The 144,179-nt window shown below is 39.1% G+C and overlaps 2 long non-coding RNA genes across 2 annotated transcripts; both read left to right on the forward strand.

Annotated features, from left to right (window-relative positions):
* Positions 1-28,333: 28,333 nt before the first annotated feature.
* Positions 28,334-46,642, forward strand: LOC128850357 (uncharacterized). Its single transcript, XR_008447701.1, has 3 exons — positions 28,334-28,441; positions 32,548-32,787; positions 43,478-46,642. It is a non-coding gene; the product is annotated as an uncharacterized LOC128850357 (long non-coding RNA).
* A 3,258-nt stretch (positions 46,643-49,900) lies between these two features.
* On the forward strand, positions 49,901-70,056 carry LOC128850358 (uncharacterized). Its single transcript, XR_008447702.1, has 2 exons — positions 49,901-50,123; positions 65,328-70,056. It is a non-coding gene; the product is annotated as an uncharacterized LOC128850358 (long non-coding RNA).
* Positions 70,057-144,179: the final 74,123 nt, after the last annotated feature.

Genomic DNA, 144,179 nt, shown 5'->3' on the forward strand with positions numbered 1-144,179 from the left:
GCCAACTTCCCAGACCCATGTGATTGTAGAAGCAGCATCCCATTAGACATAGTTCTGAGGAGCTGGGATACTGCAAGAGTGCAATGGCACCTTGTCATTGAGCACATCCTTGCTCATGATCTTCCCACATCAGAATCACCGCTGCAGTGTTCCCAAATTTCTCTGTTAATTCTTATTGTGAGATTCAGTTCAGTTCATCTGTGCCCCCTTTTCAAAGGTTCAAAGTGCAGCAGTTTTACATTGACAAGAAGCAACACCCAAGAGTGGTAGGGCTGAGCATTTTGACAGCTGCCTGAGGAACACTGGGGGCTTTTGCTCCAAGGAATGTATTAGATGGTTTGGAGAGGTTGCAACTCCTTTTTCTCCTCTCCCATTCTGATATCAGAGGAGATGCCTTTACCAGTGTGGATATATCTCATCACAAATAAAACCAAAATATGAAGTGCAGGGACTTCTTAATGTAAAGGAGCATTGGCTGTTTAATTTTACCAATAGTGAAAGATCATCAAAGTGTAAATGTGTTTTTTATCAAGACAATACTATTGAAGGCCTGGCAAAGTAATTACTCTTATGCAGAGAAAAATAAGATCTTTCTTTTAATCACTTCAGAGGAATTCACCAAACTCAGCTGTACTCCGAAAACGAGGTTGAAGGTGGGCAGGTTTTTAATCAGCACATAGGTGTTCTTGGGCACACTGCAGCTAAAAGAAAGAAGACTCCTAAAAACCAACAAAACCCCAATTCTTAGTCTCTTAATGTAAATAGCAGTGGGTCTTTTGCCCAATGAACTCCTGCAAAGACAGGCTTGTAGTTTAAAATCGTGAGTGGTAGATATTTTACAGACCACTGTAAACATGTAAAATGAGGTTAGATTAAGAACAGGTTGGCCATGAGTTTCGTCCAATGATGTAGTTTTTAATGGTTGGTGAGCCCTTGCAAAATTCTTGCTGTAACTAAGGACCTTACTAGAAATGCCACAGTTTAAAGTTGCTGAATGGTTAGTCACCTTGTTCAGACATCTTTCAAATAGGATAACCATATGACCATGGACTAACCTGGAGTGTGCTCCAACAGGGACACCCAAAATATTAAAATCTCAGGAAAGTGGTTCCAAATATTCACTGGAAATATCAAAGACTCCACTGTAAGATTTGCCTGTGCCTGGGAACCCAAAGGGAGTCTCTGTGCCATTTCTGTGCAGGTTGGTCTTTATGACTGTGGAGGGTTTTGGAAGGCAAACAAGGCTGCAGAGCAGATGTTTTGTGCAGGAGGCTGCCATGGTCAGCCCCTGCTGTACTGTGCCAGAAAAATCAGCAGAAATTCGTGTTGCGCTGTAAGCAACATTCACATGTCACTTTGTCATCTAGTTCCTAGGAGAGGAGAGTGTTACATGATGGTGAAATAAGCAGAGAGTACTGTGGATGGCGGCTCGACCATATGGTGAAGGGAGCGGTTTCCTGTTAAAAAAACAAAACAACAGAGCATGAAGGATCAATATATGAAAGTGGTGTAGGATCTAACAGTTGTTAAAATCAACAAAAATTTGCAGAGATTCATTATCAAATTACTCTAAACACACATCGGCCAGATCTTCCTCTGGTGCATGTTAACAATCTTATTAATGTTAATGCATCCATATCGATTTCAGCTGCTAATTACCTATTTTGTAAAATTTCAATGTGAGAGCAGTGTATGGTAATCTTTAATAGCCTGTGGAGCTCCACAACAAGAATATAACTGATTTGTGGTACTCCATGGGCGGTTGTTTAAGTCACTAGAAAAATTATTTGGTATAGAACTCTATTGGATTTTCCATAAAGGGAAGCTTACTTTCTTCACGCATTGGTGTTGATGATCTCACATTGGCCTCTTCTAGTTAGAGTCTCTGAGAGGAAAATTAATTAGAATCTGAAGAGAGTTTTCGGGGTTTCTTTCCTATCAGTTTTATTGTGGGGGAGGACAGTGTGCTTCTAAGTTACTTCATGATGGTTTAATTTCAAGTATTGTGCTCTGCATTTTTAGTTTACTGTTTCAGAAATTCTGCCTCCCCTCTATCCCAGCATTGTGCTTAGGTGTTGCATCCTTTCTGAGTACAGTAAGAAATGGAACAAAATAAAGTATGTCCCTCGGCTGCTGTTTCTCCGTATATGATTAAGGTTTGACACTAACTACTGAGTTGTTTGGACAGCAAACAAGGAGGTGTAGAGAAACTCTCTGAAAATATTCAAAATACATTTTGTATGTATTTGTATGTAAAATCAGGGGTTTCATCAAGCCCTTAACAAAAACAGTGAGAAAAGAGATTTATTTTGGCTTTGCCTGTGTTCTTGCAGTGGATAAATATGGTCCAAAGTGAGCCATTGCAGTGACTCTGAAAAAAGCAATGAATATTTCAGATGTAGATGGGGGAAATAAGTGTAAAATTATTATAATTGAAAAGACAGCACTTGAAAGAAGTCAATACTGTAATAAAAATGTTTTAAATACAATTACAGCATCAAACCAAGAGCAAATCCAATTTTAAATAATAAGAAGTGGTTAGTTTAATAAGTCAAAATCATTGCTTTCAGTGTCCCTTCAGCTGAACTGAGCCCTTAGGAACACTCAGTAAGTGGAATTGCCAGGCAATACAATATTACCAAAGAGAAACCTTTAATGGTTTCAGTATCTGAAATAAAGAGGCTTTATTCCATCCTCCTTCCCAACACACACACTTTAATTCATAACATTAAATCTCATCCAGCTGACTTCTTTTTTTTTTTAACCCTCAAATTGATGGCAGTGGGAAGAAAAAAAGGGTCTGCAACTGACAGACAGAAGAGGAAGGAGAAGAACGGAGGGGAAAGAACAGCCAGGACAAAATGGAAGTGACAAGGAGAAGGCTCCAGCTGAGAAAATTTATGAAGCAGAGTGTGCAGTGGGGGAGAGGAAGGAAATCCGGAGAGAAGTTATGGGGGGAAAGAGGCCCGAAGAGAGAGGAAAGCAAATAATCTCTATGTGAAGTAATAGATCAGTGATATACAGTAGAGCAATGTAGGAAGAATAGGATTGGTTAAATCCTGGCAAATGAGCAGCTGATGGAAAACAATCTTTCAGTCAGGTTTTGTCCTTTGATTCTGTGAGATTACTGAATTACAACAACAAGAAATGAGAGGCCGAGTTGCTATTGGTTTACATTTGCTTTTAAACAATACGAATATTTTTCCATGCTAAAGGAGAAATTAATGTCAAACACATTATGGCCTGCTAAAACACAGAAGAGAGACTGAAAACGTGTTGAAAGACTTGACAAAGTATTTTGGAAGAAAAGAGCGTGTCCTGCTGTTGGCAAAGCAGTTTTCATCAGTGTCAGGCACCTCCCTACACAGTCTGATGAGCTACTTGGACCTAATTCTGTGTGGAAAAAGTGACACAGGATAGCGAGGAAACAACAGTGTGCTGGGATACAGGTCAGATGCTGGATCGGTCTAGAAAGGCACTGGGGTGACCAGCAGCCGTCATCTCTAGGTAAGCTGGCTGGAGGTCTGCTCCTCTTGGCTACCGCCTATGAGCAAAGGGAAAATAGGAGGTAAGCAGAAACACATCTTTCTCACGCTCCCTGTGCACGTGCCCTCACCAAGGGTGAGTTGATATCCCTGGCGTGTCATGGGGAAGAGCAAAAAATTATTCCTCTCTTAGGAAGGATGTGGGATGATCCATCAGTTTCTAGCACAGTGTGGCTTTTATGAGGTATTGAGAGCAATTGGCAGTGGGGAGCTGATGGGGTCTTTTCTGAGTATGCTCTGTCTAGCAAAGATGTTATTCAAGAAGAAGAGCTGAAATGACTATTTGCCTTTGTATCTTTGTCTGTAATCTTTTTCCTAAGAGGGAAACTGACAGGATGGTGTTTCTAGCACTAGTTCAATTAACTGGCGTAGAAAGGGCTGTTTTTCATAGAATCACTAGGTTGGAAGGGACCCACTGGGTCATCGAGTCCAACCATTTCGTTTTCCCCTGTGTTGCATTAGGCCAGGAAAAGTAATAATAGAATGCTGGAGATGCAAATTCAGTAGTTGAGATTTTTCCAGATAACCTTCTGTACTCTGCTGACGGTACTTGTATTTAAAAGGGCTTTACTCCACCAGAAGTTGCACTGAAGCTAGTACAGGTAGCTATGGAGTTAGTAATTTCTTGCAGTGTGCAGAGATCGTAACTTCTGGCCCACCTTGGGATGATGGTGACAGTGGCATTACTGCCACATACAGCCCTTCCCTCCTGCCAGGCTGGTTGTAGCCTGGAGTTTCCAGGTGATTATTAGCACTGAAAAGCATTTGCTAATGAAGTCTGGACTATTAGCAGGGAATGAGGGATGGGGAGTGGAGAATTCCCATGTTTGCTCATTCCTGGCAATCATTAGCTAGCCCACACTCCGGGGTGTGACTGTCATAGGTAAATCACAGCCTAGACATTCCAACCTTGCCTAAGTGAGTTTCAGCCACTCCGCTGCACCCGATACTGGTGCAACAAAATTGAGAGGAAGTGAGTGAAAGGTGTTCCGAAGATTTATCACTGGTAAATGATTTATCACAGAAAGGGCAAGAGACCTTGCAGAAACTGCCTGCTAGAAAAAGCCTGTTTGACTCACTGTGAGAGTTTCCATTGCTTTGAAACACATATGAGCTTTGAGTCAAACCATTGTTCTTTCCTTAAACCATCATACCAAACATACTGTGTTAGCATGTACTTTTCATTGCATGTATGGAAGTTTTGTGGATAAAGAAGTCTTCCTCATGGGTGCAGAAGTGGCAAGACTATGTATAAAGAAGAAATATCAAGGAAAACATCAACTTGCATGAAATAAACCACAGGTGTCCTTATTTATGTGCCATCAGTGATGAAACTCCCACCTGCTGAAAAATAAATTCACATATTATTGCCAAGGGTATCGTTTATAGAAGTATTCCTGGTGACTAACTCTTTATTTGGGCTGTCCTGAAGACAATATTATTCCTCACTTTTGGCTTACAATTCCTGTGGATGTTGCTTGGATTGCACATTCAGCCCTGTGTGGAATATGCATTGATGTTCACAGAAAAGCATCAAAAAACATATGTGCATTTTAATATCTACTTCTATCCTATTTCAAGGACACATATTTAAGAGTATTAAGTGTTTGCTTGGGCCTATAGTCTACTGAAATCTTTAATTTGGGTAGTCAGTTGAATAAAAAACAAAGTAGATTTATAGATTAGCTGTGTTAGATGCAGGCTAAATTGTTCTGAGTAACGAAGTGGCCTTACAGAAGTTTTTGGTATTTTTATCACTGACTTTTCATGGGACCAAAGCATCATCCAAGATGCAAAATCTGTAACATCAACCAGTTTGTAACCATGCCTCCTAACTCTTTGGAAACAGAAAATTCAGAATACTATAACTATGAAATAAAACAAAATAGGCATTAAAATGAAAATTTTGGTTCAATTCTTGATCTCACTGGAGTCAATGGCAAAACTGTAGCTGACCTCAGCATGGTGAGACACTGATTTTCAAGTCTAAATCCAGATTTTGGCATGGTCTTTGTGAACGCTAGATAAGACATATGCAAGCCACCTTTTCCCCACACTCTACTTGATGCTAATGAAATTATTATTCCACTCCTGCCTCTTGGGAACTGGTTTCATAGTGACTTTACCTGTACTATTTTTCCTCAAAACATTGTCTGACACCAACAGATAGTTACTTTGTTTGGAATCATAGAATCGTTAAGGTTGGAAAACACTTCTAAGTGCACACAGTCAAACTGTGAGCCCAACTCCACTGTGCCTGCTGAACCGTGCCCCAAAGTGCCATGGCTATGTGGTTTTTGCACCCCTGCAGGGATGGTGACTCCACTGCTTCCTGGGGCAGCCTGTCCCAATGCTTCAGCACTCTTTCAGTAAAGAATTTATTTCTAATAGCCAATCTAAAACTTCCCTGACACAACTTGAGGCCATTTCCTCCTATTGCTTGTCACTTGGGAGAAGAGCCCAGCACTCACCTCGCTACAACCTCCGTTTAGGCAGTTCTAGAGGGTGATGAGGTCTCTCCTCTTCAAGCTAAACAATCACAGCTCCATCAGGAGCTCCTTGTAGGAGTTTGTTTGTTTGTTTTGTTTGTTTTGAGGGTGTTTATGTTGTTCTTTTTTGGTTTGTCCTCTTCAGAATTTAAAAATAGACAAGTCTACTGCAAAAGTTACTCCTTGGTTATCCTTAAATTTTCCAGCAGTGTTATAATACCTTGCAAGTGGGAGGCTTATAATGAAAACTCTACAATGACCTTAATGATAGTGGCAGATTATAATATGCAGGTTGCTAAAATGTCTAGTTAATGAATGTCAGTAGGATTAGAAAATGATGAGGGCACTTTTTAAGGTCTCCATGCTGTGACAGATTTATACACCTAATAACAATGAAAGGTGCACAGGAATCTGTGGACATTGCCTCTTTCCTCCAGAAATCAGCATCGTCTCTTATTAATTAAATTGAATACAGAACAATATAAATCTCCCAGTGCTTATTCCACTCATTTCATACATACTAATGAGGATGAGTTTCTGAAGCTGGTGGTTGAGATCATTTATTCAATGGTGGGAAAAATAACATCAGGATACAGACCCCCTGCTGACTTTGCACACTGTTGTGCTAGATTTATATTGGCCTACTAATAAGTAACTGAATACATTAAATGAGGCGCTTGTCACTGCAAGGGTTACAAGGGACTCCTTGTTTTTCTTCCTTGTGTATTCTTTGGTGAGGAGATTAGGGGAGATGGGCCTATTATGTAAGTCTCTCCTCTTCGGATTTCATCCACCGGTTCAAAGCCCTCTTTTCCAAACAGAAACTATGCCAAAGCTCTCATCAATCATTAAAAGTCCCAGCAGTTACAAACTCGCTGATTTTGATGTGGAGTGCAACACTCCTGCCTTTTTTTTTTTCCACATAGGAAAGTGAATCACACTATGCTTAGCAGTTCAAACTCTACATTGCACAGTATGCATGATTAGCAAAGAGAGAAAATACAGGGCATTCAGCAGCCAAAGAAATGTCCCTTTAGAGCTCCTCTTTGGGAGGAAATACAATGGAACAAGCAAGCTGAATATTCCAATGCGGCATATGTGGCTGAAAAAAAACTGGGGGAATCCTGTAGATCCACATTTAATTTTGAACTGATGGACTTAACTTCTCAGCCTTCTCGATTTAGGATGAGAAAACAGCATGCACTGTGCTGCCAGACAAACTACTTGTGTTACAAACCTAAAATACCACACGATTACTGCACTCTTTAGTGAATGCCCTCTGTCCGTGTGTGTAAGTTTGGTTGGGAAGCACTGAAAAGAGTACTATATGGCAAATGGGAGTAAATGAGAACTTCTAAAAATCAGACTGCCATATTTTCTCTGTCCACCAGTTGTTAGACAACAGGCAAAATGCACCAGCTAACTTACATCATCAGACAGATCTGTTCTACAGATGAGTTTACATTGTGACATGGGAAACTCAATTAGCCTTATTAGCTCAGCTTATATAACTGCATAGGTAGTTAAATAAGGGTGGCCACCTCTTTGAAAATCCCCAGCTACAGTATTTTGCTGTACACAAGAGATGGGAGGAACTTTTAATGTGTTTTGCAAGCAAACAAATGGAAAGAAAACAACAATTTCTGTCGAGCAGGTAACATATTGGATGCAGATTTGTGCAAGTGGGGCTTGTCTGTAACCATTGTCACCAAACTGGCTAAACAATTCACATTTTTTTTTGATGAGTTGAAGAGAGGGTTCCAGTACATGACTAATTACCCTGAAGTTATGTGACTGGAAGACCAGGACTTAAAGATTCAGTGGTGAATGAAGAAATGAGAAAAATAGTGCAGGTTAAGTAACATCTATTCTTTGTTTGTATTGTGTATGGCAATATATAGGTGAAGCTTTGTAAGAGATTTTATTATGTATTCCAGTTGGCTTTGCACTGTGCATAACACCCTCAGGGAAAAAAAAAAAAAAATCTGTGATCTTTGCATGGCTTCTTCCTTTTTTTGGGTTACTGAATTTTCCATATCCAGTGTTAGAAAAGCAAGGCTAAGATATTCTCCAGAGAAAACAGGTAGAGGTTTTCCTTTGTATATCATGAAGGAGTCTCAGTAAATTTACTTTTCATTTTTCCATGCTTCTTGCCTGCTATGTTTTCTTCCACCTGACAGGTCTTGTTGGTGACCTGTTTTGTGAATGGAGTTACTCTTTCCTCTGAAGTTGTAGTTTGTCTTGAAAGTGTTACCTAGGAAGCACTATTTTATGTTGGACCTTGAGGTGCAGTGAGGATTTTTAGTCACTCCAGAGAATGGGGGTAAATCACAAATAGTATCTTTTACCTTAGGAACTCAGTTTTACATTATAACTTTTTTCCTTGAGAGGCGATGCTCTTGCACACACTTTGTTGTTTATGGAACTTAACATTTGAACAACATTGCTAAATATGATTTATTTATTTATAATATATAGCACGTCAAATACCGGTGTTTGTAAACAGTAGCTGTGAAGTAAAATATCATTTGGAAGTATTAGCTAAAATATAGGCCACAGCCAAAATAGTTTTGTTATACCGATAGGAGAAAGATGTAGATTTTTTTATATAGAATAGATCTTATCTCACTGAATTTACCTCCCTTACTCCACCGCTGTGCTTTGTTTTGGGTTTTTTTTGATACCTATTAGAATCACAGGGTTTATATGAGTTTAACTATATAAAGAATGCATGTGATAATAAATGAGTCTTCAAAACCATTACCTCTTTGTTCTGGGTCGGGTAGCTGTAGGAAAAAATATTTTATAATGTATTAGTTAAGTGCCCATGAGAAAAGAAATAAAATAAACTCAAGAAACCTCTGTTTCTTAAAGAATGTATACTGAATATGGAAGTAGAGCCTTAACATCTTTTCATTCACCAATCTTCTTTGCAATAAGAGTCAGCTGCCCGATGTGTTTACTGGAAGTCTCCATGAGTGCATCCGCAAAGGATGGGGTGGAATTGTAAGGGAGTCAGCTCTGTGAAGGAGAAGGAGATAGAAGTTGCTATGGCAGGTCTGTAAGAAGTTGTAGGCGCCTGAAGATCTTCTCTGGTTGATATCCAACCCTGGGATGCAAATTTTCCTGTCTCTAGTTTACAGCAGGCTCTACAATTATGGCACTTAGTACTTGAAGCTATTTCCTACTCAAATGTCTGATTCATAGACTTTTAGACCACATCTAAAATTATACCATTGCATGCTGAAGATTATAATCCATTCTCCATTAAAAGAAGGTCCATTGAAACTACATATGTTATTATTAAGCATTTGTTCTTGCATGTCTTCTACGTCTGTGCACTATTTACCTTTTGCATTACAAATATAATGAGAAAAATTATGTGTATGGATTTGCTTGCAAAATATGCTATGTTAATGATACATAATATATACATAGGTGCAGTAAGACCCAGAAAACGTTGTAGGTATCTAGTGTGGAGTTAAGTTACCATATCCAAACTGTAACCTGTATTTGCCACTCTACTTCTAAAGCAAGAGACTTAACCACTTGCAATAATATGGGTTATTGCCACTCAAATCTACATTTTTGAAGCTGGGATTTAATTCACAGTTTTTGCCTGGATAAACAAATTACACAAGATAGGTGTTATACCTAAACATGTAAACTTAAAAATGATGTAATTCTGTATTTTAGATGAAGACCACTGCAAAAGAACTGAGCAGCAAAGCTGGAGCCAGGTCCAATGCAGATTTCCATAAAAGAACAAACCTGTTCAGATAAACAACTTACAACAATTTCTACAGCTCAGATATGTTGTAATCATTACCAAACTTGTTTTTATATGTATTAGAATCCATTAATTTCTTTGGCGTTATTCCTGTTTTCCACCTCTAGTAATATACATTGTGTTATTTGTGTCTTGTATTGGATAAATGCTCAGTTCTCAACGCCTCCTTCTTTTATGTAAATGCACATATTAAATGACATCCAGGGGATGTCTTCTTGTCTGTGGCTGTTAGAAATTCTTAATGCATTACAGTGTAGCTGAATTCTCCTGTTTATTCAAGCAGCACACAAATGTCACTTTACAGGTTTAGGTCTCCTCCCTTGGCTGCTGTTTTCTGCCCTTGCAACACTCATACACCTCCTGGAAGGATGAGATAGGCAGCTCCTCTTGTGGCCTTCCTCTTATTTCTCCTTTTATTAGGAAACAGTAAGGTAAGAACGCGCCTGTGTTCATGATGAATAGGCCTAGTGGGAGATGTGATGTTTAATCTCCATGACACGTGTCGTCTCAAGCTGCCCTAGGAGCTGGGATGCTGGGGCTCTTCCTAACATTGGTCATTTGGATATGACCACAAGTTAAGCAGACTGGACTGACGTCCAGAAAATAATTTTTAACTGCAGCCAGTAGCAAAACAGTGTCAGAGTTTTAAAGGTTTTAGCGGCATTTCTGTGGGAAATATTTAAAGTGACTTCTTGAATCAAATATTCCCATCTAGCTGCAGAGGTATTCATGTCCCAGGTCTGCAATGTTTGGTTACACTCCTATTGTTTGATGTAGAGCCTTAGATCTTCAATTAATATGCAATTCAGTGTTCACGGAGACAATGGCAGGATCTACTCAGCATTTTGGCAGCTTGTGAAACTCAGATAAACTCTAACCTTTGCCAAATACAAAGCATGATAAAAGCAGAAGTTGCTCTTTCCAGCTGAATTAAAATAAACTGCCAAAGACTTTGTAGTCCTCATCTTTTTTGCTGTTTTACTGTGGTAACCTTCAGCTGGCATTGCATGGTGCCTGTAAAATACCCACTGCAGAATTAACAAATAGAGCTGCAGCAGCAAGCATGAAGCCAGAAATGTGAGTCTGTCTTCAACCACTTTTTATCCGTTAGATTTAAAGCAAAACATATGTTGCTAGATATCTCTAGGCCATCACTGGAAATAGCTGGGAAGTCCAGTGCTATAACCATCTACCTTAAAATGCCTTAGAATTCACTAGGGTAGGATTTCACTGAGACTGTTAACTGGGAGCAGATTGAGATAGCATCATGAAGATCTTTCCGTGTGCATGTCCAAGGGCTGAGATATTGAAAAAGCCAAGTACAAAAATCTCTCTGAAAACCTGTTTCCTGCAAAATTATTTGAAAAATAGGAGATCCCTGCTTTCTGCAAAGAAGATAAAAAGTAAAGTTAATCTTTACGTGGGAGTCAGTAGACATTACAGAGGCAGAAAGAAACACGTGAAGCAAAGTCAACTACCAAAAAATACAGTTGATTGTTTTTATTTCTTTATCTTATGAAGACTTTTATGTGTGATCTGACAGTTCATGACTATATCTCAGGGCTGAGACCTAGTCCCGTGTAAAACAGGACAGCATATTTATGATTACTTTTCTCTTATCTTATCAGACACAGGGGAAAAAAAAGAAGTTCCCACAGCATTCTATTTTTAGTCACTCACAAAGTCACAACAGTTCTACATTTCTCCTGCTTAGCACAAAGTGTGTTTTGTCTCTGAAATATTTTCAGGGAGAATAGGTATGAAAGGTCCTCGTGTGTCTCTTTAAACAGTGTTTCATCTGACCTAAATGATTCAAGTGGTAGAGTTTTGCCAGCCTGACACATCCAGATTGAACTGTATTCAACAGAGACTCACAGAAACATCTCCCCTGGCAGATCGAAGAGGGTGATAATCCAGGCGAGCTGCAGAAAGTTGACTTTGGAAAGATGGGGCGGGCACTGGGTGAAGGAGTATTTAAAAGACCAAGTGATTAACCACTGTCATATGGGACTGTGCATCCAAAGGTTAACATAATATTTTTTATGGCCGGGGTAAGCAAACTAGGAGGCTGCAGGGTGAACAGAGGAAAACTACGTGATCTTGAATGCGAGTGGAATCTCCTCTTGTTGGGAGAGCTTTTACTAGTGAAATGTTCGCGTTGGTGTAGTTACAGCGGGATCTTCATCCATCCAGGAGTCTGGAGGCTGAACCGTTCAATGGCTTGAGCAAGCTTGAGTTCAATCCTCTCCTCTGTGTGAGAAGACTCAGAGCTTGGAGGTTGCTGCTGCAGCATTACTGGGCGTGCGAGGCTGATTTACTCCCAGGCTCGTTTATGACACTATTCCACTTCATGTGGCCAATCCACAGAACCATTGCACTGAGATAGCAGTGAGGCTGACAAAATATGAACAGGGAGATTGATCATTCTGCAATAAATGTTGGCATGTTGATAGAGGCAGTGTGCTGCAAGAGATGTCAGCTGAAATCCGCATCAGGGAGACAAGGGAGCTGATGTTGGGTGAGCACACATATCACTAGCCCATGAAATGAAAAGGGGCATAGATAGCATTGATATCTCTTTCTTGGTTTTCTGAAGCCTACTTTGAAGATTGCTTTATCTTTTCTTTCTTTTTTTTTTTTGTTTAAGTGAAAATAATTCAGTGAGTTTGTAACTAGTTTCAAGACCACTAAGTCAAGGTTATGGCTTAAATAAACGGGCTTGTAACTGGTTTCAAAAGAGAAATATATATGGACATAGCTCTATTATTGTCTAATTCTTGTTAAGTAATCTCATCAGAAATCATGCTGCATGGAAATCACTTTAGACCTATAGTTTATACTGAGCTATTTCACTACAGGAATAGTAAGTCAAATGCAGGCATTTATGGAAAAATGTTGTAAGATTATTTTTACTTAAAGTATGTGTATGGAGTGGCTATTGCACCCCTAGTGCTTGAGGAAATACTGGCAGGAAGAGGGGTGAAGTTCACCTAGTGTATCCATGATCAGAGGAGGTGATACCAGATAAATCACTTGCTATTTAATTCTGTTCGCATTTCCTCTGTTGATTTGCTGCTTTAATTTCCTATTATACATTTGATTTCTCTAGTGATTTTAAATCAGCTCTTCTTCAACTTAAAAAGAGAGGCTAGATGACCAAGCTTTCAAGTGAGTTTGCTGACCAGAAGAATCTCTTAAGAGGCTCACAGTAAATCCAGTGGAACAGTGCATTTTGTTTATGTGCCTGTTGTTAAAGGTTGGAGTGCACAGTAGACTTGAAAAGAGTTTGGAAGACTGATTCAAGTAGCAGTATTATTTTTCACATGAGTGCATCAAGAAAGAGCATAAAGGGTTGTAGGAAAAATAAGAAAAATATTGCAGCTATGGAAAACAATCGATTCATGTCCTCATCTCTTTTTAATAAACTTGACTTCTTTTTAGTCTTTGTCATTTAAACATAGCTAATACGGCACACCTTGGGTCGCACTGTTTTGACAAATAGAACAAGGAATTAATTTATGGCTGTGTTTCTGCCTGTATAATAATTATTGGAAATAATTAACAGGAAAAAAATCTGTGATGACTTGAACAAGGGAAATTATTGATCTAGAATAAAGAAGAACATATTGCAGGTTCACTAGCATTAATGTGTTTGACACCCATTGAATATCTTTTTCCTTTTTTTGGTTTACAGTATCTGAAATTAGTCACTGAGCACCCTGTTTTCAGCTTCTTCCTTAAGAAATCTTAATGATAGAGCTGCAAACTCTCTAGTATAAAGCTTTACGTACAAAACCAGCACAAATCCTCCCATCCAACATCACATACTCTCAGTGAGGCTGATAATTTCTGTCACAAACCTGCGTACCCAAGAAACTATAACTCCCTGCACAGCTCGGCACAGCACATTACTGCTGGGGTGATTGGAGGAGCTTAAGCTGTTGCTCTGGTGATTTAAATGATGTAGTTGCTAGTAGGACAGGCTCAACATGTCCGCAAAAGCAAAAATTTCCTTCCCCCCTCTCAGTCCACTGGCTCTTTGACTGCTTTTTTTACACCTACTCAATAGTACTGAAATGCCTGCCTCTCCTTCAGGCTTGTGGGAGTTATAGATGTGAGCAGTGCAAGCAACCACAGTAGCAGCTAGAGACAGAACCACATCAAAACTGACACCACAGCCAACGGTTTTCACACCAATGCCTTCAAGCTGTGCTTTCTATCTCCCCAGTGGAGCTCCTCATAGCTGACTGCTGCTAATAAGTTGCTTCCCCCTCTCACCACTACTCCTCCTGCACTTTGAACAACTGTCATCTCCTCCTTTTCTCCCACCTATCCCTCCTTTATTCTCATTCCTTTGCTCTCTCTTTCTCCTGCTCACCTTCTGTCTCTCTCTAGAGCTCTGTGGTGACTAAAGGGCATGTGTTGCATAGCCATACCAGCAGGTAGTGTGTGCTACATCTCTGGCTGCACAAATGCACAGCCTTCCATTGCAATGCCTGTTATCTGCCTTTCTCTGATAATGTGTTATTGCTGCTTCTAGCCTTAGCCTGGCAGCAGCCACAGAGATTAAGTGAAAGGCATTCTATTTAATATGAAAGGCATTAAATATTTCCTTATTAGGACAGCATCTAACTCAGCAGAGCCGCACAGTTGACAAGAAACGTCAAAGCAATTGGTGACTGAGGTGATATATTTGTGTATATATCTATATAGTGGCTATTATGGAAGTAAAAGATTGTTCCCTTGCATCTAGATACATACACTGATTGATGCTTCAGATTACAAACCTTTACTTCATGACAAAATGTACAGAGCTTAATGAGTGCAAAATGGGTAGATTTGTAAATCAAAAGAAATAAAAATAAATTTACCTCAACAGTTTCCCAGTTGTTTTGCTTTCTGAATAAATCAATATAGGATAATACGCCCATCTCTCTTTCAGGTTTTACTTGAATTATTGTTTGCATTTTTATCTGACATAATTCCCTGCTTTGCAGCATTTAATTCATCCACTGAGTCAGTCAGCAAAACACAGGTGATTCAGTGGGACAGACCGTCATTCAAAAATATGGGCTATTTTTTCCCATTGCTATCCAATGTAGATATATGGCACACTGTATGTGTCTGTCTAGTGAATAACCTGTGCAATCTAAAAAAATTTTCAAAAGCCATCTTGTTTCTGTATTGTAGAGTGGTACTGTTATAGCAGTGATGATAATGATAAAGCTTGATGTACTAGGAGCCCTTATCAGAGATTTTTGTCGTCGTAAAAGAGTCTTAAAAAGAGAGTTACACTGTTATGGGAGACTAATAGCGTCTAGGTGCTTGGGAAATGTTTATAGAGAGGAAGGTGCAGCTGAGAACTTACTGAATAGGTTCAGATTTTCAAAAGCCACATATCTGGAGCTGGTTTTATAGACAACGCCATACCTATTGTAATTCTTCGAAGCAGGAGCCTGTGTACAGCTAGAACAGATGTTGTTGAACAGATGTCAAGAATAAACCTTGTACAGGTACCTCCAATAGTGAAGAATAATATCTGCTGCAGAATAATCTTTGATTTATGGGTATTCTTTCTTGTATCTGAAAATTAATTACAGAATATCCCATTACTACCTTCAATTGTCAAAGCTAAAGTGCGGTTTTGCCATGATATACTTACCATCAGGGGCAATTGCCTAATAGAGAAAAACAGGTGGACATACATCCACAACAGAATGGATTGTGAAGAAAGAAACTATACTTGTATGTAGTGATTAAAAAAATCCCTCATAACAAGATAAGCTAATGATTCATGATCCAAAAATCAGTCATTTATATTCTCTCCTTCATGAATTAGCATTATTGAAAGAGTCTGTATATATGTTAAGAAAACCAGTTTTAGCTTTAGATATTATCTTTAAAAAGTAGAGGTACTTATATTAAAAAGTCACTGCTTTTTCATAGGTACAGATGTTTGGATATACTAAGGACTAGAAAAACATACCATGAAAGAACTCATAAAAGACTCTCTTGTATCTCTGAAGGGTCTTGGGAGCTTTGAATTTCAATAATTGCCATCCCAGCTCTAGTTTGCTGAATACCAATCATATGCATTTCCCATTCCAAGATCCTTATTCAGTTTTATTTACAACCTTGTAAATCAAAGAGTCCGAATGATTTTATTTGGCTCCTTGGGCTAAGATTGAAAAATGGTTTTCCTGTCAACTATGAAAGGAAAAAATGAGGGACAGGTGCTGCAGGGACAGGTGTAAACACAGGAGTGAGGTGAAACAGCTCACCCAGAACGAAGTGTCATGAAATGCTGTAAAATTGTGCTGTGGGTTTCATGAGATGAACACCTGCAATTAGCTAAGACAGTTGGTGGTTATTTCAATTCCCTCTGCGAAAAATGCAGGGTATTCATAACTGGTTGTGTAGAATTGAGGTACAACAATGCATTTGTGGTAGAAAACTCATCTTTCCCAGTTAAACCACAAAGAGGCTGCTGTTGCTGTGCCATTCATCCCAGTGTGAGCTGAGCTAACAGAGATATTAGGTTGCAAAGATGTGGCTGTGCCAGCATAACTCATGCAAGGCCATACCCTAGAGCTTGCCGAAGCTCCCGTACAGATGTTTGCTTTTCTGATAGCTACTGTCTTTGTGAGCCTGTGTGTGCTGAGGACCAAGGAAGACAACACAGATCAAGTCTTTGCAACAGAGACCTTCACAGAGCACAGGGATAGGCTTGCTCAAGCATCCGCCTTATTTCTAAGCATGGACCTATTAGCAAACCTTGACTGCATTCTTGAGCACATGCATGCATACACAATACAAAACCTCTGTTGCAGTTGTTGTTTTTAAAGATAATTACTGTGGAAACTGAGGAGGATGACAATTTATTGGATTATTTAGAACTAGAACGAATGTAGATCTTAAAAAACAGTAACATGAGGAGACTGTCTTGCATTCAGAGCTCTGCAGACTACAGACATTGTATCAGCAAATTAAATAAAGCAGGCGGTCCATAAGGCAGTTTTTACAGTCAGGCAAAACTCCTGACAAGAGATGCAACACTGAAATTACATAAATATGCATACGTCATGCCCCAAACTCTATGTGAATGTGTGACTTGCAATTACTGTTTGTAAAGATGTTGAGTGTAAGTTTAAATCCTGACATCTAGCGTTATTTTCAAAATTATCTATTTCTTTTGAAATCAGTTATTTCACAAGCAAGGTCAAAATTACTGGAGTCACAATCCTCAGGTTTAAAAAGATTGGAGATCTCCTCATTCCCCTGACAGTTCCAGAAAGCGTTCTCGCTCTCTGCCTCGCACTACAGATGGTCTTACCTCTTTATGAGCCTTCCACTGATTCAGCCAGAGAACTGAACAATGCCATGCAAGCAAGCAGATTGCTTCAACAGTGAACAAAAGGAAAGGTGTTCTCTCAACACTTTCAACAGCAGACAGTAGTAAAAGGTCCAGATAGCTTGCAAAAACCTTTGTTCTTGATGCAAGAATCTTCGTGCTTCATGCAAAATTTCTGAAAACATCAGTACTCCCAGTTGTGTAAGTCAGCTAGCCAGACGTTTTGAAGCTATCTACCCTGATCTGTGCATGTTTTTCTTTTTTTCTTTCTGGAGGGAGTTGGGTAGGGTAGTGGGAAGGAGGAGGGTAGAATATAGTATCTCCTTTTAAACTTGAAGAATGAGAGTTTGCATGATATACTGTGAAACATAAGGGTGAAGTGGTAGGTATTCCTTTAAGTAAATAAACAGATTAGATGCAACCATCCAACACAATATATATTACCAATTAACAGCAGGCTTATACTGTGCCAAAGAAAATCATTGATTTCTCTTTAATTTGCAGCATTACTCTGGTGTACTTATTGTTTAGGAGACGGTGAGGGCCATAAATTTCCTCACATATGGCATTATGCTATTCAATCCAATGCACATAAAGTAAAATATAACCCCAAACACTTAAATCAGTAGGCAAAGAGATTTCAATAACAGAAAGTGGAAGAGCAGCAATTTTTTTGGCAGAGGTTGTTCAAAGTTAGCAGACAAAGCCAGTGTGATTTGATATCTGCAGAACTAGTGAAGCTAGTGACAGGATATGACCAGGTGCTTGACAGTTTCTGCTGGCTGCATCAGGTTGTCTTCCTGTAGGATGCAGCTGTTCACCTATTCTTTAGTGAAAGCAGATGGAAAATACATGTAGCTAATTGGTACTACTGACACGGGAGTCAAAGAAATATTATTATTTATTTTTTTTTCCCTTTGACTTCCTTTTCTTCATGCCAAATATTAATATCCCAGATGGGGAACATTAAAATATGTAGAATTTCAAACAGAAAATGTCTGAAAGTTGATGAATAATGTCCATAAAATAAATAACGGCTGCTGAAGTGGAGACACGTGTTATCTATTTCTTCACTTAGCAATAAAATCCTTGTGGTATTCTTAAGAAGCTGTGGGAGTTCTGACTGAAACATTCATTATTTTTGACGATACCCCTGTTGGATAAAAGGAAAATAAAATCCTTAAACTGATCTGTGGAAAGACACTGCTTTGTAGATTCAGAGGTGCTGGTAGTGAAGCTTTGTGTAAATCTGCTTAATGAAGTATTTGTAAATTTTTTTCTGGATAGGATCCTAAGAAATTATTTTAGTCTGCTGAGTTAAAAGTAGAACAGATCACTTGATTTCACTTCAAGAGAAAATATGAATTTATAAACATATAAACTTTCTAAGTATACTGTGTCTAGGTCCTATAATGCCTTCCTCAGCTGAAGTATGTAGGATCATTAAGATCCTAGGATTGCAGGATGAGTTATAGAAATAAAATTATGTGACTTGCCTACCTTTCCACATGATTCAAATACTCAAAGATACTAATATATTTAGTTTCCTCACAATGCCTAAAGTTTTTATTTCCCATGTGTTCCTATAAACAGAAACAAATTTATGGAAAGCTTACGACCCAACAGTGGCTGCTTTCCAGCTGAACAATGAAGATCACAAATTTGTGTAAATACTGCCTTAGCTAAAAGTGCTGGAAATTGATAGACATTTGAGGTTTCCTTCCTTTAACAACCATTTTTAGCATCATCATTTTTCACTGAAAAGCAAAACATTTCAGTTTACTTGTTGAAATTATAAGACTGGGTTTTCTAGGGTCTCTGTGGCTCTCTTTCCTGTTCAGTCAAAATAAAGTTGAATGGGAATCAAGCAGAGGAAAAAAAAAAACTTATTTTTTCTTGTATTTTTCCATTTACTAAAGCCCAGAGAGAAAAATCACACAGCCTCATTTTTCAACAAAGTGCCTGATAAAATTGTTAGCTTTACTTACATGCTGTATATTTCTTCTGATTACTTGGAATTGCTATCCAAAACACCAAGGTATCTTAGAAACCATAATTCATTTACAATGAAGGTCTGGATTGTTCCCCTGAGAAATGTGTAGTGAAGTGACCTTTCATGTGCATGTGTTTTTTTGATGTTGTTTTTTTTAACCTCAGTAACGGTGGATCTTAACCACCTCCGTCTGCCTTCCCCCACCAAATCTGCTGGAGGTCTCTCTATAAGAGAGGAGTGGAATAACAAGACAGGAAAAGAAACACACAGGAATGGCAGAGTTTATTTCTAGAGCTTTCTTGAACTGTGACTACCTCTCAAAAAGTATTGTACAGTTGAGGCTTATATTACTCTGATATGCTCTGAGGAATAATGGAATAATTCCAGAGTTATGATTCTGAGGAACAAGGGAATGAGAGAAATAAATGTCTGAGAGACCACTAGGCAAATGTACATCCAGTTCTTGGAGAGGGGGGTTTAGTGACTGTTTTCTGCAGGTAGGGCAAGTTGTGTTGTGTGAAAGTCAGAGTGAGTGTCTCCATCGCGTTGGTGCAATCCTGACGATATTGAAAGCGTTAATGGCTTGGGACAGAGCTTTGGTGGAGCTTTATGTTGCATTTCAATGCTTAATCAAACTTGCTTAAACATCTTTGGGTGAGAAACAGGCTTGTAAATTTCTGGAGCTGTAACTGCACTAAAGATTTTTATCCTTTGCAATATTTTTCTGTATGCTTTGGCTGAAATTAGAATAAAACAGGAGACTTTAAGAAAGGAAAAGAAATAAGTAACTAAAGTAGGGAATCCTGCAACAAAATGACACATTTGTAGAAACAGAGTGAGTGAAATGAGTCCTACAAACCCAAGAACACTCCCACCCGCTTACAAACTCCTAACGAAAGATGAGAATTATCTGCCACCAAACTAGGACTGGTTTTCAATTAAACATACATTCAGCTCTAAGAAGTGGTGAAAGTTGTCAGAGAAAACAACCCTAGTATATGAAATAGCTGTGCTACAAGGACGGCAGCATGTCTGGTAGCTTGTCCCATGTCATGGAATTGCTATGAGTGTGTAGCATTACAAAATATAGAAAAAAGATACCTTCCTTCCTTCCTTCCTTCCTTCCTTCCTGCCTTCCTGCCTTCCTGCCTTCCTGCCTTCCTGCCTTCCATTAATTGGTGGCACCAACCAGACATCTCACAGTTGTGTGAGGTGTGTGTGCAGTTGTACACCAGTGTAACTGAATGAACACTGAATATAGGTCACAGTAATCAAATTCCTTTAAGTTATTCACACTTTGTAAATATACCAGGAGAAATTTAAAGCAGACAGTCTGCCTCACTCTTTCTTCTTAATTGTATTTTACATTAGATAGTCATTTGATAAAATATCTGATGCCAGTTAGGCACGGACTAGAGTCTTAGTATGATGGATGGACATGCTTGCACTCACTATCTGTCCCTGCTTTACTTTGACATATTTAATAACAAGTAGATTGACAACATGAAGAACTGAAAATAAGAATCTCTCTCTTACTGCGGCAGGTGACAAGGCAAGAGGGCAGAGGGATAGTTTAGAACCTTCTCAGGTGGGAAAGAAAACCCAAACAGATCTTCCCTAAGCATCAGGAGCAGTGGTGTACACCCTTATTATCTGACACCCTTGGGTGCGATGTAATGGTCATGTCTTCTGCAGGACCTGATCTGCAAGACGCCCTAGCACAGTGTGGATTGTACTGATCCATTCAGTGAACAGTAGGTCTGGGCTGTCGGGATTAGTGGGGATTGCACATGAGACAGAAAGTGCTGTCAGGGCTTCCCAGTCATTTTGAGAATGACCATAAGCTGAGGTTTAGTCAGTGTAATGCTGAAAACTTGAGTATTTTCCAGGTTTAGGCAACAGCTGAGTGATGTTTCTGAGGACTGCAGTTTGTATTTATGCAGCTAAAGCCTATCTCTGATCCCAAAAATCTTTTCTGGATCCTGGCTTATGGTCTGTGGGACAGGAAGCATTTCATGCCGTAGAGCTTTACACAACAGAACTCTAATCCAACCAGGATAGTAGGAGGGTCTTAGGCAAACATAGAGAGTTTCCTCAGACCCAGATGAACACTGCCAACATCACTTGCAGACGTTTTTTTATTTATTCTTTTCTTTCAAAGAGGAATAGATCATTTCATATCGTTATTATATCTGAAGGAGAGGGAAGACTATAGGGAACATCAAAAAGGTGACGCTTTGGATTATCACATCTGTTTTCAGGGCAGTAATGCCTTAATTGTTGGAGAGCTTCTATGGACTAGTTGTAAATGAAGCTCAGTCTGCCATAAAACTCTCATGCTCAAAGCAAGTTATGCTCAGACACACCTCTGAGATGATTTTCATCCAATTTGCTTTTAACGCTAGGGGAGGGTATTACAGAATGGATTACTGTTGTAATAAAGTTTTCTCATGGGGATTTAGGAATAAATGTGCATCATTAAAATATTTGTTAATGGTTTTCTCACACTAAATTCCATGTATCATGTTAGGAATATTATTGTTATGCTACATGCATATTTTGAAAACTTAAAGGGAGGATCTTAAACACTGAGGAACACTCAGCTTCAGAGGCCAGTTTAAACTGAGACTGTGCTTTCAGAACCAGCTCTCTATGCCACTCATTACTACTGAATAACATGAGATTAACTTCAAAACCACATATATCTCTTCACGTGCCTCAGTGATGTTTGGAGGACTCATTTCACAATGACCACGACTAACCATTTAGAAAGCATGTGAACACTGTGGCAAAAGGGATCTTTCAAATAGTTAAGGGGTGAATAATTTCACTCAATACCTTGCACTGCATTGGTACTTCCTGGAATGATTCAGAAGAAACTTCAGGCTTGTATAAAGAGAATTTTCCAAGGACATTAGTTTAAAGCAGGAGGTGAACATGAAGTAGTTTCTGTTTCATTGGTCTTCATGAGATGTAATGATTGTACGTGGTATTACAGGGAGAAAAATAACTTCATGATTTCTGGTAGTAACTTCAAGAGCTGTACAATTAATTGCCCTTTAGCTATGATATCTTTAGCACATTCCCTCTTACACTTATGGGCAGACAGACAGACGTCTCCATATCTGATGGACTACTTGGGGCTTTTCTTTGTAATACTTTATTAAACATTCCCTATCCTTAATTAAGGAGTTATCATCAAAGATGCTGAGGTTTCCTGCCTTGTAGTTTTTCATATTTAAGACTTCTTCAACATTTTTCTGGTGTTAGAGGCAGAAACTGTGTTTGCTATGGGTGACTGTTCTTGAACCTCTGTCCCTAGACACGTGCTATTCAGCAAGATGGATTTTATGGATTCTGAACCAGCCTATAGCAGCAACGTTATTGAGCTTGTATGCTCCCTTCCTGTATTTCAAACTCATTTTTTATTTGTTATACTGAAGGGCACACACTTATTTTAAGGTGATAGAAATTTTTCTTTGGCATGTGATATTCAAGGACAGGTGAAGTAGACATATTGTGGATCTATGTGATTTAAAAATCTCTTGCATACTTGTCTACACTTGATGAGCAAAATGGTCTTCTATGTTCTGTATTTCTATGCAAAACTCCTGTGGGAATCTTCTTTGATATGCTAAGATGGGAAATCGTAGTAAGTCCCATCATGCTCATGTAACAGAGTCTGTAGTCTTTATTTGAAATGCTTTTAATGCACCCGTCATTGTTCTGGGACAAGACAAAGCTACCTAAAAACTTAAATGAAACTATCACAGACTACATGCTTCTCTGTGTGTCCACTCTCACTTGCATCTCTTACCTTCAAACCTTCATCCAGCCACAGTCTGAACTCCTGAATAGGACAGTTCTTCTAAACTTCTAAAGATGGTCATGCTTCTCTTCCATCCTCGTCTTTGGTCTAAATCATGAGAATCTTAATTGTTTTTCTCATGTCAAAGAGGACCTAACCTATCTGGAAAGATGGAATACGCAGATTTCCCACAACATTGTCTGTTTTCTTATATTTTTTGTAAAGTTCGTGTTTTGTGTTTTTTTTTTTTTTAGGTGGTTTTTAATTTTTTCCATTTAGTATTTGGATTTTACAAAGAGTGTGATGGGAGAATATACCAAACAACATTATCTGATACTAAGGCCCATGACAACGCATTTCAGATATATTCAGCTGAACAACCAAACTTGCAAATGCTTGTCCTGATACAAATATTCAGTGAAAAGTTCTTGTGTCATATTTTACTCTGCTTTTGTAAGCTCATCGGCAAAGAGAGAGCCCAAAGCTCACTGGAGAGCTGTTGGTCTAAGAGACCCCTTGGACTTGCTTGCCAAGCCACAGCCCCACTTAGAAATTAAAATACTTCAGAGAGAAAACTATATTCCATGTCATCTTAAGTTACTAACACAAAACCTCCTCATCTGGCATTTATAAAAAAAATCCCAATTTACTGTTTCCACTTTTAGAATTGCACCCTATATTTAAAACTAGAAAATGATTTGTCATCACAAACAATACGTCAATACCTAGTCTGATTCGCTCTTTTAAAATGATTGACAGTCTTTCTTAAAAGCCTTTCAAATTGATCATCCTTTTCATTCTGGAAAAACACAGCTGCTTTCCCACCTTTGAACCTGTCACTATTTGACAGGCAGTGGGAATCCACATTTTTTAAGCGTCTTTCACAATCCGTGTCCAAGGCAAAGGTAAATGTTAATTCCTCTGCAGGATTGTTCCTTATCTTACCTTGTATTCCACTTTTTTCCAAAGGTGGCTTGCAGTTGCCAGCTGTATGTCCCTTTACTTCAAGACTATCGAGACCACCTAAGGAGAGGACATATACAGGCCTGCCCCTGAGAACTGTCAGTGTTACTGATGTATTAGCATATGTTGATGACCCAGCTGTCTTCGTACTCATCCATGGAAGGTTGTTGTTAGCCTGGGTAGAAACTGGCAACTTCCCTTCTAGCTGAGTCTTCACAAGAAATAACACTAAAAACCAACCCTGCTGTTTTAAAAGGCAGCCTCTCTTCAGAAGGCTATCATCATGTGCTGCTATTGATGCCAGCAAAGCAAAGCAAAGAATAAGACTCTAAAATAAGTTCAGCTGTTTGCAGAGTCCAGTTATATCTGTAGATCAAAAAATAGGCAGCTTTTTATACCTGAATGTCAGTCTTTCAAAGAGTTTAGTCCTGAGACAGACAGTTGCACCTGGGTGTGCAGCTCCTCTTGCGTCTCTGTTTTTCTTGGCTCAAATTAGGCAGATTTTACTTGACAATGAATCTGAACCATAAAAATGTTGTTTATTTGTTTTCAAGCAACAGAGAAGCCACCTTCATAGAACCGGCTTGCAGTACAGAGCTGCTGTTTCATTTTGGTGTAATGCGTTCCCTATTATACTTATTGTTCTGCATTTATTCTATTGCCTGGTACTGTAATACACTGCTCTCAGTATGCTAATGGGATTTCATGGGGCTGCCTTCACCAGCCTGATTTGTAACAGGAAGCCAGGACAATAAAGTCTTTGAGAAGATTAATGTGAGAAATGCATGCCTCTGTGGAGGGGCATCACTGCAAAATCAAAAACAACACTGTCTTCCATTGCTTGTTACTGCCATCTCATTTTCACCAGTAAATAACTAGTGCATTTCTTTCCACAATGAACACCAACAAAAGGAAGACAATCTTTATCAACAATAGGCTTACTATAGGATGGGACAGAGAGAGCAGCATTCCTTTCAGGCATTTCATAGAGTCACCTGTCATTCTAGACTGCAGCAAGACCACTGTGTTTAAAGAAGTTCCCTCAAATTTTACTTCACCGAGCATCTTCTGACAATTTGCAACTTTCTGTTAGAAAATTCACGATGGGTTAACAAAGACTTTGGCAGTTTAGGAACAGGTTTTGATGATGTGGTCTTGAACATACTCTAGTGAAGTTGTTTTGTCTACCACTATAGCTTAGATGATAAACTGTATTTAGTAGTACAGAGCACACAAACGTGCTATTTACTCAAAACCAGTCAGCCAACAGCAAGGTAAGGTGGCCTTAGGAAACAGCTTCTTAATTTCACTGGACATACATTATCATTACACACACTGATCAAAAGTCGCTGGCTGTCTTCGGAGCCACACAGTGTTCTTGCATTAATCTGGAAATTCAAAGAACTAAAAGAAAATAGATATTTTTATTAATTTTTGTTTTATCTATTTGCATTTCAATTATGTTGTTATTTCAGGGGAAAATAACTACAGCAGGGATGGGAAAAAAAAAGGTGAAGAATTATTTACATGAAGTATTTTCCCTTGCTGAAGGCCAGATGTATGTTTCAGGAGCCTTTGGCAGGCACACATCAGGTGTCATCTGAAAACATGAATACAGAATCAGCTGGTATGGCAGGCATGCAGGGGCAGTGCCAAATGTGCATGGCCCACAGGCTGCCAGGAAAAGGTTACATCAATGTGCAGAAACCAATGTTATCCCTGACCATTTACTCAACAGTTTAGGTAGCCCTGGAGTCTTTTAATCTACCACTCCCTTGGAGTCCCACAACTCTGAGGCGGTGCAACAAATGGCCATGATGCAAACCGATTGATCAGGACCACAACTGCTCCTGCTTACATCCCTCCACAGCTACCCTCATCTCTGTTATCTCCAGGTGTTGTGTTCTTCACTGCTTCCAAAGGCATTTTTGCAGCGCTATTTCTGTGTCAAGTCTACTTCTATTTAGCTTGGGAATTTCTTAGCTCATGTATCTTCTATGCCGTTTATCTAATTCTGTCTACATGCACTGACGTTGGGAAGTTCAAGGAGCCATGTGTTAGCAGGAGGCATCACTTGTATCTGGTACAGATCCTCCTGCTTTCCATATGTCCAGCAGTGTCAGAATTTATTGACACACAGCTCACAAGCTAGCTCAAGTTTGCTAGAAGGAGGTCTTGACTGTGATAAATACAACAGCAGTTTTGAGCAGTGCCTGTCTGTTAATAAATTAGCATGTAAATAAATAAAGAAGTAATGAAGAACTGAGAGAACGTTTCTGCCTCCTGTCACTATAAAGCATGCTAAAATACTGTTGTGGGTGCATTTGCTATTTCTGGTAATGCAATGTGTTGAAGTGTCACATTTCTCATGCACCCTGGGCAAGTACGCATGGTAGCAATACCTGTTATCTACTACAGTAGTTCTGCTATGAAACTATTAACAGGCTACTTTATGGTATATTTCTTTCCCTAATTCTGCTAGAGGGTTTTTAAATTGATTTAAGTGAGACTTAGTTAAACTGGATTAAAGACTATACCCCATTAAAACTTAGTCAACTGATGTACCCTGCAGGAATTTAACTTTATGAACAGAACTGTATTTTAGAGATGACTTTTTCCAAAAGATTGATTTTGTCTCATTTTTACCTTGGCAGCATCCTGCAATCTAGATTCAAATGAATGCATGACCAGTTAATTCAAACCTGTGGCTGCTTTGCAGTTCTTCTCCATAGCCCTGATATTTCTCTAGCACCTCTTACTTTATTGCGTGGGTGTGCAGATGTGCATCACAATTGATTGCCACAGATGTGGGAAACTTTTTTTGAGGGTGAATAGACAGGACAAACTTTACTGACAAAACCAAGTTGCTAAGGGTAGTAATGATGGAGCTACCTGTGCAGAACTGCAGAGAACTTTATAGGACTTTGTGCTTGAGGATTAAAATGGCAGATGAAATTTAACAAGATAAGTGCAGACTGATGCACACAGGACCTCACCTTGCTCTCCTTTTTCCCATGAGTTCACGGGGAAAATACAAAATATATGGTCTGTGAGCTGACTCTAATGAGTCAGGAATGAGACCTTGAGTTTATAGCGCATAGTTTCATTACAATGTCGTCTTAGTGGTCAAAAAAAGCACACTGACTGTTGGGGATTATTAGGAAAGAAGTAGGAAAGTGTGTCCTATAATTTTTTCTTTCAAAAGGATTGTCATAGATTTAGAAAATGTCTGGAGAATACAAGTCAGGACAATCAGAAAAGGTGAATTTTACATACACAATAGGTAATTAAAGGGTGGAAATGCTTCACCACAGGATGCTATAAAATCTAACATTTCACACAGGGACAAATGAAAATTGAACTAGCTACTGGAAGATGAATAGCTGAAGCCTTTTACAGATGTGAAAAATCACCTCTGATTCAGGAACCCTACAAACTAGAAATTCTGGGAAGCTGGAGAAAATTTACGAAAAGCTTGACTGTAACCTTGCTTTGCTCTGAAGGTACTCTCTGGGAAATCACTTTTGACCCTTCTTAGAACAAATGGATTAGGCTAGAAGTTCTGATCCACTCAGGCAATTCTTAAAATCATATTATGTAAAATGCCCTAATAATCCTCCTAAAGTCCTTCCAGAAAGGGGTGGCACAAAATTAGCAGGAAGGCTTAGGCTACTGTCACAAGTTTCTGAAAGTTTATAGGAAGGAAAACACAGAAAAAATCATGAAATTTGATCGGGATCCACTTAAAACATCTGAGGTTCTTTAGACAAGAATTTCTCTGACTGTCAAAAGTTGCTTGAATATTGTGGTTCTAGTTTCCACTTCTGTGGAATCTAAATATTTATCTTTGAAAATATTAAGTCATCCCAGAAGATCAAGCTGGCAAGTATTTGTCAAATGCTTATCTTTAAGTGAGGAAAAATGTACACGACGAAGAAAACGTAACAGTGTTGAAAGAAAGAGTTTTGGGTTTTTTTTTAAGCTTGCACATAAACCCAGGTTTCTGTTATTTCATTGTCTCTTACTGCACTTGCAAAGAGCTTTGGTTTTCTGCCAGTTGTTTTCCAAGTGTTGTTTAACATATGCCTGGCCAGGAAGCACTAACAAATAGAACTCCAGTGATGGCGTGTTCCTTTTTTTTAACCATGTATTCATGGGAAAGTTATTTTTAATCTAGTAATAATTGTTTCTGTAACTTCTGTTTTCCTCTATATGTAACATTTTGCTCCACAACTGCAAAATTTATAATGCAGAGATCCTGAAAATAATAAATAATTTGAATAAAACCATGCAGAAAATTTAAAGGATTCTGTTAGTGCAGAAAACTTTTCTCCTTCCGTCTCATTTTTTTAAAAGAAACAAACACTGTTTCCCTATGTGTTCCTGTTTTGATATAGATACTTTCTTCAGTGACTATCCATCCATGAACATCTCATTATTTTGGAAAGACAGTGGCCACAACATCACCAAGACATCAAAGGTCTTTTGTCCTTCAGTTCCTGGTAGGTTTGAGTTTGCATATAAAATGTAAATTTAACATAACCATGTCATATTCTCATCTTAGCTATTTTTTAGTATTATTTTAAAAAGATCAAACCTCTGGAAACACATCAAATATCTGTAAAAATCAGTGATTCAGACACAGTTCATGCTAGTTTAAAGATCCCCTTATTTGTGTCAAGATGAAAGCATGAACCATACCCAGTAAAGGGATTTGGTAGTTAAAGTAGAACTTGGGTGGAAGTGTGGCATGAAAATGTAAAACTGAGGTCAGTATATACGCTCGTTAAACTGCGGCTTAGCCCTGGGCACATCCTTCTTTGATTTCAGAGTCCCTAGCGTGCCTACAGGTCTGTTTCAGAGATCCTCCTGCAGCCCTCAATGCAGCTGAGCTCCTTGTTTCTGCCTAATAGGACACAAGACTTTGTTACCCTCGAAATATACGTGACTGCTTACTGGCAGGATCAGTTACTAATCCAAATGCTGATGTGATCAATTTGTTTGTCTCAGGAGAAAAACTAGCAGCTATTGCTCATTAGAAAACAAAAGCAGTCAGCCAACTTGTGGGAGTCGTCAGTTCGGTCCTTGTCATAGCCTGAGAAAGCTTGCATGTAATTTCCCACTCCTGTGTATTGAAAACAAGAAGGAAAAATGCTGATCATCCTCATTGTCCTCCAGTCTTTTAGTCATGAGGGAGGAGGTTGCAACAGCAGAGAGTTGTGCTTGGTGAAAGCACAGGGTCCCTGTTTCTCCACAGCATTATCTGTTTGATAGCTGAGGCACTCAGCGCTGGAGAAAAACTGTGGCACTGTGGTGAGAAAGTTTCCACTTCATAAGTTTCCACTCCTTCAATAAGGAGTCGGAACCAAGAAGTTACAGGGAGAAGCGGTTTGTTCATTCTTCTAGCTTTGCTTTGTCTCGCAGTAAAATGCTAATATGCCTTCATCCACTCACTCAACGCAGCCTGTGAGCTGGAGCGTGCCTGCAGCCCTGACCCTGGCATCTGCAGCTGTATCGAGTGAAGCTTCAGGCACACTGATTTCCTAATTGCTTGCTCAATTTACAAGATGCTCAGATTGTCCTCCCGAGAAGACTGGCTCTCTTAGTGGTACATACAGAGCAGAAAGCACCTAATTCAGAATTCTGGATCCCACTCCAGAGGCCTGCCTGTTTCACATAATCTATTACATCTAATTGTTCGTGGCCTTATTTGGTGATCCATCACTTTACATATTGCTTAAATTTGTGTTTTCTGGAAGCTTTCAACTGCAATTCAGTTGTACAGTGCATTTACCCCTCTCTTCCACGTAGACAGTGTTTTATCATTGTAGGACATGCATCACAAATGCACGTATTATCATTTTTCTTGTTCACTCTACATAACATAGCTGTTATAATGAAGATGAACTAAAACTAGAAAGAGACCACTGATAGCCAGCTGTCGTCTCCTGTGCTGTAATGCAGCAACAGTGTCTCTAATGTACCAAAGGGATTGTTCTATTTGGTTAAACTGCACTTGTAAAGTCTACAAGTTATTCATATCTATGGAGATGGCTCCTTTGCTTATGTTACCAAGAGTTGAACTCAATTGACATACGTAGATGTAAAACCAGTAAAAGAGGAGGTCCATACATATATTCACATACCAACACATATACTAGACCTAACACGTGGGTTAGATACAAGTCTGAGTTCCGCCTGAACATGAGCCAGCAGTGTGCCCAGGTGGCCAAGAAGGCCAATGGCATCTTGGCTTGTATCAGAAATGGCGTGACCAGCAGGTCCAGGGAGGTGATTCTCCCTCTGTACTCGGCACTGGTGAGACTGCACCTCAAATCCTGTGTTCAGTTCTGGACCCCTCACCACAAGAAGGATGTTGAGGCTCTGGAGTGTGTCCAGAGAAGAACAACGAAGCTGGTGAGGGGGCTGGAGAACAAGTCTTACGAGGAGCGGCTGAGAGAGCTGGGGTTGTTAGCCTGGAGAAGAGGAGGCTGAGGGGAGACCTTTTTACTCTCTACAACTACGTGGAAGGAGGTTGTGGAGAGGAAGGAGGTGGCCTCTTCTCCCAAGTGACAGAGGACAGGACAAGGGGGAATGGCTTGAGGCTCCACCAGGGGAGGTTCAGGCTAGATATCAGAAAAAAAATTCTTCATGGAAAGAGTCATTGGGCACTGGCAGAGGCTGCCCAGGGAGGTGGTTGAGTCGCCTTCCCTGGAGGTGTTTAAAGAATGAGTGGATGAAGTGCTTAGGGACATGATTTAAGGGAGTGTTAGGAATGGTTGGACTTGATGATCCAGTGGGTCCTTTCCAACCTGGTGATTCTATAATTCTATGATTCTATGATTCTATGCACCTCTGAGTTGTGGCAGGTGGTTATAAATATGGGATTTAAAAGGTGAGGTAAAAATGTGTTCTCCCTCATAAGAGGTGAAACTTATTATGCTAGTGCATTTTACAGCATGTTTGAGACAGGGTAAAAGTTTCTATGTGGTCAGTTTTCCTAATCCGAATTATATTTTTTTCAATATGTTAAGTGAGGTTAATACGAGCAGTCGGCCATCTAGGACCTCATTTCCACTGGATGTTGGGGTAGCTTGCATCAAAGCAGGGCTCATTTTGCAGGAACATCAGAATCCTTCTTTTCATTGCCACTTAGATGGTGCAAACATAATGTGCAGTACAGCCATCACCCTACCGCCTCTCTACAGCTCTTTCACAAATACTGACGGCATTAAGTCAGGGAGAGGTAACTAAAAGGCATGATTGGAAAGTCCTTCCCACTTGCTGAGGATAACTCCATGTCCTGAGTAGCTATGACTCTAGACAGTGACCCAAACTACAGGCAGAAGGAAATGCCAGACTACCTCTCTGGTGCTATGCAGGGGTTTAGAGTCTGCATCTAGTTAGTAAACAGTCTTTGATATACCTAATGTCAGCAATAATTGGGGAAGCCTCAAACTCTGAGGATATGTCATTGTAAATGTTAGCACCTTCTTAATTTTGGAGATATAAGGAGTACCACTTCAAGAGGTAAAGCACAATAATATAGCACTCTTCCCAATATTTCTTTCTTTAAATAATAAAAGGCCTGAAGTGGGACTGCCTGCTTCACAGTAGTGTTAACAATCAGATGCTATTTTCTGCTCTAGCTGCTTTCATCTTTGTGAAATGCCCAGCTAACAACTATTTCTGGATGTTATGCCTCTTTCTGGAAACCCTCCACTCCCTTCATTCCACCCATGTGTGCAGCTACACGATCAGCACAAAACACTCGTGCATCCATTGCTCCAGGAACTGCCTCTCACAGCATACCCTCACACTGCCGTGTTGTACGTTAACTGTTTTTTGGGGTGTAATCTTCATTCTTCTAGTAGTACTGGGTACATCAGTACAGAGGAATTAAAGGACATTTTATGATTACAAAACTGAATGACGAAATGAAATCAACACTTCAGTGCTTGCGCTTTGAAAAATATCAGTACTAAAAGGTCAACAAAGAAAGGTGTGGTGAAGGAAGATCCTTTGCAGGGCAAATTGTGTAGGGCCAGAGTATACTAATTATGTTATGCTGAATGTCATTTTATTGTTTGAGATGGTTTTTCAGTTGTTTCTACTTTTCCAATACAAGAGAAGATAAAGTCACATAAAAATTTGTCCTTTAACACTACTCTTTCTGGGTTGGGTTGACCTTGAGTGACTGCCAGGTGCCCACCAAACTGCCCACCAAAATGCTGTGTCAGTCTTCTTCCATTGACCACACAGGGGAAGAAAATATAATGAAATTCTCATGGGTTGAGATGAAGACAGGGACGTCACTTACCAGTTACTATCACGGACAAAACAGATTTGACTTGGGGAAATTCATGTAATTTATTGCCAGTTAATTGTAACAGAGTGGGATGGTGACCAATAAGAAAAAAAACTCAAAATCCTTTCCCCATCACACTCTTTTTCTCAGGATCAGCTTTACTCATGCTTTTTTCTAGCTCCCTCCCATCAAGCAGCATACAGGGACAAGGAAGGGGAGTCGTGATTATTTCATAGCACTGTCTCTGTTGTTCCTTCCTCCTCATGCTTTTCCTTATTTGGTCCCTGCCATGGAACACAGTCCTTCACAAACTGCTCCAGACTGATTCCTTCTCAAAGGCTGCACTTCTTCAAGAACTTTCCCAACGTAGGTCCTTTCCATGGGTACAGATCTTCAGGGATGGACTGCTCCAGTGTGGGTTCCCCATGGGGTCAAAGATCCTGCAAGAAAACCTGCTCCACTGTGGGCTCCTCTGCAAGGACTGCAGCTTCCTTCAGGACACATCCACCTCCTCCATGGGGTGCATCATGTTAGAATAAGGTATAAATGTACTTTATATTATTTTACCTTACTGCTATTCTCTTATAAGACTGAGTTCCATGGTTTTACTAACCTTTATATCAAGCTGACAGCATCTGCCCTTGAGGGAAATGATGCACTTCGGCGGTAGGGTTAAACATCACAACTTTAGTGTGTAGACAGATCCTCAGGGCTTAGACAGATGCTAAAGTTGCTGCAGCTCAACAAGTTATTGCACATCAGTCACTGACCAAATACACATGCTCAGTCTGTCCCAAATGTGAGGTAAAATATAAGTGCTTAAACCTATCTTGCTGAGTCTTTTTTTTTTTTTTGATTACTTAGCCAGTACTAAAAGGATGATTAACTTCTGTAGAAGCAAGAAACTGAACCTGTAAAATAAAGTAGATCACTTTTTTAGAAAGCTAATGGGGACGGAAGTTCCTTGGGACAAAGCTACTCCATTTAAAAAGAAATACTGGAGGAAAATATGAGAATGGAAGTTGCCTTTAAAATTAGTTTGTTCACCTTTCCCTGCTGACTGTAACTGACTCTAAACGCTGGCTCTGGGATGCATAGTGGTTACAGTATGACAAAGCTATGACTTCGGCTTCTACTTTTGGCTGAGGGTGTAGACCTTTCTTGTGGTGCCTAGTCTTAAGTAGAAAGTCAAATACTTTTTCTCACATTTGTTCCCCAACTATGTAAGTCATCAAAGCAATTTTAAAATCAATTGAAACTCTGAAAATGAGCCAATACCATTCCTTAAAGTTTAGTGCGATGTGCTGAGGCTGCTCTCTCTGAGCTAAGATTGAAAGCAGCGCTTTGCACACGTTAGAGTTTAGGCAGCTTTATGTAGAAGGGCAGGAAGTAAAGCAATATAATATTCCATTTTACAGATCATGACTATGTGTACACCATCCATCTGTGATGATAGATTTAGCTAAACTTCTGTGTGCTGGGAGTAACACATCAGACAGACAGGCTGAGTGCAACCTTGCTCACTCTGCAGATAGAAATGCTGCTCCACTCACACGCAACACATTGAAGAAGAGCCTCCATACAGTGATTTCAAGTGGGGAGGAGGAAAAATTAGCAGCACTTGGGGCACAAATTGTCTCTGAAACTTGGAATGATCCTAATGGGCTAGTGATTTGGCAAAATAAACCACTGTGCTGTAGCAAACTGCCCTTAGGCTGGTATCAGAACAATTCTGCTGCTGCAGAACCCAAATGTCCCTTTAGCTGGCCCAAGAACTACATTAAGTTTTCTTAAATTGAACCTGGATTGTCCTTAGAAAAAAAGACACTTCCACAAAATTATTGCTTTTACACTGTGTCCCTCTGCTTCACGTTTGGTTTTCTGCTTAAAGCCTTCTCAAGCCCTTACCGTCCTGACCTGCAATTGAGCTTAAAGGAAGTAGTGCAGATTATTACCACCACTTGCAGTGAAGCCAAAACTGTGGGCTGCAGGTTGGGCTGTTTTAGTGTGTCTACTCACCAAGCCTGTTCTACATATTCTCGGAGGATCCTTTAATAAGGTATATTAAGAGTTGCTGACAGTCTCAGACAGATATGGAGTAAAACGTAATGACACATCTTCAATATGCCAGGGTCATCGCTACTGCTCATTCCCAGTATACAGTGCAGAAATTTCTAGCCAGAGTTTTTGATCAGTAGAGCCTATTTTTAAAGTACTTCAATTTTTCTTTGGTGTTCTTTTTCATGTTTATACTTTCAGACATTCTTAGGTAATAAAGCTTTAAAATACATATTCATATGAGAACTCTAAACATTATGATGGCTTGTTTAGAAATTGAAATACGCAATTTTGAGATTGAATGATCAGTATTATTCAGAAAATTACTTGAAGATGTTATTTGAAGCTGGCACAGAACAGTTGTTATTCTTGCAGAGACATAAGTCTGTTTAATATCAACATTATGTGCTTCTAATTTTTCTTAAATATCAGGGAACAGTTTTTTGCAATGTCACCGAGCTGGAATACAGACATGGTAAATACTATAGGGTGAAAATGTGATAGAGATACTTATTTACCGTGTGTACAATTCTGCACAGTTGGAACCAACTTTCAAAATAATTTCAAGAATATCAGGCACATATTCTGCAACAGAGAACAAAGAAAGTATCATGTGAAGTTAGACCCTTCCACAGACCATGTGAAATATCTTGACAATTAATTTGTGTCAGCATCAGTGTGGAAGCTGAAATGAACTGATATCAAAAGAACAGAAGATTCACTTTGTGAAAGGATAAAATCTGATCATTCTCACATGAGCATAAACTAATTCAGGCAGGATTGCCATGGATATGGGAATAGGAATGAATCAATATTAAAAATTACACAGGGACATATGGGGATTATTTTACAATAAAAACAATTTTCATCTATTAAAAAATTATAGGCATGAGATACATGCCAGGCTAATGATGATCAAATGTAGCTATTAATTTGGGGTAAAATAATTTATGTGTAGTATATATTTACTCAGTCTTAATCATCATCACGGTAATCTAAATCGTGATTAAATATTAAGGCAATGGCTTGAGGTCATGAAGGGCTCTTACATTCTCCTTCAACAGCTCAAGGGACAAACAAGGCAAATTATGGCAAAGTCCTGTGCTGCTTCCTTTCTCCCCTACCCACCCCACATGTCAATATTCCCCCTGGGGACTTTTTGCAGAGAAAAACAGCGTGGCAGGTGCTCTCCACATTGCTCTTCCGATGCTGTGATCTCCAAGGCAGCAAACACCGGGGAGGCCAGGCGGCAGCGCTGGATCAGGCACCCCTTACCCCAGCTCAGGTGTCCCTTGCCTCTAGGGCTGCAAGAACAGAAGGAGCTCAAAAGGAGAAACCAGAAGGAATTTCCCTAATTTTAAAGGCAGACGAAGGCTTTCTTGCTAGTCGGGTCTTTTGGTGATAATAAAAAGCATAAGCCTGAGGGTGATAGGAGGAAGAAAACATCCCCCTATGGAATTACATAGGATAAAAATAAGGGCTTGAATCTGAAACCATGTCTCCTTTTGCCTCTTTTCCTACCTCCCACAGCGAAATGGGTTAAGTGCAGTAAGCAGAGTGAGTGTATCAGCTATTGCCACTAGAGAGCTACCAGATGTCTGCTTTGCAATTGGAAAACAAGGGAAAAAAATGCTAGCTCAGAGACACGGGGGTGGTGGAATTTGATAGTTAGTATCAGAACCCAAGGAAAATTAGCTAATGTGTGTGTCGGAACAAGAAATCCTCCATTCATTGCAATTACTCAAAATCTTGGCTTGCCATTGAGAATGCATTTTAGAGCCTGGCATAATTAAATGGGGAGCAGGAGCCAAAAGGGAAATTACAAACCCCTGAAAAGGAGAATTAAGAGACTAAAATCATACCTCATTTACATATTTTGCCATAATTTCAGCAAGTTTAGCCAAATTGCATTGGGCCAAATTGAAACTGATGTTAAACAGCAACAAATTTACTGGCTTAAAAAGTTACTCTGGACTTGTGCTGTAAAATTAAGATCAGAATTTGGCCCAGTGTTTGAAAAGTGCTTTGATCATGCATAGGTTTCCTGGTATTGCAGAACTGGAATTTGCTGAAAAGCTTGTGACTGAGCTGCCTTTCTGACTGCTGTCCCTGCAGCGAGAAGCTATTTGTTCAGCAAGCATAACTTGACTTCACCCCTTGTTTTCTCCTGCCTGGTAGCCATCAAACCTACCCCAGGAGTAAAGAGCGACCTTACTTCAGAGCTGAATTGCACTGACTTTTAGTTTTATCTTGCTGGCTCTTTAACTATTGCAGTCACTTGGAAGGTAGTCCAGTGTGTCTGCATCCTATCCTGACACTTTGGCTGAGACAGAGAAGGAGGAGGCTGGGCTTCCCTGTCTTCTGGCCAAGGGCTTCCCAAGGCTGCAAGGAGCCTTTGGTCTGCTTCGACTAATGCATTTAAAAAGAGGGCTTGATGGAGAGGAAACCCACTGAACTGCAGGTCCAGGGTGAATCTGACCACAGTTTTGTTTTAGCAATTTGATGCCAAAGCTGGCCAGAGAACAGTCACTTTACCAGTACTTAGCCACGAGATTTGGAGATTCCTCAGAAACTCCCACAAGCATAAAAGAAAAATGCCTTCTAGCTCCTGCAATCTAAAAGCTTAGCATTTCAGAAATCTGTATTCAAAAGCCACGCTGAAAGAACAAATTGCAAGAATGCTGCAAAACAACAGTATTCTTTATATTCTTAACCAGGTTCTTTTCAATACAGAAGATTGTCTTCACCCACTAGAGGTTATAGAGTTAAAATTGAAGTTTACTACTGGCATATTTTCATTGATGTTTTCAGTGGTAGGACTTGATTCCTTTCTGGCTTAGCAGCCTTTCATGTTTGTTTGTAGAACTAGGAAAAGAAGTAACTCTCTGAATATTATAAATGGTTAACTTATTGCATATGTATATTTTCCAGGCCCTCTGCTTGTTGTTGAGTGTTGAAGAGACACTACAACTGACAGAGCTGTCTTTTCTTCCAGGAACAAAATGAATTAGTAGAAGTGAGATAAAAATGGCCCATTTTGTAAAAATCTTAGAAGGAGAGGGAAAGGGACAGACAAGTGGTCTCACCAAGGACTGAGTGTAAGAAGAAATAATAAGATGCATTTTTATATCACAATGAAAGCTCTCCAGTCCACACAGTATTTATTGTTTGTGTTACTATAGTTAAATGGACTGCTAATTTTTCCTTCTTCTGGTCTGTATCCACTGGATTGTTATTTTTGCTCAGCTGCAGCTTCAGAGCATTTAGTGATTAAATCTCCCCCAAGGATTTGTTTTTGCAAAGCCTAGCAGTCTATGCACTCTTTCTTTATAGATTTGGTATACTTTGGCTGTGGCTGGGCTAGTGGGAAGGATGCTTGCATATTATTATTGTGCCTATTAAAGGAAGTGCATATGATCTCCAGTCTGGGCAATTAGTAGGTGAACACTTCTAGTCAAGGTACAACTATTGTGATGAAATCTTTTGAGTTCAGGACCTGTGTAGAATTTGGTCTTCAGTTAGGAAACAATTGTCTGTACCAAAAGGAATTACAAAGGGCTGAAAAAAGAGGTTGGAATGTAGTCCAGCATGCATCAGAGCCAACACTCGTGTGGAAAGCCTCCATCCCAGCACATGAAAAGCATCATCAGGCCTTCATCCTCAAAGGCAGAGGAGAAGAGGATCATGTCTGGTTTTTGAAGGCCTCAAAATTATCCCTTCATTGCAGGGCACTCCAGCTAATTACAGGCAGATCTGGGGAGTAGGTGGGCAAAGTGAAAAACCAGAAATATGGCAAAGCATCATCTGTACTGTCATTCATAAAAGCAATTTAGAAATATTCAGAGTATGCAACTGCCTCGTATTTGCTGGTATTACTCAGGGAACCCCAGAATCCCTCTGCCTTGAGTGATTGCCACACCTGGGCAGTCAGCCTCTTTCCTTAAAGTTTCCTCTTGAGCTGCGTCACAAATGTCATCCGGTGCTGGTTAAGATAAGAAGCTCTGGGCAGTATATCCCTGCACCTTCCTTTCCCATTAACCTGTGAGAAATGAAAAGGGCTCCAGCGTCATTCAGATAATTACAAAAAGCTTCTCTATAATTCATTTATAATACAATGTGCAAACATGTAAGTAAAATTATACTATTTCGTTTCAGTGTGTAAAATTTCTCAAGTAATGGCTGGGATGAAACAGAATCAACTGTAGGTTAATAACCTAAATCTGAATTAACTACAGCATTTTTCATGGTTCCTTTAACTGATGCTTGTAATATCCAGTGCTGTTCAGGGGACAGGATGCCCTAGTACATAGCAGAATCCCTGTATAGCTTTCTGTACCATCCTTCTTTCTCAGGGCACTTGTGCAGATCTGCTTCTCATCGTCAAATTTTCTACAGAAGTGGTAACTGCAGCATGTAACACCCTTTTAATTCAGATTACATGGAAACAAAAACATGAAAAAGATATGCCACACAGGACCAGACATTTATGGAAATAAGTAGTTGTAAATCTGTTGCAGGATCTGTCCTAAACTCTGTGGGATGCACACTAGTTTAGGCAACTCAAGGAAGATAATCTCCTTGGCCTGGCTTTAAACTGACTGTGTGGTACTTCCCATCTTTGACCTTATTGATTAGTTGAGTTTGCTGTGACTGCTGTCTAAGATTTAGGCCTGGGTTTCTTTTCTGTAGTAGCACAACCAGAGGTTTTGGGGACTGGGACTACACACACTTGGGATAAGCATTTGGATATTGTAGCTTTTAAATTCTGCAAGACCCAGCCTTTCCTTCTCTTAAGTGAGAGGCAGACCTTTCCAAGGAGTGATTTAATAGCTCTCGGAATTGCTTTCTGGAAGAGCTGTTTCTCTACAGAGAAACTGAAGGCTTCTTTGCTGTGTGTGCAAAATCAAGTGCTGCTTGGCCATTTCTACCTTCAGTGCTGGCAGACTTCAGCCCAGACGGAGTCAGCCAACAAGGACCTCTTGACCTGACACCTGATGAAGGAACATGACAAAAGCAGAAGTGCAAGAGGCAGAGCAGTTCAGATCCCCCGCCACGCTCAGCGGAAGCCCATCCATACCTGCCAAAGGCTTTTGTATGCTCCTGATAGGAATGTGGTTGAACGGGATGGTTAGGAACAGCACTGGGTCAGACTAGCTGTTGCGCTACCTCAGCAATTAGGGAAAGGCGTGCCTGCTTGAGCAGGAGACATCCTTCCATACTTTTCCATCTTTTAATTGCTGCCCCATCCCTGTGATCAAAGGCAACCGAATAGGCCTCCAGTAAAATGGGCTACTGCAAGACTGGTGCTGGCCACAGGCAGACTGTGCAGGTGGTGTGGACAGGACATGCCCTGCAAGACAGTTCTTGGGACAGAGACTGTCACATTGAGGAGTGGCAATTACTGCTCTCTGTCACTGAACTTGCTTCCTTCCCTGCCAGACAACCTCCTCCCCTCTCAGAGTGGCATTCAGCAATAGTAGAACTGAGCTGCTGCTGAGTGGAGCCAAGCAGCAGGCTGCCGAACCCTATCTTCAAAAACAAGTCCTGTGGAGGAGGCAAGAGGTGGTGATGACTTTGCCAGCTATCCCTCTGAAGTTCACAGCTTAGGAAAAGGTGAAGTCCATCCAGTCTGGTAAAAGGCTTGTCTCAGTTCCCTCAGAGGAATAAGAGCTCCATTAAATCTGGATGAACAGAGGATCTGTCCAGGGAAGTGATTTTTTTCCTGTCTTTGTGCCAGCAAAATTTGGTTAACCTATGCTGCTGAGGAGATCAGATAAATTAACCATTTCATGCCTCAGTGCATGGGCTGGGTGAAATGCAGAATGTGCACCAAGTCCCCAAACATTTCTGATGGGTTCTGCAGCCATCTGGAGGGGTGAAGCACCAAAGGTGATAGCTTGAATTTGTAGCTGGAATTGCTTCTGCTCTTTCCCCAACTATCTTCAGGCCAACAGACTCAAAGCTGGGAAGTCAGGTGGGGGTTGCTGGAAAGATGTAGTGACCCAATAGCACAACTTCCCTCTTAATTGTGCCTCAATGCCTCTTCTGTGCTAAGGCTTTGTGTTACTCCAGTTTAGTATTCGCTGCTTGGCTGTGGTGGCTGGCATTGTGACATTCCAGTGTCCATAGGTGTGGTGAAAAATGCTGGATTACCATTGGTGGATCAACAAGTCTGCATGGAACAATGTCTCCCCAGAGGTGGCACAAGATCGTTTTCAAGTGTGATGTGGAACAGTCATCAGAACCATTTGTGGAAATTAAAAACCTCTTGGTATGCGCTTGTGCCGTGCTTAGGGTATGCTGATGTAATCAGTGTGAGTTTTTACTGAATCAGAGTTGGTCTCACAAGCAGCACGCACTAGTCTGTGGAAGGTCTGGTCTAAACCCAGTTCACTCCAGTGGTTTTGGATAAGGCTAAAAGAAACTTCCAGCCTCTGTAGGGAAGAAGTGAAGAACACCATATTGCATTCATTTTCCACAAATTGCTCAATATGGAATTTGTCTACAGTAGGACAAAAGTCCTTCCTTTCATGGAAAAAAAAACCTACGAGACCACCAATGAACTGTTTTACCAGTCATGAAAAAAATGAGCACTGCTGTGCCAACCATAGTAGTACAGCTGCCCTAGGCAAACAGGCACATTTATGTTTACAACTGGCCAGCCTTCTCCCACAGGCTTTAACACTGCTCTGTAGATTCTGAGATCAGCATCTCACATCCACAGCTCCCATAAGAGGAGGAACAGTCATGGCTTAGTTTATGTCTGTATGCCACATCTCTATGGATACCTCCAGAAGCTCCCATGAAGAAGAAAATAAAGATCAAGTATTTCTAATAGAAGAAAGCAACAAAAATATTTACTTTGCTATCTAAGAAGAAAAACAAAAAAACCCCACGCATCCTTTGCAGTTGTAAGTACACCATAAATAAATAATACCAAAAGACTGAACAAACTGTGTAGTTATTGTTAATGAGTTAGACTTCCGGCAATTTGTGCAGTGTCTTGAAGAAGATGATGGAAGATTTCACTGCATGCAGTGTCTGATGTCTAAATTGTTAACATTGCTGAGGTGGATCACGCACTGTCACTGCCATGAAAAGCTGCTTATCCAAAGAGATTGAAAATGAAGCCTTCTATGGTCTACAGCCCATGGGTGAGGCCACATGCAGGGCATAACTAGGATACTGAATGGACACACTGGTTTTCTAATATGGATGAAGCTGTGGAACTGGGATCCAAGCAGACAGGAAAGGTCATGAGAAGAAAAATACAATGAACAGCTGCCTGCATGTTTTATTAGCCTGGCTTCCTAAGGAAATAAGACTTGCATAACAGTACTGCTTGCCCATTTGTTTTTCTGTGCTGCCCTCAAATAACTTCTGGTTCTTATTTCAACTAAATTTAACAGAGAGGTATCAGCTTTAGATATATTACATTTCTCCAGGTTTCATGAAAACTGGCAGCTAGACAGGGAAAAGAGCTAAATTAGTAGTGCCAGTGAGGGAAGGGTTTCAGTGTGAATTAAACAATTACCTGCTCTGTTTTGCCTGCCAGCTGGCCAACCAGCATGGCCAAACAACTTCAAGCCCATCAGGGAATAATGAATCAGGCTTCTTTTCACTTGATGTAGAAGAGAAATGGAAAAGATGCAAGAGGCAGGTGTATGGTGCCCAAGGGGTGATGTGGAAGAAGGAGAAAATATGAAGAAGGGAGCAGGGCAGGGAATACATGGAGGAAGAGGAGGGAGCATGGGCAGAAAAGGGTCCATGAACACAGTAGGGGGAACTGAGGTTACAGAGGTGAGAGAAGGCCATGGTGGGAGGACTGGGAGCTATTGCAGGGCAGGCAAATACAAACACAGTCTTCCTGAAATCAGGCCTAATTAGCACTGCTACTCCCAGAATGGCTTTTGTATACAAAGCCTGTTGTGAATACATTTCTATTCTTTCAGAAGTGATGAGCACCCTTAGCTTCTATGTATTTCAGTGGGAATTGTGGGTGCTCAGCATCAATAGCTCTCAGGTCCTGTCTATATAATTTTAGTTAAATAAATGTGCAGCAGCTATACCTGACTGCCCTGCAGCATGAGAATTATTAGATCATTACAGTTTCTTATATCCATCACAGTAAAAGCAGATCTGCAGAGGCTATTAATATACATACACTAGTTAAAAACAAAATATACCACATAAACTGTCATCCTGATTATCAGAGGTCTGCAGACTATGTTGTACTGCTATATACTAAATTCTTTTTTCCTTAATTGCTGTAATATATATATATAGTTCAAATCAATTAAAAAGAAATGTTTGGGCAAAATCAATAGTGAGTCAGCCACAGCAAGATTTAGCAGCCACAACTGAGTTGAAGGTATTACAGAATCGTAAGAGCTGATTCTCACCTAACTCAAGTTTATATTGGAGTAACTTCACTGACTGAAGCATAAATTAAAGAAACAGAGAGGTAAATAAGGCCAAAAGAATGAATGAGCCTGGCAAGAGACCTCCAGAAAGGACTTTATCCTCTGTGCTATTGCTAAAATCCATTGTCCCTTGAGGCAGCTGATAAGGCATGCATACCAAGGTTCCTATCCTTAATTATTTTACAACTTCTTTGGGAGGGATGCAATCCTGTAACTAAGTCCACAGTTTTAAAATGAAGATGTGCTGGAAAAAACAAATTCAGTCTTTGGAGACCATTGTTATAATTTTGCCATCAAATGAGTTTGGACTTTCCCCGAGCAATTTCTGTGCGTCTATGTCATAGAGTTCATCTCTGTCTAGTTACTGCCAAACGATTCTTGCCAGAGAACACTTTTCCTAGGGACTTGGATTCTTGCTGTTGCAAAGGACTAACTTTCACCAAATGTCACCTGCATTACCATCTATTTCACAAGAGCAGTATTTCTGACTTAGAAAATTGACACTGAAATCTACCTGTGTTTTATGGATTGAAAGCTAGATAGTATAGTTTGATATCTCTTAAGGAACAATACGTTGCCATTTTCAAAAAGTCCTGCTCGGACTACGTTTGTCAAAGAGCTTCGGGGGATGAAAAAATGGGTTATGAATAGCTCTCTGTACACCTCTTCCTCTAATTATTTTAATTGTCCCTGCAATTACACACAGAGAGGAGCAATTTTCCGGATTTACTTTTGTATTTAAATTGCAGGTGCGAATTTCTCCCATGGCTGGATTTTGAAAATATCTAGGACTGAAAGTAGATCTGCCCACGTTGCTTGATATCGCAAGAAAAAGCCTCCTCCTTAAGAACTTCTACTCATTTGACAAACTGTGGTTCCTGCTTTTTGGTTGGAAGAAGGTGGTATTGTTTCCACTGAGTAAGTTTCCCAGTGATACAGCTCAACATATAGGATATGTGGCCAGCTAAGCATGGAAAGGCATGGAATCTTTTGTCAAAATATTAGCGAACACGCATCACTGTTTCAAAGTTTCTCCTGCCAAGACATGTATGTTACCAGATACCGAATACAGAATTGTAATTTACAGTGAGGATTTTTTTGCAGGTAACGTAAGGATGCACTATTTTGTCAACATTTCAAGCAGCTTAATTGAAACACTTTCTGCCACATTTTTTTATTGGCATGCCAGTGTAATAACTTTTTTTATTATATGAACTCTGACATGCTGAAGCAACAGCATGGATACTAGATTCTTCTTTGCTTATTCTTATGGGTCTCAGAGAGTTTGAGAAGACGTCCTTTGATAGGACTTCTGAAGGGAGATAAAAATACATACATTTTACAGATGAGTAAGCTTTAAAAGGTGAAGTGGCATCCCCTGGATGGCAGAGAAGTTGATGTACGAATACGGTAAAAGAACCAGTGACTCAGTCTACGCTGTCTTGTGTGACCTGCAATAGCATGCTGCCTCCATTAAGGGAAAGAAAAACAGACTGAAGAAGTGCAGCTGACTAAAGCTGCATCATCATCATTTTGAAACTGACTAATGCCCTGGCAAAGCACAGATCATACTGCATCTCTATTAAGTTTTCAAAGCAAAGATTGCGATCTTTATTTACACCTAGCTTAAACTTCTGAAACTCTGATGTATTCTTAGCAGTTCCTGCTTGAGTGTAAGCAAAATCAAATCAAGTGTGGAGAGTGCAGCTGTGCTGATATCTTTTAGGTAATTAGGAACTCGATTAAGAAGCAGTAAGGTGTGTCATGGTGTGGGTACCCCACAGACTATCCTTAAAAAAAAAAGTTAAATCATGTCTGCTGCGAAGCAGTGGTCTTCTCAGGCCTAGAAGCTGGGCTAAGAGCTAGGACTAAGGTTTCTGAGAGTAATTGTAATTATTAGTCTATTACTTTACTACCACAGAAATACACATGGATCTACTTGCTGTGCTGTGCACCGCCCACCATCCATGAAAAACTGCAATACTGTCCTAGAGCACTTCAAGGAAGATGCAAATACAAGCTGACTTGATTTGCATAGCTCTGAAAAGTGGCTTTAAACATATGGGCCAGATTCTTAGCTCTCAACAGAGGTATTTGGACTTACGTCAGGCAAAGACCTGGTCCTGAAGGCATGTGCATGTGCATACATAGGCCAGTTACTAGAATATATGCATACATATAACTTGCAGCAAATTTCTAATTGCATCTGTAATTCCAAATGACTAATTTTACACTCAAATTGCAATCTGAGAATCTTCCTGTTTCCACTTAGCTATCCAAGTCACCCATGCAGGCAATAAGATACAGTATCATGTAATTTATCTAACTAAATGACACATCTTAATTTCTGAATATTTGCAGTGAACTATTGATGAATGGGCTCTAGAACAAAAAATTATTCATGGAACACATTGGCAAATACCTTTGCCTGCTTTTGAGAACATATCTCCTTGTAGACAACACTTAAATAGAAAAGAAGAAGTATTAGGGAATTAGTTAAAAGTTTTTGGTTATTCACCCTAGTCTACCTAATGCATGCTTGCAGAAGATTTTAAACATGCCTACTACAGGTCGAAAGTGCCTTAGAATCACGTTTTACGATAGCTTTAAACTTCTGAAGAGCATCCAGGTAAGGAGCCTATTTTCAAAAACACCTGCATTCCTACTTTCTATAAAAATTGGGTGCTTATGTGTGTTTGAAGAGGTCTTGTGATTGTTATATGCAGTTTTTATCAGTCAGTGAATGTATTATGAGGTGCTTTCACTATACTAACCACTCTCGCACTCAACATTGAATAATAGCACCTTGAGTTGGCTTAGGCTAGAGAGAGGTAGCAGTGCACATGCAGATTATTATGCTGGTAAATATTGATTTGTATATTTGCAACAACCTGATTATGTTTTTGAGATTGTGTTTACACTTCTGAAACAATGTCTTGGGCACTTCTGGAAACTTCACATCGTAGCTAGGATTTTCAAAATATCTCAATGTTCACAAATATTTTTCTCATCATGTTAAATACTGAACTCTTTTGAAAACATCACCACAGATACCACAGGGACAGTGTCAAGCACTGAATGCTTTCAGAAAATTCAACTTTCATTCTGATGTCTGACTTTTCTGGCAATGCTGTCCTTACTGGGGAAGCTGATACCCTGCAAATGTGATCAAGTTGAGATGTATATCTTAAAATCAATGGGAGACATTATGATAATTTTGCGTCTGGCTAACAAAAATGTAACGTCATGAGGTCGTACTCTTCATGATATTATTAACTGTGTGTATACGGTGATACTAGTCTAAAATTGATGCATATCAGTCTTACCATTTTCTTTTTCTTTAATTATTTGTGGAATTGAACCAAAGAGCATCTTCGGTTTAATCTAAGGGCCTATTGTTGTTGAGTTATTCATTAACAGTTTTTACAAGGATCTCAACAGGATAACTCATATAGTAAGTCACTCCCAGCTGTTGTAGCACAAGATGTTGGAAGAATCGTACCTAGGGGTATTATATGGTTAATTGTGGCCTGTATCTCATGTAATACCCACCTTCTGCAAACTACAGATTGCATGAAATTTACATAGATTTAAAATAATCCCAAGCAAATTGACAATTAATTTCATAGGACTTGAAGATATGACAGCTCCTGTCTAATTAAAGAGTACAGGCATCTGCGTGTGGCACTATACTGCCATATCACATTTTCATTGAAGTTCAACGATACGGTGTTGGACTTGTTTTCCACACCATCTTCTTTCTGTTTTTGAATCTTTTTGGACAGCTTTTCAGTAAATTTTTAGTGTCAGCAGATTTCCAGCACATGAGGGAGGGAAGAAGAAAGGCTTGGGCCTGATGAGGAAGGTTCCAATGCAGATATCTAAACACCAATCTGAATTTTCAGCCAGCTTAAAACCAAATAATATTTTTCTTATAAATTGATCTCCTAAATTCTATAGTTACAAAAGGAAAGGAGGCAGAAGGAAAGAACTGGTATCTAATCAGGACTAAAATAGCTAGTGGCTGCTGGGTGTTTTCTTGTGTTGTTCTTTTTTACCTCTGTGGACTCTTACTGATTGTTCAGTGTTTCAGACACCATAAATTGAATAATCTATAGACTTCTGTCTTGAAAAAGACTGGCAAAAAATACAGAAGTAAAGACTTTCTCCTTGAGCTATTTGCTTACATTGGATAGAGAGGCATTAATACTGTTAGTCACAACATACCCACTGTCATCCCCTGACATCCTGATATGAGAGAAATGGGTTTGTGCTGCCGGCAGAGAAAGCAATAGAAAATTAAATAATCCTCTTAATTTACTTTGTTGAAGTGGGCAAATGACTTTTAGAGAATTGCAGAGGAAATAAAAATCTTAATGATTTTCTTTAATTAGAAAATAGAAGGGTCAGTAAAATACTCCACAGCACTGATGCCCAACATACGGAACAGTGCGTTGCTCTCCTCATAGCCAGCACTTAACAGTAAGCACTGTTGCAAAGATGCAAAACCCGTTGTTTTTTTTTAATTAATGTCCCAATATACAGCCTGTTCACTGGAACTCAAACAATGGCTTTGACTCTCCACACAGCTGTATGGGTCTCCACAGCTTGTGCCATGTGCTCCGGCTGCAGTAGGGACTTCAGGCTGGACCACATGGGGTGTGCAGCAAGCAGAGCAGTTTACAATTCATGAGTGGTAGAATACATCTTGCTTGCCAAGAAGGCTGTCTTTGTCTGAGACTGCCAAAAGATACTACTGGCTGAAGAGTCACTCTCTGAGCCAGAGGGAAATATTCACTTGAACAATAAAATAAACAAATGATTATAAAATGCATTATCTGTTACCATGCAGTATGTTGTAACGTTTCACAGTCTGATTTGCTATTGCATGCCGGTGATTTATGGCGTATTACCTCATACTCATATAATTTCATGAGGTCAGTACTACAGTGTTATATGAGGGAAAGAGGAGGAAAAAAGGTATGCCCTAAGCTGATGAGATGCTGAAACATCTGTGTTGCTTATATTCCAAAGAACATGTCCTCTTTTCGGTGACACTATATAACTTGGCACATAATTAATCTGTCTTGAATACTTTGTTTAATAGGAATAAGTATAATTAATGTTAGTATTCCATAAAATGAAATACAGCCTAAATAGTACAAAATTATTGAAATCAAGAACAACTCACTGGCAATCAAACTAGCACCCAAATACACAACAAAATAGTTTAGTGTTTTCTGGGGAATGTCTAAAGAAAGGCCCTGAAGTCATTAGAAATTGTTCCAGCAAGTACTGTGGATTTTTATTCAAGGAAGAAGCTTACAGGAAAATATAGTTTTACATCGCCAAATACTTGTCATACTAACACCATCCCCTGAGTACTTTCAAAATCCGATACTACAGTTTTTCATGAAAAGTTAAAAGGAGAGATAAATGCAGACCCAGCAGGATGAAAATATATTGTTCTTTTAATGTCTAAACCTAGGCCTCTTTAAAATACAAGAATGTAAAGGGCATATTTTCATACCTGTGTGTGTCTACTGTTAGTTCCAGTGAGAAACAGGACTGACCTCAAGCTACGTTAAATTAAATTGGTCCTAAACTCAAGTAAAAGAGGCATTCCTGGTAAGCACTAGCTAAACTGTACAGTATAGTTTCTCCTGAGAAGAACTGTCTTTTTATTAAGCATTTGTGCAGAGGACAGCACATAATTTCTGAGTGGGCCCTGAGGCTGAATAATTTGCAGATCAACATCAGTACTAGTCAGAAATGCTTTCTAGGCTAAAGCAGGTGCAGAAGTGAAGACTTCTGTTGGAAACTGGTGGACGCATTATAGTTTTAAAAAAGAGGAAAGTAATAATAGGTATGTTATCAGAATTGAAAATTGGAAGATTTTGGGAAAGTTTCTGTGTGTTTTAGTTTGGTTTATTTTAGTTTGTTGGGTTTTTTTTTTCAAAATGATGAAGGCCTGTTTCATGGTGTCTGAAATCAGCCAAGGTGCAGCAATAACTTGGGTAGAATTTGGGAATACTGATTTGCTAGTTTGAAAACTCCACTAGCAGAGATTCTAGTGTTGGGTATGGATCAACGGAAACAATGGAGAAAAGCAAGAGAAAAAACTTTTCGTAACTAAAGTTTTATACTAGGAGTAAAATGCTAAAAACTTAATTTTTTGCCTCAAGCTAGTTTGTAAAATGAAGATAATAAGGCTTGTGTGCACCTCATACGCAGTGCTTGTAAGGTAACCTCTAGTTATTTCAGAGCTTGTAAGGTATGAAAAGTGGTAATGTTATATAAGTTCTGAGGATTATTATTATTAGTTTTAGTAGTTATTATTATCTAGTTTATAAAAAAAAATTATAGGGAGTCTTTCAATGAGCTGTGATTTTCATAAGCCTGAAATTTCTACATTACTAAAGCAAAGTAAATGGAATCAACATGAATGAATAGTAGTTATGTATGCAAAATTCTACCTACATTAAAATCCTTTGTTCCAAAATTAAAACTCTTATGCAAGAGTAAAGCTTCAAATACATGTATTAAGAGGGGGGATGGTTGCAAAGTCAAGAGCTCTTGGCTTCATACATTGAAGTCTCTTTCCCACCTGACCAGTACTGCGGTTAAACAGGACAAAATATATGTTGGCTTTTACTTGGGCACAGCTCATTAAAAAGCCTTATCCAGCTTTGCCTATTGTGCCCAGAAGCCTTCACAACTCTCATGAATGCAGAGAGGCTTTGTTTGCTGTGTACTGTCCCAGTGCGCTCAGTGACAGAAACCTCACCTTTGGCCCAAAAAATACCTGGTGCCTTTTTTAACACCTGAATGCTTTACAGCACTGAGACGGCTTTGATGCAAAATAACAGGACAAGAGTCACTGGAGCAAGTGGTTTCAACAGTTCAGGTGGGAATATGATTTTTCCCTCCCTCACCACTTCATTCCCTTAACTTTCACCCCTGGGTCTTTTATTATTCTATGACATCTCTCACAGAGATATGAAACTGCTGTAAAAGCTCCTATGTTTGTATATAAATACCTAACCAGAAGTAGTAACTAATTACATGAGAAAAAGCTGCAAATTTGTTTGCTTTTCTGAGGTCAAGGCTCATTGGTTTTGTTTTGTTTTCTGTTCTGTTCTTTTTTTTTTTTTCCACAGTGAAGGAAAGAAAACCGGGATTGCATTTAATTATCCCGTGACCCCAGGTGGCCTACACCTCTCCATGCCTGTTAGCCACTGAGTGCTAGCAGAACTGCTTAGCTGAAAGCTGCCTTTTGCATGTTGATGGGCATTGCAAATCCTCCTACAGAGTCGTCTTTCATGTCAAGACAATATCAAGCACAGCAAAACATCACCATATGTCCTTCCCTCCACTTCTCCCTGTGCTTTGCAGGTTGTATTCTCTTTCTCTGTCATGCAATCAGTCATCTTCTTTAGTGATGAGAGTGTGTATACGCACGCGCATGTGTGTATGTGTGTGTTCACAATGTCATGTTGTGATGAGAGGGGGGGAAGCACACTGCCTTAGCTCAAGATCCTCCTTTTTTTGCTAAAAAGAATAGCCACATCTGCTGCTTTGTCCACAGAGTGCCTACTCTCTCTGCGGATTCCAGTTCTGATTTACTAATATTTAGATCCTTACATACAGAAATATTTCTTTCAGAGCAGATGAGTGACTATTTCCCCCCTTTTTTCCCCTGCTGATTAGCAAGTGTCATAGCATTCTTGTTTCTTGACAGCAAGAATTAATCGTGCCACAGAGCCTGATTCCTTGGGGGGAGGAGGTTCCTTAAAGGACTAAGGAAAAGATGAAGGGAAACAACCTTGGATTGCTTTAGAATCCTGTTTTATTAACCTGATCTAATTTTGGACATGAACATTTCCTACAAATTCTAATTTAGTATTAGTACCGGAATTACAAAGATTAGAAGGAGGAGTAAAGAAATTTCATCTTGGAACCTTTAAATGCTTCTGTTGGAATTGTGCTGAATTTTTCATTTCTGTCCATTTGATTGATAATTTAAATAATTTTGCATTTCATTATACTGGTCGCCTCGTAATACATAGAATTCGACAGTTTATGGCCTCTATCCATGCTGTCTTTAAGGGAAAGGTAGTAAAAATGAAATTAAGAAAAACAGATTAATGCCAAAATCCTATGATGGTGCATCTTGTAATTATCACATCTGCTGCAAGGGATCTGAAAAATATCTTTGGATGCCTGCCATGCTGCGAGCAACTCACACAATTGGGGGGAAGCAGCATAGTAAGGGACAATTGATAATGAAATTTTTAAATGGACTTCTAACCTCGTAGCAGGAGCTCTTACCCATCTTGTATTTTGTTGTGTCTTTTGGATTTTTGTCTAAAACTATATTCCTCTTTCATGATGCCCTCTGAATTTACGTTGGAATGATGGCATGGTAACAAATTCATCAGTGACAAGAAGAATGGAGAAAGGGAGTGCAGACTGAAGAGGGAATTAATTCTTGAGGTCCCTGCCTTGGAAAAGCATTAGGTCCTACTGTGAGTGGCCTTTCTCTTTTCATTCATCTTTTTCTTAAGGGTCATAAACTCATCTGCAAGGTTTCTTAGCATAAGGCACTGTGGCTCTGGGAGCAACTTCATTTGTCTTTTGTTAGGTGTTGTTTAGATTCTGAGTTTTTGCTACCAGCACTGTTTTGTGACTTAGTAACCTGCAATACAGTTGTGTGCTGAAAAACATATCAGAATCACTAGTTGAAAAGAGTTGAATGCAAGCTTGAAGGAAATGTGTGATCTCAGCCCTTGATCCTCGGATTTATTATCTGTGGGGAAGCATGTATATTTGTACATAATTGCATGTTCAGAGCATCACTGTAAAGAATCTTTGTTCACAAATGACTCATCAGTGATTTGGCCTCAGGCTTATAAGCCTTTTCAAAAGGAAAAAAATTGACAAGATAGTAAACATAATAATTAACCCTCCAAAAATAGTGCATTGTTTTCAGTAATTTTTTCTACGCGGGACCTTTACATTGTCTTTCCTACTGCCACAATTTTGGCATTATTAATACATAAGGAAGTAAAGTGCCTTTTGAGTGAGACTGGAAATGTTAAGGCCCTGTGGGGGATTGAGAAGGAAAAAAGTTGTGGAAGGTATCAGCAGGGCTACCAAGGCTTATTAGCGATGTTCTCGCAGTCTCCCATGATGAAAATTTGTTTTCTGACCTCCTGTACTCAGATATCTAGAAGTCATTTCCCATGCGCTGGGAAGAGATTGTCCCTCTGCCAGCCTGGATAAAACTTGGAAGCCTTTTGGGATAGTAAGAGACTATGCATGTCCCCTTCTACTCCTAATACTCCCAGCACAAGTCTAGGAGCAACTTCTCCTTTGCTTCATATTGGCCATACTCTGAAAGAAAGGAGCGAACCTTGCCCCTTTCTCCAAATTGAGAGGAAAGTATCACAAGTCGTGGACAGTGTGGAGCCTGAGTGTAGGAAGGCACAGTCTGCTCATATTGACTGGGGCATTAGGAGTCTCACAGAGAAGAATGACTTCTTTTTCTCCCTGTTGGTTAAACCTAGGTACTTTCTTGTTCATGGGACAGATGCCACGTTTCTCCCCATTTGTCCTTGTAGATTGCCTCTTGCAATGCCTACTTCACACCACATATTATTTAGGTGACCCAGCCAACCAGCTCAGCAGTTGGCAGGGCAAGCACAAAATCATTTGAGGTCAAAACACAAAAGCTGTTTCTCTTCGGTTCTGGCACCAAATGCAGAGGAGCACCTCAGAAAAGTCCGTGAAGAAGTAAACAACCCTAAGAACAGAGCAAAGATTTTGCACTCCAAGCACCCAAGAGGGCCAGCCGTGGAGTAAAGAGATGAGAATAAGGAAAAGCTGTCCATCAGCTGAGTACTAAACTATTCACAAACAAACCAGGAACCAAAGTAAAAAGTGTTGTAAGATTATGCAATTAATTACTTTATCACAGTGACCTTACAGATGAGAGACTGACACTTGGTATCTCTGAACTCTGGATCTCTCTGATTCCCCAGCATTGATTTCTCCCTCAATGTAATCTTGATGAGTTTTTGTGTACACAGCAGTTTACCCTGCCTTTGGAAATGGAATGGGGAAAAGTAGTGTTTAGTGAAAACAGAGAAACCCAAATCCCAGTGTATTATATGGGTTTGAGTTCTGCATGTGCTTCTGTCATGCATCCAAGGGCATCATTCACTGCAAGAACGGCTCCTGTGATTCTCTATCTGGGATAAATGGAAAAGTAACAGGTTCACACAGATTCCTGCAGGCACTAGCATTTTTCTTCAGAAGCCTCTATAGGGACCTGTTATATTTCTGACCCAAATCTTTTAATATACATTTATACTGTAGACTTCATCTAAGGCTTCTGAAGCTATTACTGCTTCATATGTTACTTCAATAATCTGCAGTCAGTCTGTAGCAGATTTCTGGGAAGGAGATTTGGAAAACAACCTACTTCTCTGTTGCATTGGTCTTTTTCTATTAATATCTTGGCCCATTTTGGCAGTATTTCTAAATATGAATAAAATATTAATCTGCAGATTAAGTACTAAGACCTACTTTGAACTCAGTTGTTCTACAATAAATCAGGTAGGCTAAAGAGCTACCCTGTATCTATACCATGTAATTTAGATCAGAATCTGTCCGGCTCTGATACTCTGCTGCTGGAACTACAGTTACTGTATTTTCTCTGACGGGATAACAATAATGTTCATGGTAAGCTCTCATACACAATTTAAAAGACTTCTTTTTAAAGCCTTTGCTCTTCTCACAAATGAAATAAGTAAGTATAAAAAACAGACTTTACTGCTCTTACAAAGTAAATATCCGAGCAGTGCATGCGCTTCAGCACACCCAGCAGGATCAAAAGTAAACCCAGAAACAAAACAATATAACAGAACCCAGACACTATGGGATGCAAAGTTCTCATTTTTTTTCTTGCGCACCATATGAAGGTGCTAGGAAGTGCATGAGCTGGCTCACTTCTTGCAGGTTCATATATAAGTTCATGACAGGGTACTATGGCTGCAATGTTGTGAGTGCAGAAAAGCCATAACTATGAATCAACTGGTTTTGTGCAGAGTTAAAGCAGACACAACAGACCCTCATCAGCTGCCACTTATTTAATTACTAATTATTCTTTAGTTATGAGATAGAATATAGATGTGGCAATGTAAGGAGTAGCCTCAATATAAGTGGAAAAAAGGGGTATACCATCAAACTGTACATCTATTAAGTTCTTGAGATAAGAGTTTGTCTTTATACTTCACATGCATGCGATGTTTAGTAGAAAAGAGCTTCAAGTCACTGGCTGATGCCTTCTGAACAACTTGAATAATAAGTGGTGAATTGCAGCAGTCAAGCAGTGTAAGTGTTAATTCCTAGCTCCAACTAGTAGGGCCAGGGTTGTAAAGTAAAATCAGAAAGCTCAATAGCTGTTGGTGCAGGAGGATTATTTTCTGCTGTAATTGTTGTGGTAATCTTTATTTTTCCTGCTCCTTCGGTGTTTTTTATGGGAAATCCTAAAAGCTAATTCTTTGAAGCTGGAGACTTGGCAGAAAGACAGCAGAAAATGTTGCCCCATTCCATCCAAGCTGTTTCTCAGGAAACAGCCATAGGAGCCCTTTGTGCTCAAGAAATGACCGAACTTAGTAAGTTAAATCAGAAAGTAAAAATCCTGGAACGAAATAAAGATAACTCCCTTGTTGCTTGACTGCTGGGGACCCTGAGCACCTGTGTGCTAATGATCAAGAATTTATACTGCTGAAGAGGACAGGTGAAGGCATGGTCAGTTTATCGATGTGATATGAGAGCCATCCTTCTGCTTGTCAGGCAGACATCTTTTCTTAATTCTGAGGGTGAAACTGTAGGAGGTTTTCAGAAACTGCTCTCTCGTCTTCTTTTTCACTAGAGAGGCTTGCTATAATGACAGAGTGACATATAACTGCTCTGAGGGAAACTGGCAATGGCACAGCATTGAAAAAGTGCTTGAAGTTATTTGCTGATAGGAGTACTCAGGTTTCCAAATCGCAGCTCCTGCTCTAGCTTTAATTGCTGCAATTTTCTCTTTAATGGGCTCAACAAATAATAAGAAATAGATAGGAAGTAGAACAGATTCTGCATTTGATTTTAGAAAACAATCATCGTCATCAGGATAAACAGCTGAAAAAAAATTGAATAAGATAAAAAGTCTTCCTAAAATGAAGATGTATGGATGAAGCTCACAAGTTTTGTAGAATTAATGTTTTACGCTACAGTTATCTGTTCCTTCTAGTTTGTCCCTTTTACTCACCTAAGATGCAAATCACAGATGTGGGCACCTAAGTATTTTTGAGAATGGAATAGTCTGCCAGAGGCATGCCAGTAAAAAATGGCACATAGGATGGCATCTGTGACCTATCTGGGTACTTCGTAATCCCTTCCAGTTGCCCCTGGGTCAATTCAGTTCTGCTGGTCATTGTCTTGTCTCTACCTTTCCCTTCATCTCAAGGAGCAGAAAGCAGCACCAGTTCTTCCAACCAAAGCACACCTCCTGCTGACTAAGCACATGCCCACCTTCATTAGTATTTTCGTATCTACTCTTTCCATTTCTTAAGTAGTCCTGAAGACCTAGAGGCATACGGAGGGTGAATTAAGACAAATTACTCCGGACTTAGGTCTCTGAACGTGCACTGGCCTGCCATTCTTGCCATCCTGTGCAAGAAGGAATCACCAGAGGTAACACTCTTTCTCTTTCCACGTTGAGCATGCAGAGCAGCATCAACACAGATCAACAAACAGCAATCAAGTACTGCCATTTCCTAACATTTATGAAAATGAGATTGGTGGGCTATGTGCAGTATCCTAAGGACTAATGATGGTCTCACTGTACCTAAGGGAAGTTCACGGGCACTTCAGGCCCTGATAAGCCTAAGCAAATCCGTGTTGTGTTCCTTAGAATGATGGTCTAAACTTTAACAGCAGGATAAAGATCTGATAAGCTCATCAGATGTATGAGGGGGTAGGATGTCTTCAGCAGTCCGAAGAACAGGTTAAACACTGGAGACTTAAGGGAAACTTAGAGCCATTATTTTCCACCATAAAGCCCTTAGATTTTAATTAAACGGAAGTTTTACAATAGTTGCATTACTTCCTTATCTAGGGGAAAGAAAGGAATCTAAACTTTACTGTCCAGCTGGCACACAGAGTTTTTGTGCACATTCTTTCATGAAGACCAGTAAATGTGTTTCTATCTGTATTTTCTGTGCACCCAGACACAATTTCACAATCCTACTTTAAAGGTGTTATAGATCACCGTGCAAGATGAAATACTGCCCCAGTGTCTGAACTTGTGGCCTCTTCCTAGGAGGCTAAGCTGGTGATAAATATCTTCTCTCTGCCCTAAACCAAGGCATTAGTTTTGCCAAGTGAAGAAACTGGATGACTAATCTCCAGTTCCTGTGACCTACCATCACATCACATCAATCATATGTATCACAACTGCATGTATGTTATTGTGAAATTGTGAAATCATTTGGTCTCTGTTTCAGGAGATTTTACATGAGGCCAGGATAATGAAGAGGTTTCATTTGAAGTATTATTTTTTTTATAATTACTGAAACATATGCCTGATTTTATCAAAAGATTTAATAAGCTTCAAGAAAATAAAGCTGACAGTTATTTACTTGTAAAAAATTTTCCAATTATGCCACAGTATGTTGTCCTCACATAAGATTATCAAACCATCTTACCTATTAGCATGTTATAGAGACTTATCAACATGGATGTTTAAGTGCCATCAACTATTGAAATATGGTTGGAGATATAAGCTCAAGTTTATTTTCTTTGCACCTATAAAAAGTAAATTTCTTCCAGTCTCATGTAATTGCTTGAATAGTTGTTATGAGTCTCTAAAATTTCCTTCTTAAGCTTTTTCTATAGCCTTTTGGATAGGTGATGGCAGAGCAGAGGAACCACTAACCTACTATGCAAAAATCTGAATTTTTAGTGCCCAACAGTCTCAACACAGAAGCTAAAATCCAAAGCTGTTTTCTCATTCACAGAGGGTCCTCTCTCAGCACAGACGTGAGTCATGCTGGCAGGAGATCATGCAAAGGCTCCCTGAGTGGCTCCTAACTTGATTTGTGTAAATTACTTTCACAGCCTTACACCACAATTGAAATTACACCACTGGGAGGGATCACACAACCTGGGAAGCACTGAATATGGTACCATGACCAAATACTCTCGTTGGAGAACAGTCAGACTCCAAAATCTTGGCTGGTCTAAGACATATTCTTCCTGTGGAAATGAGACTTATTTGCAGTAGGAGTCTGAAGTTATGCAGCTAGGAGAGACAGAGAGAGGCACTAAAATCTCTGCTCCTCTTGGACAGCTTAGTCTTTTTCATCCATTTGCATCCCTCTGAACTTCTTCAGCTGCCTTGGTAGCCAAGTCACGTCATCAAAGTCTCCTCACAAAGAGGCTGACTTTGAGACCATAAGCAGCCAGAGTGCTGCACTCCATGCTACCTCTTCTGCACTTGCATCAAAAGCCTGATGAGCTGGGTGGCTGGAGGGGACACCCTCACAGCCACCTGTGCGACTCCACAAAGATTAATAGACTCTGCCAAGGCAGAAAAATGTCACAACTAAACCTTATGCTTTCACTACTCAGAACTGTGTAGTTTAGTCCCGGAAAATGTAAATAAAGGAGAGAGACAGAGAGGAAGGAAATAAATCAGCCAGTGGATAATCCCTTCTATTTTGAGGACAGTAAGGTCTTTCCTCTTCACCTCACTTAATAGGGTCAGTTTGGTCCAAATCTTTTTTAAGAATCAAAATAAATTTTTCATGATAATTTTATTTCATGCTAGCAGAGCAGAGATATTTCCTTGTTCATTTTTATTTATATACTGTCTTCTCCAAATTTATTTATATTGAGAAATGCACTTTACATGTATGCCAGGCACCCAGACATGCATCATGTTCTCATGTCTTTCAAAGTACATATTTTGAAAGAAAAATTGATTATATAGCAGGTTAAGCCTGTGATGCGAAATCACTTGAGCCTACAGATTGAATGTTGAGATTCATTCATTAAAAAGACTACCCTACTTCACACAATATCCTTTCTCCTGTAAATGCTCTCTCAGCATTGTCCCTTAGTATTGAGTTGCTTAACTTGTCTTATTTTTAGACATTGAGTAGCTGTTCATTAAAGTAGATTATTCACTAATATAAGGCAGCAAACAACAGATTAAATGGAAGTATGAATAATCTAAAGTGGATGTGGGGAAAGGCTTGAAAAAATGACCCTATTCCTTAGACTGGCTTGATCTGTGTGTGGTCTCTCTGCTCTATTTCTTTCCTCCTGTTGGTGAGAGGCTCTGACAACCCTTTTAGTGATAAACATCCACATAAACCAGTGTGTCATCATTATGCATAGGCTCCAATTCCTTTCCCACATTGCTGTACTGTGCATCCTGTACAGCAATTTCATTCTGTCATTCTGTGCTGTATCTGATACATAATCCCTTTCTATAGAAGTTTATCAGCTTTTGCAGGCTGATTTCAGGAGTCTTTTGGCAAGTTTTGGTCCTATGCTAGCTCTGACAATACAGCAACATGGCACAAAACATTTTTCTGGTATCTTCTGACCAACCATGGCTAATTAGCTACAAGCTGTTAGCGTGTTACAATAATGAAATGACTAATCAAGAAATAAAATGAAGTCCAACCAATCCTCTTCGTCATAACTCCCATCACTGCCACATTTTTTCCAATAACTTGTTCAATGATCCGTACACATGTATTATTTCTGGTTTTATTATCCTAAACATAGAAACCTTTTTCTTGGATTTTTTCACTTGCCGTGTTCATTCCCAAGTATATTTCTATTTATACACAGAAAGCAATCAGTAGATGTTTCACTGGCTATACCGTCGTTTTCATGAAATGTAGTTTCCAACTGCTTAAATACATTAATTAAGTGGAAAGTAACTCAGAAGTCAAAAGCTAGTTAATGAATGTTGTCTTCATTCAATACATAAGAATATTGGAAAAGCACTGACAGACATCATAGACTGTCCAAACAATGACAAAATAAACCTTAGAACCCAGATACATAATCTTTTTTGTTAGCAAGAGACCTATTGTTAATGGATACTGTCCCCTCAATTTACAGTTAGGAAAATGCTCTTTTCAAAGCATTTCCCAGTGTCAAATGAATATCTTCTTCTTCTCACACTTCACGTAATTGTCTCAGACAGTGTCTTCTTCAAGGTTTCATCTTGCCTCCTCTAGCAATGCTGGAAGTTAGGAAGTCTTAACTTTTATTACTTTGCTTCCATGCTTCACTCTTCAAACCTTTGAATAAAAGAAAACCTGAAAGGTGTCCTTACACAGAATTGATCGATCACAGCTTTACCAAATGGCAACATGTGGATGGTTCTGGGGAGGATGGCGGTGACGGGCCAGCACAATGAAACAGTTACAATAAAAGTCGAGTAATGAGGAAACCCTTCTGAGATTCATAGTTCCTATAACAAACAAAGGCAAGCAAAAAGCAGACCTCAGTGTACCTGAAGAAAGAATAATCCCGTTAGGGTAATCCCCTGTGATCATTCAGTCTGTCTCCCCAGCAAAAAATTTTGCTTATTGTAGGAAAGTATTAAAAAAGAAGTTACATTCCCTTGAAGGTTTACACAGTGGTAGGTGTTTTGTAACTGTCCTCATTAATAGTTCTCTTTTTCTCACCTTTGTTTAGCACTGACATACAAAGAAAGCTTCCCGCAAATTAGCAAATGGTGTGTTTTGCTAGAATGTCTCAGGAGTGAAAAATTATATCTTTAAAACTTTACAGGAGTCATGTAGCAGGGAACCAGTCTGTAAGACTGATTTTGGATTTGTAAATTCTATAAAAACTATGAAAACAGTACAATAAAAAGGGTTTTGTCCTTGAGCTAAGTGGACATTTACCTTGTGCTCTAACAAACTAATGAATTCCTGTTAATACAAGATGGAATTTCAATGAAAGAATTACCTGTGTATTCATAATTGTCTATAGCAGCGAATAGATAAGCCATAGACCTGGAAGCTCGGAATTCCTCTGTTTTAAGCTTGCCAATGATTTCACAAACAAGCCACAAAAGATCATTGTTTTGAAAACAGAGGCTCGCTGGTCTGCATACTTTCAAAACTAGCCTGTGCAGCTCTTGATTTGTAGAAACTAGATATATACTGAAGTTGATGATAATTATGGGTACTCAACAACTTTGATGATTGAACTATTTATTTATGTACCATAATCTGATTACAGAAGTCTAAATATAGGCCTTCAGGCCCAGAAACAGTGGACTTAGTTTTCCTCTAAAGAATAGTTTTGAAAAAGAAAAAAAAAAGATATTACAAAATGCAAACACAGAGAATTTAGCTGAAATAAAGAAATAAACATGTTGACCTGGAAATAAACATGTTACTAATGCTGTGAAGCACAATGACTTTCCAACAGGAAGTGGAATAGGAGCCAGAGAACACAGGTAAACAAACCTTGTACATGAGTTTCACCAACTAATGACAATACACATAATTGGAAGAATAATAACAACAGCCCAATTCAAAATTCTCTGACCAAGCAGTTTAGTGTCAGACACATTCCAGACATCTCTCAGTGCTGATCATGGCTCTGTATGTTTGCATATGTTACTACTGAATTTGCATTTACGTATTATTAAGTACATATGTAATTACATGCAAAACTAAGTTTTTTAACTTGCACGTACATTTTAAATGGGATCTTGATCGTGTGGTTCTTAGTCTGAAAATGTAATGGTGGAAACTAGATTTCAAATATTCAGGGAGTTTTGGCTTTTAGAGTTTCTAAGTAAGATAAGGACAAATGAAAGATAATGGCATTGTTGCACATGAGCTGAAGGAGACTGTGAATCCCTGACCAAAGTCCCCGCCAAAACAAAGGGTTCATTTTAGGAACTGCATTTTCCTGGCAAGACTAATTGGTACATGCTCTGCTCTAGAGTGTAAATTAATTACATACAAGACGTTGCAAAGACATACTGTTCCCATAAGTACTTCCTCACTGCTGATGATGTACCTTCCCATCTCAACGGATCAGCTAAATAGTAAATTGGGTGCATACACTATGATCCTGTCTGCTTAGCTCTTATAGCTACTCATGTACTAAAGGACAAGCCTATGTCTCTTTCTGAATGAACTGGTGAGAGAACCCCAGCCTTGGCCAATGTCCTTTTTCTCATTAAAGGTAATCCCTACTGCCTACTCATTGTGGAGATGTAATTATAATATACATAGCAAGCACTCAATTTGTCTCCTTGGTTGCACAACATGTACTTACACACCTAGATCAGAGAATCTTACAATGGTTTGGGTTGGAAGAGACCTTAAATATCATCCAGTTCCAACCCCTCTGGGGGGGGGGACACCTCCCACTAGACCAGGCTGCTCATGGCCCCATCAAACCTGGCCTTCAACACCCCTAGGGATGGAGCATCCACCAATTTCCTGGGCAACGTCGGCCAGTGCCTCACCACCCTCACAGCAAAATATTTCATCCTAATATCTAATGTAAATCTCCCCCTTTTCAGCTTAAAAGCATTACCCCTGTCCTTGCACTCCTTGATAAAAAGCCTCTCCCTGGCTTTCTTTACTCACCCTTCAGGTACTGGAAGTCTGCTCTCAGGTATCCCTGAAGCCTTCTCTTCTCTGAGTTGAACGAACACAACTTTCGCAGCCTGTCTTCATATGAGGTGTGCCCCAGCCCTATGATCATTTTCATGGTCCTGCTCTGGACTTGCCTTAACAGATCTGTGTCCTTCCTGTGCTGAGGACTCCAGAACCAAACATGGGACTCCAGGTGTGGTTTCATGTGGGCAAAGCAGAGGGGCAGAATCACCTCCCCTGCTGTTCACACTTCTTTTGATTCATCCCAGGATATGATTGGCTTTCTGGGCTACAAGTGCACATTGCCAGCTTATGGTAAGCTTCTCATCCACTGGCACCCCCCAAGTCCTTATCTCAATCCATTCTCTCCTCATTTGTGCTCGGAGTTGTCCTGACCCAGGTGCAAGACCTTGCACTTGACCTTGTTGAACTTCATGCAGTTCCCAGAGACCCATCTCTGAAGTCTGTCAAGATTCCTCTGGATGGCCTTCTGACCTCCTGTCCTATGCTGTGCAGCGACACAATGCTATGTGTGTTGGCGGTATGTCTGCTCTCTTATGCCGAGCAAAACAAGATTCAGGTCTTAATGCAACAGTATGGAAAGCACATCAGTATAAAGTATCAATTCTGTTAGCTCTTGTACCATATGAGCTTATTAGATTAAATAAGAGCAAACTTTTGGTGGTTAGAGGAGTGCAGATGGGGCTACCTGTGTTGTTACTGGTGGATTAATGGTTTTACATCTGAGTATAATAGCCTGACTAGACAATTAAATGGGAACCCATACAATTTCGCCAGGGAGTTTTTAAAGTTGACTTGTGGAGATTTGCTTAAGTCCATAATCAACTCCAATAGATTATGTCTTTTACGAGAATATGAACATTTTGATAAGGTTGAAACTTGTCCATCTCCCAGTTTTCTCAAGGAACCAGCTCTTTTTTGGGGAGTGGCAGAAGACAATTAAACCAGTCTCTGAGCAAACTCTATGTCACTGACTTCACCTGATGTCTGTGGAAGGTCAGGATAGTAGTCCTTAGCTAACACACTTCCCATGACAAACTCGTTCCTCAAGCCAGTCAGGTAGAGGGGAATTTTAAAACACGTCATAAAATAATTAACAGTGGTCATTAGGTAACTGTATTACAAAAGTGGTGATAGATTAAGAGCTCAAATTTTTGCAACTCTCATGGGAGCTGGTACATGCAATGCATAGTCTCCTTTCTGCTTCCTGAATTGAGGTCAGTACTCTTGCAACCAGACATGACTGCGAGTGGTTTGGGCTGAATTCACAGAAAAAAAATGACAGGGATAAATAACAGTAAAACAGCGTTGTCAGTTATTAGAACCATTTGCCTAGAGGTGTAATGGTGTCAAGAGTGGATGCCTTGCCTCAAGAAGGAGCCACAAACTTGGTGAAAAATGACTCGATGCTATGAAACAGTTTATGTCATAGAGGCACGGTGGTGTCAGGAGAAGCCTGATTAGATAATCACTTACCTTGAATTTGATCAATCTCTTGCTTTCAGTTTAAGGTAGGTAAATTAGAAAGGAACTGGAGCCTCTTTAAATATCAGAGAAGTGAAGCTAATTCCCTTTCTGTGGCTCTAAATTGCAATTTTTAAGGCTTGCTTGCAATTTGCTTAGAACTGTACACATGTATCTCATGAGAAAATCAGTCGTAAGATCTATAGTCCCCGAAATGAATCCAGGATTCACTTCTGTTATGCACAGAATCTTGCCAAACTTGCCTCTTCTCTTTGCTCCTAAATATAACTCAAAAAAGGGTAGAAAGAGCTGTACTAGACAGTCCCCTGAGCTAAAAGATGCTGGTAAATACCCACCCTGTCCTTTTCTTCTGCTAAATTTTGCTCTCTGGGTTCTGTGGATTAGTGCCAGAGTATACATTAGCAGTACACTTGTCCTTCTATCTTCTTCTCAGATTTATAAGCTGAAGCGACCTCAGAGAAAATGCTTGGATGTTGGCATTTTTGGACTAACCCTAGCACATATCCTTCTTAAAAGGTGATTTGTATTTTACTAATTAACTTCATCAGCAGTAAATGTGCTTTAATGACAATTTTTTGGATGAAGTTCAGAGGATCATTAGCCTTAATCATATTAACCTAATACAGTTATTTATATCAGACAGAACAAAGTGCGACACTTTGCCACAGGATGTTCTTCTTTAAAGATGATACCAGCGTGGGAATTAAAAGAACCTCTAATACTTCTTGCTAGTTGAGCTGTATGGAATGATAACACCAGATTAAGATGGCTTCGTCTTCTCTGTTCCTTAAAGGTTTCCATGAAAACAAAAACCCAGCATGCTGCTTAAGCAGTTTGTGCTTACGATTTCTTAAAGTCAGAGAACATAAGTATTACATACTTACATAGAAATTTGTACGAGTCCTTACACATGGTTGAAGATACCAAGTAGTGTATTTCATAATGTTTAGTTTGTATGAGTTCGGATCAGATGATCTCCAGATGCCTAAGTGATATTGTGATTTTGGTTTCCCAGATACTGAAAGCAGTCTAGGGTGGGGATAAAAGGAATAAGGGGAAGCTCATTTTAAACAAAAAAGAAGCAGAGCTGGGAGGAAACGCCCAAGAGCAAACTAAACTAAGGATTAAGTTTTGCAAAAGACTGTCTCTCATTAGTAATGGATTCATTGCAATATGCTCACCCAAACATATAACTGGCATAAACATATAATTTGTTCTTCATCTGCAATTTGTTCAGAAGCTGTTTCTCAGTTAAACAAGATTTACTTAATTGTTAACCCTTAAATGTCAAAGCTAAGGTACAATTAAGCACTCCAATCAGGTCTAGGAAGTAATGGCAGTTTCAGGTAACCAGGTTCACAGCAGCGCACTACTGATACGCTGTGCAGTGCTGTTTGCCATCAAGCCTCATTTTCAAGCCATTAAATCCATGAAGATCTGCAATACAAGCACCTTTTAATTGTCCATCATAGTGGTCTCATTTTGTAGGGTGCTGCCAGTAAGCCAGTAAGCTTCAAGTGATTGCTTCACTCCCTGTGATAGTTGCAGCTCCTAGTTTTGGCAAGCTCAAAGAGTGAAAGCTGTCTTCGTGGCCTCCCTTTTACTTAGCAGCTGCTCATGTGTGTGTGTATGATTTGCTGGTAATATGCAGAAAACATTCATATTGGGAACTTCAGTTACAGATTCAGATCCATCTTTAGCTTTCTAAATTAACACATTAAGGATGAAAAGAAAAATAGAAATCAATAAGCTTAGCACTGCAGTCACCATTATAATGGAATTTAACAGAAGATGGGTGTCCATCTTTAAACACTTAGGACAGGTCTTTTAATACCAGCAGGGCTTGAAGTAACCAAAATAAGTGTTAGGCATTCACATTCTTCCTGCAGTTTTGAAAAATCTCATCACTAAGTTTGTAAGCCTGAGTCTAATACTTGTGAGACATCCAGGTACCCAGAGGGCAAACACCATTTCAAAGTTCTGAGGTTCTAAAAATTAACTAATCAATTAGGAACAACACAAAGATGAAATGAAAATAACCTTCATATGGTGTAGCAGTCCTTGTTACTTTGCCCTTGTTATGCAAGGATAATTTTTTTTTCATTTTTCCACTTGGGAAAAAAACAAGCTTCTAAGGCAATCCACTTTCTCAACCAAAATCTATATTATTCTAACCATTTCTGGAAGAAGGAAGAGACTTATTTTTTATAAGCAATACTGAGGTTTTTAGTTTGACTCCGGAGTACAGAAAGTGTTTCATATAAGTTTTGAATATGTTGAATGATATTTTATGAAAGTTTTCCCCTTTAAATCTTGAGCAATGTCTAATAGTTTGCCATTTCATTTCTTTAATATGTTACTAGTGTTCTGTGTTTCATTTTAGCAGGTCAAGAGACAGAGGGATAACTGACAAGGTAGAACTGGCACAAACCTCCAGGCAAGATGATTAAAAGCAGAGCAAAAGAATAGGCCAGTAAAACTGCATTCAAGACTAACAGAACAGGTCTGTTCTTCAACCCACCACAATTTGATGTCAGAGTTCTGATTATCATCAGCCTCTTCATTCTTTAGCTAAATTCTAAAACAGATTTGCAGGGAGAATGTTTTTGAGACTTGAACAAGAGAAGATTTTGAATAAGTTAGTTCAGCACGGATTCCTAAAGTGATTTTCCACTCATCTTATCCAAGGCTTCACTCATTCATATGATGAAATATCATGGGAAGAAAGTCACAGTGCTTACTGTGCCAGGTGCTAAACTAAAATGATGAAAATGAATTAACAAGGTGACCCGAAGACTGCAGTCTCCTGCTGCTTTTGTCTTGACCTCTAGAGTTCCCCAGCACCCTGGTCAGACTTCCCATTTTCTCTAGTGTTTTTCATGTTTGGAAGTCAGTGACCTATGCGAAACAGCAGCAAATCTAATCGCCGTGTGTCAGAACGGAGGAGAAGGAGAAGAGAGAGCTTCCCACCCCAAGGACACTGTTTATGCCCTAGAGTGTCAGGCCAGTGCGCTCATTAACAGACGATCAAAAGCTTAGTTCAGTGGCAAGCTTTCAGGAGACCAAGAAGAAGCCATACATGGAGTCACACATTGCTCTCCTTTCCCAGTTCCCACTGGGATCCTTCACGTATTTAGGTGTGTGCAGGGAGCTGCAGCTTACAGTACATTGCTGGAGACAGTATTGCAGTTAGCCATCATTCTTAGCTGGAGATGTTGTGTCCCAGCAAGGTCTGTGGGAGAGGAACTGGTACCCTAAATGTGTGAAGGATTCCAGTGGGACTTGGGGAGCAGCCCTTTACTTTGAAAAGGCAGCTATTCCCTGGTTCAGGCAGTGAGCTTCAAAACCGAGCAGTCTGTTTCTGTAGAAATGACAATGCACAGGCAAAGTGAACCTCAACATTAATCTACAGAGTAGCAGCCTTCAGGCAGTGACCTTTCATACCCAGCCCTTCATTCCCTTGAGTGCAAGAACTGGGCTCCTTTTTCGTGTTTGTTGTGCAAAAATTTGAAGTGAAACAAATGTACTATTGGCCTGTACTGAGGCTTAGAAAAACAGCAGGAGGTTTTGAAACAATGGCAAGCAGCAGCTACAGCAAGCTGCCTCAAGAGACAAGCTCTTCTGCAACATTCAGAGCAATAGCTGTCCAAGTGCTCAAAAAGGATAGTTATTTAGGAGAAGATAAAGGTATTCCACAGAAATTTCTATTCACAGTGCTAATGCTCTCTCTGACAAGCTTTTCCTCTCCTTCTATTGTTATTCATTTTGACCACAAAGCAAAGGGAATGAAGTTGCTACATTTTATGTAACAGTTTCTTGAAATTCTGGCTTGCAAGAGAGCACAGCAAGGAAGATAGAAGACAGCTCAGACACACTCATTCAAGCATGATTTACTTTCTTTGTGTATGAAGCTTTCTGTGACTTGCCATGCCATGCTACGAATGTGTTTTTAATCATCAGGACTGCTGATAGAGAGAAATGTAACAAGAATTGGCCCTAGGAGGGCAGCTGAATTCCTTCTTGCTTGGTGAGCTCCTACCCACCTGGTGAATATCGGCATCTCAAAACTAAAAGACAGACCACTGTAACAAGCTCCAGCCCCAGAAGACATGAATCTGTTTCATGATATCCACTTCTTATTCCAAGCTTTGGTGGATAGTCATCAACTGTATGATGAAAGTATTTCTAAAGCACATCTACTTTTTTTCTCCTCTCCTGCTGGGCTGAGTGGGTTGGTGAAAGGGATAGCAGTTGTAACAATCTTCTGTGCATTGCTCTATTGGATCCAATTGCACAAAACACTGATTCAGACCTGCACTGACTGCTTCATGCAAACCTGGACCAGCTTGAATGGGTCAGGCAACAGAGACTTCCTAGGAGCATCAATGTGGGTTTTGATCAGTGTGGGGGTTCTTCAGTGCTGCCCCTGCAGAACTTGTGTTGGCCTTGGGTGTAGCTTCTATGTTGCTTTGGTAGTGATAACCGTGCAATGTGATATTAGTCCAGCAAATATTGTAGCTATCCTTTGTGCTTTAGATCAAGTTCCTTTTTAATTTTGCAGACATCTGACTCATCAGTGCTTCACATCTGGGTATCATCACTTCTCCCAACGGGATGTGCCTGAGGTAGCTCTGACTAAGGAATTGAAGGACATTTTTGCCCTTTCATGCTAATCCTTTAGAAGGGAAAGCCAAACCCATGCCCTTTCTCACCTAATAAACTCTAACAATGGAAAATCCTTAAAAAAAGAGAAACTTGACAGTGCCCACTATATATAGAAATTGTGGTAGATAAAGCTCTGTGGTTGAAACATAGGGAAGGAGTAGGAAGTGCGATCTTTATCATCTTTGGTAGTCAAAAGCCTAAGTTCCCTGCTGCGTTACTAACAGAGGTACCTGGTGCTGTGTGGCACTCTTGTTCAGAATGTGCCCTACTGCTCTCTGATTGCAACTTAAAACCTTTATGAATCATTGCCACCAGTCTCACTGAGGCCAGCCACTTAGTAGGATTCAAAACATAATTAAACATTCATGTAGATAATCAAACCATCCACAGCTACATTAGATGTGTTCAAATTGTAATTAGGGATAACTCTTCATGCTTTTAAGGCATGTTAAAGCTGGCTTCTAGTCTTAATACATCTGATGGTGTGTGTTTATGTAGGTAAACAGGTGGGATGGTTGAGGCCCTAGTTTGAAAACCAATCCTTAATGACTGTGCTGCTGTGTTTCACCCAGCCACTCTCAGCTCGCTTTTCACAACGCTTTTTTTTTCACAGCTTCTGGCTCCAAGATTGTTATCAATAGTCCAGATGCTGCCTCAAAGCTGAGAGGGAAAAGTAATGAGTCTTTCAGACAAACCATCCACAACAGTCCAGATTCTGATCTCAGGCTCACTGACAGAAATTGGAACAACTCAACAGGCTTTAAAATTCACAGTTATTTGGCTTCAGAGCCAGGTAGCTGAGAGCTGACTCTGACTAAAAGGATACTCCTTGGGAGCATTGCGGATCCAGAGCTCAAAGCTGAGAGGACCCTGTTCTGCCATGGGACTGCAGAATCTCTCTCCTGCAGCTGCCAGCAAAAAGTTTTGTCTATAGACCCACACTCCTTTACCATCCTAATGGGCACATTCAGGCTGCATGATAAAGAGTTTTTCTTCATGGGAAAACAGCATTCAGTTTGTGAACTTAGAGGGGATTGTTTGCTACATTTACTGTGGAGGTGAACAGTTCACTGGAGCTTTCATGCTCACCCAAATTCACCCACATGGTATTACACGCATTGCTAACAGCAATTCTTATTTTTTTAATTGCGTATGCACAACCCAGTCATTAGAGGTTCTGCTATAAATCCAAGACTGAGCAGAGAGGCGACATTTTTTAAATTCATGGTGGGAAAGGTCAGAAAAAGTGGAGCATTTTTCACAGAGAGGATTCAGTCTGACTGTAAAACAGAAAAGAAATAAAACAGTTTCCTTTTTGCCTCCCTCATCTGAGTATGCTATAAACCTAAGGAAATGCTGAGTCTTATTCATTTTTTTATGGCTTTACAGTTCAAGAAGTAGAAACCCATTTGACTCTCAAATGTTGGGGAAAAAATAATTCCTGAACTTGTCACCATTCTTTCCTGTCTTTTGTGTCTGTACCTAAGGCATGCTGCCAGCTTTGTGCCCATGGTTTTCAGCACTATATCAAGAAAGATAAATATGCAGTTTTCTATAGAAAGCAAACATGGCTTTTGGTCACACCTGTGTAAATCCAGTTATAATTCCAGAGAGGTAAATAGCAGAACTCCAGGTTTTCAGCATTGTAAATGACGCCAGAAATGGAGTTGTTCAAACCTACTTGAGAGAGAAATGATTTATATAGAAGATTATTTGATGCCACCTTTCTTTTCCTTCCCACAATTTGCATGTGTGCCTGTGACTTTATAAGGCCCTGACAGAAGGAGCAGAGGCTGTGTGACAGCTTGCAAGGAGACCTTCTGCAGAGACACATCCAGCTTGGCCAGTGAAATCTATCTGTGTGGCACCTGTTAGTTACGCACAGCAGGACTGTCCATCATCTCTTGTAGTAGCTCTGCATTTCCATAGCACACTGTGGTGCAGGCAGAGGAGAAATTACTCTCTAACTATGAAACAGTGAATGAGAAATTTCTGCTCCTGTTTATGCTGTCAGACCACCATCCGGGATGCTGTACATCAGCTGGAGAGGGGGAAGGGAATGTAGTTGATTCCACAGGCAGCTGCCAAATCTCGATCCTCAAAACAAGCTCTCAAGCATTTATCTTTGCTTTCTACCTCATAAGATCCTGTAAAAATATTGTTACCAAGTAGATAAATGTTTAAAGAGGAATGTGGAGCACCTCATGCCATTCAAAAGGGAAAATAGTCCCATAGTGTAAAAAGATGTAGTAAAACAAAGAGCATACACTGTCTATGCATTTTGTGATCTAATGCCCAAATCACAAATGGATAGACAGCAATTTCCACTGCTGAACTGCAGCAAGATGTCCTTGGGGATACTTGGACTGGACTGCTCTAGTATGAGGAACAGAAGGAAAAAAAGAATATCATATGGAAGTATAAAAAAAATATAATATGGAAATATAACAGAAGAAAACACACTCAAGTCCCTAGGGCTTGGAGAATTTTAATTTAGTATCACAATAGTCATGAGGAAATTTGGAAATGAGACTGCATACGGCTTTCTCAGGTTTTTCAGATTGGTGAGGGAGGGCAGAGTTCCTCTTAAATAACTCCACCATGCCTCACGTACACGACCATCCAAAACACCCCAAAATTTTCCCCATCCCAAAGATCCGTTCTCTCTTTTATCTTCCACTGATCTTCACCAGCCTCTGTATCATCTCACACTTCTCCCTAATCATAAACAGACTGTGTCTGCAGCTTCTGGGATGAGCAGGCTCATAGTGTTGCTGTGTCATGTCCACAAGAGGACACCTGCTACTTTTTCTCTGTGACCTAACCAAAGAAGCATGAAGAATTGATGACTTCTTGCTCTATTTTCTGTGGTGAGTCACGGTTTCAATATCACTTAGATACTTTACTGTAACTGAGTGATTACTCCCCTCAAAAATTAAACCTTTAAGCCAGCACTTGTTACTGCTGAATCCCAAGATTCAGGTGAGCATTGCATTATAAGGCTAGACCTCTATTTAAGGCCTGAGCATGGTTGCATATCTTGAAGGAAGAAACAGATAAGATGGGGAGTAATGGCACTATTTAGGGAGGAAGAGTAGTCTGTCCTGAATTCAAGACAAATTGCCTGTGTTTGAGGACCTGTCTTGTTATCTGTCTTCCATTCACTATGATGACATCTCTGTTAGGTAGTGGTTCATTAGTAATAGGGGAACTAAAAATAGACTTATCAAGGAAGTACAATATTCCCATTTACCACTGGGAATTGAATCTCAGAACAATTTATGAAGCTAAGTAATATATATGCCCTTTTGTAATCTTTTCTTTCGACCTGAAATGGTGGTCAGAAGGTGGTCTAGAATACAAATCCTAAAAGCTGTGGAGGACATTACTGAGAAGGAAAACCTAACTTCAAAGCAGTCTTTCTACTTTTAGCTCTTAGCTAACCCATGCCTCATAAGCCAATGCAAACCCAGTTTGTTTGGTTACTTGAAGGAGACTGCATCTGTGTCATGGGGAAAGATAACTGCAGTGAAATATCTGATTTTCTAACAGATAATCAAATAAATAAATAAAATGACTAAAAAGAAATGGATTACTGAAGTGATCTTTCTGTTGCTAACTGATAATTTTTAATTGAAGTGTAGCAATGTTATTAATAGCACAGAATAAAGATAGTAAAAAGTAATGAAATGCAAAAAAATTAAATGTTGTGATCTTCTAAGCTATTTATCCTGTGACTGCTAAACAAGATGATGTGAAGATTTCAAGTATGAAAGGATGTGTGCAGCTGGAGCTAAAATGCTATAAATATCCACTCTGTGTGATTCTGATATGAACCGTCAAGTTTTAACCAAAATCTTGTAAATAGATACTCAGTTCTGTAATAGTCCCTACATGTTACTAGCATTGCTAGGGGGATCAGCGACATGATGTCACAAAGCAAGATGTGACGTAACTTGCACAGCGTTTTCTGAGTGTGATTGTTCATATCTGCCGATTTTATTTCATATCTCCTCTGAGCCATATAAACGCACGATACGTAGAGTGCATCATTAGATTGTCCATGTGTCTTTTTTATTTATCTGTGGATTTTAGATGACACTATACCAGCTTTATTCTTGTGTCTCATATTGTCACTAAAATCTCTTGATCAAAATCCAAACTCATGTTATGCTGTTGGACATAGTATGTTTGAGGAAGTAAAGAGCTAAATGAGTGACACCCTCATGAAACCGCTTGAACACTGTGGATTAAAAAGCATGATTTATGCATTAAGGAGGGATGGCTGTTCTCATAGACCATGTCCAAAGCTCTTACTTTTATACTATGTACAGTCTGGGAGAATAGGTTAGAAATCAAGACAATAAGCTTGCTTAAATTATGGGATAAAGCATTTGCAAAATCAAAGTGAATAAATACTTTGAGAAGTTCTAAAGCTTTTAGGTCTGCAAATACTTCTCAGTAGAGTTTCATTATTATGATAGTGACTCTTTTCATACATATACTAGGCACTTTGGAATACAACAAAGACATGATCTTTCTCTCAAGGGACTGAAATATAAAATCCACTAAGTATCAGTTAATATGGTCACTGAGGGCAGTGGGGCGGGTGTTAAGCATCTGGGCTGAAATTGCAGAATTGAGATCAATTTGAACCATGCCAGATGCAACAGAGAGTAAAATAAAAGAAACAAATTTCCTTCTTCCTTCCCTGTCTTCTCTGTACTTACATAGCAGGAAGAAGCAAAGAGCAGTAGAGCATGGATGAAAATAAAAACAAGATTACATAGTCATTAAGGAGAGGGTAGTGTCATGGAACAGAAAACAGTGTTGGTAAAATGGCATTTTGTAAGTGTTACAAAAAACAAGCAGCAATTTAGAAGATGTGTTTGAACAAGAATAAACAACAGTGGGAGAATATTTAGTCAAATGCATACGTAACATTTATTGGCTTGCACCGGGCCATTGTTAGGATATATGAATGAAGAATTAAAATCTACTTAAAAGGGACTTTTTTAAAAGCAATTACCATTTAAAAAATTCTTAAGATATTTAATAGGATTTTCATACCAGGAAAACTAGTGAAAATGATGAGCCACATTTGTGCTTATGATGTATGTTCATGTTAACTAGGAGCACAAGGGACGTAATTTGTTTTACAGTAACTTTCCAATAATGAAATTAATGCCTAATTGCATATAATTGATTTTATTGTCCCGTGTTACACAGGGCGCTAAGGACAGGCACGACAGGCTGATCTCTATCAGTCTCTTCTGTGACTCTGGGCACTCCCATAATGATGCACGGATAGCCAGCTGTAGCTCAGTTACAGCTCAATTAGATGTCACCATTAACCTAAACTTGAAAACAAGTTATTAGCTGTAGCAATTTTTAATGGTGAGATTTAATATAAAATACTTTAATTATATTTTGTTCTGTCATATGTATTAATTAGTGACCACACAGAGATACAAACACACATGCAGACAGCATAGAAAACACAAGAACATTCACAGAATGTAATTCATGTATTTGAAAATGCCAGATTTCTGTCCTTCAGGTTGAATGGTTCTATACCCCTTTTGCCTTGGCTATAGTTTTTGCCTCAGATTTTGTTTCTGAGGACTGAGAGAAGCGACACATCAGATGTATGCCTGCATGCACACTCTTTGCAGCCATGGTTCTAATCCAATGGAGACCAAACATCTGACATCTGAGCAGCATTTTAGTATCATCTATGCTTTTCGTGACATGCTGTCTTGAGGATGTGGAGCCTCCTTTCTTCTGCATTGCCCTGTGGTATGCTGCCAGATTCTCCTGTTGTACTCACAGAAGCATAGCTGAATTTTTAAACCCCCATTCACAGAAGACACTGTGTGTCCCTGGTGCTGCCCAGGACTATAGACTGGAGAAAACTCGGTACACCACTGGGTTTTGAGAGAATTTAGCCAGAGACGCTCAGAAACATTAGGGTTCTGTTACAGAAAAGTGTGGGAGATATGAATGTCTCTCAGCTGTATTGGTATGCCTCAGCTGAAAAGAATTTGAAAAGTCCCTCTTCCATGAGCTTAATTAAATAAGCATAACATTAAAGAACTCATGCCTACAGTGAATGTATGAACATAAAAGTACATGTAGTTGTATGTAAGAATATAGATTTGCTCCATGGTGACTGTGTTACAAAATATTTTTGAAACAGTGAAAAAAAATATCAAGGCCAACACCCAAATAATGTCATCTCTGACAAATATATACTATTAAATTCAATAAAGAGATAGATGAGTGAGATTCCCAATTTTATGTCTTGGTAGAGGTCAAATTACATGATATTTTAAGTCCCATTTGGTCTTAAAATCTGTGACTTGACCCCAATAGAATTAGAGTGACTTGCACCACCTGAGGATCTGGCCCTCTGCCTTTGTTAGAATTAAGTAAATTATTTGTCATAAGGTAATTTTTTAATTTCAGCTCCTCCTCATGCTTGCGACAAGGCGGAAGACAGCTTGCTACTCGCTGTGATTTATTCTGTACTTAGAGATATTCATCCTGTGAGTAACTCCTGGGCTGGCCCTGGCTTGCTGCATGGTAAGCATTTGCTATTCAGAAGGAGACTAGAGTAGTTGGTCATTTAAATCACATGGTAAATGTAAGTTATAAATCCCCAGGAGATGACAGCTCACGCATGCTCCGCAGAGACTTGTTAGGGCAGGACAGCCGTTTCTCGGAAAAGCTCCTTTGTGCTGTACATGCCACAGCTACAGCCTGGAGGAGTTGAATTTTCTACACCTTTCCTCGGTCTGTCCAGGATGGTAGCAGGGGCTATGTTTTGGAGGTGGAGGAATGTGCCTCCCATGCTCTCCTTGCAGATGCCCAGGCACACAATGCTTACATCAAGGAGAAAAAAATGCTGCACCGGCTAGCAGGGTGCTGGAGCAGCCTGGATCAGGAGCTTTCTTGGTACAGAGACTGGAATCAGCTGGAGAGGGGATGGGGAGCCAGAACTTATGAGGCTGGAACCTAGCAGAACACTGAAATCAGAAAGTGGCTGATGGTGGACAAGGGACACAAGGATCTGGTAGCAAAGAGGGACTGGCAGGAGTCGAAAAGGGCAGCAATGAGTTGACTGAAGTTGGGGAGGGACTGACTGGTTGGGGGCCAAAAGTCTGTGAGGATGACAGGCAGTGGCCAAGGGTGACAGATATTCTTAAACTAATCTCTTAAAGCAACTGTCATGACATTAATGCAAATTTATTATACTATATCAAAGTGAGAACAAAGAGTGTGATACTGAAGAAACCTGGTACCCACCTCTGGGAAGGCTGATTCTCTGTGGTTGCTGCTGCAGAATGAGCAGAAACTAAAGTGAAAGCATTAAAACTGGAACAAAAGGAAGACACTAGTTTGCTAGATTTGTTCTCTGCACAGGTGTGAATGACCATGTAACAGCACAGAACTGTGAGGATCTTACTCAGAAAGGTCATTGATAGATTAGAAGAACACACGATTTTGCACTCAAGTGAATTGTATTAATGTGTTTTTCTTGCTAGCGTCAGTAAAAAAAGTAGTTTTTCTTAATCTATATCCCTCCCAAACACTTTGTTTTCTGCTTTCTTGCCTTGACTTTAGTCCAATGTTTGTGTTCTGCGTGCTGTTTCTGTGGGAACTCAGTAGAAACCTTGATGAAAGAGATTTGCTCTCTCTCTATGCAACCTTATACGCACACATAGAGACTGCCATGCACACACGCCCTGAGACACAATAGTTTTACGCACAGGATGCTCTGCCTGAGGAGGGCAGGTCACACAGCGCTGGGCTTGGCAGCATCAGCTTCAAGGGACATTTTAAGGAATAGGTTAGCTGCTATCAGTCTAAGTCAAGTATCCTGGAAAAGGAAATCGTAGTCCCTAGTTTTGCATCAGGAAGGAATCTCTCATCCTGAGGAAGAAAGATTAGCTTAACTGTGTGTGCAATTGCTCAGGAACAACTTCCCAAATTACAATGCATGAAAAGATCTGTATTTAGTACATAAGGGGAGTAAGAGGACAGGGCTGCATGCAGATTAAAGCTCACATTCATTATTGTTATTAAGAAGTCTAATTTTAGAAGAAAACTATTTTACATGAATCAAAAGCACAGTGATGTTAAAGTACATTAAGCAGAAATTTGAATAATAAAGGTCATATCTGCGTATGTCTCAGAAATAATAATATGGTGTAATGACAATACATGATTAAATATGAAAGCGTTCTGTGTTGACAGAGCTCACAAATTAGTATATTTTCTTAATATCTTCTTTGGATAAATACACATACATAATGACAAACTATATCACCTGACCACCTTTTACAAGAAACTTTGATGACACGTTCATATTTGCAGTAATAGATGATCCTGGTAGATAAGAATTGGATGCTCAACTTCTGTGAATATGAAAAATCTTGGGAAGATCTTCATAAAACTGACCTGGAAAAAATTCAAGAAGAAGAAAACAAAGCAGTAGATGTAGGTAGTAGTGCGGAAGCCAGTTTGATGCATCAGTAAAGTTCTGCTCAACAAAAATAGGAACACTGCACGATGAAAGAGGACACAATACTTCTTTATATTTTAGTCCAGGAGTACATGGAGTCTTATCTTTCTAAGAATGAGGGTTAAGTTCTACTTCCCCACTGCCAAATCTCTCTGCATTCAAAGATGATAATTTATTTAGATTAAGCAGAAATGAACTGACTTGAGAAAAGCTAAAGGCATAAACTATGCCCCTAATTCAATCTGCACAGCAGGAATTCCACCTAGTCGTGCTCTCTTCCTGTAAGGTGCAGCTTTTTAGAGAAGAGCTGGAAGTGGTCACGCTAATGTGATTGGGCACACACCAGCAGTCGAAGGGTGAGGACACTTCCTCACTAAACCTGCTTTTCTTTTCGCAAGGTCTGGCATAAGCATGTATCACCACGCACACAATTCACATATAGAACAATAACATCGAAAGTACATATGGCCAGGCCTTGGAGCAGACAACGTCTTTAGTGAAATCCTTTGCGAAAGAGCTCACTAGCTTGTATTCAAATATTTTACAATGCCATTAGCTCCCAGAAAAGCAAGAAGTAGCACAAACGATGGATTTAAAGCCCTGTCTACAGTGTGCATTTTATGAAGCGTCAGCATCCTTCTTCCACCAGTGAATTTGCAGGTTCCTGGCATCATCCTTCAGGAGTATGGGCACTTGTCACAAAACTATGGAACCAGATCACATGCCTGACAGCTTATTATCTTTCTGGTGTGATTATTACACTGCAAAGGGTCAGTATAGCCTTCCTTGGTTTCAGTCCCTTGCCTGTAAAACATAAGCAATAATCACAACATGTCCTTCTTCCCACACTTTCACTGCACTGCCAATTCAGGTAGTAATCTCTGCCAAGTGTCTCTTGCACATAGTTTTACAGAAACCGGTACAAAGGGTGCCTGATCATGGCCACAGCTTAACATAAATAAAAATACCAGATTTGTAAAGATGCTCCCTGAGGTCTATTCAGATAAACTGTATGAAAGCACCTTATAAAGGTATTCAAGGTCAGGAATATTCTCTCCTCCTGCTGGATAAATTACTTTTTTTCAGTGTGAGTTCAAAATCTCTCATATAGTCTCCCTTGCATTACAGAAATTGTCCTTTCTGCCTAATTAGAGAAGTTAAGACAAGCACTTTAAGATGGAATGTATATACCTAATGCTTGTAACAGAGCCAGTGGCTATTAGGGTTGGCTGATTAAAGAAGCTATAGTCCTCAATGATAAATGGCTTCGGGTCTGAGATAAGGCAAAGACACTTCCAAAGAAATCTTTCAAGTCATGGAAGAGGAAGCAAATTTGTGAGGGGATATTAAGGACTGTTATTGGATTCTCTTTATAACCAACAGTACAGGAAATTCATTAGTTGTTTTTTGTCTATACTCAGTAAGTTAAATCAGCTGGATCTGATACGAAATAGATGCATGGCTGTTTGGCTCCAAATACTGGGAAATAACACACAAAAAAAAAGGAAGTATTGTTGCTAGAGGCAATGATGTCACAATATGCTACCTGCAATGACCATGTGAAAGCAAAACAAGAAAAACGAATGCAGTGGTGAAGCACTGCGCTTGTATTTTATGTAAAGTCATTGAAAATGTACTTTCTGTTACATAAGCTTAGGAAGAAACTCATATCTTACGTAAAAAAAAAAAAATAAATCAGAAAGTGGATTTAACCTAGCTTGTAAAAACCTAGCTTGGAAAGAGGGAACAGTCTAATGGTGATCATGACACTGCAAGCTGTAAGAGATTAAAAAAATTGTCCCCATCATATAAAGTAAAAATTATGAATCTGTGCTGGACTGGATCAGAATTCCTCCAGAGAGGAATGAAGAGGGGTAGAAAAGGGGTTAGCTCAAAGGCTATTTTTTGTGATTTCATGCATCATTCATTTTCTCAAGAGAAATGTGTAGGAAATACAGTCTCTTCTCTGAATAACTTTTTGGGGAGTTAACTTCTGCTCTGCCTTGCATTGTCATTTATATCTTGATAAAGTGTGTCCAGGTCTGCACACAAGACAAAATAAATGCCAGCTTTCTGCTTACGCTAATGGAAACATTTTACACCTCCTTTAGAATGGCCTAGACAAAGTAAGACAAAAGATAGCCAAGTTCTTGTAATGAAAAAACTTCTCTTCAGGTGGTGCAAAGTCATGTAAACATACTTGATTTTGACTGTGCAAAATAAAATTTATAGAAATATTATTTATCCTGCTCATCCTGCTGGTGTGCCTTCTGCCAACTGTTTTTGGTGTTTTGGAGTGAGAAGCTTTGTTTCTTACTGTTGCTCCTTTCATAAGAGAAAAAATACTCTATTTGCCCAAATTTGTCAGCAACCATAAGCACATCAGGGTAACAACTTTCCTTCAAACACTGTCTGAAAGAACAAATTTGAGGTATATCTACTATTTGGAAGAGCTTCTCAGATGACGGAAGTGCATTTTATTTGAGACATTTAGAGTGGGGCACCCTCCTTGTGCTGCTGGATGGATGGCCTTTGTGGGACCTGAGCACAGCCAGGTGTCATATTTTTGGGGTGTTGCCCCCTTCCCTGTCAGTTGAGCTGTTCCTGCCCTGGAACAGAGCAGAAGGATCTTCTGCCTCCTCCAGCTCTTTGTTAGGATCTGGGGCAGGGGTGACAGGAGAAGCCAGAAGTCCCATGACTGGCTGAGGTGCCTCCATGAGCAGGCCAGCAGGGCTGTTGTAGGGAGCATGGTCCAGGAGTTTACTCACCAGTATATCCCGGGGAGCATCCTTGGTGGCACAGCAGAAGATGGAGATCAAAAGGCCTTCCGTGGCCAGCACCTTCCACCACTTGGCCCTAGAGCACAACCACAGCTTTGATTGCTGCTGGGACAGCAAAGTCTCTGGGGTCTCTGGGTACTCTGAGGAAAGGGCCACCCAGACTCCATCTCAGGTCATTCTGGCAGAGCCTTCTAAGAGAAACGTTTAACTTTGAAAGCTCTTACTGACAAGAACTATTTCCAGCCCCACAATAACTCTTTCCAAAAAGTGACATATGCCTCAGTATATAAAAGATCCCTTGTTTTTCATTCCTCCCTCCCCCCCAAAAAATCCCACCACATGTCAGCTGTCATGAAAATAGAAGAACTTTAAATTTTGTTTCTGATTGAAGCTTTCTCTTCACACTTGGTGAGTTAAATGGAGACTCACTAGAAGGAAGACTTTGGTATGACCAGTGAAAAGGTGCTGTTATCAACACACATCCCATTGCTCGGTAGAGTGTCAGTAGAAGCATTATCTCTTAGCGCAAAAAAAAGCATCTGCAAAAGCATTAGTTCTTGGCAGTGCGTTTTGCACCTCACTCTCTCTCCAGAACCTGTACCTGCCAAGATGTGCCTGCCCTAAAGTCAGCCTGTCATGCTTTAGGAGCATGTACGTCATGCTGTCATCCATCATTAGCCCTGTAATGGGACAGAGAAGTTATTTCTAATCCTTTTCGGTTCCTAAATATGCACCTGGTTGGCAGGAGGACTGAAAATAAAGAATTGTATGATAAAACAGATCAGAAGGGACTTGTGGAAGTCCAGCTGTCCACTGAAATCACAGTTAACATAGATAAGGTTGCTCAGAGCCTTTTCCAGGTGAGTTGTGAATGTCTTCATATAGTTCATTGGGTGAAACAAAGAAACAAGTAGTATTTGCAAGTGAAAAAGCAAGGCAGCAGTAGAAAATAAGTATTTTACTTGGTTCATAGTCAGATAGTGCATTTATGTTACTATACACTTTGACCAGATCCGTAGATAACTTTTTTGCGGTGTAACTGAAGACATGTAAGTATACAATCAGCTATTGATATGAACTAGTATTCTAAATCAGCACGTTATGTAACTCAGTATGTCCACATCCTCTACATCCAACTCTCATTTATTATCTTTGCCAAGTTTGAGGCTGATGCTTAGCTGGCATTTTCATGAGGGGATAAAAAAAGCAGTGTCCATCTGTATTATCTCCTGCACGTAGCTCAGCGTTATAGGAGACAGCAGGTCACAAGCTCTGGGCAAGACTTCCACTGGTGAAAAGGGGATGCACTTTGAAGAATTCCAGTCTTATTTCCCTGGAAAGCTGCTACAGAAATGCAGCCACAATGTGTCCTGAACAAATTAAAGCCAAGCATTTTCTGCAAATTTCAACTGATTTATGAATACATCAGTGAATTTTTAATGTTGTTAAAGATTCCAGATAAGAGAAGTCCTTCCATAAATCAGAATAATGAAATGTTTTAAATGGGAACATTTTGGCTCAGAAATGACTTTGCTTTTGATGAGATTAAGAAGCTTAAATTTTGGGCTTTCACTTCAGCTGATGCTACAATTTATTCATCAAAACCAAAACACATCCCATTTGGACAATGTCTAAGCAGTAATAATTTAAAACAGTACAATACTTCTTTATCACTTTATCAGAACTCCTATAATAAAACACACTATTGATATCTTCCAGCACTACATATCTGCCAACATAAAATAGCTGCAAGAATTAATTTTCTAGATTGTCATTTTTTTAACTGATTCTGTCTTTGAGCAAAGCAACTCCTCCTCTAGGTAATCATCTAATAATGATTGCTAGGTGGATTTAGCACCCCGTGGTAAGACACATTGCTTGAACAACCCCATCCTTTTTGTGACTACTAGAAATAGACCAAAGCAGCAGACGGCATCCCAACACCATCAAGCTCTATGAAAACTGATTTCTGTATCTGCAACTTGTGCTTACTTCTAGTGACAAGCAAGGGGTGCTCTGTGTGTTCAACAAGTTATCAATTGTTTCTCAACTTGAATGAAATGTTCACTCGAACAGAGAGCACTAGCTATGAAGACCCATCCCTCTTAAGTTGTACATAATCCTAAAAAAAAAAAAAAAAGTGGGATATACGTGGCACATGGGCCATGTATTGCTAAAGTAGCTGAAAAGGGACAGAGTTTTCTGAGGAAAAATGTCCATGATGACTTTTTTTCCCTTAGTTTTTATTTTTTATGCTGCTTTGTTCCCCATTGCTTTCACCAAGGAAACAAGACCTATACAGCCACACTGCCTTTTTGCTTGCCTGGCATCTTCTTACTCCCCACTGACAGCTCTGAACCCATTAGCCAATTTCAATCAGTCAGTCATTTCAGTGTCACGAAGTAAATTACAACAAGTTTCTGGAAAGGCAGTGACTGGATTTTCTCACTTTGTGCTTGTTTGCTTGCTCCCTTTACTGCCTCTTTCTCATTTTCTTGCACTCTCAATTAGTAAAACAGCCAGTCAACATGCTTAATAGGACAAGTCAGCAAACAAAGATACCTGTAAATTAAGTGTGAACCTTCCTGTTGATTTGGCAAGCAAACAAGCAGGAGAGTCCTAGCTTGGTGTAGTGTGATTTGCATCAGGAAAGGGCACAGTAGGACCACTCTGCAGTGAAGAGCAGCTCCAGTGGTTCAGAAAGAACAAGAAAGATTGAATGAGGAGATTTTCACATTAAACTGCTGCATCTCCTACAGGAATTGACTGCAGTGTAATATATATTCAAAAAAACAGGTTCTTGTTATTGTGTGGGGATTTGAGGCACTCCTATAAGATCTGCTGTAATAACAGTGGTGATCTGTGACAGCAGAGTTACGGTATTGACCTCAGGATGGATCCTACTTCCTGTTCCTCCCTGAATATGCTGCTCCCAAATTGCAGCTGGGACAAAGTTTACCAGTGCTGGGTTACTGCCAGCCACTGTCCCTGTATGTTTAATAACCATGAGACAAAGAGAAGCTGAGAATGAGTCACAGCAGCAGCACTGAGGCATCAATAAGGAGTTGAAGGGCATTCTGGCGATGATGTGCTTTTTGCTCTGCATTCTCGACTGTAAAGAGTAGGTAATGAATCCACCATAATGTTTGTTTGTGTGTTTTTACTACTCATAGTCCTTCATCAGAAGATCCTTCCCCTTTTCCACCACTTTTTCTATCCTCAATGGAGGGTTTGTTCTGATTTTTAGGAAAGAAGCCATGTAGACTCCAAACAGTCTCCTGTTCTTTCTCGAGAGTTGACCATAAAGTCCTGCCTGTGAATTCAACACTACTGCCTTAATGTTTCAAAGCAGAATTAGAGTGAAATAAGCTGAGCTAAACTCTGATTTCTTCATGAGTCTGGTGACCCAGCATATGACTTTGCATAAAGAATAGTACATATGGAATCAGCCTGTATTTTTGTGATAAAGGTAACCAGCCTTCTTCATATCAGCTGTATTAAAAAAGGCACTGGATTTCACTGTTTCCCATGAATGTTCCATTGTGAATCAACAAACTCATACTGATGATGAATACTGACTGTATATATCCCACAATAATAAATACACTGCATAATTTTCCTATAATAATTTTAGCTTCATTAAAACTGCTAAAAATATTTCTATACCTCACCTAAAGTCCTTTACTTCCTTTTTTTAGCTTTTAGTTTATATACTTTTGCTGTGTTTTGCACCTTTGACAGCTCACTTCCCCATAAATCCAAATTGTAATGTTATATTGATCATTTTCAGCAGGTGATGGTTTCGTTATTTCATTTCACTCATAACTGCACTAAAGGCACAATCATATAGGTCCTTAGAGACCTCCATATATCCAGCTGAAGGAACTGAAGGTTGGTGGGCCAGCTACCTAAACAAAGAACTGGGCATTGTTTGTGCCCAGTGTACAAGTATGCTGCCATGTATTTATTTTATTGCATGAGAACTGTAAAAAGAGTAGGATAGACAGGCTGTAATGAGACAAAGAAATCTAGTCCACAAGAAAAGGAAAGCTCCAACATGTTTCAAAGACAGATGGAAATTCTGATCCTACAGTATTCAGTAACTTTAAATATATCCTCCACTCAGTAAGACAGCAGAGCTTCCTTTCTCTCAGATTAAAGAAAAGGTTTTAGGTTGCTCAGGTAAAAAGAACTATAGTGATGCTTTCCTAATCAGAGATAAATATCAGCTACTTCTGATCTGCTACATTGTCAGCTAAGTAATGACTCATTTTCTGCATTGTTCTCAGTAGGTGAAGGACAACAGGAGAGAAAACCTTATCCACAGGCTCCTGTTACACTCAGGCATTTCCTTCAATCAGAGGCAGGCATTATGAAACACAGTTAGTGCATTCACAAATTAAAAGAAGAAACACAGTCAGCAATTACAAAGGCTGTTGATACTCCGAACTGATTGTCCGGTAGCATTTCAAGGCTGTATGGTCTTGATTGGCTAAGACAGGAGAGAGAGAGATAATAAGTAAGTCTGCAGGTCAGTTTAGTGCCTGAAAACTAGTTCTTTTAAGGTGGTTTCTTTTCCCTTTATTTATACAGCTCACACACATTCAACACAGAAAAACTCAGGATGTCTTCTTTGTCTAGAAACAGGAACAACTTGAGGGCCTGCCACTACCCTTCACTTTAATGCTTGGAAAAGCCACGGAAAAGATTTGTTGGGCAGCTGCTATGACACAAGTTACTTATGGAGCTATGCAGCACCTAAAATGTCTTTACGCAGCATTTCTGGCACCTGAATAGGAGATTAGATTTAGGGCTGAAATCCAAGGCAAATCTCTCCATTGTATAAAATGAAGCAGTTGATGTTCCTTGTGGAAATTCTTGAAAAGCTGTTCTTATTAGGTTCCAGCTTATCCTATGAGTACTTCTACTAAACAGCATGAGCTAAATCAATGAGGATGATCTGCTATTTTCTTTCTAGTAAATGCCCAAAGTTTAAACAATATTTTGGCATGTGCTAGACAGTCTAGTCACACTCTGTCTTACCTAACTCACTGTCTGGCAAACTGTGCCCTCAATTGACACTCTTCCTACCTGGGAAGAGAACAGCCTTCATAGGCCTACCTGAAAGCCGTTCACCTTTGCTTTTGAATTCTGGATGAATGTCATGATTCTCCTGAATTACAGTATTTGATTTCAGGTTTCCCACTATTTTGCTTCATTTAAACTCTCTGCAGTGAGAGCTACATATTACATAGATTTTAGTAATCTGGTATGTGGCTGTCATTCTGCTGTCATATTGCATTTTACCCCCTGGTTGTAATGCATACCCTGTATAATATGAATTGCTACTGTTTTGCGGTCTATTTCAGAGATTCGCAAGCAAACGAAGCATACTGCTGAATCCTGTCCTGCAAAAGTGTGCATGGTTTAAAAATGTGACTGTGAGTTCTTGCCTATGCTGCTAGAAAACATTTCATTCTGCAAAGCAGACCATTTTAAAAAGGCGCAATATTTTTTTTTGCCACTAAATAACCCATGGTTTATATAGCGCCAATTAGAATCATAGAATGGTTTGGGTTGGAAGGGACCTTAAAGCTCATCTAGTTCCAACCCCCCTGCCATGAGCAAGGACACCTCCCATCAGATCAGGCTGCTCCAAACTCATCCAACCTGGCCTTGAACACCTCCAGGGATGCAGCAGCCACAATGTTTCTGGTCAACCTGTCTCAGTGCCTTGCCACCCTCATCATGAAGAATTTCTTCCTAATGTCTAATCTAAATCTTCCCCCTCCAATTTAAAGCCATTCACCCTTGTCCTGTCACCCTTGTAAAAACTCCCTCTCAGCTTTCTTATAGGCCCCCTTCAGGAACTGGAAGGCTGCTATAAGGTCTCCTTGGTGCTGGCAAGAAAATTATTATTTAGATGCAACCATTCATTTGTTTTCTTGTAGAACAGCAAACAATTATTCAGATAACTAGGAGTGAGAGCAAGTAAATTTCCATCCCAATATCTTTTATTTTCACCTAGGAAAAAATACAAAGCAATTTTGATAATTCTTGATGTGTCTACTGAAGTAATGCTGCCGTTCCTGCTTATCAACAATTATCTGCAATTAAATAATTTTAGAGAAAAGTATTAGAAGGAAAAGGTAGCCAACATAGTTGTACATTTATTTACTTTGGGAATGCCCAGAATTGTCACGTAGGAAATAATAGTTTTATCCTGAAAGGCTGTGAGTGCTTTTCCTAGTATCTTTGCTACCTCAGGGCTGAGCACAGACAAAATACCTGAAGATATACCTTCCAAAGAGAAATAACAGTCCTGAATAGGTCTAGATAATCTGTTATTCTCTCTTCCTCCTGAAGGGCTAGGTTGGTCTACTTATTGTCTTGGAAGTTGTGCATGCAGTTTTGTAGAATCACCTTGTCAGACTGCAAGTCAGGGCTGCTGGATGTTAATTATAAAGGCAAAAGTCTGTTTTACTTATTTATGCAGTTTTAACATTTGTTTTTCCATGAGGACAACTCACTTTGTGTAGGACTAGTACAGGCCTTATGTAATACTGAAGGACACCATTTAAGTTTATCCTGTGTTGGGAGATGAAGTTTCATTCAATACTGCTATTTTCCTGTGCAAGGTTGCAATGTCGATCTCTGCCAGCCTTGTAATATACTGACTTATATCCAAGAAAAGCTATGAAAGGTGGTATTTAAAAGAAGAAAAATAAAATTTCACTTGGTTTTTAAATTTGGTATTTTCTTGATATTAAATTTAAAAAACTCTATCAATTCAGTCTCATATCATATTGAATTAAATATTGTATCATAGCATACCAATGAACGAACCGGTTAGTGAAATACTCTTTGGAAATATATATTTTTGCAGTATTTTTCCAATTGAGGTAAGAGTTTCCTTGGGAAAATGCAAATAGTAACAAAAAGGTGTTCATTAAACATCTGAAAAATACGCATCTAAACCTGCCTTCCTTCTAACCTTGTTTGCAGATGTCATTAAGAACAGCAAAGACTAGGTATGGACAGGAGACTCATTAGCAATGAAGTATGATCAAACTCAAGATTTATTGCAAATGATGCAAAACTTCAGGAAGCCATCTTTATTGTGTGCAAATTAAGGTCTGCTGTTCTGATGAACTGACAGGACTGTACTATGCAGTGGAAAGGCAGAGGTGGTACTCCAAATAGTACCTATCACTGCTCATTCTTACACTCATTATAACATGGCCTGAGGCCTGAAGCACAACTTTTTTATTTATTTTTTTTTCCCTTTCCAGACTGTAACGAGCTTTGTAGATTTGTACTGTAATGAAACTGTTTAAAATTGATTTGACTGCTACTGTTATAAAAGTTCCAGATCAAAGAATTCAACATCAACCCAAAATGGGGTTAAAATGTCCTTTCAAAATGGCTTTGAGTAAGAAATATAACCCCCATCAGGCCCACTGATCCCATCATGTTTATTGTGGCTAACTGTAAATCATTCACAAACTACCAGATGGTGCTGGATGAGCTTGAGAATCATTATTTTGAGTAATATTCTGTGTTCTGATTTAATTTCAACCTCATTCCACAGTGTTTTTACATCCCTCCTATCATAGTCATGAACACCCTCCCATGCTAATTTGTAAAACGAATTTTACTGAACACCATCTACTCTTATTGCCATAGTTACAACCGAGAAATCGAAGATTGTTACACTGAGCTGAAAATAGTTGTCTTAATACAAGGAAGGGGACTAATTCTTATGCAAATCTCAGTGCTCAAATACAATTTCTTACTGAAAGAACAATGCAAAGTTTGATCTCTGGTAACACAGCCCTCTACTGTCTTTTCATTCTAGCAATGACCTACAAAAAAGGCTGAATGAAATGCATAAAAATGATGGGAAAAACACAATGCTGGGACGAAATATTTGCCATATATGTTATTTGCTGAGAGGAAAAAAAAAATGAGTTAAATGTAGTCAAAGAACTTATTTTGTTAAAGCTCACAGTTGTTAAAAACTGAGATGCTGCTGACTGGAACAGGAGTCATACAGCCTTTCCCTCCAACTCTCCTCTGCAAGATACTTTAAACAAGTACCAGGAAGGGTCTGTTTGGAGCCAGGACTTTCAGCATTTGAGCTATTGCTGATTTTATGCCATCTTTTTATGCTTATAGATTGCAGAGTTTTTAATATTATGAAGAGAGGATGCAAAAGTTATGTCACATATTCCAAGCAGCCTTGAATCAAGTAGGGAAGGTCCAACAGATATATGGTCCAAATGCTGTATATCGGTGATGTCCTCTGTGCAAGGGCTTCCTTTTTGGGGGTCATTGTCTGTGGTGACCCCAGAATATGGAGAAAAGATCCTGTATCTAGGCTACTTGCAGGGAGAAGCTGGGGTGGCAGCTTGTATGACAGTAATAACTCGTGAATCCACCACAGATCCTCTCACAACAGCTCTGGAAGACATGGCAACCACAAATGGTCCTCATTACTTTCCTCTGTGCTGGTAAAGCAAATATGTGATGGAGGGAGAATATGTATTGAAAGGAAACAAAACAGAAAAGAGACAAGAGCTTAAGAGAAAGAAAATGCAGAGGGGAAAATCAAATCTATCTCAGAGAGAAAAGAGAGAGGAAGGGGGAAGAGTCCTAAAGGGGTACTTAAGTGATACAGAAAACAAAATAATAACAAACAGCTGAAGGGAAATAGTGTTTTCAGAAGAAGAGGGGGAGGGTGTGAATGTGCGAGACAGAATAATAATGAAAAGAGACTCTTAATTCAACATCTGGAAGGAGGAAAGTAGACTTTACATTGTCCCTGCAGAGTTATAATTTAAAATCTATTAGCATTTTCCTATACAGGACACTATACACTCTTACTCTGGATGAAAGAAATCTCATTCTATTGACTAGAATAATCTGACACATTAATAGAACACTACAAATCCTAATATGCCCCTTCACTGGTAAAGAGCCAGGATAGGACATTTTGCATTTAGTCTTCCAAATGGAGAACTGGAGGAATACAAGCCTTCCAAGAGGACAAGGCCTTACAAGATCACGCCACATCTGTTACAATTACTTTGGTCTCCCACAGTATTCTCTGTCCTCTCCACCACTTTTTTTTCCACCTCCTTCTATTTTTGTGGTGAGAACACTGCTAGTTCTCTCTAAGCATCACAAACATGGCAGCTGAAAAAGAAGAAACATTTAAGCTGTTCTTTTAGCTTGGTGCCACTTAAAGTACCTGGGTCTGCACAGTTTAAACTTTACTTAAACCACATCACTGAACAGAAAAGTGTTCATACAGCAACAGCTCTCCCATGCAAAAATGTGTAAGGAACTTCTTGCTACTCTTTCCTGCAATGTAAAATGTTAGACCACTTTCTGTCTGGACAGTATGAATGCTAATTGTGACTACAGCAGTGGACAGTCTTAAGGTAGTTGCTCCACCTACTTTCCCAGTGCAGAACAACAGAGTTAAACCAGATATTGTCCTCAACTACCCAAATCCATCACCAAAAAAGCCTTTTAAAATAAAGATTTTCCTTTTGTTAGCAAGCTTATTTTCTTGTGCATGGGTAGTGGCACTCAATCACACAGAAAATTATCAGCACATATTAAGAAATTGGAGAGCAAATATCTCGTCAGAAGCTCTATGTAATGTAAAACCCAACGTCTATGTAATTCTTATTTCAGCTATTACTCTCAGGTAGTACTGAACGCAGTGCAGAGAATACTGTACTAGCACGGGTGAGAAGTGGTGGTTAAGACTGTCTCAGCAGTTTGGGTAAAAGTTACATTCTGCTGCTCTGGAGGAAGGGCAAAATAGATCTCCTCATCCAGATGCCATTTTATTCCCCTCTTATCCACTGATGTTAGTGATCTGCAGGGGCAAAGCAAATCCTCTGCCCCTCACCAGTGCAAGATTTTCTCCACTGGGAACCGTAGCCATGGAGAGCTGCTGTATGCAGCCCCTGCGGAGTCTTCTCCTGGCTAACCAGGAGCCACCCCAGCAGTGTCCTGCTCCCAACAGTGTGGTTTGCTCCTGTCAGTCTGGTGTCCTATTTCTTATCCCCAGGCTAGTGGGGGAAAGATGGAAGATGTATTTGAGCCTGGATTAAATGGCTCTTGCTGGAGCAATCTGCTACCCAGAGCAATACCCCCAGGGTGACACTGGCTCTTGCCATTTCTCTCACCAGCCATGACACTTAAGAAAAAGGATTAATTTTACCCAGGGGATAGTGGCGGAGACCACTAAACAGAAGTTGCCTAGAAATGCTGCAGTATTTGATGTATGCACTGAAAATTGACTAAGACCACTTTAACTTAATGAGGAATTAGCTAAAAGCTTGAGTTCACATTAACTGCAGCTAAAAGAAACTAACATGACAGAGAAAGTATATCTGGAGAGAGACATCAGCTGTGCCTTCTTAAAGTTCTACTGGCCAAAACAAAATCAGCTGTGCCTTCTTAAAGTTCTACTGGCCAAAACAAAAGTTACAATAATAATAATTTGCAGGTTGCCAGAGAATACATCAAATTATGCAGAACAACTGAATGTCACAATATAATTTAGAAAAAAGCTGCAGTAGCCAGAGAGAGAAAAAGGTGGAAGGTTTTACAATGATAGGAATCTGAGGAGGCCACAGATTAAGGTGATTGCAACCAGTATTTAATAACACACTATATTACTGGGTTTTATTACACTGTAATAATTCCAGTCATTATTAGAAGTGTGTGCTGAAAAAGAGAAAAGGGATGTTCTAGTTTTGTATAGGGCAAAATTGTGCAGTGGAAATGAAATTCCTCTTCTGCCTTCTCTTCCTTCCTTTTTATTTTTATTTTTTAAAAGAAAAACAGAAAATATAAGAAGAATCTCTGTAAATAGATTTTATTTTCTAGATAGTGAATATTTACTGTTACAAAGTGATGCTCAGTTATTTGTATCTAGCATTTTGGTAATAATATAGTTCTATTGATATCTGCTCTTTTGCTTAACTTGCTATTGCCGGCAGTCTGTTACTGGGACTATTCATTTACTTAGAGTATGGACTTTTGAGGAAATATATGCAGCCTCAGGCTAGCTGTCTATACTCATAAATAACTTTATCCAGGCAAGCTGTTTCATTTAATTGATTTGTTTACCAAGGTAACTGTGGGTGGAATTCCATTTGGAAGCTTCTTTTCCTTTTGGTATCTAATGAAAAAACTGTGATGTTCTAAGCTAAGAAGAGTCAAGATAGTCATATTAAAGTTTTTCAGACTCCTAATACCTTTGGCGGAGGAAACTGAACTTTGATATGTGGTCATCAGCTCTTATAGTTGATACTTGCATAAATAACAAACCTGTGTAGCAATGACTCTTCAAGGGTTTAGAAATGAGATTCCTGGTTTCATTTTCTCAAAGCAGCAGATATGCAATATCATAGGCCAACTTGTGCCGGCACTTTGGAGTTCCAGCTCTTTCTGAAATAGGACCAACTTCAAAGCTGGGTTAGGCTACTCTGTGCTTCTGTTGTTTCCATGAAATGTTTGGAACCTCCTGTAATTGTAGGGTACAAGCTTGGTTCAAAGGTTTGTTCAAGTGTTTTGTTCAAGTGTTTGCTTGATTGAAAGTCCTTTACAATGTAGTATTACAGAATAGCATTCCTGCCTGTTTTATGCTGTTCCTACAGTTTGTGTTTGCTCAAAGGAAAATCAGTTCAGTGACTGTTAGTCTTTGTGGCTTCCTGTGTAAAACAGTTGGATGTTTTTGATTGGGTAATACTTAGTGTAAGTGGAAGCAAGTGGTAGTCTTTGAGGAATGGTTGATATTTTCAATAGAGGCGTTTAAGTCCCTTTTGAAATTTTGTGTACATCACTTGCTGTGTAGGACTTTTAAGCATCTGGACAAAAACAGTTAAATAGCACTGTGCACAAAATAACTCAAGGCAACATTACATGTAATTGCAATTTTGTTCAGGGAGTTTTACTCAGCTGAGATGGGTTTATGGTATAAAGTGAACAAACGATGCCCATTTCACTGTTTCAGTAGCAATATTTGTCCTCCATCTAGTTTATGTTGAGACTTCATCTTTGTTAATGCTAAGGCTGAACACAAATATTTATGTAAGGGTACTAGTAGTAGCTGCTATGTCACACTGCTCCTTTTTTGGTTTTAGCTGAACTGGACAAGACGTTCTGAGTTCAGTTCAAGCATCAGTCCACTATTACAGGCTAATCTGCTAAGCTTAGCTCTTAACATTGGCAATAGCTGTCATTTTCTGTAGATAGATTTTGCATCCAGTCATTATTCTTCCTCATTTCAGGGAAGTACTACAGAAACCAACATGGGGCTTTAATGATATTCTTTTATTTTTCTTTTTATATAATCAAATGACAACTTGCTTTTAGTTAAGCAATTGTCATGAGTTCTAAGTATATCAAAGGTATTTTCTCTTCCTTAACAATCACAAAAGCTTCTTGGTGAATGCTTCAGTTTTGAGATAGGTATATTATTCTCTTGCCTTCTAAAACTGATTGTTAAATAAGAAGAAAACATCAGAGGCCATCAATCCGGCAAATTTATTGTAAATTTCAGCAAGACATGACAGTGAAGAAAAAATAAATAATAATAGTAATAAGAACTACAAACATAGGCAAGTACTTTGCGTCCAGAAAAATTCAGAAAATGCTGGAAAAGAGTTTTTTAGGAGACAGTTATGTATCCATAAATACTTGGTGTTTGTAGGGTTTCTTTAAAAGGACGAGAGTTCTTATGACATTTCAGAAGGTCAGGAGAAAGGCAAGATGCAAGGAACATTTTAGAAGGTTAGGCTGGAAGGGCTCTGAGCAACCTGATCTAGTTGAAGATGCCCCTGCTCACTACATGGGGGACTAGATGACCTGTAAAGGTCCCTTCCAACCCAAACCATTCTGTGACTCTCTGATTCTATGATATTTTCTCTGCTTACAGGACACCTCACATGGGGGTACTGGCCTTACTGTCTAGCTTTTGTGGATCCCTTCAAAGTACCCAGTTTGTCATGGGTTCATCAACCACATCATGAAAATATGTCAATTACTTTGAGAGATTTTTATAACTAATCTCAATTTTCTAAAGATTTCTTCCTTAAACATTCACTGATTTATCTTTTTTTTTTTTAAAAAAGACTACTTCTAGCCTGAAAGAGGGTCCCGTGGAAGGTTCTTATATTCTAGGAGCAGATCTTTTCAAGGAGACAAAGCCAAGAGAAGTCTAAACCACTAAATTTTCTGAAGAGATGATGTAATTGGTTTCCAGTTAGTCTTTAATATTTTTGTTTGTACTGCATTTTTGTGCCAAGGTGATCCGAACAGATGTTTGATGCTCTACTGTTTTAAAGGTGTTGATTAGTTTCCACTAAGTGCAGATTTGTTGAATCTGCAACAAATAGTCGTGTCAATAAGACTGTTTGAATGTCTCAAGATGGTAAATGCTAAAGAACCTTGAGTAAGGTTGATGTAGCATTTTTTAAAAATTATTATGGATATTTCTTGTGTAACATGATGTAATCTAAAGCTTGCTGAATGTGTCTATATCATCCATTATGTTCAAGCCATGTCAGGTACACCACGGCACTGCTGTAGATATTAATAACTCAGCACTGTAAACAATGTCACTAAGTGTTTTCAGTTCTCTGTGATATATTAACTAACAATTTTGATAAAAGATAAACAGCTCTGTTGGGCACTAACCCAAATGCTGATTGATATCCTGAGAAGGAAAAATCACTATTGATTTGTATGGATATTGGATGAGACCCTTAATAAGCGCTAATAGAAACTGCGAAGTCTGTTAAGATTCGATTTGCTTTCTTTATATGATCAAGAGGAGTTTTTCTTTGCCAGCAATATAAATCCAGGCTTATGTGTAGAGTTAGGCACAGGCAGCCTAAATACTGCTATTGTGCCACACGTTTAGGGACTTCAATAGATTAATTTAGTGTTGCCAAAAATATACATCTGCTCAAACTGAGAAAGCATGCAAAAATGAAGATACACCCACACCAGTGAAATGCTGATGAGCAGGAATCTGACTACTCTCAAATAGAGTTTCACAGGGCAATGGGAAGTGAGAAGCAATTTTATGAAGCTGCTTATATTTGCACTAACATATTTCTACTCCACTGTTGTATTATCTACTTCCTGTAAATATGTGTTTACTGCAGCAACTCTGCAGTGAAAGAGAAAGGTCACACAATGCACGCAACACTTTTTATCCTATTAGTTCTGCTATGGAGATGCAACAGAGTAAAACAAATCAAAGATACATGAGCATGAGTGTTTCAAGGGTACTCAGCGAACTTGGGAGAGAGCAGGTGTTGGTTACAGTGACATGGCAAGCACATTAGAAACCTTTTGCATGTGCAATTAACTTGACATCTCCCTGTAGCATGAAATACGTAGAATTTTTTCCCAGGATTTTTTATTGCTGTACTTTGAAAAGGTGATGAATTACTTGAACAGCAGAGTCACTCAATGAACTTCAAAGTAGTGACAAAATGTTGAAAGGGATATTATCTTTGGTCCTCAAGATTTTAGTCAACCTCTCTTAGCAGAGATCAAGGGACAGTTTATTCAGCTTTAGCCTAAACCTTTCTCTGGACCATCTGACATCTATCACCACCAACAGGAGACACAGATTATTAGATGGACTTCAGGGTTGATTTGATATGATAAATGGTGTCTTTCTCTGTATCTGTATCTAACAGAAAACTAGGTAGGTGGAAAAATGGAAGATACTTTCATGTCTGGAGAGGTTTAAAGGAATATTGCAAAAGAAAACCTTCTTTAAAGTTTCCTTTTTATTTTCAAAGAAATTTAACTCAACCATATTCATAGGTTTGTGTAGCTTACACACGTTCTGAGGAAGGTTTGTAAGAAATCTAGGTACATTCACTCAAAAAAAAAAATTATGTGTCATCCCTGTCTTTTCATAAATGAAAAATCTGATGCAGGAAGACTGCTCACAAAACTGTTCAAAATGCTAACACAGAAAAGTTCATGCACTTTGACCTATTGAATAAATAAGAATGGTATAATTAGTTTGTGACCAGTTAAAAATTACCACGACCACTTGTCATTAACAACAGCATCAGATTCCTCTGATTCCTTGACTAATTCCAGTTCCAGCTAATTCTTATTCACATATACTGAAGTGAGATGTTGTATTTTAAACTGTTCTTATGCACTGGGTAGAGAGAATGAAATCATACTTTTTTTTTCTGTAGAAGATGAATTAATTTCTCACAGAGAAGTAAAGAAACACAAGAGTTATTCACTGTGGTGACTATTGAAATTATATAAATTTATTGAAACAATTAAATTGATAAATGCTGTCATTAACCACCAACAAAGGCTCTTTTTTCAACAATTGTACTATGTACAGAAGAAATTTTGGCTTGAAAATATACATTCCAGCTGATAGTACCATTTAAAAAAGACATAAGACACTAAAGCTTGAGGTGTTCACATATGTATTCTCTATCAGAAAAAAAACAATAGAGCTGATAATGATCTATCCTACTAGTCTACTGGAAGCAACACAGAAATATGAAAGTGTAAACTCAGAACTGTTAGATGTGTAGAATCAGTAGCCTTTGCCTTTTGGTGACTGTATGCAGATTCGGTGCACTGTAAGAGCAAATAATACAGCTGGAGAATTACACTATTTGGAAGATGATGTCACTAAGAGACTGCCACTAATAGATGAAGGAAATCAAGGTTTCCTATAATACTAAGGCAGTAGTTAAAACAGTCATTTGTGTTTTTTCTGGTGACTCAATGGTAACGCTGAAAAAATGAAAAATGTTGTGTCCTTCTTGCATACCTGACGTTTCAGCAGGTAGTTCACCCAAAGGAAAAAAATGCTTTGATGTCAGCCTGAGGAAATGCTGCTCTGATCAGTGCAGGTGCAAGCATTCTACTGAGGTGCTCCTCGTAAAAGTTTGTGGGACAGATAGAAAAAATGCATTTTTCCTGTCGCCATGTGGTTTGGGAGTTTGTCCCATTAAGAATAAACTGGCTTAATCTTCATAGAAATTGTCTTTCAGGAATCCTTCTGAGTGATCTAAATGTCTGAGGTTATTTTATCCCTCTTGGGTATTACAATACATTTGTAGAATAGAGATTAGGAAATTGAGTCCTTGCAGTTTTTTTAGCATGGGTATTTTGTCCTATATTTCTTAATCCCTGTCTTTTTTTCACTATGTTTTTTACAATAAAGAATTCAGTGCCCCATGATGTGAAGAATGATTCCTTTGCCCCTTTCTCTCTGTTTTGCTCTTAGGCTGAGCTGCTCAAATATGCTTTCATATGTTGACAAGCTCATGGGTTTGATGCATTAAATAAAGAGAAACAAAGGAATAGGCTGATGAACTTGATTACACTGAAAAATCAAGAGAGGCAATTTAATTTGAAGTTTCCATCATTACAGATGCATTGGAAATACTGCTGATCATAATGAATTTGCTTAGTATTCATGGGATGCTACATACATTTCCATAGATTATACTCTTGTGAGATATAGCCTCACTTAACCACTGGCTATTCCTACTGAGTGAATTAGAGTAAACAGTTTTATCAAGTAGTGAATTCCATCTATTGCCGAGCATTCAGGGTACAATTGTTATGCTTGACTAGCTAGACATTTAGCTTCTCTCTGCTACAGAAGTGACCAACCTCCTGCATAAACATGTATGATTTATCTCAGGATTACAGCTAATCAGAATGTTTTTGCAAGCTGCTTCTTATTTCTCCCATGATGTTTTTTTTGTAGTAATTTTCTTGTATTAAAAATTATGGAGGAATCTTGGACAAAAGTTTAGGGAGTCTTTGTCAGCATCATCAAGGTATGTGCGTAGTGAAGGTGCATTTCCACCCAATGTTATCAAGAATCTGCCGTACACTGCTGGCCAGTTGCAAAAACACTCCTTAAAAAACATAGCATCTTATAATATGTCACACTCTAATAATTCCAACTGCTTCTACCTAAGATCATATGCTTTTTCTCTCCGCACAGCCTCCCCCTCCCCCTCCCCTGACCCTAAAGTACGTGTTCACAGTTGTCTTGTATGCTAAGATTTAGTAGTAGAGGCATGCTCTTTCAGGAGTCAAAAGTCACTGCATTTTTCTCCCTTGATTTGTTTTTCCTTATCAAACAGCTGCAAGCTCCCACAAATTCTTTCTGTAAGACCATTTAAGTGAGAGACGGAGCTACAGAACAAGACTAATAGCAGATAATGGAAAGAGTAATTATAAATGGTCTACCTGCTGACAGGCCTGCTTTTGCAGTCCTGGGGCTGTGCAATATTTATTTCCATGATCAACTCACCACTTTTATGCAGCATACTCCTACTTATAGACCGCAATGGTTAAATACACAACTTTTATGTCTTTATTCTCTGACTGTTGTCATTCAAGAACAATTAAAGGAGGACTCTTCTGTGATTTAAGTCCTCTATTTGGACTATAATGGTGACAATGCTGTATGTCAAGAACTTACTTACTTGTCTGTAAACACAAATACATTAAGTATCTACGTCTATGCTCTGCCACCCACTGCCGCTGAGTGCTCTGCAGAAGAGCTGCAGAGAGAACAGGAATTCTTTTACTAACTGTCCTGGTGCTGCTAGCAACAACGCTACCATTACCAAAGCGTAATTTAAACTAATACCACTATTCCAGCTGCAAGTGGTGACATAGTCAGCGTGCCTGGAACTGCTTTCATTAGTGTCCTGACAAGTTAGCTAGATTTCAAGTGTTTAAGGGGAGAAGACTGGGGCAGATAAAATCCACCTTCCTAGAAAAGGGTAGTAAGACTATCCCAGCTGCTGCAATGGAGCTGTTGCAGAGACATGGGTAATTAAAATTCTGAAACCACATTAATGTCAATTCTGTCACTCCTTCCCTTATGTTTCAAGAACCATTCACCCTGCTCTCATTTCTTCACTATATATGTAGATTAGAGGCATCAGCAGCTACCCCTGATGCACTACAAAGCATAACAATTATTTCAGCTTTGTTTGGATCTTCCACTGAGCCTCTCTACCCTTTTTCTACATATTACTGCAGAGTGCTATCATACACACAAAGCATTTCTTTATGCTTCCTCAGTCAATCAGCAAACATGGATGGCTTAGGACAGATGTTCTCCTAGAACAGCTGGAACAAACTTGTATAGTAATGGTAGCTTCTTATCACTCTCTTCTTCAAGGGCTTAGCAAAGTATGACATGGAGTGTGTGTTACTGACTGACCCCCAGACTGCACAATGTGAACTGTTTAAGTGTTCACACACTGCTGCTGTAGATCATCCTGTTGTGAAAGTCAAATCCTCTAGTTAAACACGTGACTGCACAAAGCAGTGTCAGAAAGGCCATTTGAGATTAGTTTCTGTTTCATGATGGTTGTTATTGATTGCAACTTAATGGTGTTTCATGAGTACAATGTAGGCAAGATACTACTTGATGGAGCATCAGGCTGAAAGAGTTGGGCTTGTTCAGTCTGGAGATGAGAAAGCTCAGAGGAGATCTTATAGTGACTTTCCAGTACCTGAAGGGGCTACAAGAAAGCTGGGGAGGGGCTATTCATAAAGGCTTGTGGGGACAGGACTTGGGGGAATGGGTATAAACTGGAAAGGGGCAGATTTAGAGTGGACATTAAGAAGAATTTCTTCACCATGAGAGTGGTGAGACACTGGCACAGGTTGCCCAGGGAAGCTGTGGCTGCCCCATCCCTGGAGTTTTTCAAGGCCAGTTTGGATGGGGCCTTGGGCAGCCTGATCTAGTGGGAGGTGTCCCTGCCCATGGCAGGGGAGTTGGAACTAGATGATCTTTAAGGTCTCTTCCAACCCAAACTATTCTATGATTATATGATCTAATATTCTGCTATCCACAGGGCAAGGCTTTGTAGTCCAGACCGGCATTTCTGTGGCCATCCATAGCACTTCAATTTTTCCCTGGAAGATTTCATTTCATAAGAAACATTTGATTTCATAAGAAACATTTGATTTGATAAGAAACATTTTTTCTTTATATTTTTTTGGTTGGGAGGGACATAACGTATAACCATCAAAAAGGTGGATATCAGTAAAGATCATGATATTTTTTATTCATGTAAGGTCACCTTGAACCACTTGGGTGACTTCAATTACCTGTGCCAGGAATCTCAGATCTAGAAAACAGAATAGTCGAGTAAGAAATTCAGATTCCCAAACACACATGCTGAAGTCGTATGTATAAATAGGAAGTGGGTAAATGACCCACATAGAACAGAGACATACATCAACACACAGTTTGTCAGGAGCAGAAATCCATATATCTTCAAGAGAAAACTTAAGAAAGTGAAACAGTGCAGTACCCACATAGGAAAAAAAATAAAACTACACAAAAAAACTCCAACCAAACCTGCAACAAAACTGGTCACAGAAGGAAAAAGTGTTGGTCTTGCAGAACTCACATGAGCAATCCAAGGTATACATGGATGCATACTCTTTTCTAGGCCCTAAAATATTGTCTAACACCCCAGGGATAACTCAAATTCATACACAAACTTTAATACCAAAGTCTTACTTATAAATATTGGTCCCTGGATTGGCTTGCACAGACCCCATTCCTTCCATATCACAAAGTTCCTTTATTGGTGCCACCTTTCTGGATATATTTATGCATAAAGTATTAAAGAAGTATGTAACTTATTTTCAGATCATTATTTTCTGATAAAATAAAACAAAAGATTAAGTTCACTTTTCATTACATTTTGTTTACCTATACAGTTATGAAGTAATGAGTCATTTATGTTTTCAGTCAGCATTTATAGCTGACTTTTAATTAACTCCCCTCCATAATTTTTAATATAGTTCTTTTGCTGAATAATTTTTATATTCCACAATAGCTGAAAGCATAGTGAGTACAGCACAGAGGAAAAAAAATGGCCCTATATTACCAAACCATTATATTTGCAGCAGCTTTGTGCCAAGATACTTTTCAAAGCAGTCAGACAATAAATTAACAAAAATGCCAAAATGGGGCATAAGGGGCCAGACCTTGATCTCATTGAAATCAGTAGATGATGTACTGAATAGTGCTATTATTTGGCCCTTAAAACTATTCAAATATCTTTGGTTGAAGAAAAATAACGGACTATTACTGCAAATCGAACTTCCATTAAATTTTCTATGCACTTAGATCTTCATATGAACTAGGGAATAGGTTTTGTTTGAACTGAATACTACTTATATTTCATTTTTAAAATGATTTTTAATGTTGTATTCTCTCCAGATTCTTATTATTCTAAGGGAACAAAAGCACAGCTAATGAACTCCCATATATGTACACTCCCCTGGAGACCAGGTAGTCAGGTAACACCCCTACTTCTTATTTCAAAGGTTGTAGGTTCAACCTGACTGAGCTCTGTTTTAATTAAACTTTCTATTTGCATCTCCACAAGCTATGACATATAAAAGTCAACCACGGTTAAAAAAAAAACGCTATTTACACTTACAGTTAGATGGAATCTAATCATTTGTGCATAACACAGAACAGAAAATGATCAGGAACAGTTAGCACAGGCATGTCTTTATCTAAGTACAAGCCCACAGAGTTGTTCAACAAAGAGTTGTTCAACAAAAACTGGACAAATTTCTGGTTCACAAACTGCATTTATTGGGAAAGAAGAGTTTCAACATATGTTCTGTGTTTCTGCTCTTGCATATTTGTTTAAAGTTTCTATGGCCCAGGAATGCCGAAACCAGTGTGGCATGCAAAGATATAATTATACATGTCTACCTGCTAGCCCTGTGATACTAAAGACTGGAATTGCTGAGCGCACCAACACAACTAGGCAAAATAGTTGGGAATTTCTAGTACACAACATCTTTGAGAGCAGTTTTAAATGATGTGTGTTTTATGGTACATTGGAAAAACTACTACGTACCTGAAGCCCTCTATGCATCTTATAGACTCTGGGAAAGAGGTAGGTATGTGGCAGATGACAGCAAACAGTGCTATTTAGTCCTGTGGTTAACTTGTGCCAGTAGGGATAATAGTGATGAGTAAGACGGGTGCCAAACACAGTTAGACCTTCCTATATGTTCAGCTTCTATGTATCTTGCCAGGGATACTCTAAATCCAGGTCAATGTTTCAGGCTATTTATTTACTGTTACCTGAAGGAATGGGATATGGGACAAAAAGAAGTGCAGCTTAAAGTATTTCCTACCTGTGTTTTATTTTAGGAGAATGGATGAGTAGGGAAAGTAATTAATAGTGGAAATAAACAAAACCTATTGGCTTTCACAGACTCATTTCTATGGGCCATGAGAATAGACTTCATTTTACAAGTAAAGATATAGAGAAAGAATTTTTCCATGGAACAGAATGTTCTGTATCAACGAAGACCAGAAATCACAAGGTGCACATACCTCCTTGCAGAGTATTTGTCAACTGACACATGTTTTCTGTGGTCTGAGATGTGCTGTCAGTTGAGAAAGCAGCCTGTCAAAAAAGATAAAGATGTGATGGATTTGCAATTGCACAGGAAAGTGGTATGTCTCTGTGCAGACTGGAGGTGGAGCAAATATATGTTTCCCACTTCACTGAATGAGGACTGATTCAGTGCACAATTAACCTATGCTGACAGTCAGACAGAGTCAGCCTAATATACCCACCACTTATCTAATTAAAAGAATCTGACCTAGAAATTATCATGTGCAAAAAATATTGAAATGATCGGTCAATCAATTTGGCCATCTAATGAGCTCTCTTTCAAAGGATAGTTAACTGGTGAAATCAAATATGCAAAGTTAGAAATAAGAAACCTAAGCCACAGATTGATCTAAAGCCCACGGAATATAACTGCAATTCTGAGGAGACCTGAATAGAATGTTTATGGCCAATTCCCCATGTTACTGAAAGTCAAGGCCATTTTCTTTCTTCTTTTAAGAGGCTCAAAATTCATCAAATTAGCACTTGTGAATATTGTTGGATTATTTTTTATTTTATTGTAATTTATATGCTACATAAGCCTGTATATTTTTAAATTACTTGGCTATTTTTTAAGTTTTGGAAGCAATGATGTTTTAAAACATATCTTGTTTAAGAAGCAGCTAGGTCTTACAATTTATATTTACCTTATCAGCTTGAATAAGGTATTCCATTTTATTGGTGCGTATGTCTGGCTACTATACAAAAGATTTTTTTACATGTTAGATGCTTAATGTCAGTTCCTCTTCATGTGTAGTATAACTAAGTCTAAAGCTACTATATTGTGATCACTAAATATTATGGCATAGTTTACAAGGAACTAGTCACATTCTTGTTTCTTTCTATATTGTTACCCTAATGAAAATTTTCAGAAGGAAACTCAGATTTGTTTTCTCTGCCTTGGCTGGCAAAGTCCCTCATTAGGATACAAGCATTTTAATAATGTAGAATAATCTGAATTTACCACTTATAGTTCAGAGCCACATGAATTAAGCTGTGGCAAGGTATGGCTATGCATTTTGAATGTCTATTCATTACTTATGTTTGAGACCTATAATGATTTAAATCAATTGTGCCTTTTCATTTTAAGTCAAGATTTTTACACGACTTTCTCCAGTAGCAGGGAGCAGGATGAGACCTAATTTCCTGAAAAAGGCACGGTGTGCTTTCTGGCCATTTATCTGATCAGAGCACAAGCGCAAGTCCTTGCTCACTCTACTTTCTATTCAAGTAAGGTGAGCACCAGGAACACGTGATAGGCAAGAGGAATGAGGTGTTGCCAACAAGCCATAGAGTGATTTATGTGGAAGGTTCTTTTATGCTAGCCATATCCAATGTAGTGATTTGTATATCATATGAATCTTGAATTTTTTATTAGCTAATTATCTCTATTTCTTGGATCATAAAATTTTACAAGAAGTTTAATTTTAGCTGTTTGTCTGATGCCCATTAAAGTCAGGACAAGAACATCCTACCTGTTTGAATTTTTGCTTGGTTTTGGAGTAATTTTGTCTGTTAGAGATTACATCCTGAACTTCTACACATTCTTTGCTTCTTCCAGAATGAAATCAGGAACAGAGAAATATTAAAATGTTTTGAATAGTGGAGATCACAGCTGCTTTGGAGAACTTCTCTAGCCACACCCATCCCAGGCAGGCGTGAAGAGAAGGACATTTCAAAATACAGCAGCAACTTTGACCCCAGATGCTGAACCATGCAGTGTCTTGTTTTTGTTACTACCCTCTTCATTTATTTCTTTTTAAGGTCTTGATACCTTTTCTCAATGGGAAGTGGAGTGATCACTGGTTTCCCAATTCAGAATCTTCTATTAATGATGTGTCAAATGTGTGTGTCAGGTGTAACTCATGAATGCTGGAAGAGGTACCTGCCAAGTCCACGGGCAGTTCAGAATAGTTTGTCCATTTGTTCAGGACACCCGTAAGTCCAAAGACAATGGGTTATGTTAAGTTATGGTACAGATGAGAATAAAAATTGCCAGGACAGACCCTGCCAATCAGAGTGGTTTAGATTTTCATGTTACAAGAAGGAGGCAACTTTGAAGGGACATTTTATTTCCCCTCTGTGTGGGCTCTCATGTTAATCTGAAGCATGTGGAGTAATATATTTGTAGTGGTTTTGGCTTCAGACCACTGGACCAAAAACCAAAGGTTTATTCTTTGTTTCTTTGTTTAAACAAAACTCTCCTACCTCTTTTTCCAGCATAAAAACCCAAAGCAGTGACAGATAACTATACCAAACAGTGAGTATATGTGTGCATGCATGGGATGACAGGAAAGATAGTTAAATTTACTTGACAGTATATGTCAGCATCTGTGTTTTCTATAGTGCTTATTGACTCAGATAGTGAATAACTGTAAACATAATTTTGAACATATTCCTTTAAAATACCATCTTGTTCATGCTTTAGAAACATTATGGTCTTCCATAAACAATAACCAGTAATGAACGAGGTGCTCGTATATATGTGTGAAAGAAAAAAAAAAAAGATTAAAAAACTTTGCCCGATGTTCAGATCTAATCCGGCCTGTCTGGGTTTCACAAAGGCTACACAGTGTTTGCCAGGTTACTGTTTTTTTGAAAGCAACTCATCAAATATCTGCTGCTAGAGAGCCCTCAGCAGCTGCAGGATGATTCATGCTGGGGCCTGGGGGCGGCTGCGCTCTCACATCCTGCAGCTTCCCAGGCCCTTCCCTCCCAGACCCGCTGAAGGACATTTCTCCTGCCATTTCCATGATACAGAGCTGGCAGGAGCCGAGGGCCCCACCAGTGGACTGGAGAGGGTGGAACTGTGCTGGCACAGCTTGGGACCAGAGACGTCTTTAAACTTTAAGATGAAATCTTATTTGCTTTTGTGCTTCAGGAACAAATGTTTTCAAAGGGCCAGAAGCACTAAGGCAGTTTACGCCTCCCTCAGATATCCCTGTTGTCTCTTAAATTAATAAACTGATGTGGCTGACACAATGGCACACAAAATGTTTTGAAGTCACTTTGGAGAATGGACTCCAGTCCCACAATGGGTCTTAGGCTAGAAATGAGAAAAATTCATTGTTAAAGACAGTCAGCACTCAGCTGGTTTTCCTGACTCAATTGCAAGCACTTGGGAGACAAACGATGTGCTTTACAAGAGCATAGCCATGGATTATTTTGTTCATTTCCTGAATGGAAGGGAAATTTAAACCACATTTGGCTTAGATGCACAAAGCTGTTGGTACATCTGGAAACAAAAATGAAGACCACCTCAAAGAGCTCCAAAAAAAGTGCAAAGGAAATGAACTTTATCCTATGATGATCAGAAGGGATATCACAGGACATACTGAAGAATTAATGAAACACACTTCAAGAACCACGACTGCGTGACAGGAGGCTGGTTGTAACCAGGTTTGCTCAGTAAAATATTAAAGGCCATTTCTCCCTACCCATTTACTTTGACTTACTACAAAGCACTTTGGAAAGGGTAAGAGAGTAAGAGGTACGGAAGAGGTTGTGACTGCAGAGTGCAATAGAGAGTAATGGCATGAAAGTTCTGCGGAGAAAATCTGGTCAGAAAGCATAAATCAAAGAGGGTTGCCCCGGAAACAGGCATTACAGTGAAGTTGACATCTTTAAAACAGCATTTCGTAGATCAGCATTTGTTTTAGAAACAGAATAGTTTTTAAAATATCAAAATGGCATATTATACCACTTCATTTATTTTTACTTTGAAAAGGCTTTCAATAATATTAAAATATTGCAATGTCTGTGCAAATATTTTTAGGATTGGAATATGACCATGGCTTTTTTACTAAAACAGTTTTCTCTCCCAAATGAACCTCATGGATCATCTCTGAATGTCAAATTATTCTCCTCACTCTGTATTAAGAATTACAGGAAAAAAAGATTGGGTGGAAATTTATTCTCTTATGTGTTATTTAGTTGCTGTTCTTAAATGCATTCTCTGTTGAACTTTATAAACACATCCTGACTTTACCCTACTAATCATCAACTTTCCAGATAGAAAAAGGGAACATAAAAAGTATCCAGATCAGCAGTAAGGCTTAGTCATGCTCCTCCAGGTCTTAATTGACCTTGAAGTGGGGCTGAGTCATCAAAACGTTCAACTGAAAGCACTTGAGCACACAGTGAGGACACTGCTTCAATCTTCAACTAGAGCTGAGTATGGGCAACTTCCCTGTTGCTCAGAACATCAAAGGAGAATTCTGCCTCTTCCTCAGGTGTGGTCCTTTCCAAGGCTTATCTGAGCCAAGCCCAGCAATCACCAGACCTGCCAGAGATCTGTTCAGAACACTCAGAAATTAATGTTAGGCTAACCTGAGTAACTTGTCCCAAAGCTGTCATTATTGTGAATATTAACAGTTTCTTCTTAGCCCCATGTTATAATAATCAGTGTATAATGTTGAAATAGACATATGATAAATCTGAGCCTTAGGTCTGTTGAAATCTCTTGGAAATGTAAAATAGATTTTTAAAAAGTAATAAAAATCATCTAGACGGCACCAGTGAGTTTCACTTTTATAGCTTGGAAGCAAGAATATTTTTAAGATAATCCATTGAACACACTAGATTAAGGTTGGGAAAGAGGTGAATGTTCACACATGAGATTGTGATATGGCTTTTTTTTAAAGTGTACTTATTGTTTTGAGAATCACAAAACTATACAGTACTACAGAAATCATTGAAACTCTCAGTCATTCAGCCTGGAACAAACACTTGATTTTCCTTTCCAGACATCAGACTTGCAGATTTTTCTAAGTCCTGAGCTGTACTGAAATGTTGGAAGACTCCTTTGCTGATCTTTGCTGTATCAAAGTTTGTTGAGCTACCTCAATGTTTGTTAGGTTATTTTTCAATTAGTGATGGATGAACTGTGATAGATTTAAAGATCTGAGTGACTCACAAGAGATCTGAAATGGTTAAGATGCTTTTTGAACAACTTTGTTGATTGCAAGATATGTAAAGGAGCATTCAACAGAGTAAATTCAATGAGGAGGCATTGATCACACAAACCAACACTGTGAAAGAGACAAGAATGTAAATACTATTTATTATTGCTTTCTTCCATTATATGTACTATATTATCACACTTTATTTATTTTGAATTTATTTGAGGAAATATGTGAGATCTAATGACTCATTGGTAATTCAGTGATATAAAAGAACTGTAGAAGAGAGCAAAAAATATAGAAGGTAATTCTAGAAGTATTTTTGAACAAAAAAGCTAGTGATAAAAGTGATGTGCTTTTAAATGAACTATTTTACGCTTGACCTAAACCAGAAACTAATCTTCCTAAACTTGGAGTCTCAGCTTCCCAATGGAATAATTAAATGAATTTTTCTACCAGAATGTTTTAGATTATATCGCAACATTTTAACAGTTTCACTATGTCTAGGATTGACTCTCAGTGTTCCTAATTTGGCTTGAAGGATTGCTCTGTTGGGGTTTTTTTTTTGATATTTTTGTTTTTAAATCAGCATAAACAGGAGTTTTTGAAGTCACCCAGAAGATGTAGGATTTTAGAAGCAGTCCTCCTATCAGCGCAAGGGCAAGTGAGGACAAAAATGCTGTGAAACAGACAAAATGTGGTGTGTGAATGTAATCATGGCATTTGAAGGTGATCGTGGCGTTCACTGTGTGGTACCACAACACCTCACATGCCCAGAACGGTGGACTGAGTGCAAAAGAACATTTAGGCCTCCTCTCCTACCAGCTGATCCAGTTGCCAGGTCCTACTTCTTACCTCACAAGCAACACAGATTAATCTGGTGAGACACAGCAAAAGATAGCAAGCAAGATATGAGTCTGGGAGCTGATGCCTCCTAAATTGCCTTCATGCTTTTGTGCAGGCTCGCCTTTATGTGAGCACAATATCCCTTCTGCTTTTTAATTCCTACATCTTCCTTAGCAACTGGAAGAAACTATCCAACTGAAACTTCCAGCCTACCGTCGTAACCTCTTGTTACTGCTGTCTGCTGTTACTGATGTAGACTCTACACTCCTGATACTCTTCTGGCAGCCCTTGCTGATGACATCTCTAAAATGGAATCCTTTAGACAACTGCCTTTTTCATTCCCTGTTCCCACTCTCAGATCTCAGCACTTCCAATGTTAACTACAGGTTATTATTTCTCCCATAAATCTGTGAGTTACTCCTACACTACTGTCATAGTCCACCAGTTTCTGTGACTGCCCGATGTTGCACAGCTCTGACCACACAGACCATTCCTTATGCGGGATGCAAAGCCCACCACGAAGGGCCACGACCTTAGAAAGGGATTGTTTTCATTTAAGTGCAGCCTTTCATAAGTTGGTTAAGAATCTAATGGGCAAACCGAGGTCCTGGCCCTGGAAATACTTTTTAAGATCTTTGAGAAGACTATTTATCAAAGCTTGAAAGAAATCTCGCTGTGGCCTTACAGTAAATCAAATGATCCCTTTCCCCGTGCTCTCATTTGTGGTTTGAATCATTTACAATAAGACTGTTTTCAGAGACAGAAACAGGTGGTTGTGGGGGTGGTGGATAAGAGTCAAAGCTCTTTAATGAATACAACTTCAGAGGAAATACGGTAAAAGGGCTCTGACTGACCTGCACATGAAAACATGAGATAAACCCAAAAGGTGCAGGCCGAGCTGGCTTGTAACAAGCTCAGCCTGATAGTGAGTACAGTTGTCATTTGAAAAGGTTCAAAAAGGTACAACAATCCACAAATGGCAACCTAGAATGTTGGCTGTGTTGCGGCAGCTTCATGCTGACAGACCAGCAAGTGGGAACCATAAATCCAGACCTAGAGAGCAATATGTAAAATAAAATCCTCAAGTAATGCTGGCCTTACACACCACCTTGCAGAACATCTTTCTTCCAGCTGCCGGAAGAAAACACAGATATAGATTCTTAGGTGGTCTTCGGAAGCCTCTGAGCACTGACACAGAGCTTTTCTCTTCTTGGAGCTGTGACTGAGCAGCCAGGCGGTGACACTGGAAGGTAAGCACAGGTTGGACTCTGCCCAGAATCAATTCCACAAAGTGAATTTTTCTCTTCAGTAGAAGGTATTTGCAAACATTTGGTGCTATCAACTCAGGAATGTGAGAATACAAACAACTGGCTGTGTCCCAACACCATGAAAGAGTTACCTCCAAGAAACTAGCAGCTATGATAATGCTCTTTATCTTCTGTGACCTAGAAAAGGGAGCACAGCTAGTTCAGTGCTGGGTATCTATATGAGATGCCAGATCCAAAAGGTTACTGAAGACTTCACACACAACTTTAACAGTCTTAAAAATTAATCTTGTTAGTGAAATCTCCCCAAAGCCATATTACAGGTTAGACTTTGGACTCCATATCTTCCCTGCACTCCCCTGAAAGGCCTTTCCTTTCACATTGTAAGCTCTGCAGAAGAAGCAATGCTTATTTTTGAACTGGCCTTAGTACTAAGTACCCTGCCTTTATCAAACATATTGGAATGTGTAAGCAATATGTCTTTTAGTAGGCACAGAATTCTGATATATTTTCAAGTTTTAAGTTTTTAAGTTTGGAGCTGCATGATAGAGACTATTAATAAATGATCCAGCAAAAAGAAGTAGTGCAGAAGATGCATAAAAAAGCACTTGCAATTGCAGGAGATTTCTACAAGTTTAGTACAGTGTTTGTTTGTGAAAGCAGTTTATTCTCAGGAACAACAGCAAGAAAACGTGAAATATTGTATAATCTATTAAGCAGTACTTTCATAGGTGCATGCCATCATAAGAAAAAGCTGCACAGAAAAGCAGAGGAATATTTTCTTTTCCAGACTCACATTAATGTGGTAATAAATAAATTTGAACTTAAAAGCTGGATTGGACTTGGTCTAAAGAAGCATGCAAGGCAGCGTGAACCCTATGGTAAGTTCGGAGTGTGCAGGAGAAGAACGTGCCACGTATCTGCTGACTCCCTCCTAAAGCAACCAGGTGGTTGCCACAGACAGAGAACAAATGGAAACTCAGTTCGGTTGACCTCCACAAGCAACTGTGTCAAATCGCCTTAATGCTGGTGCTGGTGGTACTGCACATATTTGTCCCAAGCAACAAGCAGGACTCTCATTTTCACTGGGCTGTTAAGGCCAGATGTCTCCCTTCAAATATTCTTTGCCAAAGGCTCAGTCCACCCCAGAAAACTGATATGAACAGGACAGGCAATGCCTAACTGAGAGAAATGCCGAGTCTGCAGAGAAGGGGCTCCTGGGTGGGGACTGGATCCTGGGAACCGCACAAACCAAGTGGCACAGTGCTACACAGAGTCCAAAATTTGGGATGCTATATCCCTGCCCCATGTGGCAAATGCCACAAAGCCTCCGGTGTTCTGGGACATTTAGAACTGACATTACTAAGAGCTTCTGATTAGTATTTTGCACGTTTTAAAATAAAGTGTTCAATAGAGCTGAAATTTATTAATTTTGAAAACTAAGCCATCTGGAGCATTAGCTGCTTAATTACAGCAGAAAGATTCATGAATGAACAATGTGAAACACTTTCTATTTTCCATTACAGGATTCTGTTTGTTTGAGCCTTTTTATTCCTTGATTAAAAAAAGAAATATGCAAGCAGTCATATCGTGCTATTCCTTCAGTTTTGTTTTCTTCTTTTCACTAAGTAAGAAATATCAAACAGAAGACCAAAGAACAAATGCTTCCACGCAAACCTGAAAACCTAAACCCTAACTAAGCAGTGATAAATTTCAGTCTCTCTTTACAGAGCAGCAAGGACAACAGTCACAACTGTAGATGAGTATGGAAGAAAAATAATCAAAGAAAGAAGTTTTGTTTCTCTATTTATTATTGCATTTAATATATTTTTCCCCCACTGGGTTGTAAATCACTTGCTTTCTTGTGCTTTCACTCTTTCTAGCCATTCCTGAACCCACAGCAATACCCAACATGAAACAATGTGAACTTGATGAGTTTACTCTGCTTGAAACAAGGAAGCCTTTGTCCCATATGCCCTAGGCAACTTAAAGCACAATGCCTCTATCCTCCTTTATCATGAGACCTTCAGTCAACATTCCCCATGGTTTATGACAACTGAACCAACATTTAGGCCTGAGGCATTCAAACATGACATTTGAAATAGAGGGTGCATTGACATGCATGAACTATGTAGTGTGCTGCAGTTGTCTCCTGCAATATCAAGGTATAAAGGTAAATTTAGGTAGAAGTTGTTGCTACAAACAATCATTTTTCACAGCTACTTTTTCACTCTTGCTGTTTCGCAAAAGGGAGTGAAATTTAGAAGTTTCTCTCTACAGTGTGAGTTTTCCTGCGTTTGGAGGGGGGGATTTTACTGAGCATTTTTACAAAAGTCCCCCTTCTTCCACATATGATGCCACAGCGCTAGCTAAACAAGCCTTCCACAGTGTCCCAGGGCATGTTTCAGCTCTGAAGCTGTTCCCTGTTGAATGCTGATAAAGAAGGAATGCTGCCTAACGGGTTTATCCTGAAGAGAAACTGTCTGAAACTGCAGATTCCCACAGCCTGCAATGCCTGCTCCACTGAAATGTAGAAGCCCCAGGTACCGGTATAACTAGTCAGTGGTGTTCAAAGAGGAGCCCGAGATATTCTACATTCATGTCACCCCTTAGTGCATGGGAATGCCAGACAGAGGGAAGACTGAATTTGAGTACAACCAGCTAGTTAAAGAGGAGACCACAAAGCAGGATGAAACACCATTCCTGCACTTCAGGATCTCTGGAAATACTTGAAGGTCACTTGACAAACTCTGAGGGAGTAAGCTTCTCCATACTGGCTTTTCTGCCAGTGATCTTTTTCTTTTTCAGTGATCATTTCTGCCATGTGGCAGTGAGGACTTCCAACGGATGAAACAGTTCTACTAGGGAGATTGCACCTGGATGAAGGTTGCATGTAGGCTATCAACAACATGATTTGTGTGGTTACCTTCAGAAATAATCTTTTTCTGAATGCCAGAAAGTCATATTGCAAGACTGAGTAGACCACTAATAAGCAATAGTAACACAGGACAGAAGGAAAGCAACAGCAGCCTAGAGTTTTTATCAGTTGACATACTGCCAAGAGTTGATGATTGCCCAACATCTTAGGCGAAACTGAGGCAAAGACAAAAAAATATAAATATAAATAAAAATATAAAGTTATAAATGTAACTTCCCTGCATCTGCGTAATCAGCAACAGAGTAGAACTAAATCCCTCACTCCTAATGTTTAGAGTGCCATATCACAATGCAATGTGTCTTCTTATTTAATAAATGCCTTGGAGATCTCTGATCCCTGCCCATCTGGTAATAGGCCCTGACTGGTTTTGAAACCTGTATAATGTTTCATTTATTATGTAACATTCTTCAGAGGCTCAACTTCACATCATTATAGCAGTGACTGAAAGTCGCTGATTTTTGATAACAGCAGAAATATTTCTACTGTATTTATGCATAGCTCGAATAGTCAAAATGTCTGCATTTTTCATATTGCAATCTGCTTAAACATTCAGATACCAATTGTTTGCTAACAGTTTTGTGAATGTTGGTGCAAAATTTAATTTGCACTCACCTGTCTGCTTCAAGTGGAGTGTAAAATATACTTGTTGCACCATCGTCACATGTTACAGTAATTTGCTCAGCACAACTTCCTGGAGTTAAACCAAGTGGCTTAAAACAGCTAGCCTTCAGGAATCCTACCACAGCAGACACTAACAAAAAAACTCCCTAGGAACACTGGAAAGAAATAAACCAGAAAGAAATCCAGACTGAATAGAAGACAAGCATTTCTTAACTCTTCATTATGTTTTCTTTAATATGTCCCCAAAGCAAAGCAACACCTGACACATGAGGAGCTGTATTGCAGAAACATCTGAGAGTTAAAGTACTTCAGCAACCAGATATCCTGCAATGATTTGAGTTTTGTCATGGTTTGCCATGGGATGTTAAAAGAGATACTGAGCAAACTGGCTGACTGCTGCACAAATCAGCTTCACAAGCTTTTATTCACTGTGCTGCAGTTTATTCTATTTGTTAAAGCTGTGTCTCACTGCAATGACGTATCATTTTAATTAGTATAAATGTAGTAACTGAGAATGCAATGCTTTGCTTGAACACACTTCATGGGGCAAAGCACACAGGCATATACTTATCTTTAAGTAGGTGAATCATTATAGTCAGTTGAGCAATCCTGAAACTGAGTGTCTAAAGTCAAGCTCATGCTTTTGTACTTGGATGGACCAAATTGCCACTTATCTGGTTTTGTATTTTTTTACTCTGTATGAGGCTTCTGCTTAAATCACTTCTGCTGTTTGCATACGAGTCTTATGTAGGTGAAACATGCAGCTTCTGCACTGAAATCACTATTGACACCTCATCTCTTCAGATAACTGAAACAAGTTATGAGACTTTTCAAATAATTGATTCTCCAGGAGATGACAAACAGAGCAAAACAATCCCTTTGCAATGCTCAAGAATCTCTTCTGTTTCTTAGGCTGGCAAAAAACTACCTCTAAGCTTTTTTTTCAGCATATGCCACTTTGCTGGATGGTTCCCAAGTGAGCAAAAATAGCAGTAACAGCAGTTGAGATTTATCTATGATAGGTTTACTAGATTTCCTACAACAGGTCTTGGAGGCAGATAGCTCCATTTTGCTCCAGAGTACAAGAGATCCGAGACCTGCTCAAGAGAGAAGAGTCTCTGCTGCAGTTTCTGTTTAATGGCATCCAGAGCTTTTTGCTCCTATGTTAAACAAGCTACTGACTTTGCCTTCTCAGCTACTCTGCCTCCATGTACTTCTTTTCTGTTGTTCTGGCACTTGCAAGGTAGCTGCTTAATCTTATGGGCTGCTATCCCAAGATGCTTCAACCTTCCTCCTTGCTTCCCACAAAGCTGTGACCACACACTTAATGGTTTTCTACCCACAACACCTAGAAAGCTATTTCTTATACCCTCCTGTTTTTTTCTGCTCCCTGTCTTCTTTACTCCATAAATCAATGGATTTTTCCACATGTGGAAATATCGTCTTTCTCCATGGCTGGAGTTTATAAAGGAAAAATCTAGCAGAGCAAAACTGTTATGATATTAAAAAAAGAGGGGATGAAGAACTATTTGCAGGAGAGAGAGAATAATGTCTCTGTAGACATATTTGCACCCATCTCCCTTTCTGGCTTACATGAGATTTTTGCTGCAGTAATTTGGGCATCCTAAAATGCCCACCATAGCACATAGACCTCCCTTCACATGGCTCTTCCTTCTTCCTCCTTGACATGCCAAACAAGTGAGAGGCAGCACTGCTTGTGGTTAGATCCTAGTACAACTAGTCATCCTGGCCAGCAGGCAGCTGCCAGACAAAGTGGATATGGCTACCTTCCCTACTTTTCTCCCTAAAACTGGAGGTGCCATTATTAAGGTTACAATTCTTTGCTGACCTGCCAAAAGTATTGAATGTGTGGGAGGTGCATGTCCTTAAGAACTCTTCTGTCAGTAAAATTCGTTGAAAGTTGATGAAGAAAGGTATATTATTGTGAATAGTGGGGAGTGATGAGAAGTAAAGCAGTCACATGGGCCTTCCTTTTTGGTCTTGCTGCATAGCACCCTCTTCTGTAATTCAAAGTCACAATTCCTGCTGTCTGACTACCAGAGGTGACATTTTATCTGTAATTTAACCCTTTAACAACTGGAAGGAAAAGGTTGCATGAAATATGTTAATATGAAGGAAGTAACTGATCCACAAACCATGGAAGCGAGCTTTGACTGTATGCTTTACAATGCAAATCTACTTAAAAATATATAACTATATACTTTTATGTACATAATACCATATTTAATAAAAATATAACTATATTTCAGCATTTTAGATCTAAAATTGAATGTAGGAAGGAGGAAGACATCAACTGTACTTTAATCTCCAGCAAAACCAATCACTACAGAATAATGATATGAACTTTGATAAAGTAGGACTAAACTTCTTTGAGTGTCAATTTCTTCAATAAAGAAGGACTAAATTGTGTATTGTGTTAAGCTTTACTGACCTATGGCTTACAACTTCACATTCCCATTCCACTTCTTATGGCCATTTATTCAGATTTTTTTTTTAAGTTACTGCTTTTACAAACAGTCTTTAATGACTGCCTCAAGAGGTTAATCAATTATTTATAGTGCTGATGTGGAAAAGCAATATATATTGAGCAAGACATACCATTAATTAAAATGGTATCACTGCCTTTTTCACATTTTAATCTTGTTGTCAAGAATGTTCTCATTCATTAATAACTTGAGAGAGTGTGTTTTACCACACTCAAAACACAACATTTATTGACTGGAACGTAAGACAGACTTGTGTGTTATCTCTGTTTGAGATAGAAAGAAAGCCCACTTTAATGTGATGTCACATACCATAGTAGTTTTTTTCGAGTTCATTTTGAAGTACAGCAGTCACACAGACTTTACTAATGTATTTTTCTGCCATTGTATCGGACAGTAAAGTCTAGGATAGGTTCACTGTTCTGTGTTAACTTATCTTTCACTATAGGGAATTTTATTATTGATGTTGCTCCCTCTCCTTGAGTTACAAATAATTTATTTCATTCAAATCTACAAATGAATTTTTCAGACTAATCAGTCCCAAACCACCAATTCAATCATTGATGCCCAGATAAACTCATTGACCTCTCATACTGAGCTAGAATATTTGCCAACTTGCACTTGATAGATGATTTGGTGAAATGTTGATAAAGTTGGAAATGTAATATTTGCATTTCCTATACTATAAACTAACACAATATTAAAGAGATCTTCTAACTCCTTAATTCATTTACATTGAATTCAGTGAGGGTAATCTAGAACAACACTTGGACTCAGCTGGACAGTGTCTTTCTTGTTCTCCTTAAATACTGCACAAGAGGTTCAAGCCAAATAACAGGTTAGTCAGGGTGCTGTGATGAACAAGTACGGAGAACTTTTTCTCTCTCTTTCCAGCATCTTCCTGCCCTTCTCATGGTCTCTGAACAGTAACATTGATCTGAATGTCTGTGTCTGTATGGCCAGGCAGAGCAAGTTCTCTCAGTCCCCTCACCATTCACTGTGGGGAATGCGCTAACCTTGTTCCCTCCTTTTCTGTGCAACAGTATTTCCCTGAAGGAAGGGCTTCCTCCCAGTATGGAGCCAGACAAAATCCCTTTGAGAGAGATGTGGTGAAGACACCCTTTGAAGTCAAGTATGAACACTGGGCTTCTATGAGAATATTATGCAAAGAAACCAATTCCCTCTTCCTTTGGTATTGATGAAGGATTCTATCTCCTGTGGAGTAGTCTAAAGGAAACTGATGAAAGAAACCCTTTCGGCATATTTCATCAGTGATGTTTTGATCTTCCACATGGAGATTAGTATTTCTAAAAGTACATTCTAAATAGATATAAACATTTTGATTACAGGCAAGACAACAAATGCAGTTTAAACCTCTGTTAAATGATGACAGAAAAGTCACAACAAAAGAGCCAAGGTAAAAGACCCCATGCATTGCTAAGTGAGAAGTGATGAATTTCACTAATTAATATCTTGAATTTATCTAGGGCATCTTATTACAAGCTCTGTATTCTCTCAGTAAGTATTTCTTATGTCTCAAAGACCAGGGATGATGTCTGATGACCAGTGGCATGTGAAGATACAAGCGTATTAATGAAGCATTTAGGAGGAAGAATATTGGCAGAATGATTTTACTGCATTAATAACAGTAAGCTGCACTGATTGTTATGAATTCATTGGGATCGACTGCATAAGAAATGACCTATTAAAAGGCCATGACTCTGCTCAAGGAATCTTCTCTCTCTCCACACCTAATATAAAAAACAGAAGTAATATTAAAAGCATGAATGATATCTACACCTAATATAAAATAAGAGGTATATTAAAAGCATGAATGATATCTACTTTTATAAATGAAGGAATCTGATCTAGTTTTATATGTTTTCCAAATGGAGAAAACGAATTTATTTCCACTCAGGAACAATTGACTGCAAATACTGTTAAAAAAAATACAGCTGGTTTTGAATGCTCTAAGCAGAAAAAGTACTTGAAACAATAAAATTTAGTTTAAATGGTTCAAAACCAGACCAGACTTACTGAAATTCAATTAATGAAAGAATATTTCATCCATGTACTAAAACCTCGTGGTCTATTGTCTCCTCTGTATATTTGTGAGGCTCTCAGCAACAGTATTTGGGCATAAGTGATGAACAATATGCCTTTTCCAGTTCATTTCTTAATGACAATGGTGCTTGCCAGAATGTACAGAGCTGAACTGATCCCCAAGTTTGAGGTCAGAAACAAATTTTATTTCTTCTCTCTTTTTTCCTTCTCCTCCTTTTCTCTCCCCCTCTCTTCCTTCCCCTCCTCTCCTCTTCTCTTCCTTCCCTCCTCTCCCCTCCCCTCCCTTCCCCTTCTCATTCCTCTTCCCTTTCTCATTCCTCTTCCCCTTCTCATTCCTCTTCCCCTTCTCATTCCTCTTCTCCTCTGTCGCCTTCCCTTCCCTTCCCTTCCCTTCCCTTCCCTTCCCTTCCCTTCCCTTCCCTTCCCTTCCCTTCCCTTCCCTTCCCTTCCCTTCCCTTCCCTTCCCTTCCCTTCCCTTCCCTTCCCTTCCCTTCCCTTCCCTTCCCTTCCCTTCCCTTCCCTTCCCTTCCCTTCCCTTCCCTTCCCTTCCCTTCCCTTCCCTTCCCTTCCCTTCCCTTCCCTTCCCTTCCCTTCCCTTCCCTTCCCTTCCCTTCCCTTCCCTTCCCTTCCCTTCCCTTCCCTTCCCTTCCCTTCCCTTCCCTTCCCTTCCCTTCCCTTCCCTTCCCTTCCCCTCCCATTTCTCCTTCATTTTATGTATCAGATTTCCATTTGCGTATGTCAGTTTGTCCCACTCAGACAGTTATGCGCATATAGAACTGCAATGTGGGCGCACTCACACTTTGGTCTTTCCTGTTTCTCTTCTTCTTTTTCTTTAAGTATGCATTGTGTGTGTGTATCAAAGGAACTGCACTTCAAAGTCCTCCTCCAAAGGATAAATCTCAGCCTCAGAAAGAACCACTAGCAGTTAGAGTCCTTGAAATAATGGATTCAGAACGCTGAAGGTCTTGTGGCATCATGACTTGGTGAGGTAAATGGCGGTATTGGTAGCATGACCTTTGAAAAATGAATTACACTTTATCTCCTGCAATCTCTGTTGCTCTTCTGACCCTACTTCCTTCCCAGGGAAAATGGTATGTGCAGGTCTTGTGCAGGAGGTACTGCAGTTTGGAATACAACCAGAGAATTGCAGGGGAGATGCTTGCTGCATATCCTCCTATGAAAGACCAGGAAGGCAGCCTGGGAACTGCAGGAGGAATGACAAAATGCTTTTCTGAATGTCCCTGTGGAAGATGATGACTGGAAACCCGTATTCTAATACAAGTTCAGTACCCTGAACTTGTGCATGAAACAGAGCTTGCCCCTCTGCCCTGAGGTCAATAAATCTCTCCAAAGACCATGGTGTGTTTGGTTTGTATGGTTGCTGGAGGCTTCCCATATATCTGATAGAGCCAATGCCAGTTCCAAGCTGGCTCCAAACTGGAACTGCTACTGGTCCAGGCTGAGCCAATCAGTGACAAGTTAGCACTTCTGGGGTAACATATTTAAGAAGGGGGAAGAAAACATTCTGGGGCTGGAACAACAACAGCTGGAGGAGGGGAGCGAGAATGTGAGAGACAAACAACTCTGCAAATACCAGTGAAGCGGAAAGAGAAGAAAGCGGCCCAGGTGCAGAAGCAGCATCCCATGGTGAAGACCATGGTGAGTCAGACTGTTCCTCTGCAGCCAGTGGAGGTCGATAGTGGAGCAGATGCAGCCCACGGAATACTCCACGTCAGAACTGGTGGGATGTGCTCAAAGGAGGCTGTGACCCAGTGGGAAACACACACTGGAGCATGCTCCTCACAGGACTTGTGGCCCCAAGGACAGAGGAGCCTGCACTGGGGCAGGTTTGCTGTCAGGACTTGTGAGTGATCTCTTCCTGTCCTTGTCTCAACCCACTAGCACTTTGTCATATTTTTCTCCCTCTGTCTGGCTGAGGAGGGAAGTAGCAGTTCAGCTTCATAGGCACGTGGCATCCAGCCAAGGTCAGCCCACCTCACATTATTTCTACTACGTATGAAACACACCTGACTCCTCAGTACTGACAAATGTATTTTTGGAATATTTAATTTCTATTTAAAACTTTTACTTGATCCTTCATTCTGACTAAAATTTGCAGCATGACGTTAATACCAGAGTTTTAATTAGCTCTATTTTATTTTTGGGACTTATTAAATGAATCTTTTTATGCACCACAGTGCTATGGGGCTACTGCAGCTTCTTCCCAGCATGTGATAAAATATGCATCACTAAAGGCTGTAAATTACTTTTTCCACCTACCCTAACAAAATTGTGGCTTGACTTTTTCTGCTGCTGATGCTCAGAAAGGCAACTGTGTTGACTTGTGCTGATGTCAGGAGGAAAAACTAATGCAGGCAGGGCACTCTGTCTTGTTTGCCTTCTCTTGCTCCTAAAGCTTTTTTTAATTGTAAGTTACATATAAGCAAACACTTTGTATGTGTTTTCTTTTTAAGCCATTGTTGACATTCTGACATTTAATCTTGAATATGAGTCTTAATAAGCAGGAAGGGCTACTTTTTCCTTTTCCAGTCTTTGGACATAATCTTTCTCTCTTTTTTACTGAGTGAGGCACAAAGTGGTAGAATCAACCCCAAAGTTTTCCAAAATTTCACAAATAAATTTCAAGCTCACGGGCCATTTGCAGTGGTCATATTTACCTACGCATTGTGTCCAGATATCTCCACCAAAAGACAAAGGCAAAGGTTTGAAGTGTTTCTGTGAGGTCAAGGTTTCTGTGCTATTTACCACACACAGTGAAACAACATTGCATGGACCCTCCAGTAGAATCACATGTGACTATTTCACTTGAATAAACTCATTAAAGATTCCCAGCTTGATCCCTTAATCCAAAGCCAGAGCTTCTTGAGATGCGAAGCAACTCTTTCCTGATGGCCACAGTGAGGTTTCAACAGGATAAAAGGATGATCACTAGGCCTTTATGTAGGTTTTGACAATATAATCTTGCACAGGTTCTCACCTTGTAGCATCCTGTCTTCTTCAGTTCACAGGCAATCTCTGAATTTGTAGTCACCAACCTTGATCTTTATTAAATGCCAGTCAATCCTTGTGCTCAGCGCAGAATCATTATTTACCTCATAGATTTTTCTATAATTCTCCTCACTACATTAACCAAGAGCTTTGCAAGCACGGCCTTTATCCTTATAATCTCCATCAGATGAAGTGTTGTTATTTTCCTCATCTTAGATGGGGAGTGATAGGGCATGGTGAAATCAAAGGGTTCAGAAGAGTGCATTAATTGTAGGTGTCTATTTTAAATGAGGGAGGAGCTGACTTTTTCAAAAGGATTAGCTTTGCTAGAGCACATTACAAGGTGCACAACACAGATGTAATTGATTTTCCCAGAAACAGAGAGTGCTCAATGTTTCCTTGGTGTCTGGTGGTAAAAATATCTGTTAGTACTCATCATCTCTGCAAGTTATTCTGTACGACATGGCAGGTGGTCAGTAGGACATCTGTGACTGAATTTCTTTAGAGTCTTTGGAGAAGGTCAGATCCAGTCATTTCATGGCAAATGTGGGTGATCTAATTTTTTTTCTCTCTCTTTCTTCCTCCCTCCACTGAAACAAGTCCACGGGGAGATAAATGAGGCTTCTGTCCCCGTTGGCCATATCCACTTAGGGTATGTTACTGGAAACTTCAGTGCAGAATTTCTACAAGTGTCCTTGAAACCCTCCTAATCTATTACCACAGAAAGAAGCAAAAAACAGCAATGAATTTCTGTAATTGAAAGGCATTTCTACAATTTGATACTGCAGGGACATAGATGGATAAGAAAGCACCCAATTCCAGAATATTCTGCAGGGATTTTCTTGCCTCCAATGAAATATGTATGAGTCTGATTAAAGTCACCACTTGAAATTTACATCCTCTGCTGTATAGTAGATATTGTTATGTTGTCTCTGAATGGATAATAGGTTCCTGGGGCTAATACAATCCTAGTGGAGCATAAAACACAAACAGGAAAAAATATTTAGACTCACTTCTTGGGGTTTCTCTTGTGAGCATCGTAAACAGTGAAGTCACTGAGTCAATTTTTCTACAGTAGATAAGAGCTATGCAGAACATGTTATTATTTGTGCTTTCTAAGTGCTGCTGCCTGCTTTCTCCACAATGAGGCAGGAGATTTATTTAAACTGTCAAATGCTCAGACCTCTCCAGTTTTATCCCACAGGAACAATATATGAGAGCCCTTCCTCACAAAACCACCTGAACAAATAAACAGACACACAGAAAATGCCCCAAAAGTTTTGCTACATCTCTGAAACACTGAAGTATTCTTGAAAACCTGCACAAACATCCTGAGGTTGCACACTGGATTAGCATTTGGATTTGCTTTTGCTTGTAGTGGTATTTGTCTAGTGGCTATAGAAATACACTTAATGATTACAAGGCAGCCCCAAGAAGTTCTCACGATGAATTGCAAAAGTTGAATGGAAAATCTGAGAAAGATGGACACTAAAACCAAACAACTACACTCCCAGAAAGAGTAAAATATTTGCATAAATTTGTGGCTTTAAAGAAAGTCTGTGGAACCTGAATTTGCATAATCTAAACGATGAGAAAAGTCAAGAAAACTAAAGAGTGCTTAGACATGTTGGTGCCAGGGCTAGCTCTTAACTTGCACAAATCACTTTGTGAGAAGAAATCCCATGTACCCTGATCCTGGAGCCAGAGAAAGCACTAAGACAGATTTCCCAGAAGAAAAGGACAAAAGGCTGTAGTCTACCGGGCGAAAACAGCAGCAAAAAAAGACTTGGAGATCTGTGTAGCAGTATCTAGTGGAGTTACTAGACATTGCTCCATATCAAGGAATGGAAATATAGACTTTGGTAGCCTGAACCTTATTGCATATTTAGGGATCAATAGATGAAGAGGAGTCTGTTCTAGTCATAACTTTGCTACAAGCAAAATGCCCAGGAACTGCTGAGTCCTCAAGCTGACAGCGAAACTTGGACAGAGACGTGGAGTTGCATATCTGCCAGAAGCAGGAAGGCAGACAAGATCTGCAGCCATGGCAATGTGGGCTTAGAAACCCTGACACTCCTCCAGTGCCTCTGTCCACTGCCTTCTGTGGCATGCCGAAGCCCAAACTGCAGTTTCCCTAGTAGTCCTCTGAAAACGATAGTTGTATGAGGGAAGGAAGAAAGAAAGGAAAAGACTTTTGGAGGAGAAACGGGCTGTGTTTCAGAACTGCAGGCATCCTCCTCTTTGTTTATCACTCTCCTTAATTTCGGGAGCTATCCAGATACAAATGTGAAAAAAAAGGCAGCACAGATGGTTCTTGGTAAATGGTATCAGAGGCTTAAAAATCCACAGGGTCCTGGGTCTCTGGTTCTCCTCTATTCCCCTTAAAAATAATTTAGTAGTATTACAATTCAAATATATGAAAGAACATAACTCATCGTTTACTTTTTGTGAAGCATGTAAATGCCTAAAACACCTTACAAATAAACAGTTTATGCTTTCAAGGTCTGCTCTGTGTTGAAACATATAAACAGACAGCATAGCTCAGCAAAAACCATGCTGAGTTCCTTTTTAAGATTTAGAGCCTACCCAAGGAACGCTGATGCTATCTTTAAACAGAATCCCCATTTCTGTCAGCATTTCGTGCATGGGGTCATCATACAAAATATGTACTGAGCCTCTTTGCCAAGGCTGGCAAGTGGAAGGACTCTACTTAAGGAGTATTCTGCTAAGCTGTAGTACACTGTTTGTTTTCTTTGGTTTGCAGTAACATACTAAGTAGTGACAGGAAAGGACTCTGTAAAACGAAAACCAGCCACTCCCAAGCTGTCTATTATTAGAGCACTTTACAAAGCCAGAGGCATGGCAGATACCATTCAAAGGTGCATAACAGCTTCTTTCCTCATCTCATTCAGACTCTGAGCACCTGTCACCTGAGTGCTCCTGGTTTTGCTACTCTCAGCAATGTCTACATTTCCCCTTTAATGCTTATACAGATGTTTATTTTATAATGTTTGACAATTCGCCTGTTCCCTGCTGAGTAATGAGACCCTGGAAAAAGCCATGCTCCAGGCATCCCTACAGTCTTAAGGCAAGGCGAGGCATGTTATTGTGCCTTGCTTGAAAAGTGGCAGGTCACCATTTGTATTAATTGATGACATAAGTGTGTAGATGTGGTACTTCAAGACATGGTTTAGTAGACACAGTGGCACTGGGCTGACAGTTGGACTGGATGAGCTTAGAGGTCTTTTCCAACCATTATTATTCTATGATTCTATGTTTCTAAAGAAAGGTCTGCATTACGTGAAGGAGAGAAACTAACATGGCAAATAGAAGCTGCTATCCTTTCTTCTACAACTCCATTTACCCAGATTAGGAATTCCTTTTACCTACGCATGGAGGAAGGTTTCTACGAAAAACTGTTTTTAATCAGGTGGAAACAGTTTAAGGGCAAATGTCTTCGCCAGTGGTGATTAGTTTACCGTCACAACAAAGTAATGTGTGCAATATACAGCAAATTTCAAAGCTGGAAGATGTACCTGTTGACATATGCCTAAAGGAATTTAAGAGCTGCCTCTACTTCCAGAGGGAAAAAAGTGAATAACTACCAAAGGTACTTTACAGTCTGGTATAGGAATGGATTTATACTGGTAGTCTGTAGACAGGCCTGATCAAGTGAAACCAGTGTTATACGGTTTAAAATGTTTTATCAAATTGTTTTTTTTCCTCAGAAAATTAGTCTTTCTTTTTTAACAATCCTGATAATTAGACAAGAGATTCAATGGTAAGTCAGTGAATTTTCAGAGCAAGGGTCAGTTACAAAAACATGGAACAAAGTACTTTTAATCAGGTTTTTAATAAGAAAAAAGAAATGTACCATTTACTAATACAATAAAACTCCTACTATTTCTAAAATCAAGTATTTTTCATAAAGAAAATAATAGAATGAGAGAATAAATTGTCTCTCTAATAAAAATAGTTTCCAACTTTGTCTGTTTTAGGAATAAAAGTTAACAAGATGCATACCTTAGAGGGATGAAAATGTTACAGGGTCACATCACCCACCCATTTGAAAGCAGAGAGTGAAATCAGGCTGAAAAGAAATTATTTTAGCATGTATTAAAGACAGCTATGCTTGCCTATTTTACTTCTTTAAAATCTGTTAATTGGCCTGTGCTAGTAACACTTCCCTTATTTTGCACAAGCCAAGGGCACGTGTGCACCTTTTTGTAGGCATAATAAATAGTTTGTACTTCCACAGCATCTTCAGTCAGAGTATTTCCAAGAACATTTCAAGGAACTCATGTCTTTATTTCACAATGTGAAATAAATAAAGCTGTGAATAAAGCTACTACTTTTCCTCATTTGACAGATGGAGAAATGAGATGACTTGGATGAAGCTCACCTCTTTGCATGGGCCACCACCCTCCACTTGCACCCTTTGTGTGGGCTCCCTGAACAGTAGCCAGCTGCACCCTCCTGCCCCAAGGCTAATCAGTGCTCAGGATTTAGGTGTATTATAGTTCTCTTTGTCTTCATCATGCTCTTTTACCCTAATGGCAAACTTTAGACTCCAGAAACCTGTTGAATGTGGACTGACTGGTACATGCACATAATGCAATGTTTATAGTCATCATTACTACGTAATGAGATAAACGTCATAGTTAACAAATGTAACCTAGGTGTCTATAATAATGTGGTTTAGTCAAGACACACAGCACAAGCTAAAATTTTGGCTCCCACTTTGAAGAATTTTGCAGAATAGCATGCATGATTCAGTGAACAATCATATACATTACATTGAAGTACATCTGAATACTACGTAGCTTCAAATTTGCTGTTTAGGAACTGAAACCTTTCAGAAAATATTTACTTTGCAAATGCAGCTCATTTACCATGTCAGACAAAGTGATTCTTAAACATCATGGCAAACACTAGAAATTCCAGTATAATCACAACACTTCACTAAAGATGAAAAATAACCTTCACGCACATGTTTGTTTTGGGTTTGCCAACAATAGCAAAGGTAATGTTACAGAATCTGATGGGTCCAGTGAGTAGCCCTGAGGAAGCGGGGACATAAAGTAGTGAGAAGAATCAGGCCTTGAGAGGGTTGTGAAGAAAGCCATGGAACTGGGAAGGACAGCAAGATGCAGAAAAGGGTAATTTACTGAGAATCTCTAACTCAGAGGAGGCCTCACACCATTTCTGAATGTGAAGAATTGAAGTACTTTTTTACAGACTGTGACTTTGTTTTGGTGCCTTTACATTGAAGCTGAACTGCAGGGGAGTTATCTCCATGTTATTTATATTTAGTTTAAAAAATTATTAATATGCATTGAATAATTATACATATAACATATACTATATGAGATATAGTATGTAACATATAAATCTATAGAATATATAACATGATATATACTAAAAAATATATATATAATGCATAACATATAGCATATAACATTGACTGTAGAATATAGAATATAGAATATAAAATATAGAGTATGGAATATAGAATATAAATATAATCTTTTCTGACCTTACAAAATCCATGAAGTAACACAGAAAATATTAAAATGTCATGGGTAGCTTCAATTTGCTCCATTTAAAGAACGTCATTTTTTAATTTCAGAAATGTAAGAGGTATTGTTTAAATAGCTTTAAAATCACAATGTTCTACGAGGATCAAGATATATCCCTCATCACCAGCCATAACAGAAATATTCTGACATGACTGTCTGTTTCCCAAAGATTCAGCGGTCCCTCGTAGTAATCCTGTCCCCACAGGAACAAAATATCAAATCCAAGTCTTCAGAAACACTTCAGAGCATGCCATAATGAATAATGAGAGAACACATTTTTGCCCACAAATGCCTAGAAAAAGATAGTATTGCAAAATGTGTATATATAGGTTGTGCCCCTGAGTTAGTATGCAGAACCTGTCTAGGCCTGCAAAACACATCCATCCTTCCCTGCAAAAATGTAACTTATTCTTGTGCACAAAGCGAAAACTCATCCTACAGATTTGAACAAGTAACCAGGAAGATTATTTTAGGTTAACTGTAAATGTAACTGGTTCCTGGCTAGAGAGCCTGCGTGCACTCATTTGTACATATTCGCATATAAGTAATTTACTGCCCTATTCCCCTGCTCTACAGCCATCTGTAAGGAAAATGCAGTAACAGAAATCACCTACTGTGTATTGGTTTACTTTCCAAGCACTGTTTTGACAGGGCAGTCAGCTAAAACCATCCTCTCAAGACAAGTGTAGATTCTAAGTTTTTTTTTCGTGGAATCCTGTCATGCAGAGAAAATCAAAAGGAATCTTCTGCTGCACAAGAATCGAAGTGAACAAGATAAAATCTATCATCATTAAAGGGTTCATGCTTCATTAAATATTAATCAGCTATTGTGCTGTCTATATAAGAAAAAAATATTTCCGGGCAAAGAGGAAGCAAAATTAGAGCCCAGATATAGACAGTACCTGTAGATGTTTTCTTGCATGAAAGCTTACTGGTTAAAAGTTATATTTACAGTTAGCCATATTTCAAGCCATGCAACATCATATGACAATTTTTCCTCATTGTTCTTGAAAGTGATCTGTCTGTTTATAATAGATGGAGCTTTCTTTCAGAGGAGAATTTTCAGACACCTGAATGGTCTACGCTCCATATGTTGATCTCTGTTGCCTGCAGTGTCGTGGAAATCACTTTTGTAAGGTATGTTATTTAGCTGTATATTTATTTTCCAGTCTTTGATAAAAATGTTCCATTTAGAAAGAGAATAGAAGATTTTTTTTCCTAAAAGACTTAAAATTGTCCTGAAAGTCTGCTTTGCTTTTAATATTGCTTTTTTTTTGTCCTTTGTTTTGTATTTTATTACTAATTTTCTTTTATTTTTTTGTTTGCTGTGAAACCCCGTTAAACATGCTCAATATCTTTTTATCTCGTGAAAACAAACTTTCTATTTTACCCAAGGTGATAAGGAATCTATCAGAGAATTTACTAGGTTGTAAAATTTAAAAAACTTGAAAATACCCATTACAGGACTTTAGGTTAGTGCAGAACTACAAAAAGAAAAAAAAAAATAAGGTTTTAACCAGTAAATCCCAGAAATATTCTTACATTTCAGAATATTCTGGTATCTTTATTAACATGTAGTATTGTTTTGTATGGTTAAATCTAATAAGCAGAAGCTCTCTTAACCTCTTTTCATCCTCTGAACAGTGTAACAGCAAAAGAAATGAAGGTGTAAAGGTGAAACCATAAGGACTCATTGAAGCTGAGAATGTGAGAGAGAGTAGTTTGAGAAGAAGAGTGAGAGTGTGGGTAGCGTTTACTTCCAGAGTAAGTGGGTATAACTTCTCATACTCAGAGGAATCTACCAGAGAAATCATCTCCTGAAGTACACAGAAATTGCATGTGGAGATCAAGGAATTAGGATCCAGCCTGAACCCTTGATAATCAGTTTAGCAGATGCACAATTATCGTACACAGATATATATATTTATATATATATCACACTATGTCCTGATATTAATGACAGCTGTAATCAGATTTAGGTGTAATAGTTGTAGCATTGCTATATGTCTCCTGTGTGTACTCACAGTATTTGGCCACAAATGCCTAGAAAAATTGTGATAGAGTGTTTATGGTATGCAGTATGAAGCTCTATGTCTCCTAGAATAATCAGAATGAGTATATTAACTGATGATTCCTCTTATTTTCTTTTCAGTCACCCAGGACTTGAGTGGAATGTGCTGAAGGACTTTACATTTTCTAATTAAAAACCCCATTAGATGATTACTGCTTATTTTCGTTAAAGACTGAAATTAATCTTGCAGCAAGCTGCCTAAGGACATCAAGTGAACAACTGGACGCTTGCCTTTTTCGTTAAGTCAGTATTCTGGGTGACATAGAGTATTTTCTAGGAAGTGGTCAGAACCTACCATCTCTTCTGGACTTGCTGGGAGCTGATGGATGGCAGAGTTGGCTTGGACGTAACCCAGGGCATTGCCAGGTTCTGCTGTAGACACCAAAGAAAAAACACTGTGCAACCAAATTTCCTAATTTACTTCTCATTTGAAGTACGTTGTAGAGTAGCTTTCCACCTTTGAACTAGAACCCGATTATGTACTATGGCAGAATTTAGGTCTGGATTTAAGCATAAAGTGCAAATGGCATCTGTCCCACAGTGTGATGGTGCTGCTCATGTCCTGCTCACCTTATTAATTTTGAAGAGTAACAGTATGAAGTGGAACAAGCAATTTTTGCCCCAGTGGTTTCAGAGTCACAGTTAAGAAAGTGATCAATCATATTAAAACCAGGGATTAGGAGGTCTGTCAGTGTAGATTGCTCTATTCCCTATAGACCTGAGTCAGGAACTTTGTTTAAACAACTCCTTCTTCTCCCCAGAACAAATTAAGGCTCTTTATCTCTCCTTAGCCGACACCAGAAAATATTTTCTGGAACTCATAATAATACTTCTAAAGAGGTTGTGTCTGGAGTAATATTGAATCTCTGATTTAAATGCTGCTGTTCTGTGTGAAGCACCTAGGGAAAGACATAATGAAGGTCTATCTTCAAGCTTACGGTGCTTCTGGTTTCAAGTTCAGTCTATGAGTATTAAGCTTCCTCATCAGCTCCAAGCTTCACAATCTAAAGCACACACCTCTCTTGTCACTCCATCTAGTCAAGGTTTTAGAGAATAAAGTTTAAACTGTAACAGGTGCCATTTGATGTACTTGTTTGTGGAATGGTACTACCCACTGTCTGGGCGTCGACATGGGGAATTTCTTCACATATGAATAGATTTCCCAGTCACGCATCAACTTTGTCAGAGTCTTAGGAGATAAAGTGGAGGAGGAGAAACATTTGCTAAAATATTTGCAATACATCCCCTGATCAGATGGCAACAGCTGCTTGCAATCCAAATGCCTCTCTCTCTGTTGAGTGTTCATGTTGTGAATACAGAAATGGATTCTGCTTATAATAAAATGAAGACAGTTTATTCTGAAAATAAGAGCCACAGAGAAGCTGTCCCCTTCAATTCCTCCATGAGTGACACAGAGATGGTCACCATTCCTGTTTCTATTAGGAGTGGTAAGTTAAAAAAAACGAACTTACCACTGTCATTACAGGATGTGATTGAGTCTCAGGATACAAAGAAGCCTTGTTCTTCCATACCAGCTCCTACATTTCTTGTGTCTCCCACTTGCTCCTTGGCAGAGAACATTGCTGGATTAACCATGGCACTTTCCATGCAACTCCCATGTCTACGTCTGGCAAGAACACACAAAAGGAAATTGTTTCAGAAGAAATACTGATCTTGGATAAGTCTCAAAGACTGAGGCTCTTTCTTTCTTTTCCCACACACACCTCCAACACTGAAGAAAATGTGCAGCTTCCCGTTGCATTGTAAATGCAGAAAGCAGGAGCTACTAATGGGTGGTGCTGTTTGCACTGTGTTCCTAGGGGAATGATTCCCCTCCACACATAAAACCTGAGTACTTAAAGAAGCACTTATATCAGATGGCTAGGGATACTTTTAGGACTGGCAAACGAGAGAAGAAAATACTATAAATGCGAACTATTTAGTCTCTGTTTCAGAGACAGCTTCATCATGGTAGGACTGCATCTCTGGCCAACTGAAGTTCTCAATGTAAGCCCTAGAGAAAGATCTTTGGTAGCAGCAAATAGCAAGATGAGAAAGTGACAATAAAGAAGACACAGGCACATGTGTATTTTATGTAAGAATTGGAATTTGTTTTAGAAATGTTCATATAATTAACACAATCAAGCAGAGAGCTTGTGCTATTGTGTTGTTTGTAACACTGCAAAAATCTGTTCCACTTAAAAATAGAATTGTTTTGTTGTGTTTCTCTCTTAAAAAGATATACTAACCAAGGGGAGTTTGGCGTAATAAGTAGGAACACTTCTGAGGCTGCCGTTACAGAGAAATGGAGTGGCACATTTTGCCAAGATGCAAGAGAAAAAAGCAAATGAGCAAAAAAGTGAAATATGTTTGCACTGACTATTCATAAGTACCTGTGATTGTTTGCTCAACTCAGTTTACTTAAAAAATCTGAGGAATGTCTTGATTCAAATAAACTCTTTGGGAGGAAAAGCCAATTTTCTCCCGTGCTTAACCTGTTCATCAACATTAAACTTCCATTATAACTGAGCCCACTCATGCAGAAAGTTAGAAGCACATCCCATTGTTACTATTTCAAATTCCAGGTCCAAGAGAAATACAAGACATGTTACATTTGAAGTTTTTTGAATATAACTGAAAACTTCTATAGCCACACATTATCTACTTCGCAGTTTCATGGTATCAGTTCAAAACAGCCTAGGATACCAGATTCCTGAACAAAGTCTAATAATCATACTCCTTCAGTTTTTGTGTTTTTAGCTCCATTGATAACTTAAGATAAATTAATGTAAATCAGGCATCATCTTTTGTTAGTACAGTGAGGATCCCCATTACAATATAAAGAAAGGCAAAACTCACATTATTTATGTCTTGCACCTTATATGGCCATAGTACCTAAACCCCTCATTCCAGAACGGAGTTCTGCAAAAATTATGCTTACCATATTCCATACACCAAAACGCTCACTGTGCAGTAGGAGCTTTTACGAACTGGCCTAGATGTTTTGCATCTGCAGGAGGAGAACATACCATTTGTAGTTTTATGTACCCCACCATTTTCTGGATCATTTGCTTTAGATTTCTGGAAATGCATCCTCCCATTTGAAACACCAGCACAATAATAAGTAGTAACACACAAATCCTTCACCTTTGAAAAGTACAGATTCTCATTTTACTGAAAATGAAGGGAGAATTCTTACTGGTAAAGCTCCTACTTCTCTTTTTATCATAAGCCAAAGCTTCTCTAAAGCACGAAGACAAAGAGCTACCAAATGTTGGGTTAAGTAGGTTAAGTTCACAATGTATGCACATCAAAGGAATTTCCAGCTAGACAAACAGCTATACTGCACATATATGTCCATGCTTAGGAAAACTTTTGAACCTGTTACTTTTTGGATGTCAGACTGAGAACTCTAAAATAGAACAGCAAGTGTTTCTAGAAGATAGAAGCATGTTGTATCAGTTCTGCAGCAAAGATGGATTTACAGTCTCTAGTGGAAATTGCATTCCACTTCTTTTTCAAAAGGAAATAGTCTGATTTGGTTTTGGGGCTTTAAGAGAGAAGGAAGTAAAAATAGGGTAGAAAGCAGTACCTCAGTGAAGAGGAGACAGTTCAGAAAAGAGGAAAGGAAAAGGTCTGTGAAATATAAAACTTTTGATGAGGTTTCTCTGTACTTGTGTAATTCCTGCTTGCCACAGATAGCAGCCGTCTTCTTGGAACTAATCAGTTTTTAGATATATGGGCAGTGCACACCATGGGGAGGGACTCAGTCCCCAAATAAAGCACTAAGTTGCCAAAATAACTGCACAGAAAGAACAGATGCAATAGCAGTTTTATTATCTGGACTACTACCTCTAGCTCTTCAGAGACTATCTGACTTAAAATCTAGTAGCGAAAGGATAAGACAATAGTATTTTTAAATTAAATCGTGTTACAGAAATTTCATCACGAATATAGCTGGTCTTTTAGGCCTCCTGAGAAGATAAGACTTTTTATTTCCTCTAGAACTATTCTGTTGATGGATTTTGCTTTAATGCACAATGTATCAAAATAACAATTGCCTGGTACTTGGCAGGTGCAAACCAATTTGTTCAGCTTGGAATGCTTGATGACTTTTTATGATGGCTGTGACACTACATTTGTTTGACTAGTGCACTGAGCATACAGTAAAAAAAGATGCCAGAAGGCAAATTCATGACGAAAGAACTGATCTGAAAAGAAAATCATTGAAGAGCATTGTTTGTATTGGTATTCTTTACTGATCGGACACTTTGAATGACTCTGTAACAGTCATAGGCATAAAAGCTATCTAGCCTGTTACAGGCTTGTATAGAAGGTTTGCAATAAACTGTGTAACTCCTTTTCTCTCTGCAAGCTTTTAATCAAACTGTAGCATAAAAAGCTTTTCTTTCAAAAATTAACTATTTTAAAAATATGTTCAAAATGTATATATTTTTAAAAATAATTGTTTCTCTGACAAAGTTTTACACTTTTATAATGTGAACTTCACAACTCCATAGGCCCTTATCAAATTATTTATATTTGTGGAGAACTTCCTTACTTCTCACTTCACGTAGTGTTCCAAGACACAATTCTTGAGAACAGTATATATGTCAGGAAACATTAAAATATTGTACCAAAACCTTTGAGAATTCTTGGCCAACTAGGGTAAACAGGTGTAAATTTAAACTGGTGACACATGCCCATTTATACATGAGTCTTTTTGTTCCCAGCTGAAGGCCTTTCATTCTATTTCTCAAAGTGAGTTCACATACGTTTTTCTAATACTGTGTTTAAGTTTCCAGACACATTCACTTGCACATTTTTTTAGTACTGCAGTACCTTTTTCCACCAGTTTGATTTAGACAGTCTACTCTCCTACATTCCATTTAGATTTAAATCCACTTTTTGTACTCTACATTGAAAATGTAATGTCTCACAGCCTCCAATGGATCCCTCTTTCCTCTAGACACAGAGAGCCACAGTTTTCTTCTTATAACAATTGTCTAAATGTATCCAATGGCATGGCAGCGGGTCCTGATAACAGATGTGGCAACAGCTGGAGAAATCTTTTTTTTGCATTTGAAATTGATGCTTGATTCTATGTACAGCCAAATAAATCTCTGGCATTGCAAACATGTAAATTCCTGTGGATGCCTTTGACTATGCTGAAGAAATATTTGTTTTTCTTTCTTCTCTCCATTTAGGGGTTACAATGTTAATAGTGAATTGGCTATTTGAGCCCTCCTTCAGTAGAAGTGTTACTCCCCACCTTGGTAATGACTTTGGGAAATTCTCAGGGAAAACGAAAGTATAGGAATGCACACAAATTTCTGAAAACCTGAAGCACTTGCTCTTGTTTGCAGGATGGTTAGAAACTGGATGCCATCTCAGGTGTTGGAAACACCCCTAGGATATGCAGCAGAATGTGAGGTTTCCAGGATGTAGGCAAGGGAGAGTAAGAATTTGTCATACATTTTTCAGGTCTCCTCTTTTTCTTCATTAAAAGAATGAGCTTTATAGACCTACAGAGCCTTGTCTTTGGATGAAAGTTCAAACTGAGCAAAAAGTATTCAAAAAATCATCACTTAAGACTGTATAAACCTTACACCTAGCTGTTTCTGTTGATGTTGTCCCCATTACAACTTTTTCTTTCAATCACGCTCTCAAAGTTCTGGTTAAGTTTAGTGGGTGAAATTCTAGTTTCAGCTTTTTACTGCATACTACTAAGCCAGGCTACAGACTATAAAGATCAACATGTTCTGATGAAGGAGGCTCTCTTGTTGTGGTGTTTAGACTTAAACTATAGCAGGGCATTAACTAGGAATGTGTTCTGCTGGAACAGTACTTGGAGCCATCCAAAAGTCTGCCTGTTTCTTAGGATTATCTGTTACTACATTTCTGCAACACACATGAAAAGAATGCCTCCTCAAGAACAGCATTTCTGATGCCTCTGTTACAATTGGTATGGATGAAATTCTGACTAGCCTTTAGTTTCTTCAGGGCCCTGATTTCCTGCAATAACTCCTTTGCTGTCCAATCTTGTGTGGTCAAGTGGAGGACCTTCTAGTTGTTATCTAGATGTTACTTTGCAGCAGATAGGCACCACATATGGCATCTAGAACCAACTCTGTAACAGAAAATTTGTATTGCCTTTGAACAGCGAGTTCCTAAACGCAGCGAGCATCTGGTATCATAAACTTAACCATAAGCAACAGATCTTTGATGGCTTAAAGTGTATAGAGAAGAAACTCATGCTATTTCTCTTCTGCCTGCCACTCTCCTTATTTTACCTGCCCTACAGGGAATCAAGCATCTGGAATCAATTAGATGAGTCCATATTCTGAAAGGCTCTCCCAATAACTGTTAAACAGAAATGTGGTTTTTCAGGTAGCAGCTGCAGATGTTCTGGCTAAGGATAACAGGAGTTCAACTCTTTGCCTTCTGTTTACCAACCTGGAGAAATTAATCTCTTTATGAGGGTAACGTTAAGTATATAGACTTGTATGTAAGTAAACAGATGACTCTCTACATAATGTATAACCAGTCACTTCACCCAGAAGGGTTGAAAGCATGTCTGGTGCTTTCTTTTCCAATGCGTTTTGACATCCAAGAGTAAAAAGAGGCATGAAAGAACTGAAGTTGAAGCATAGCTGTGCTTGGGCCAATGGGTATTTAAATAAGTTATGGATTTCTGTGCTGTTAGTGTTTTATTGCAATACATAACTTATTAGTATATATTGGGCAGTGTTAGAGAAATGCGTATATGAACTCATAGTTGGTATGAATCCAATTAAAATAATTACATGAAAATGATGATTTCTGAGATTAATCAACTACATTTTTTTTTTTTAATTTTTACTTTCTGAGACTCAAAAGCATCTACTAACCAGCAGAGGGGGGTGAGAGGTGATTGTCCCACTCTGTTATGCACTGGTCCTGTCTCAGCTTGAATACTGTGTGCAGTTTTGAGCACCACAGGGTAAAAAGTATATAAAGCTATTGAGTTGTGTTCAGAGAAGGCTGCAACATTGGTGAAAGGTTTAGAGGGGAAGCAGTACAAGGAGTGGCTAAAGTCACTAGGACTGTTCAGCCCAGAGAAGGGGAGACTGCGGAGTGACCTCATCAACATCTACAGTTTCCTCACAAGAGGAGGAGGAGCAGCAGTCTCTGATCTCTTCTCTCTGGCGACCAGTGATAGGACCCGAATGAACAGCAGGAAGATGTGCCACAGGGAGAGTTAGGTTGGAGGGTACGTAAAGGTTCTTTGCTTAGAGGGTGGTGGAGCACTGAAGCAGCTCCCCCGAGGAAGCAGTAATGGCATCAACCCTGACAGTATTCCAGAAGCCTTTGGACAACGCTCTCAGGTACACAGTGTGATTGTTGGGATTTTCCTGTACAGGGACAGGAGCTGGACTTGATGACCCTTGTGGGTCCCTTCCAACTCAGCACTTCCTATGATTCTGTGATTCTATGTTGAAACAGCACATGAGGTGGCATAACATTTAGAGGACAGCTTTCCACTGTACTTATGATTTTGGTTTTTTTATACTTTCATGATAAAGAGAAAGCAGATAAAATTCTGAGGCTTTAGCCTTTTGTTTAACTCTTTGCCTTCTAAATCCTGAAAGATTCACCATGTTATAAGCAAGCGTGTATCCGGCTCTTGGGAAATCTTGGATTAGTTTCTAATGGACTTAAAACTCATTTCAATGTTTTGTAGGAACTGCATCAGGCTATTTTTCACAACTGAGAACACACACTGGACAAAGCACAAGGTCATGCTGATTTTCAGATTTCTGGTTTGAACTTTTGTAAATGCAGGCCCATCAATACTCTTATGAAACATATAGAAATTATTATCTTTGACTTTTTCACTACAGACCAAGAAACTGATATGCACACATGTCATGACAAATTTACAGATCACAAAATAGGGGACCCCATCATAAATGCAAGAGCTCTAAGCTAAGCTTACCATTTTAATTATTTGATCGTGCTTCTTTTAACTTAACTTCTCTGAAATTAATTGCTTTAACTGAGCAAAGTTCTTACAATGCCTGTGACATCAGAGATTTCATAAGAAATTCATATTTCTGCAAATAAAGAATACTTTCAGGAACAAGAACTACTTCCTACATAATCCACCATTCTCTGAAATACAATAGACAGTGTCCTTTGATCAAGAAGTACAGAATTTAAATCCTGAAGCAAATAAAAAGTGCTATTATAATAGGGCAATTGCCACTGAAATTCTGTTGTATTTGAGAAATCAAAGGCCATATAATTAGACTGAGAGTTGTGAAAACTGTAATAGCCATTGTGTGATGTTCTACAGTGAATGGGAAGTAGCAGTAACCAATACACTCGATAGGATAATGCAATATTGACCGTCATTATCAACTCATCCAACAACTAGGGTATTTTTTTTGGATTCCTGTTTCCAATTCCACAAATGAAAATCAGAGGCAAACCCCATGGCACGGTGGGAAAGAAAATATGGAGATCTATGAGAGGAGATGTATAAGGTGCCATAGAATAAAGAACTTGGGCAACCCTATATGTGAAGTTCAATCCCTAAACTAATTTATTATGTAGCAATGTATATTTGCATTCTTAGAGAGTGACCCTCAGACGTTCTCACATTATGTATGAATGATTAAGCTCCAAAATATTCAGTATATTAAAAAAAAAACCCTCAACAAGTCATAGGCTACATTCATTCTCCATGTAGAGATACTAAGCCTGTAACATTTTTCTCATAGCTGTTACTATAATAATTTAAAATACTAGAACTGCCATAAGGAAAAGTAAATAAAAGAGTCATCTTCAGGCATGTTTGTGCGATGATCTTAACCAGTTATACAGCAAATAAAACAAGTTCCCACACAAAATGCAAATACCCTTGTTCATGTCTCACTGATGTAATTTTTTTGGCTTCTCTGAAGGTATGCCTAACTGGGATGAGACAAAGCGCACATCCAGCATAGTCTGTTCAGTAAATGTGCAGAGGCACTCAAAGGGAAAAAGACTAAGTCCAGTTAGTGGTGTGATCTCTTGATCCAGGGACTGCTAGGAAACTAGCATGAATTATGGAAAAGTTAACGGCTATTTTAGTTTACAACATCAGCAATCAGGCTTGTGGGCCTGTTCACTGTGCCAGGTTTGTCAGGAAATTATTTTTTTCCTGAAATGTCTCTTGACACTGGAGGTAGAATCTACTACTTGGATGATTTAGAGCTCCTTGGAAATATCTGCCGCTCATGGATAACTCCTCTCCTGGCTAGAATCTTCTGGCTTTGGAAACCGAGGCCAATGTAAAACTTCATGGTCCCAGATAAGATCCAAGATCAAACTCTTTAAGCTTTTCTTATTTGGAAGGAATTTGTCCTAGAAAACCAAATCACATTGTTGACAAAATTAAGTCAGAGATACTCCACATGACTTATAGAGTGGTGTCCAGGGTTTCCTGAGATCTAGGGGATTTTCTACTTCCACTTCCATCTCTTTCACACTTTAATGAAATCCAGTAGATTTTTCAAAAGTAAATTTCTCTTGTTTTCAAAATATCTCTTAAAAAATGTTTTAGCTTTTCTAAATGAAAGCTTTAGTTTGAATGGCTACGTAGGAGGGAAGAATTCTTAGCAGGACAACTTGTATTAAAAGATGTTCTACATCTTAAAACAGTCTGAGAAGAAAAACTCAGACAATACAGGCTTGTAGTTTGTAAAATGGGGCTGCCTTTGGAAGTGAGACCTATGAAGCTAGCAAAATGTTATAGGCTTTTTAATGACTCCTGATATTTGAGGCAGCTATAGCAACCTTTTAGGAGTCTGAAAAAAAAAGACCAGTTTGAAGAAGAGGTGTTCGCAATAAGCTGCTTGAAGTCAACACATGCACACAGAGTAAAATCACAGGCATAACTCTGCCAAATCCAGCTAATCCACAAACACCTTAACTTTGCGAGTACTGAATCCCTTCATCTAGCTATCAAAAGCATGACAGTTGAAACAGTGAACATACTTGTACTGTTATAGATTTTACAGGCATAACATATTTCTATGGCATGCATACCATATTCAATGTTAATATTCACTGATTCTGGTGCTAGAAGGGTCACTTGGAGGCATGTGATCTTCAGATCTTTCTGAGCGTGATTAACCCAGAACCCTTCGTCTGCGGGGCTGGAGACAACTTTGGATCCTACTCAGGGATTCACAGGCCTGTGCTGAGGCACGTGTGGGTTTCTGGAAGAAAAAACACAGCAAAGAGAAGACTAAAAGAATCTGGGTGGAAAAGTGTAAAGCGAAGGAGCTGACAAAGTGATGAAACTGGAACCTTTTAAAAACAAAAATGTGATCTTTTGATTGTGTACCTTTTCGGTTCTTTTTTCTACTATTTTCTCCCATTATCATCCACCAAGGACTGTACTGAGTATTTTAATTCTGCTCATGCAGATAAGATGAGGAAACACTCTACGGTCTTTTCTGATGTCCCTTTCACCTTCTTCTCAAACAATACTTTCTCTCCAAATAACTGGCAGGAAGATCCATTTCTAGGACAATACAAACACTTAATATTTGATTATATTTTTCTGAAGTATTAGTACAGTCCTGTGAAAGGTGATCTTCATCCAAACACTGAAAAATGTTTCAAAGGGGTAGGCGGTCAAAGTCATGACAGCCATGTGGCTTCAACAGTCCTGTTGTGAACTACCCTCATCAGAAAATATTCATTCGATCTCTGGATATTACTGCTGTCATCACCAGAAAGAATGGTCAAAAGGAAAGGAAAGGGAGTTTTAGCCAAAAAAGTTTTCTCTTATCTTGGTTTAAGGATACATTAACTTTTATCTGGTCCCTAGAGTTCCCAAGAAACCATGAGGAGGTGTGTGGTTCTTAAGGTCTTGACACCCCTACCCTTCTGTACCTCCAGTAGGAAGGAGTCAGCACAGTACTGTAACCCATCTTCACGCCCAGCTTCTGATGCGTGCTCATCCTGGGTCACCGCTCTGCAAGCAGCTGTGTGAAATGGCATTTATGTACCGCACTGGGGTGGAAGAAGAGGAATGAGGAATGCAGTATCAAACTAAAACTGCCAGCAGCTACTCCCTGAATCTCTAAGACTTCATTCTCTCTTCTGATGGGGAGGAGGCACACTAAACACTGATGGTAATGGCAAATAGACAGGTCAAGCAATAAATGTAGTTGCTTGGCTTTTTGTTCAACACCTTTATTTTTTGCTACATTTTTTTAATTAGAGTTTTAATTACAGATGAGCCATCTAAAATAATAACAAACTTGTTTTCTCTTTTTTAAATCCTGCTTATTTATACACATTTATATTCCCAAAAGTTATCAAGTGGCAGATGATAGTTCTAATTACCTCTTCAATGTGCAATGCTTGTCACATCATGGTTAAATTTTTTTGACGGTTCTGACCTTTTACTCAGTTGATCATGAGGATAAGATGATCCAAGGTGTTTTGGCATCCTCTCAGTAACTGCTCTGAAATAGTTTGGTTGACTGCAAGGGTAATTAAAAATATAATGACAATAACTGCAGAACTCATGAAAAAATTATAGGTCAGTGCTGCTTCTTTACTGCCATTTCCACAGTGATAAAGAAATTACTGTTAATTATCAGGTTATTGCCATACTTAATTCTGTTAATTCTAGGCTATCCAAACAACGTAGAGAAAAACAAATCACTATATTTGGTTCATCCACCAAGATGGCAGTAGTGTCCCTCGATCATTCATTCTAGGAATACTGTATTTCTGTTAATGAGGTTATCTACCACTCTATAACCAGTACACAGAGGTTAAAAATTTTACTTAGAGATATCAACCGGTCTCTTTCAGGGTGGTTCATGCACATGTATGCACCTGGTCTCTTGAAAATATTCCTTCTAGTGTTGTGGCAGTTATATTTTTCTTTCTTTAGGCCCAATCTGGCAAAGCAGGAGGCTATGCCAAGCAGAAGAGGGCTTTGCTGACTACAATGCTCAATAACTCCGGGCACAAAATCTCACCCAGACTACAACTGGGAGAGAAATATAAAAATTATGACTCTAGGGTAAAACTGGGAGGTAGACCAAAATGAATTCATTTTCATTATGACTAATTCAGGAAAACGTCTCTCTCTTGGAAAGTGTTTAAGCACATACCCCTTTGATTTCAATGGGAGTAGAGGGAACCTTACAAGATCTGAATTGGCAAATTTTCATCTCAAGGCTGTGTTTTCATCTTTTGAAAGTATACACATATTTTTATTCTGTTTAGAAATCATATAAATGACTTTTAAAGTAATGTTTTGAATCAGAACTCGATGTTTGATCCTATGTTTATGCATATAATTGTTTCTCCCTGTTTTTTGGTAATTTCAAAGAAAATGAGAAAAGTAAGATTGTTTAATAGATCATATATCTACTCCAAAACCTACTGAGAAAAACCCATACTTACTGTAGTCCTTAGCTGCTGTAGGATCATGGAGCATTTCCCTGGGAAAGCACCGGTCTTACTCCTCCAAACGTCATTGAAATTTTCCTAGGATAGATGTGAACACGATGCATTTTTTTCCTGTAAAATCAATAACAAATGCCCTTTTTGTTTCACTGTGCCAAAGAAGCCAGTTCAGCTATTGCCTTCTATACTTTTTTTTACCTTTCCTAAATTCTGGATAGAGTATATTTTCTAGTTAGCAATTTTTCCTGTTGTCTTTGTAGCTTTCTTAACAAAGAGATGCTGACAGCCTTGTCTTCCCTTGCTCATCTAATATTTTTTGTAATTCCAGTGCAAATGACAGTACAAGAACTATTTCACTCTGTGCTATTCTCCTCCTGGTCCTCTTTTTTTGTGTACATGCTGAAAAACTCCTGAAGCAAGTATGGTGAGGAGCAGACAGGAGGTGATGGTCAGGATCTTTTGGTTTGCAGTGTTGACTGATAAAAATATCAGAGGCACAACTGATTTCCAAGCATCCTGACACTCTTACTGTTCTTCACTCTGTATACTGCTCAACTTTATGTTCATGAGAATCAAAGGTGCTTTTCATAGTGACTTAAATAGAAAAAAGGCTTAAGTACAGTCAAGATCATTCCAGACCTCATACCACATCGCTTGCAACTCCCTGTTTTGACTAGCTCAAGTTGAAGAATTCTTTCCATTCAGGGCAATGGACTTCAAAAGGCTCCATGGCCTCAAGTGGCAAAAGTGTTACAATCTTCTTCAGAAATCTGTCTTCAGGATGTTAAGGGACCTACAACAATAAGAATATTTTATATGGTATATTAAAAGGAAAATAAAAGTTAAAATTTGTGTGAAGAAGTAGGGCTTGATATTGTAAAAATAATCTGTAACATAGAATAATTCTTCTAGTCCCTCACTGCCATTGTCGACTAGTATTTTGTTCTTCAGGACAAGTTTTTCGTTATAAACCTCAGCAATGATTAAGATGAGATAAGAGGAATTATGAATTTCTGCCTTACCACTAGAATTTAATTACCTTTCAGTAAGTGGGACTCTGAATCTTAAAACCTGTGAAACCTAAAGGTGTGATACCACAAAAGAATTGAATTATTCCTCCCAATTTGGTACCATGAACTACACAGTTTGAACTTTTCCCTGCACTTCATTTTAGAGAATATTAATTAAACAGTTAGTCTTGAAATGCCTGAAAACATCATTAAAATGTATCAGTCTGAAAAACAACAACAAAAACCTGGAGAAATAATTGATCCCTGAGAAATTTTGTGGACGGGTGTTTGGGAACAACAAAGAAGTTAAAAGTTTAGCTAAGTTACATTGTAAATTCATTAGATCAAAGATTTTTTTACTACAGATGAGTTTTGTACACTTCTTGTGTTTTATCTCAAGATAGTGTCAGATATCTGAGTTATATCCCTTGCGCAAAATACTGTATCTTCTCCTTTCTAGTGATTTTTAAGCAAATGTTTAAAATTCTTTGTTTTTTTTTAAAAAAAGTAATAGATAACAAGCAAAGTGTCCTTGCTAATATTCCCTCTCTCATCTAATACCCCTGTAGATTAGCACAGATTGCACTAGAACAAATGATCCTCACTCTAAACTGTCACTTGCTGAATAGATGAATTTGTGCCTGTTTTTGCATGCAATCAGCCCGTAAGAAGACTAAAAATAACCACACAGAACTGCAATATGTGGAAAGCATCATAAGACACCATAAGAGAGGGCATTTCAGTCACTAATGACTGAATTTAGTCCAGTACTGCTTCAATACACTACCTGACTGTCCATTGCTTTGGTGCACCAGGTGGCAAAGATGTGGCAATTACTGTTCTGTGGCAGAATGATGAGTTGACTTACACGAATTGGAAGATCATTGCTTCAAGAGTTAGTGCTTCAGTAAACCATACAGTTATTATGTTTCATTGCTGAGCTGGTGGTTTAAAGAAGTCAGTATTTTAAAAGAAATAATAATCACTTAGTTGTTAATTTAACTTTAAATTCAGTTCAAATATTTTGTTCAAAAGACAGTAAGTTTTGAATAAAACGCAGATACTCTTGAAGCTGGCTGCAATTGCTCAACATCTTCAGTATGTTCAGGAGTGAATGCTATCCTTTGATTAAAAAGGCCCTTTTTCTCTTGAACTCAATGATCTCTATGGGCCTCACCCAGGCAGCTTGTGCTAATTACTATACATCTTGCTAAGCTAACAGCAGGCATTCTGTCTAAATTGCTGAGATAACTTGCATGAGGCAGAAAGGCACAAATCAGTTTGTTTCCTAAAGTGATTTTTGCCAACTGATAGGAAGAGAAACTATTAAAAATATAAAATTTGAAAATCTAGTTAAAAAAACCAAAATAGTTTGCCGTGCTTTAACCCCAGACAACAACTAAGACCCACACAACTACTCGCTTACTGCCCTCTGGTGGGATGGGGAAGAGAATCAGAATACTGAAGGTGAGAAAACTCATGGGTTGAGATAAAGACAGTATAATAAATAAAAAAAGCTGTACACACAAGTAAAACAAAGAATTCATTCACTGCTTCTCATTAGCAGGCAGGTATCAGTTATCTCCAGGAAAGCAGAGTTCCATCACACATAACAGTCATTTGGGAAGACAAATGCTGTGAATTCGAATGTTTCCTTTCCTTCCTTTTCCTTTCCCCAGCTTCATATCCTGATCATGACATCATATGGTATGGGATATCCCTAAGCTCAGTTGTGGTCAGTTGTGTCACCTGTGCCCTTCTTGACATCTTGTGCACATTCCTAGCCTCCTCGCTGGGAGTGGGGAGTGCGAGAAGTAGAGACTGCCTTGAGTCTGTGTAAGCACTGCTCAGCCGTTAACTAAAACATACCTGCATTATCAGCAGTGTTTCCAGCACAAATCCAAAACATAACCCCTTACCAGCTACGGTGAAGAAAATTAATACTACCCCAGCCAAAACTAGCACATGGCTTTATATTTTCTTTCCGGAAATATCTTGAACAATACAGCCAGTGCTTTATGATTCCATTGTCTGGCTAACAGTCCATTTTATCACACAACAACTGGCCAGAATTTACCTTTCCATACACTCACAAGTTCTTTTTCACAATTTATATCTGATTTGCAATCATTCCTGTGTTCTTCAATAGAGTTAGATTATTTTTGTAGCTTTAACTGATTTTCCGAACTCTATGTTCTTGTATAAAGAGTTTTGCACTTCAAAAAAGTTTGGCTTTGTTTTCTTTTGGTTTTTATGTTGAGAAGGCAGATTCTGTGATTAATAGCTGTCGATGAGTGTGCATAATTACATCTTTCCTTATAGCTGAAATGTTTGCAGAGCTGGTGTAGGATATTTTGAAAAGTGTGCCTTTTGCTCATTAAAATGGTAAAAGTTTATGTGGGCATAGAAGCCATGTTTCCTGTGAGAGGAATGAGGGCCAGTACTGAATGGCATTACTCATTCAGGAAACCAAATAGGCTTATTTGGGTTCTATTTGCATGAGAAAGGACTGCTCTGTACATTGGGAAGGATTGTAGAAAGAAATCTACACACACTCAACTCCTGACATGTCTGACATGTTGATTAAGGCCTTTCATGAGCAGAGAATTTGGTTGCAGCCTCCCACTAACACATTAGGCACTATTAGCTGCTCTGCAGTTCTGCAAGCAACACATTGGGAAAAAAGGGGGGTATTTGCTTTACTCAGTACTTTTTCATAGAGGAAAAGCATAAGATATGTGTCAAAAACTGTCTGCAAGCTCTAGCCTTAATTAAGAGCATTTTCTAGTAAAGACAGTAAGTAAAATAGCTGCAAAACCACTAGCTTTAGAGTGGAACCAGAATGACTTTGCCTTGCCCATGGCGCGATGCTGGAGACTGAGTGGCACTGCACCAGGTACAGCAGGACTTGCTGTCCTTTCAGTATTGTGAAAAAATGCTTCAGCTGGAAAGTGTGCATGACAAGCATGAAAGCAAGGCAGGGAAGCCTGAATCCAATCAGGAGCTTCTGCATCCAGGCTGAAGTGGATTTAACGTTTTATCTGGGAGAAGAGGAACATTCTGCTAATCCCAATGTGTGCAATGTGGGCCCAGAGACACAAAAGCAGACAGGATGGGGCTTGCTAGTTGCAAGATGTAGCTAGCAGGTTAGAAGACAGCTGTGATTTCAACAGATGGCTCAACTTTCTCTGTTTAAGCCACCTCCAACACAGCCATGAAAAATGACACACTTGGCAGACTACTGGAACCAAGATCAGTCCCTCAGGGCTTTTCGGTTATGCCACATGCCCTGCAGCAGCACAGAAAGTGAAGCTGAACAAGTGGCTGGTATCCATCCTCGCTCATCTTCTCTCCTCCTACTATGGATTTTGTGTTGTGAGGGTAACATCTCCAGCACAGACTTTCAGCCTCCTGAGCAGACATCCTGAAAAACACAGGCTCTCTGGTCTGGGGGATGGTTGTTGAATAGAACTATCTTATGTTTAGAAAATACACTTGGCCATTTTCCCAAGAATGTTTCATTCTAATGAGAAATAGACACCCTAGGTCTACAGGAAGGTACTTATATAAGAAGAAACAGGATTACAAAGGCTATATGCTAAAATTCTTCTGCCTCAAGAGGTTTGGTGAAAAGAGAGATATTGTAATGCCCACAGGCTGTGATACAACTGAGCTGGTACCTTGGGCAGATGGACTAGAACATTATTATTTAAGAAACCCATACACAGTTTGCTAGTTAATACACAGGTAAGCTAGTTGTATACATAGTCTTATGGTAGCCTTCCCTATCACAGCAATTTACAACCATAGTGAAAAATGCCACATGTAACATACCATACCTAGACAAAATGGAGTTTCAGTGCCCCATTAGCCCGTGACATCCAAACAAATGTCTATTGGAATAACGAAAAGAATTTCTTCCAAATGAAGGATAATTTCTGACCTTCAACCTAAAGCCAAGAACCACTCTCAGCCACTGATTGAAAATAAGATCTTCTTTACAATAGCTTCTAGAAGCAGAAATAAAGAGGTGATAGGATGACAGGGTTTAAGGTCACCAGTTTTTAAATGAAAATCTGATTTGTTTGTGGCCTGATTTAAGTTTGTGCTTCTATCACCAAAAATTACGTTGAAGATTAAGGACTTAATTTTAAATGAAAAGTTGCAAATGGCTGAGTTTCATTGCAGTTTAAAAGAATAATTTCATGCTCAAATACTAAAGACTTCTAAATATTAAGGTCTACTGTGCATACTATACATTGTTTTGGCACTTTGCCTCTTTACTAAATGGTACTGATAGACTAGAGAGACTTCAAGAATTAGTTGAAAATAGATCAAGTGATCAGAAGGAAAAAGGAAGGAATTAAGAGAGCTATATATGTAGAATAAAATAAAGTGATGATTAACGACAGTAGGAAGCCAGTCAGCATGATATACATACCTGAATTCTGTGTCTTTTTTGCTTCTTGAGTCTTTATGGAGAA

This window comes from Cuculus canorus, chromosome Z, assembly GCF_017976375.1.
Source record: "Cuculus canorus isolate bCucCan1 chromosome Z, bCucCan1.pri, whole genome shotgun sequence".
Classification (NCBI taxonomy): domain Eukaryota; kingdom Metazoa; phylum Chordata; class Aves; order Cuculiformes; family Cuculidae; genus Cuculus; species Cuculus canorus.